The sequence below is a fragment of the Ipomoea nil genome, unplaced genomic scaffold (assembly GCF_001879475.1).
Source record: "Ipomoea nil cultivar Tokyo-kokei standard unplaced genomic scaffold, Asagao_1.1 scaffold0711, whole genome shotgun sequence".
In the NCBI taxonomy this organism is placed as follows: domain Eukaryota; kingdom Viridiplantae; phylum Streptophyta; class Magnoliopsida; order Solanales; family Convolvulaceae; genus Ipomoea; species Ipomoea nil.
The window spans coordinates 307501-417258 of record NW_017617139.1 but is presented as its reverse complement, the minus strand read 5'-3'; the positions used below and the strand labels follow the sequence as shown (position 1 = coordinate 417258).

Below are 109758 nucleotides of genomic sequence, written 5' to 3'. Positions count from 1 at the left end.
ATTTAAATCAACATCAATAATAATCATAGTAAATTCGCCATTTACAATCATATGGGGGAAACCCTAAGGGGAAATCATAGCTATGAAAATAGGTTTTGTTGAGACATGGGTTACCTCTTAGCCTTAATTAATTCCTTGGCTATGAAGGGTCTTTCTTTAAGCTTTCTTGCTTTCTTGATTTCTTCTAAGGGGATTCTTGGAGCACTTTGGGGTGGTGGAACGTTTATTGTGGTGGGGGGTTCTAGGTGCCTTCTTAAGTTCCCTATTTATATATTTAGGAGTCCTGGTTAGGAACTAATATTATAGGCTTGCTAATTCTATTCCTTTTGGAACTAAGGATTGGGTTTAGGGATAAGGGTCCATGGTCCATAGTGGACCATATTAATTAATTAAAGGGGAATCCTAATCGTAGTCTGAATAGTAAAAGGCTACTTCCTTTATTCCTAATAGATAACTAGGTCTAGGATTCCTAATTAGAATCTGAATAGTAAAGGGTTTACTTTCTTTATTCCTAATAGGCTTAGGACTCTAATTTAGGCAAGGGTCCACGGTTCATGGTGGACCTTTATTAATTAATTAAAGGAAACCTAACCGAATTAAATCATATTTAATTATTATTAACGGGATTAATTTAATAATTAATCCGGGATTAAAGGCCGTAACACAGGGTGTTACACTCTCCCCCCCTTATGAGAAGCTTCGTCCCCGAAGCTTGGAAATCATTGCAGGGTTAACGAGTCAAGACAAGAACCGTGGTCCTATAGAGAAGGTATTCCACGGGGAAATTGTATACTTGCATGCCTATGTGTGTTGGGTTTTTGGGAGCGATTAGGTTTTACAGGGTTAAGAGAGTGGGTTTCAAACTTGAGGACACGATGAATTCAGGAATTAGGATGAAGTTTTCGAGGTTGCAACTTAGGTTGTGAGGTTGCCACTTGTATGGAATCGTTAAAACATGGGGTTGAGAATGGGGTCTGAAGGGTAGAAAGGGTTTTGAAATAACGAAGGGCCGATTTTCCGAGGGAGGGAAAGGAATTCGGCTAGGATGGGTTAAGGTTTCTCGATCCCAAGTGAATAATCTGGTTAGATGCTTTGATCACGATGCGCCGATGAGCTGATGATCCTCCTTCCTTGGTGTTGGTGCTTGCTTGACTTTAAGATCCTTGTTAGACCTTGCTTCCCAGGCTAAGGTTTCATCCTTCTCTTCTTTCTTGAGGGAATTTCCCGTGGTGATTCAACACTTGCGCCCAAGGTCTTGACCGAGTTGGGTCAACCAAGCCAATCTCTTAGGGCGCATTTCCCAAATTCTTCCCAAAGTCTCTTGGGAGTCGATGGATTTTGGGTTGAATTTCTCTTCTTATTGAATTTCATCTCCTCTTTAGTGGATGAAATTCTTAGTAAGACTTCATGTCTTACCCGAGGTTCGGCATTGTTGTGCCCTGTTTGTGTTATTTTTAATGATGAAGGTGTCCTTGCGTGCCCTTTTTCTTTTAAGGCGCAGTCGGTTACCAAATCTCGTTGTGGGATGACTCGGCGAATTTACGAGTCACCTCATCTCCTTGTAGGTCCTTAATGACCCTTGAAGTCTTGGCGCGAATGTGTTCTTCACCCTTTTGCTTAGCACCAGGGGCTACGTAGTCCTTGATTCCATACAACTTGTAAGGAGTCCTCTGATTTGCTCGAACGATGTCCATGGTTTGGAGGAGTCCCGGTCCCTCCTTAGCATTTTGACTTTTAAGGTTTTCGTGGGTTCTTAGTACGAGTTCCCAACTCGCCTCCTTGGTTTGCGCAATCCTTTATGCCAAACATCCCTAGTCGGTTGTATCGTAGGATCCGCCTTCAATTACTCGTGCAATGTAATTGATTGTGATTTCTCGATGATGTCTCGTGCGTCAAGGTCTTTTACGTAGGACACTATGTTTAGGTGGTCCATGGTTCCTTACCCAAGACTCCCATTCCTCAATCGAGGCACACAAGTGCGCCACAAATCAATAAAATGAGGGGTTTTTTAAATCAGCACATTGTACCAGTGGGCGCGCGGTGGGCGGTCGTCTGCCTGCCAAGCTCCTGCCAAGGACCCGCCAAGGTCCCGTTGGGGACCCGTGGGAAAGTGACTAGGAATAGTCAATTCCTTCGGGAAAGACCCCAAAAATGCACAGATTCATGTCCTGACAAGTCCCATGCCCTTGTGCACAATAAAAGGGGCTTGGATACATAGGATGACCCATCGTACAATGTTCATTGATCCTTAAGCACGAGTTCTAGAGGTAGATATACATACATATATATATCTATGTTTTCTTGGTCTGGGTTTAAAGGGGAGTAAGGAGTGCAAGGGCTAGGTTTCAAAGTCGAGGGGCGGATAGGGTCGATGTCTCAAGGTCGTAATACAGGAAGGAAGGTTGCCACCTTGTACGGGTTCGTCTGTAATGAGGGATCAAGAGCGAGGTTTGGAGTGATAGGACGGATTCTTTAACGAAATGGTACTTGATTGGCAAGGGGAGGGAAAGGGGCTAAGGACTCTTGGCTTTGAGTGATTATGCCTGTTTGGGGCTTGGTTGTGGCGTGCAGTCGAACTGGTGATCCCTTTTCCTTGGCTTTGTTTGATTCTAAGATTTTCGTTTTGATCTTCTCTTCCCGTGTCGAAGTCCCCTTCGTTTCTATGGCTTCCAGGGGAATTCTCGTGATGGTTTCCGTGCACGTTCCCCTCGGATGTCCAGAAGTCTGGACCCAGTCGGTTTAGTGGGTCAAACCCCTAGGTCTTGACTCCTAATCCTTGCCGAGGGTTCTTAAGGGTAAGGGGGCTTCGGGTTAGTCTTTCTTGTTCTATTGGGCTTCATCCCTTCCTTGGTGGATGAAATTCTTAGCAAGGATTTATGTCCTCCTCGAGGTTCGGCCTGTTGCACTTATTTGACGATGTTTTCTGTAGCGAGGGCCCCTGACACATTGAACGTATTTGTTTGCCCGCTCTTGTCAACGCATGGCGTTCTTCGGTGGCGTACGTACAGGCTATGGTTTCTCGTGAAGCCTTCACGGTTTTCGTGCAAGGGTGGGGTGATACGTATTCGTAACCTCCACCTACTTCGCCGATTCCTATCTAACAACTTGTTTTAATATTGAATCAATGAATGTCGGTTCTTCACGCCCCTGGGCAGGGTAAGGGCCTTATGCTGCTCTACGTTTTTAACAGGGTTTCCAAACGGAGTGGGGATATGAACTTAGAGTAAGGGCAATAACAATTTAGGGTTTCTGAGGGTTTGGGTTAAGCGCAACAAAGGGTGAGCAAGGTCATGACGGTTGTGAATTTTCTCTTAAGGTAATTAAGGATTCGGGGTGGGAGTTTTCAACAAATAGGGGTATCAAGATGCTGGGGTTTCAGGGCGGATGATATTTTAAATTGGGGTGGTGGGGTCGCAAGGTGTCGCGATGTACTTACCTTGCACTCAAGGATTCAACTAATGGTGTCGTTCCTTTGCTACTTTAATAGGTGTCCTAGTTCTCCTTCCTGTTTGTTGTAGCCGCAACCCGGGTTCGCCGAGATAAGGCAACTTGTCGGAATGTGCATGTCATTTGTCTGACTCGGGGGTTATCGTGGTTACCCTGGGTTGGTGCGTATTGCAGTCCGTCCCTTTTAGCAGTCTTGACTGTAACGCCTCTTCTTAGTAGTCATCCAAATCTTCCTTTTCTTTGGTCAGGGTCCTTGTCAAGTCTTTTTGACGGGAGTTAGGACGAGGCGATTTTATCGGGTAAGTGTACGTTACCCAGTTGTGGAAGTAAACTTATCTATTCGCACCCTTACCTGGTGTGGTAAGTGTAGGGGGGAGGTTCCTTTAAGTTTAGAGAGGGATGAAGTGAGGGGAGGTTGTGTGTAGGTTTCACAATCTCACTGCGCATCCTAAGATTCCTGGATCCTATGTTCCTAAGTACCTAGAGTTCAAGCCTAGTGTCCTAAAGTCCGGTCTTAAGAGTCTTATCCTAGGGTCAAACTTAAGCTCTGATACCAACTGTAACACCCCAGATTTTCAAGACATTTAAAACTTATAATAAAGGTAGAATCTTATTAAATCCCAAGATATAATTACAAGCGTTCGGGGTGCTATGCCACACCTGGGCTAGAGAACCCAAGTGCACAGGCTAACTAACTAATATCCTCAAAGCGTAAATACGTAAACGTGGCACGCAGGCCAAAAGGGAAACTATCTACTTCTAAGTTCTAGCGCACTCCAGTGACTTAATCTTCTGTGCCTGAAAGCCAAATATATCTGTTCAGCGAGAGATGCTGGTAACCCACTCCAACGCGTTGAAATACAATACATATAGAGATATATATAGGTATACGAAAACCATTTTGAGCATGAAGATATATCCTACGAACTCTAGCTTTAAAACCGGGAATGACTCGACAGATAAGGTCAGACACAAGCAACAGTTATAACGAGCATATGCAGTTCACAACAGATAAGGCAGATAAGGCAAAGCATAAACAATGATCATAACCCAACATGAACAATCCCCAATATAAATCCCATAGTCACATCCCAAGGCACACATAATCACAATCTCGCCCATATCACACACATAACGCACATTGTTGGCGCCAGAGGACCGATCGCATGCCCATACATGAGGGTCAGCGCATATAGCTCTGACACAGCCCCGCAGCACCGTGCCCCGTATCGCAACACGGGGAGGTCGATCGCAACCGACCGATGAACCGCAGCTCATCATAATGTTTGATCGCAACCAAATAATGGACCGCAGCCCAAGAGAGTGTCATCTGACCGCAGCCAGGATAAAGGACGAACCGCAGCTCGTATAGAAACGTTTGATCGCAACCAAACGGTGGACCGCAGCCCAAGAAAATGTCATCTGACCGCAGCCAGGAATACCCATCTGACCGCAGCCAGCTTCTGAACCGCAGCTCAGGATAACCAATCCGATCGCAACCGAATTGGGGTAGCACCCACACATAACACATAGCAAGCACATGCAACCCACATTACACATTGGGAAGGGGGATAAAGCGTATAACAAACCTATGTGTGATCCATCACATACTAAGAATAGTCCTAAGGGGTTCATACTTCTTTCACCTAGGTCAACGGGATACCAATTCAACTAGCATGCGATACAACGGACTCATAACCCTACGAACGGTACCCGAAACATCAAACTAGACATAGGCACGACAAACGGGGTCCGTTGGGACACCACGGGGATCGGGGAAACATCAAACGGGGAAGCCGGGGTCCCGAGGTGGGAGAAATTCCAGCGGGTAGCCGGTGGGTGGGGGTCCACCCGCCGGCTGCCCGCCGGCTGACACTGTTCCGGGCAGCGGGTGCTCGGCGGGCAGCTGCCCGCTGCCGGAGCTGCCCGAATTGCCGCGGGTAGGTGGTGGGTCCCCTACCCCCCACTGACTCTTTTCACCACTTTTCGTCCCGGGAACCGTTGTGGAACCCGAAACCATGCTTAGACACTTTTCAACGTGATTAACGACAACACGTAGACAATTAACGGATCAAATACGATAGACGAACGGCACATAACCTAACATGCTTTTCTAATCATAATCAACACCCAAACATGCGATTTCCCACCCGATAATCCAAGAATAAGATCATACGATACAACCTAGGGTTCTAATCACTTTTATATCAACAAGAATACGGTTCGTCTTCTAATTGCAAGATGCGGTAGGAACAACACATAATCATCAAGGATACCAATTAATCATCAAGAACATCATAATCATCAAGAACAACACATAATCATCAAAATCCCAATTAATCTTCAAGAACATCATAATTATCAAGAAACTCCCAATATCAAGATTATCAAGATTCCCCATTTAAATCAACATCAATAATAATCATAGTAATTCGCCATTTACAATCATATGGGGAAACCCTAAGGGGAAATCATAGCTATGAAAATAGGTTTTGTTGAGACATGGGTTACCTCTTAGCCTTAATTAATTCCTTGGCTATGAAGGGTCTTTCTTTAAGCTTTCTTGCTTTCTTGATTTCTTCTAAGGGGATTCTTGGAGCACTTTGGGGTGGTGGAACGTTTATTGTGGTGGGGGGTTCTAGGTGCCTCTTAAGTTCCCTATTTATATATTTAGGAGTCCTGGTTAGGAACTAATATTATAGGCTTGCTAATTCTATTCCTTTTGGAACTAAGGATTGGGTTTAGGGATAAGGGTCCATGGTCCATAGTGGACCATATTAATTAATTAAAGGGAATCCTAATCGTAGTCTGAATAGTAAAAGGCCTACTTCCTTTATTCCTAATAGATAACTAGGTCTAGGATTCCTAATTAGAATCTGAATAGTAAAGGGTTTACTTTCTTTATTCCTAATAGGCTTAGGACTCTAATTTAGGCAAGGGTCCACGGTTCATAGTGGACCTTTAATAATTAATTAAAGGAAACCTAATCGAATTAAATCATATTTAATTATTATAAACGGGATTAATTTAATAATTAATCCGGGATTAAAGGCCGTAACACGGGGTGTTACAATGTTGTACCTCAAGTTTTTTTAGGAGAAGTGGCATCGGACCTAATCCACAAGGGAAGCCATACGAAAATGGGGGATCCCGGAGCTTTTGTTGTTAATTGTGTTATCAAAGCTTGTGGGTTTAGGAATGCTTTGGCCGACCACGGAGCCTCCATAAACATCATGCCCTTTCATGTGTTTAAACGGCTCAAGTTACCTTATATCTCTCCTACACCACTCACGGTTCGGTTAGCCGATGGGACCGTAAGGTGCCCAAGAGGGGTGGCGAAAGATGTGCTTGTAAAGATTGATGAGAATCTTGTGCCAGTAGATTTTGTTGTTCTTGATGTAGGAGATCTTGATGTACCTTTGATCCTTGGAAGACCTTTCTTGGCAACTTGTCATGCTTTAATTGATGTGGGCACGGGCAAGTTAACATTGAAGATCAATGACGAAGAGCCAAATGATATTGGAAAGGTACGAAAAGAGAGCGTTTGTGTTGCAAAGAAGAAAGTGAAGGCGGAACCTAAAATCAAGCCATGGTGGGAGATCAAAAAGGTGTCTTGGGTACCTAAGTGCCTAAAGACGAAAGGTTTTGAAGGGTCTTGAAAAGAAAGAAAAATGACGTTGTAACACCCCAGATTTTCGAAACTTTTGAAACTTATATAAAGAAGGTAAAATCTCATTAAATCCCAAAACATAATATAAAGAGTACGGGGTGCTATGCCACACCTGAGCTAGAGAACTCAGGTGCACAGGCTAACTAACTAATATCCTCAACAAAGTGAATGCATAACGTGGCACGCAGGCCGAAAGGGAAACTATCTACTACTATGCTCCACGGTTCTAGCGCGCTCCAGTGTCTACTCTTATGTGCCTGAAAGCCAAATATATCTGTTCAGCGAGAGATGATGGTAACCCACTCCAATGCGTTGAAATACAATACATATAGATATATATATAGATATACGAAAAACCATTTCGAAGCATGAAGATATATCCTAAGAGACTCTAGTTTTCAAAACAGGGAATAGACTCAACAGATAGGGCTTAGCGCAGACAACGGACATAATCAAGCATAAACAATTCACAAGCATAGGGAGACAGGCAAGGCAGATAAAGATAAGCACAGCTAATATCCATAACCCAACATATACGATTCCCGACACAAATCCCAAAGTCACCTCTGAGACACTCATAACAACCACTCATCCATATCTCATCACATAGCACACTTTGTTGGCGCCACAGGACCAATCGCATGCCCATACATGAGGGTCAGCGCATATAGCTCTGACACGGCCCCGCAGCACCCTGCCCCGTCTCACAATACGGAGGGGTCGATCGCAACCGACCGATGAACCGCAGCTCATCATAGTTTGATCGCAACCAAACAGTGGACCGCAGCCCAAGAGTATGTCATCTGACCGCAGCCAGGAAAATGAAACGCAGCTCATGTAGAACGGTGGACTACAGCCCTATATAATATTTATATACCTGACCGATCGCAACCGGCCTGGTTAACAATCAGTATGGTTCTCAACCCATCCGACTGCCCGTGTAATCCATTTGATCGCAACCAAACGGTGGACCGCAGCCCTATATAATATTTATATACCTGACCGATCGCAACCGGCCTGGTTAACAGTCAGTATGGTTCTCAACCCATCAAACTACCCGTATAGCCAATTTGATCGCAACCAAATTGGGGTATCATGCACACATAACACATAGCAAGCACATGCAACCGACATTAACACATTGGGAAGGGGGAGAAAACGTATAACAAAACCTATGCGTGATCCTTCACATACTAAGAATAATCCTAAGGGGTTCATACTTCTTTCACCTAGGTCAACGGGATACCAATTCAACTAGCATGCAATATATAAGACTCATACAACCTACGAACGGTACCCGAAATATCAAACTAGACATAGGCACGACAGACGGAGTCCGTTGGGACGCCACGGGGATCGGGGGAACATCAAACGGGGAAGCCAAAATCCCAAGGTGGGGTACAAACCAGCGGGTAGCCGGTGGGTGAGGGTTCACCCGCCGGCTGCCCGCCGGCAGCAACTATTCCGGGCAGCGGGTGCCCTGCAGGCAGCTGCCCGCCCGCCGGCTGCCCGCTGCCGGCGATGCCACTTTTAGCCGCGGGTTGGTGGCGGGTCCCCTACCCCCACCTACCCCCCACTGACTCTTCTTCACAAATAAACGCCCCGGGAACCACCGTGGAACCCGGAACCATGCTTAGACACTTTCAAACGCAATTGATAACACACGTAGACAATTAACGGATCAAAATCAAGAAACATACGGCACATAACCTATCATGCTTTTCTAGACATAATCAACACCCAAACATACAAATTCCCACCCAATCTACCAAGAATAATACAATACGAATTCCACGATATAACCTAGGGTTCTAATTATTTTTAAATCAACAAGAACACAATTCATCTTATAATATCAAGATTCGGTAGGAATATCATATAAACATCAAGAACATCATATAATCATCCAGAACATCAAGAACACCATATAATCATTAAGAACCTCTTATCGTCAAGATCACCCATGGGATCATAACACCAATTATCAAGATCATTATAACGAATCATCAACACACAAGAATATGGGGAAATCCTAAGAGGGAAATCATAGCTATGAAAATAGGTTTTGTTGAGACATGGGTTACCTCTTAGCCTTAATTAATTTCCTTGGCTATGAAGGATCTTTCTTTTCTTCTTTCTTGATTTCTCCTAAAGGGATTCTTGGAACTTCTTGTGTGGTGAGAGATTATTGTGGTGTAAGATTTAGGTGCCTCCTATGATCCTATATATATATATATATATATTCCTAAGAGTCATAATTGGGGTCTAAATACTATGGGCTTGCTAATTCCATTCCTTATAGGACTAAGGACTTGTTTTAGGGATAAGGGTCCATGGTCCATAGTGGACCATATTAATTAATTAAAGAGAATCCTAATCATAATCTGAATAGTAAAAGGCCTACTTCCTTTATTCCAAATAGATAACTAGGTCTAGGATTCCTAATTAGAATCTGAATAGTAAAAGGTTTACTTTCTTTATTCCTAATAGGCTTAAGACTCTAATTTAGGCAAGGGTCCACGGTTCATGGTGGACCTTATTAATTAATTAAAGGGAAACCTAACCGAATTAAATCATATTTAATTATTATTAATGGGATTAATTAAATAATTAATCCGGGATTGAAGGCCGTAACACGGGGTGTTACAGACGTCTAGCCAATGACGGTAAACATGGCGCTGCTTGGGAGGCAACCCAAGGTTTGCTTTAATTTTCAATTGTTTGATTTTGATTTTTGTTGTAATAAGAGCTAATGTGAAAAATGTCCATAGTTTTTGTCTTTGTGTGGAAGTTGAAAGCTACCTTTGTAGGGATGGAAGATTGATAATGGCTACAAAATGGACAAAAGAAGGCAAACATTGAAGCGAAGAACAACAAACAAAAAAAAAAAAAAAAAAAAAAAAAAAAAAAAAAAAAAAAAAAAAGAGGCCACAACGAGTCCGCAATGCACGTTATGGTGCTCGTTGTGCAATTCCAGTGAGATTAACGAGGAACAAGACAATCCACAACGAGCGTTGTGAAAAACGTTGTGCCAAACCAGTAAGTTCAACGCCATTCACAACGAACATTGTGAAGGTCGTTGTTATGATGACGAGAGTTGCAACACACGTTGTCAGCGGGAGAAAAATTGAGGTGAAAATTCCAGTAACATCAACGACATCCACAACGAGCATTGTGAAGAACGTTGCGCTATTCCAGTAACATCCATGCAAACCACAACGAGCGTTGTGGAGCTCGTCGCGGAATAAACTAAGCAACAACGAACGTTGTCCAGTTCGTTGTGCACCCAAATTTCAGGGTTCGGATTTAAACCCTCTCAAACCTCTCATTCTCTCATTCCCACTCTCTCACAACGCACAAGTTTTCTCCACCATGAAAAAGGTACCATTATTCCTTCAAGGTTTCATCATCTTTTTGAGTTCTCAAAGGTTTCAAGGCTACAAAATGTCTCAACCAAGTAGAGGTAATCTTCTTGAACTTCAAAACTCCATTAATGAAGTTCAAGTTTTCTTTCTCTAGGATTAAGAATGCTAGACTATGCTTTGTATGAAGTTTGATGGTTACAATTGCTAGAATAGAGAAGTTGTTACATTTGAGACATGAATTTGTGCTTATTATGTGAGTGTATACCATTATTGATGAATTTGGAATACATGCATGAACCCTAGATAGGAAATTGGGGGAAATTTTATGAATTGAGTTATATGTCTCTTGTGATATGAAATTGATGATGGAAAACAACAATTGCATGTTTTGTATGACTAATGGTGCATAGTATGATTGAATGCTAACACAAATCCATGAATTACACACACCCACTTGTGAATTATTCCATTGTTTGAGTGAAGAAGATGAAGTTGACTATTTGACTTTGTTGAATTGACCATGAATTGTGGAAATTTTGATGAATGTGCTATAATTTAGTCTTCTTTGTCGAATTTTGTGTTGGGAAATAGACCAAAATATAGGTGAAACTATGGCAAAATTTTAAAAAAAATTGGTCACCTCTTTGTGCATATTTTCGAAACTAGGAAGGGGAAATAAGTGGGAAGTGTTTTGCTAGTGTGTGGCATGTTGTCTTGATTGTTATCATGCATAATTGGAAGATGATATCTTGTTGTGTGCAATTGTAGGACCATTCAAGAGAAAGAGAAAGGAGATGGCCCAAAAGAAAAAGCATGATCGTCCTATTTCAAGTCGAGTTCAAGAAAATGACTCAAGCACGGATGATGAATGGCTTGCTGAGGATTAGATGGAGGAAATGAATGAGCTAGCCGGTGCAAGGAGGCTAGATTTAGAGGTGGAACAGTTGGCCGCAGTTGATGAGCTTTGGAGACTTGAGGTGTCCGGTTGCAAGTATTTCGACATGCCTTTGTTGGACTCCTTCGGTTGTAGGGAGGAGGTGGAGAACCTCATCAACCACCCGCAATGGAGCGTCATATTCGGGATGAGAGGGAATACTTATGCACCAGTGGTGTATGAGTTCATTGCTACCCTCACCTTCGACAAGTCCAACTTCGAAAACAACAACAAATCCGTCAAGTTCACAATCTTTGGTAAGGAGCATTTGCTGTCCATCAATGAGTTGGGACTCTATGTGGGAGCACACACCCGAGAGGAGATTAGTTCAAGCCACTTTGAGAGATACCTCACCAACTTCAACACAAGCCAAGAGTTAAAGGATTTTTGGCGAGAAATCTCGGATGGGAGAAGCTTTGACCCCAACAACACCAACTCCAAGGCCATTAAATTGAACGAGATGAGGGCCATCCAGTATGCATTGGCGGTGACATTCACCGGAAGGAAGTCTAACTTGCATAAGGTCTACCGTGCCGATCTCTTTGATCTTTGGAGCATGAGGGAGAAAAAGAATGTCAACACGTTAAGAAGTGGCTCAAGGCCCAATGTACCGGGAAGTGTTCTTCTATCTTTGTTGGTCCCATTCTAACAAAGTTGATTTTTGGCTTAGGGTTGCAAGGCAAGCTTAAAAGGGAGAAAAAGATCGGACCAATGTTGTAAAAATCGGGCCTAAATCGGCACATAGGCGTTAGGCGATCGGCCACCTAGGCGCCGATTAATCGCTCTAGGCACCCGCCTAGGCGCTCTAGGCGCCCTAGGCGGTCCCCAGGCGCCTAGCGATTTTTTCAACCTTGATCGGGACTATGTCCACTCTCACAATGTCGAATTTTCTGAAGGCAAAAATGATCAAGCAAGTTGCACAAGAACAAGAGGAAGAGGAGGTTGAAGAAGAGCACAACCTGTTGCCACCACCGGAAGGGTATGCACAGCCGCCACCAATGTATGAGGTCCCAGAGGATGTCTCGCAAGTCTATAATTGGGCGTCCATGTGAGGCACACTGGCGAGAGATAGAGGAGCTTCGGGCTCAATTCAACCAACAATTACACCCATTCCCTCTGAACGAATGAAGCCAATCAACTTATCTCCAGGGAAGTGAAGAAAGAAAGAAGCCCCAATTCTATGACACTGACAATTAAACATTTGGATATTTTGACGCTTTATTTGCTTTTTGGCTTAGTACTCTTTATTTTCATTTGCTTGCACTTATATTTCTATTTCTAGTACTTTATTTTTTTTTTACCTTTAGTTTTATTGCTTTATTTGGTTTACTTGCTTACAAGCTTTGCCTAAGTATCTTGATGCATGGAGTAGTTAGATATCTCTATATTCATAGTCTTCATTAGGAATTGTTAGGTCTTTTGTATTGTTTGCTTGCTTAATTGAAAAACACAAAAAAAAAAAAAAAAAACAAAAAAACAAAAAAACAAAAAACAAAAAAAACAAAAACAAAAACAAAAAAACAAAAACAAAAACAAAAACAAAACAAAACAAAACAAAACAAAAAAAAAAAAAAAAACAAAACAAACCAAAAAAAATGGGAAAAAGAGAAAAATACAAAAAAAAAAAAAAAAAGTAGTTGGAGTAAATAACTTTCCTATCCGATTTGGTGAACCATGCTTGTGCTTTTGTTTCTTATGCCACTAACACATGTTGTGAAGCTTTCTAGTGGAAGGGGCAAAGACATATGGTTTCAATAAGGGATATGCACTACATTTGATGATACCTTTCTATCCCTTATCTTTTGCACCCCTTACTTCATTTTTAAAGTATGGAAAGAAAATTTGCTTTGTTATGCACTAGCTTGGATGGCCACTTATTCTTTCACAAAGGATTAGATCTTCATTTGCACCCAAGTCCCGTAAAAATCCTAAAGTGTGGAAAGGGACATGCACTTTTGCTTGAGACCGATGTTTTCTTTTCCACTTGGACTTAAGGTAACTTCGAGGACGATGTTCATTTTAAAGTGTGGAAAAGGAAGCACGTGGTGCTTAAATATCTTTTGTTGCTTAATTGATTCAATGGTGCTTGATTGACGAGTGTGTTAGATATGGAGAGTGTGTCGTTGTTCATATCATGTGATAAATGTGATAGTGATGTGCCTGTACAAAAATAAAGTTTTTATTCTTGGAATATCCTTTGGAAGTTACCCTTTCTTACACCCAAGTGAGGTATTGCATAGAAAAACCATTTAGGTTTACATTTGATGCATGCTTGTATTAATTCACCTCCTATCTTGCTTAGACCTTAGTAAATGATCTCTCGAAGTGGGAGTGTGTACTCCTCAACATTGGAAAGATAAAAAGATGCAAGGTCGGAAATGAACTAAATCTTGGTAAGGTATGGGGCAAAAGGTGAGCCTTGTGATGAGAATGGAAAAAATTCCCTAACCCCAAAAAAAAAAAAAAAAAAAAAAAACATGAGTGAATAAAGTAGGGGAATGATGATGAGAAAAAGGCAAAGACCAAAATCCCGTGAGATAAGAAAAGAGGTAAGCCATCTCGCTAGGATTTAGGGCAATTCCATTGCACTGTCTTTGAAAAAGCGTAGAGCTCTACGTGAAGTCGGTTATCCCAATGGCGATATCTTAGGAGATGAGGAAAAAAGAGAGCAAAAAGAGGGACCCATTGCTTATGTCGAGATCACAAAAGATTCCCTCGGGCTAAAACATAGAGATTTATGCCGCGGGGAGTCAATCTTTGACATAAGGGTGGAGGCGAGAGAGAACCAACGCTTAAGTCGGAACCGGGCAAAGTTTCGCTGGGTTAAAATACAGAGCTCTGTGCCGGAGGAAACTAGACCTTGGCTTAAGGTTGGTAAGCGGTCCATACTAAACCACTCACTTACTTTTTTGTAGAGTGCATTGTCGATATAAGGATGGGGTCGGTTGGATTGTACACATCGTTCCCACTAGTGTGGCTCGACTATAGGCCTTTGCAAGATGAGAGGTGAATGCCCCTTTTGGATTGCATGCTTGATGAATGGTGTGAGAGTGTACCCTCCTTTGTTTTAATTCTACTTGTTAGGATTTTTTGCTTCGTTAGTATATTCCTTGAGTTGTATTAGTAGGGGTACATGACTAGCATATTTGTTGCATGATATGAAGGACTTCACCCCCTCCGTTAGATTATACACTTATCTTGATTGACCATTGGATGAATTAAGTTATCATTAAACTTAGCTTGAAGGTATCCTTGACACTTATATTATCATGGTGATTAGAGCTTGCTTGAGGACAAGCAAGAATTAAAGTGTGAAAACTTGTGATAAGTGTAAAAGACACCTAGTTTTAGGGTCTCATTTAGGTGCCTTTTGAGCTAATTATGATCCTTTGTGTACCATGTTTAGGCCATTTAAGCTAAGTTTGTGCATTGTGCTATAAAATATCACCAAACTTTGTATTTTATGATTTTGTAGGGTAATTTGGATGAAAACGAGGCAAAGTGGCATAGGACGGAACAAAGCGAGAAAAGGAAACAAACCGAGGCCAAAACAAGAGGCACAACGCTCGTTATGACATCCATTGTGGAGAAGCAGAAAGATCCATGAGTGACACAACACCTTGTGACGTGCGTTGTGAAGAAACATAAAGATCCATGAGGAGCACAACGCACATCGCAAAATCCATAGATCAGGAACTTAAACGCACAACGCATGTTGTCCGGTGCGTTGTGTCATGCGTTGTGACCTTGTGCGGAAGTTGTGAAAGGAAGGCTATTTAAGACATTTGTAGATTCATTTCTAAGGGGAAAAGTCTTTCTTTTGAGAGTTTTTCAGATTTGGTAGAAGGAGTAGAGAGTTAGATTGTAGAGAGAAACACCTAGATTTAGATAGCTCTTTAGATTTCCATTGGAAGATAAATTGAAGAAGGAGATTGACAACCTCCTAATCAAGAGATCTTAGCAAGCTTGTAATCTACATTGTTACATTTCTAATTCTACTTTTATATTGCTTTCTTATGTTTGATTTCATGCTTTCAATGTTGATTGCTATGCTTGGCTAGATTAGTTAGGGATTGAATTGTGAAGTGATTGATTATGATGCCTATGTGACTTAATTCTTGAATTGGGGATTGAATACTTGCTATGCTTGAAGTCTTGTTGTTAGGGTTTGATTTGTAAGCATCCTATGGAGCGAGGCCACCTTCTAGGGTTGTGCTAAGCAAGTGATCTAGGCAAGAGATTGCTAGATCACTTAAAGCTTCTAACCTTGACATTTTCTAGCCTCATAATCGACTTTGGATTGGGTATAAAGGTAGTGTAGGCAAGGTGTTCGAGGAATGGTCAAGGTGACTCCAAGAGCCCGACGTAGGGAATTCTAGTGTCACCTAGACAAATCCTAGTAGTTGAAAGACGAAAGGAGAATAGCTTCCTTCCTAGGCTTAGCATATGCAATGTCCATTTCCCATGTCAAGTGATCCTAGGTGCATCATGATCATCACTAGCAATTCAACCCCTATTTCCTTTATTTGTTAATTGCTTGAAACCTGCACGACTATATCAAATATTGCGTGACACCCACTCAATTGTATGCAAACCTCCTTCTTACTATTGACAATGCAAGGCTACTCCGAATGGCCATCCTCTTGAGACCAAAAAATCCGAGAGTCATCCCACAAACTTTTGACGTTAAAGCTAGAATGAGAGAAAACACTTTGTCATTTGTAAAGATTACCTGCCATATTGGAAGGTTAAAGTGTATATACCTTAATTGACTTGCCAATTTGTAAAGATTTGCAAATTGAATTTATGTTGGACACTGGACAATGGATTACTATCTAGTTAGCTTTTTAATTTGCAAATGAAATACATTGCAATGGTGCTTATTATAATAACTAGTTTTTTCTACGCGCTTTGCGCGAAAACTTATGCCCAATATTTAAACTCGATTAGTAAAATGCATTGTATTTTTTTTTTTTTTTGAGTTGACGAAGTTTCATAAATATTCACATGAAGATTATTTTGTTTCATTATGATGAATATATACAACTGTAATTTTAAGTAAGGGTACTCAACATTATATTACATCTATTTTAAGTAAGTGTACTCAACGTTATATTATAAATAGCTATCTAAACTCATCATACAATACCTTAATCAGTAATCATTTGTCATCAGAATCCACTATTGTAGTTAGCTTAAGTACAAAAAACATGCATATGCACATTATATTCTCCCATCCCTACAAAAATTATTTTTGGCTCCCAACAGATGCCAAACCCTTACTCGATCTCATCTTTATTGTTATAGACTATGTTTACATATACACAAAGTTACTAAACCACTGCCACTTTGCTTAGCTAATCAATAAAACACCCACCTAATTTCATCAAACCATTATCTATGAGGGTAGCTAAATCTTCAGAATCAGACACAGGATAACCAGAAAGCTGAAAAATTGACTCTAAGTATTTCATTGATTTGGTATATGTTATGTTCCACTTGAGACTGCTCATGTATCAAGCCGTATGTTTTTTCCAAAACAAGTAAAGAATTCACCTAATAACTCCTCATCCTCCAATTCCTTTGTTCTATCAGTTAGAATGCCATATTTTACATCCATAGCCGTGGATTTCATTTTCAAATTAAAGCAATGCTTAGTATACATTTGAGGTTCAAAACCAAATGTCTTCCCATCTGAAATGACCTTGAACTACAATCTTTGTCTTCAATAGTGAGATTGTAAAGCTGCACCATGTTGGAAAGGGCAAACCGCACCATGAAGACAAAGAAATCATAGATATTCATGCCTATAGGAGAGGAGAGAAGCAAATGTGTATTAGGATAAGAAGAAGGAAGATGATGATGACTAAAATTTAATAAATGACACACAATACTAAGCACGTCCTTCAGTGGTTAGCAAGTGTAACTATGAGAAACCAAAATACCTATATGTGAAATCAATTTCACTAGGATAACCACAGTTGACATCTTCTATCAGAACCCTGTGGCCACTTCTATCTTATTCAGATTTTGATTAAGTTGTTCTATACCAACTTTTACCATATTTTATATTTTACCCAACCATTTAATGTTTAGATAAAGATATCACAGTGTATTACCATACTTCAAATAAACTTATTGAACTCTCATATATACCTTGGGAGAACAATTTCTAACATAATCATTACTGGATAATTTACACCAACAAGTCAGATCAGCTGTTATATATGCAACTGATGCTAACAAATCTTTACATGCTCCATCTTGATATGGATATTACAACATCATAGTAGTCTAGGCACATTTAGTTTGGTGAACTAAGGAATCAACCATCAATGAAAAGGCATCCCCTGCTCATAAGTAGATTCAGAGATAAAAGTTACATAATATAGTTTATCTTAATCAGAGATATTTATTAAATCTGAACCATAAACTGCTTTATCCTGAATTGAAATAGCATTTAACCTTATGATGATGGTTGCAAAAATGTGGAGTTCTGGGAAACTACAAATATTATATTATATATTGGATTAATATAGAGATAAATCAAGAAATTCTTAACTATAGACATAATCATTGCAATGAGTTTATCATTTTTTATACTCTTTTTTTATTCATGAAATTCTAGGGTAGTAACACAAAACTGAGGATAAAATTACCTCATAACAAAATGAAGGTCGAAACTTTCTCCAATGAAATTATAAATTAAGATTCAAGCCTACCAATTATAATTTCCTTAACCTAAGGAATTCACTGCCTCAAATCTTTTCATATATGTTCTAATTCTTATACAAACATGAATTTAACTCCAATGAAATCCCTAAATTAACAAAATTAATCAATAAATTTACCTATGTTGAATAAAATTAGAAGAAACCATGCAATAATCAGTCCATGGAATGAACCCAGCTGTGATTTAGGGTTCAAAGTAAAAGGAGAAATTGGGGGAGAAGAAGAAGAAGATAGAGAGAAAACAGAAGAATTTGGTTTATTGATTTTGCATAAATAAAACTCCACATTCATCCACCGGATTACATATAGCCTAATCCAACTAATTCCTATTCTATAGGAATGAAACTGAATTTAGCTGTGAAGGCTTAACTGCAAAAGAGGCCAAAACGTCGTCGTCTGAATATGCATAAACAACCCTCAACGGTAACAACCAAACGACACCATATGACTTAAGGCTTAACGGCTCTCAGCCGAAATCATCCTGCGACGTCATTTTGGTCGGCCAACTTCCTTTCTCTTCTAACCCTGGTTCCCTCTCCCTTCTCTCCACCCCCGTGTCTTTATCTAGCTTCTCTTCTTCATTAATGGATGTTACAAGGGTTGTTACATCACCCACCTCTCCTGGAGATCCTTGTCCCCAAGGATCAAAAGAGGGAAACTGGCTGCGGAGATGATAGTAGTCTTCCCAGGATGCTTCTTCAGGAGGTAGGTTAGCCCATTGAACCAGCACTTGAGTGACAGCCTGATTGTTTCTCTTCACCAAGCGTTTACCCAACACTGCCACTGGCTCAGCTCTAATCTGTCCTTCCTTCCCCACCTCAGGGGGGTTTAATTGTGCCACTGTACCCTCCCCAATCCTCTTCTTCAGAAGAGAGTGCATTTCAGGGCAGAGTGGTAGTTTGTATTATACCACCATTCTGCCAAGTGTAACCACTTGCACCAATTGCTAGGCTTCTGAAAAATCATACACCTTAGATACCCCTCTAAGCATTGGTTGACTTTTTCTATCTGGCCATCAGTCTGGGGATGGTATGCAGTGGATAGGTTTAGCTTAACCTGCAAATTTCTGAAAAGAGCCTGCCAGAACTTGCTGGTAAAGATCTTATCCCTATCAGATATAATACTCTTGGGTAAGCCATGTAGTTTATAAACATTCTCCATAAATGCATCAGCAACCAATTCAGCAGAGAACGGATGTGTTAAGGCCACAAAGTGAGCATACTTAGTTAACCTGTCTACCACAACCATTATGGCCTCCTTCTGCTTGGACTTGGGCAACCCGTCAATAAAATCCATTGAAACACTCTGCCGAGCCCCTTCAGGAATGGCTAGAGGCTGGAGGAGTCCTGGGCTAGCCACATGCTCATTCTTACATCTTTGGCAGGTATCACAGGATTTCACCACTTCTAGCACATCCATTTTCATCCCCTTCCAGTAAAAAAGGGTCTTCATCCTCTGGTAAGTCCCAACCTGACCTGAATGGCCCCCCACAGTTGACTCATGTAATTGAAGCATCAACTCCCTTCTCAGATTCCCAAATGACCCAATATAAAGCATGTTCTTATACCTCAGTAGACCCCCAACTAGGGAGATATCCTGGTTGGCAGCTTGATCTACTAAGGTTGCAGTCAAATGCTCCTGAGCCCAAGGATCATTTTTATAGCTCTTAAATACATCCTCGACAATTTATATCCTACACCACGGCGCGCGTTGCACTATGCGCCCAGATGCAAAACGACGTCGTTTTAATTATTTTTTTTTTTTTGAAATTTTCCGCCCCAGTGAATGGCAGTAGTTTTTTCTTTAAAAAAAAAAACCCGCTGTTCAAGAATGTACATAATGTTATACTAGAATACACATAATGTTATACATGAATGTACATAATTATATAACAAAATATACATACTCTTTTTAAAAGATAATACACATAATCTAACATAATACATAATAAACATAAACTTTTAACATAATACACATCAACTCTTAACATAATACACACAAATTTTCTGATTCGGATGTACATAATTGTATAAAAAGAATGTACATAATTGTATAAAAAAATACACATAACTGTATGAACCAATACACATAACGTTGTGAACAAATACCCATAACGTTGTGAACAAATACACATAATCTCATCAACTTCCTACCGCGCCTCCCAACACTACCCCAAAACGACGTCGTTTTGGGAGGCGCGCGGCGCACAGTGCTATGTGCGCCATGGTGTAGGATATAACGATTGTACATCCTCCATCCATTGTGGTTGCAAAATGGTGACAGAGTTTATCACATCTTCTGTCTCAGGTTCTTTTCTTGATAAGGCATCAGCAACCCTATTCTCAGCCCCCTTCTTGTATTGGATGGAGTAATCCAAACCCAGTAACTTAGTCAAGCCCTTCTGTTGTAGTGTTGTGGTAATTTTTTGTTCTAGCAGATACTGCAAGCTATGATGATCAGTCTGAATGGTAAAGTGCCTACCCATCAAGTAAGGTCTCCATCTGTCCACAGCATTAATGATAGATAGGTATTCTTTTTCATATATAGACATACCTAGGTGTTTTTTCCCAAAGGCTTTGCTATAGAAGGCAATTGGTCTCCCCTCCCGAATCAATACAGCTCACATACCCAAGTAGCTTGCATCAGCTTCCACAACAAATTCCTTGTGGAAATCAGGAAGTGCTAGCACAGGTGGATTACACAAAGCTTCCTTCAATAGCTCAAAGGCCTGGTCTGCCAATTCAAACCAGTGAAATCCATCCTTCTTCAGCATTTCTGTCAGGGCTTGCTTATCACTCCATAGTTCCTTATAAACCTTCTATAGTACCCTGCAAGGCCTAGGAACCCTCTCAGTGCCTTGACACTCTTAGGCTTAGGCCATTTAGCTACTGCATCCAGTTTGGCAGAATCTGTTTTCAGTCCTTCCTTGAAAATAATATGCCCCAAGTATTCTATCTGATTTTGAGCAAAAGAGCACTTGCTCAGTTTGGCCAGTAACTTATTTTCCCTCATGATTAGCAATACCTCCCTCAAATGGCCCCAATGAGCCTCCCAACTTGAGCTGTAAACCAAAATGTCATCAAAGAACACAAGAACTGATTTTCTGAGTAATGGTTGGAATACCTGATTCATGAGGGACTGGAAGGTGGTTGGGGCATTTGTGAGCCCAAAGGGCATGACTTTGAACTCATAGAGGCCCTGGTGAGTTCTAAATGCAGTCTTAAACTCATCCCCTTCCCTCATTCTTACTTGATGGTACCTAGATCTGAGGTCCAGCTTAGAAAAACAGACAGCTCCAACCAGTTCTGAGAATAAATCCTCTACCAAGGGTATGGGGAATTTGTTCTTAATGGTGATGTTATTGAGAGCCTGTAGTCAATGCAAAACCTCCAAGATTTGTCTTTTTTTGGCACAAGCAGGACAGGAGATGCAAAACTGGAAGAGCTAGGTGTAATGATTCCAGCACTTAACATTTCCTGCACCATCTTCTCAATTGCATTCTTTTGGTCAAAAGAATACCTATAGGGGCCTATGTTGATTGGTTTGGCTCCTGGAAGCAAGGGAATAGAATGGTCTAGTGCTCTTTGTGGGGGTAGGGTGGTGGGTTCTTGGAATAGATCCTGAAATTCTTCCAAGAGTTGGGATAATTCTGGAAGTGTATTGTGGGTAGAGGTGTGGAACAAAAGAGGTCCCTCATGTTCTTCCTCTCTGCTTCTGATGTTACACTGTACTAGAAACCCTTGTACACCCCCCTTATGCCATTTCTTAACCTGATTCTCAGATGCCTCTTTCAACATCACTCTTCTAGTTAACCCTCTTAAGAAAATTCCCATGCTTTCCTTATGAAAGGAGATTCCTGGTGGCCTGGTGTGCAACTGAATTGGTGCAAAAAAGTCCACCCAATCCATGCCAAGGACCATGTCACACCCCCCAAGTCTCAAAAGCCTAAAATCCTTAACAAAGCTCTCCTGTTGAATCTGCCACTGTAATTTCTGGCAAACTGAGTCACTCACCAGCTTTTCACCATTGGCTACTGTCACCACCAATGGGCTGGCTTTCTCAGGGACTTTTCTCAGTTGGTTTAAAAGTTTAGGGTCCAAAAAGCTATGGGTGCTCCCACTGTCAACCAAAATTATCACTGATTGCTTCTGAATAGTCCCTAATAGCTTGATGGTGTTCAGTCCTGTCCCTCCAACCACTGCACACAAAGAGACCTCTGCCTCCTCAATTTCTGCCTTGCCCTCTTCTTGCTCTATCAAGGCATGAGACTCTCTTTCCTCCAGATCCTCAATGATATTAAAAGTGGGTCCACTGCATTTGTGTCCTGGTTGCCAAGGGTTGAAACACTTAAAACATCTCCTCTGGTCTCTCAATTGGTTCCTGAGTTGGGTGATTTCTGGTGATTTGGAGGCAGTTGTTTGTGTGGATAGGGTAGGTTTTTGGGTGGTGTGTGGGTTGGTGGTGGATGGGTTATTTGAATTGGAGCTATAGGTTCTTGGTGTTTGGGCAGGTTTGGTATTCCAGGTTTGGTTCTTAGGCCCTTCAGTAGGTTTAAGCCCCCTCTCAAACTGTCTGGCAAACCAGATAGCATCTTCCAGGGTGTTTGGCTTGGCAGTTCTAACAGAACATCTGAGATTCTGCCTTAATCTAGCAACATAATTATCTAAGAAATATCCCTCAGTAAGACAAGGGTGAGCCTGCAACAACAGACTTCGTATTTGCTCCTGAACTCCGCGTTGGGGTAGTTGGATTCGATAGAGATTTGCGGCACTGGAGTAAGCCTCATTGAGGGTCTGAGGCCTGCTTACCACTAGTGCCTTCCGGACTTCGAAGTTGAGGCCCGATACGAATCTTTCTATTTTGGTTACCTCGGTGGGGACTAGCTCTGGCGCGAAGCGTGCCAGCTCGAGGAATCGTTTATGGTATTCCATGGCGGTGGCCATCCCTTGTTTCAGATGGAGAAACTCTTCGCACATGGATGCTTTCACGTGGGTTGGATAAAATCGTTCTCGTAGTCGTGTCTTGAGGCTCTCCCAGTTGAATCCCGGTTCTTGTCGGTAAGCGGGCCCCTCGTGGATCCACCAGAGATCGGCCTCGTGTCCGAAGTAGAACGAGGCTATCTCTACGCGACGTCCCTCCGGGCATTCTACTACCCCTAGAATCTTGTCAAGGGTCCGGATCCATTCTTCTAGGACCGCGGGGTCTTCTTCTCCTGAGAATGTTGGTGGTCGGTGGTTTGAGACTTGTCGGGCGATGTCTGAGTTCGCGTTTGATGGAGGTGGTGGGGGCCTGTTGTTGCGAAGGGCTGCGTCACTTAGTGCCTGCGCGACTTGCGTCAGTTGTTGTATGGTCTGGGTCAAGGGATTGTCAGTGGCGGGCTCTGGGGACCTTGATTGTCTTCTGTTTGGGGCCATGCTATCGTCTTTCTGGTCAGCGTTTATAAGAACGTTAGGTTAGAGTTCGATGCACTTCTTATGAAGTGATAAGTGGGGGAGGGCTTTAGAATGGGAAGGGGTAAGGTGCGGGAATTTATGTGTAGGTTTCACAATCTCAACGTGCGCCCTAAGATTTTTGAGTCCTATGTTCCTAGGTACCTAGAGTTCAAGCCTAATGTCCTAAAGTCCGGTCCTAAGAGTCTTTTTCTAGGGTCAAACTTAGGCTCTGATACCAACTGTAACACCCCAGATTTTCAAGGCATTTAAAACTTATAAAATAAAGGTGAAACCTCATTAAGTCCCAAAACATAATACGAGAGTACGGGGTGCTATGCCACACCCGAGCTAGAGAACTCAGGTGCACAGGCTAACTAACTAATGTCCTCAATAATGTAAATGCATAAGCATGGCACGCAGGCCGAAAGGGGAGCTATCTACTTCTACGTTTCCAAGTTCTAGCGCGCTCCAGTGACTTATTCTTCTGTGCCTGAAAGCCAAATATATCTGTTCAGCGAGAGATGCTGGTAACCCACTCCAACGCGTTGAAATACAATACATATATATATATATATATATATATATATATATATATATATATATATATATATATATATATATATATATATATATACGAAAACCATTTTGAACATGAAGATATATCCTACGAACTCTAGCTTTTAAAACCGGGAATGACTCGACAGATAAGGCTAGACACAAGCAACAGTTATAACAAGCGTATACAGTCCACAACAGGCAAGACAGATAAAGCTGAGCACAAATAATAATCATAACCCAACATAAACAATCCCCAGCATAAATCCCATAGTCACATCCCCCAAGATACTCATAACTCATCCATATCTCATCACATAGCACACTTTGTTGGCGCCACAGGACCAATCGCATGCCCATACATGAGGGTCAGCGCATATAGCTCTGACACGGCCCCGCAGCACCCTGCCCCGTATCGCAACACGGAGGGGTCGATCGCAACCGACCGATGAACCGCAGCTCATCATAGTTTGATCGCAACCAAACAGTGGACCGCAGCCCAAGAGTATGTCATCTGACCGCAGCCAGGAAAGTATGAACCGCAGCTCATGTAGAAACGTTTGATCGCAACCAAACGGTGGACCGCAGCCCGAGAGTGTAAATCTGACCGCAGCCAGCTTCTGAACCGCAGCTCAGGAATAACCAATCCGATCGCAACCGAATTGGGGTATCATGCACACATAACACATAGCAAGCACATGCAACCCACATTAACACATTGGGGAGGGGAGAAAGCGTATAACAAAACCTATGCGTGATCCTTCACATACTAAGAATAATCCTAAGGGGTTCATGCTTCTTCCACCTAGGTCAACGGGATACCAATTCAACTAGCATGCAATATATAAGACTCATACAACCTACGAACGGTACCCGAAATATCCAACTAGACATAGGCACGATAGACGGAGTCCGTTGGGACACCACGGGGATCGGGGAAACATCAAACGGGGAGGCCGGGGTCCCGAATGGGAATTTCTAGCGGGTAGCCGGTGGGTGGAGGGGCCACCCGCCGGTAACACTGTTCCGGGCAGCGGGTCGCCGGCGGGCAGCTGCCCGCCCGCCGGCTGCCCGCTGCCGGGACTGCCCTCTTTTGACTGCGGGTAGGTGGCGGGTCCCCTACCCCCCACTGACTCTTTATACACAAAACGCCCCGGGAACCGTTGTGGAACCCGAAACCATGCTTAGACACTTTACAACGCAATTAACGATCAACACGTAGACAATCAACGGATCAAATACGAGAAACGTACGGCACATAACCTATCATGCTTTTCTAAACATAATTGACACCCAGACATGCGATTTCCCCACCCGATACACCAAGAATAATATCATACGATACAACCTAGGGTTCTAATCACTTTTACATCAACAAGAATACGGTTCGTCTTCTAATTACAAGATTCGGTACAAATAACACATAAGCATCAAGAACGCCATACAATTATCAAGAGCAACATATAATCATCAAGAACTCCACATAATCGTTAAGAACACCATAATTATCAAGAATCTCCCGATATCAAGATCACCCAGGGAATTATCCCATCAATCATCAATAATAACATCACAAATCATCAATACACAATAATATGGGGAAATCCTACGGGGGAAATCATAACTATGAAAATAGGTTTTGTTGAGACATGGGTTACCTCTTAGCCTTAATTAATTCCTTGGCTATGAAGGGTCTTTCTTTAAGCTTTCTTGCTTTCTTGATTTCTTCTAAGGGGATTCTTGGAGCTCTTTTTGGGGTGGTGGGGCGTTATTCTTTGTGGGAGGGTTCTAGGTGCCTCTTAAGTCCCTTATTTATATATTTAGGAGTCCTGATTAGGAACTAATATTATAGGCTTGCTAATTCTATTCCTTTTGAAACTAAGGATTGGGTTTAGGGATAAGGGCCCATGGACTATGGTGGGCCTTTTTCCCTAATTAATTATTATAATTTATTCTTTTTCTTGGGCTATGGGTTAATTAATTAATTGGTTTTAGGGGTCGTAACACGGGGTGTTACAAGCCTATTCAGTCGCATCATCTGCATCATCTCTTCTCTGAGGCTACTGAACTGGTTAGCTACCTGAGTGGTAAGTTCAGTGACTGCATCTTGCGTAGCCTGGAACCTGGTGTCTATCTTACCATTCAGCTCTATAACGATAGCTTCAAGCTTCCTAACTCGATCGTCCATAGTTGAGCTCTGATACCACTTGGAATGAACCTAGCTGTGATTTAGGGTTCAAAGTAAAAGCAGAAATTGGGGGAGAAGAAGAAGAAGAAGAAGATAGAGAGAAAACAGAAGAATTTGGTTTATTGATTTTGCATTAAAAAAAAAAAAAAAAAAAAAAAAAAAAAAAAAAAAAAAAAAAAAAAAAAAAAACTCCACAGTCATCCACCAGATTACATATAGCCTAATCCAACTAATTCCTATTCTATAGGAATGAAACTGAATTTAGCTGTGAAGGCTTAACTGCAAAAGAGGCCAAAACGTCGTCGTCTGAATATGCATAAACAACCCTCAAAAGTAACAACCAAACGACACCGTATGACTTAAGGCCTAACGGCTCTCAGCCGAAATCATCCTGCGACGTCGTTTTGGTCGGCCAACTTCCTTTCTCTTCTAACCCTGGTTCCCTCTCCCTTCTCTCCACCCCCGTGTCTTTATCTAGCTTCTCTTCTTCATTAATGGATGCTACGAGGGTTGTTACAGTCCACTTGAACATTGAACCGCGATCAACGATCAAAACCTATTGAATTCGATTATTCAATTTCTGATATGTTCCCACTGCCCCGGATTTGAAAATGAAGGAGTGAAGGGTCAGAGAAACTTATCTCGTTGATTATGATAGTAGATTGAGGCTTAGATTCTTAGGCGATGAAGTAGGAAACGTCTAGATGATTATGCGATGAAGGAGGAAACATCTCAGACTCTTACGCAGGAAGATGAAGGAGGAAATTAAACGTGAGTATTTAACACTAACAGAATATGCTTGGACATTTTTGTCTTTTAAATGATGATGTACAATCTTTAGAACACAATGTACAAACAGACCAGCACTAACAACACGGACATAAATCCAAGGACATAACCTGTAATAACACTTATTATGTTTTTAGATTAGATTAGATAATGATAATAATGATAATAATGATAATAATAATAATAATAATAATAATAACAATAATAACAATAATAACAATAATAATAACAATAATAACAATAATAATAATAATAATAATAATAATAATAAAATGTCATTTTGCTACCAATCTTCAAATTTCTATTACTTTAATTTCTGTCTAATTATTTTTTTTTTCTTTTTTAATTAGTTTAATTGTGATTGGGTCGGCCGCGGACTCCGCCGTGATGCTAATGAAAAGCTTATTTGGGACCCTGAAGAAGATGGCAAATTCTGGGTTAAAAGTCGTTACAAAGCACTTATTGGGGAATTCAATGAGGACAAAAAGAAGTGGTCAATGCAGTGGAATCTAAAACTCCCCCGAAGGTGAAAATATTTTTTTGACTAGTTTGTGCTAACTGCCTACCTACTAAGAACATGTTGCGTTCTAGGAAAATCAATTGTGACGATTGTTGCAATATCTGCGGATAAAGTCAAGAATCAGCCAAGCATCTATTCATGGCAATCGTTATGTTGTGGAATTGTATCCACGGTTCTATGTTCATAATTACTGAATTATATGTTTATAATTATAAAGCTATATATTCATAATTATTAAACTCTATATTCACAATTATCGAACTCTATGAAATAATTACTGAACTATATATTCATAATTATAAAGCTATATATTCATAACTTTTGGAACTTCATATTCACAATTATTGAATCTCTATATTCATAATTACAGAACTATATGTTTTCATAATTATGTTCACAATTCTATGTTCATAATTATAGAAGTATATATTTATAATTTTTGAACTATGTATTTATAATTATATAAACAGTTTTAGCATAATTTGCCCTGTTCCTGGATTGTAATCTTGCAAAAGACTGTTGGAGAATTTTGAATAAGTATTTGGCCCATTTGTAGAATTAAACTATACAGGAATGTCTCAAGAAAATACGTACCTCACTAAATACTGTTCAATGCTGCCTCTTCAATGTGTTGTTAGGAAATTTAGAATCAGAGAAATGGGAAGATGGAGACAATGATCCCAGGGATGTTCAGGGCCAAATCAGATGGACAAAACCTCAACCGAGAAAAGTGTTAAGCAAACACAATGAGAGGAATTATAACTAACTCCGTTCAACTGGTGCAATCTCTCAAAGAAACGAGTGAAATCTCTTCATTTCATTTAATCCTTAAGGACATTAAACAACTATTGAGTGAATTTTCTCATGCATTTATTATTTTTATCAAACAATCAGCAAATCAAGCTACACATATGTTAACAATGCAGTCTATTTTTATAACTAGCTGGTTTTCCAACCCTCTCTCTCATCATTTGTAATGTGTTGTCTTCAGACATGATTTAATGCAATGTTTTCTTCCAAAAAAATATTCATATGAACCCAAAAGGCAGAATTATAAGAAGAATAAAGAAATCCCATTAAAGCAACTAAGCAAGTTCCTGACAAAGGTCATGTTGAAAGTTGGCAGGTCATTTGCAAAAACTAATACAACACATGTAACGTGTTACTTTACAAACAAACAGTTTAATCAGATCAGAAATTCCATGTACATTCGCTCTAGAGACTAGAGAGAGATCCTCCCAGCCACTTTACAGCTTCTAAAATGGTGTGGTTTAGTCATTTTAGTGAACATTGCGGGTGATCAGCCCTTCAAAAATGGTGTATAAATCCTTGTTGTCTGGACCAAAAATCTCATCCACCTTTCGCAAACAATCCTAAGAGCAAGCGGCCATCTTATTTAAACATGATCAATGGCTAGAAGCAATGAAATACAAAGCTGTAAAAGAGTGCCCGTACCTCTTTTGTTTGTTTGTGGGAATTCAACTCCTTCACATTCGATAGAAAGGCACCAAACTGCTCATACGACAATCGGCTCCTATAAAATGACCAAGAAGAATCACTATGCATGAAGCTTTACACCGTGTATTATGGTTAATATGAAATATTAATTTAAAGAATGAGGAAGATGTGCGGCATTCAGATTGAAGGCACAATAGTATTGGTAGCAAACCTGACTTGGCGGAAGAATTCTTTTCCATCAACTCGAGTTCGCGCTAAACCAGATCATGCACAAGTTATGCATCAGTTGGAATGAGTAGCAACTCCAAAAACGGAGTTTGTGTACTTAATAAATAAACAAAAAGGCGGGGCTAGCCCATTAGAATTGCGAAAATATAGGACCAACATAGTGTTAGCAGCTACCATCAAACGAAACAGATGTTTAAAAGAAAAAAGAGAAAATTATAATATTCACGTGTCAACTTCTCCAATGTGCAGTGGGTCTCATTCCCCAAAAAAGGGCTTGGAATTATCCTCACAGTCAGAACAGAAACTAGTAATTAGTATGTTACACACATCTATCACTGTTTATAAACAGCCGATGATTAAAATTTGAGAATCATATTGAGAAGGTACCTCATCCAACCATCACTAGGGAAACAGAAGGAACTAAATCAAACATTATAAACTGGGAAACTCACCAGATTGCGATCCTGCATCTAAGCTTGACATTGAACTGTGCTGGCTAGGAGGCATTGATGAAAATAAAGAAGACCTATCATCAAACATGCCCCTCGTGGTTGCAAATGAAATCGAATGTCTCCTACGGGGAGAAATTGGTTTGGGTGATCGTGTTGGAGAAACAGATGCTGACAAGCTTGGAGGGGAAGCGGGAGGAGTAAGCCGAGGGGTGCTAGTCTGGGATGCTAACAACAGGCCTTGTGCTATGCGGGGCCTCAAAGCTGCAATGCATTAAATGTGAATATGTGATGTCAGATAAGGACTTGTGAACTTAGAAATATTTCCATAATATCACTTCAATTAACTTTTAAAGTCAATACATGTAGCGTACGTACCTTCAGTATCAGAATCCTCTGTATTATTGTTTCCACTATCAGACGATTGGCTCCGTAAAGGAGGTTTTGTAGGTGGCAAGGTACCATCACCTTCTGAAGAATAGTAATTACATATAAGGGGAAGGTTTCAACAGCACCCTAAAATCACAACTATCGAAATTGTGGGAATGACATGAAATATAAAAACTGTCTGATGAAGAGGTAACCCACCACCAACACCCCACAAAAAAAAAAAAAAAAAGGAGGTTTCTATTTTAGGAAATTTACGATGAAAAAGCAGATCGATGGAGAATGAAATTACACAAAAGACAGACCTATTTGGCCTGGTCCACATGCAGCAATGCCCTCAGCAGCTCCCGCCTATTCAATCAAATTAAATACGGAATTAGGGATCAAGGCATTTTCTCAACAATCATATCAGCACGCAAGTTACAGACAGCAGTTCAACTTGGTCTACGATTAACTAATAGCACCCATATTTAAGTAAACATAGAAGTGCAGAAAAGATGAAATGCTCCAACTTTGATTGATCAACTCACAGGGTTATCTTCTTCCTCTTGAAGTGACCGCATAAGTGTCTTTCTGAAGGCTTCCAACTGCAAGCATTCGAGAAAACTATTACTCCATACTCAAGGCACTACCATCAATAATGGTGAAAATGTGATATAGTAATCTTGGAGGACTTGCTATTCGACCCTCCCAACAAAGGAAAATTTTAAAGTATTGCCTTTGCCTACCAATTTGTTAACAAAATTAAAAATTTCATCAACTTCTACATATAGATTCTGTAAAAGCTCATAAGATTTTCTTGACTATGGTAATATCAGTTAACAGTCTAGAAGTTTACAACTTCTGTGGAACATTAGAAGAGGACTCATACATACCCTCTTTACAAAATTCAAATAGCTCACCCTTCCAAAGAGAAATTAAATGCTGAATAAGCTTTCTCAGTTACAATTAGCCCAACTGTCACTTCTCTGTTGCAAGCTAGTTGTCCAACAACCATACATTACAAAATTTCCAAAATCTATTACTCCATATATGCTAAAGGAGTAAAGGGAAACTTATCAAATTCAACTAATATAGTAAAATGGCATCAATTGATACTCATACTTAGTGAAAATTGTCGGGAAAATCCAAAAATCACAAAATCATCAATGTAAATCAGATGTATATGTTAAGTGCATTTGAAGATTCTTACTTCGAAAAGGCCATGATATAATTCCACATAAAACTGTTAATGGTGTTTGTTGAACACACATAAAATGAAATCAGATAAGATACAACCATGTAAACCATAAAACTTATAAGAGTTAATACCACAAATAGTCCTTTGACTATTGGGGTAGTACTCATTTTAGTCCTCAACTTTCAATTCGACCAAAACACATACCTTGACTTTCATTTTTGACCACAAATAGTCCTCCGTTAAGATTTCTGTTAAATGTAAGGGTATTTTCGTCAAATCAAAGCCTATGACTCCAAGTGAACACTTTATGCCCTAATTACTCCAAATTAAATTGATAAGGTGGAAATGTGAGTTGCCTACATGTACGATTACAATTACTCCAAGCCTTCGTGGTTAGATACCCCTAACGTAGGTTCAATGATTATAATAAAACTGGCTCTCCAGTCAAGGATTGCTTATATGAGAGCTTCTCCTTCAACTGCTATGGGTCCGACTGAGCATTAGGTACACATATATAGGGTTTTGGGATTTTTACTTGTATACCAAATTTATTATTGTTAAAAAAAATTCGCCGACCACATATAAAACCCCTGAAATATGAATTATGTTGATTTTCGAGAAATATAATCACATTGAACATGCATTTTTGGAGGATATATGTTCTTGTATTCTTTTATTTGGATTATTTCCACCTTTCTAATAAATGAAGTGTGATTATTATGTATGGAGCAGTCATATTTTCGTCTAGCAATATAATATTGTTGCTTTGTGTGGATAAGTGGTGCGTTTGACGAAAATACCCTTACATTTAACACTCATTTAACATAAAATCTTAATGGAAGACTATTGGTGGTCAAAAATAAAAGTCCAGGTATGTGTTTTGGTCGAATTGGAAGTTGAGGATTAAAAGGAGTACTACCCCAATAGTCAGAGGACTATTTGTGGTATTAACTCAACTTATAATTATAAATACAAGCTCAAGGCTTAATAACAACAGGGTCCGTGATTCATTTCTTAATCACTTGACTATTCCAATATCCTTCTTGTAGGATGGGTAAAGGGCCACATCCATCAATTGATGGCTAGGGGTTGTTGAGCGGAGGTCATTGAAAGGCCAAATCCAACACCATGTCTCTTGAAAATGTGATGGCGGTCTATAAAAAAAATAAAGTTGGGCTACTAGCTATAGCTTTTGGCATAGTGATAAAAGCTTATCCTAACAAATGGTATTAGACTCAAGTCAGGGGTTGGAGTTCGAGTCCAGCAAGAGCAAAGGAGGTATCAGAGTCAAGTCACGGGTTGGGGTTCGAGTCCAGCAAGAGCAAAAGACAGACTAGCAAGTGCTATAGGGAAAATTGTTGGCAGAGGCCGGTAGAAGGCCAAATCTATAATCCATGGCTAAGAGATTGTAGTAGTTAAAGCTTTTGGCATAGTGAAGTATTAAATATTACGGAGTAGTATTTTGACTATATAAGAAAAGTATAGTTCGTCTCTAATACCTTAGAGACATCGCGGTTCAGCTTCCTCACTGTGGCGGACAGCGCGGCGTTCTCTTTCACCAAGTTCTCCTGCACTTCAAATTATGAATGAATAAAAAAGTTCACGACCTTATTCATACGAAGTGGGGAAGTTAGGACCTTTTCTCGCTCAGCTTGGGCAAGCTTATCGGAAGCATCGGAGAAGGAGGCGTCAATGGAGTCGAGTTGCGACTGGAGGTCGGAAATGGCGGCGTCTCTGTCGGCGACCTCGCGGCGGAGGGTGGCCAATTCATACTCGAGGGAGGAGACGCGCGAGGACAGGGCGATGGAGGTGATCTTACGCGCAACATCCAGCTGCTCGAATGGATCCGACGGCAAAACCGCCAAAACTTCCTCGGGAAGATCGAAAGTCGTGTTCGGTCCCGGTCCTCCTGATTCGTTCGACAACATTTTCTACGCCACTGTTTTCCTTTTCTCCGATTTTGATTTTTTTTTTTTTTTTTTGTGACATGTATATACACAACGAAGATTAACAAGGTCCAGTGCTACATGTGTGACAGAAGAGAAAGATGGATTGGATAAGGATTTTGGATTTACTTGTCTCATTTTGTATTATTATTTATGCAATTTGTGGTCGCCCCTTTCAAAGTAATTTAAGTGGTCATGCAATTAATATTTAGTCTTAAAAAAATTTAGGATTTGTTTTGAAATTTAGAAAATGACTTTTATAAGTTATTTTTTTTTTAATTATGTTGAAATGTTCAAAGAAAATAAAATTAGAAAAAAATTTGTATTCCAATCAATGACAAAAATGTTCAATTGTGTAGGAAATCTCTTCCTAAAATTTTTTGTCAAAAAACATTAGTACCATGCGATGTTTGTAATGGTAATGTTAATGCTTCCCAAGTGTATTGCACGGAAAATCATATTTTTGTAACAGTAATACTAGAAAGTAGAAACTCCTAATATTTTTTATTTTTAATTCATCCCGGTCAAGGCTTGTTTATAGAGTCTAAATGAAAAATGGTTTGTTTGGATAAAAAAACGTAGGTTATTGTCTTTGTTTTTTTTTTTTTTGTTTTTTTTTTTTTTTGGAAGACCATAAAATGTGTAGTCACTATCTGAAATTGTGCACTTGCTAAACCTCGCTTTTATGTAATAATTTGTAAATTACACATGAGAGGTAAACCGCACTAAGAAGACCATGTGTTACATGCTCAACTAAAAAAATGTTGGCAAGAATCAAATTCATAACTTTTATGGATGGGAATTATACTCCATATACTTGGTCACCCCTATCAAGACATTATTCTTCATTTTGACCCTTATGAATCCACTTTAAAAAAAAAATAATAATAACTAGTTTATTTAATATTATTGGCTCTATTACAATGTATTATATGTCTATACATATCTTCTCAACCTATCAAAGCACAAAGAATCAATGCCCCCACTAGGATTCGAACATGTGACCTCCCATTTGACCCACACGAATCCACTTTTTTGTCCCATTTGACTCATACGAGTCCACTTTTTTTTTAATGCTACTGACTCTATTACAATGTAATATCTGTTCATAACTACTTTCTCAACCTACTGAAGCACAAAGAGTCAATACCGCCTTCACTGAGGCTCGAACCCACAACCTCCCATATGGGAGTGCAACCTTGGTGCCATTAGGCAAAAAAAAAAAAAAAAAAAAAAAAAAAAAAAAAAATATATATATATATATATATATATATATATATATATATATATATATATATATATATATATATATATATATATATATATATTTTGGGAAAAGGGTCAAATAGACCCTCGAACTTTAGCTGAAAAGTCAATTAGCCCCATCAACTTTTTAAATGTGCAATTACATCCATCAACAATTCATTTTGATGCAATAAATCCTAAAAATCAGTAAATGACCTGTTATCATATGTCATTAGGGATCCGGCCACCCTCCGACGAATTTACAGGCAAAAAAATGATCGACGACCGTTCGCCGATAATGGAAACTGCCTTCTCCGGTAACATTTACCGATCTAGGTTCAGGGTCGGGATTCTCTGGCGGAGGGGAATAGGTGCGATGTAGGGCTGAGCCACTTAGCTTTCATGTACTCGGCTTTGCGCCAGGGAAGGATGTGCATACCTTTCTTCTTCAAGCTCTGCCTCGCCGCCTCCGACATGATCGATACGATTTGCATAAGCCGATTGTCGTTTCTGACGAAAATCAGCGGCAACAATTGTAGAACGGCATTGTAACTTCTCGTTGACCTCGCAATCTCGAATTTTGATAAAAAAAATCTACATCGATCAACACTCTTTCTTCTTCCACAATCACATCAATGTATTCGTATTCTCTTACATAAAGCACAGACATTTTTCAGTATTTAAAACCTAACAATCAGGAGGAATTGGAACAGTCGCTTAACTATATACAAGTAATTATAGGTAGTTAGGTACCATCAGGCATGGATGAAGTTTTCTCCTATTTGGATTTGCAGGTGGACGCGTTGTAGCCTAGAGTCAAGAGGCCGTTGGCGACGATTTTTCAAAGATCGTCTTTACGTTTGCAAATTTTGTTCTTCTCGATGATTTTCGAGGTGTCGGCTAAGAGATTTTTGTCCGCAACACTCTCACAGTGAAGGCATTCCCCAGCGAGTCATTTATCGGAGAAGGCCAATGGTCGCCTTCTCCTTCTCTATGACCGGTGAACGGTCACCAATCACTTTTTTACCTGAAAATTTGTTGGAGAGTGGCCGGATCCCTAATGACCTGTGATAGCAGGTCATTTACCAATTTTTGGGTTTCATTGCATCAAAATGGATTGCTGATGAGTGTAATTGCACCTTTAAAAAGTTGAGGGGTTAATTGTTTTTCAGCTAAAGTTCGAGGACATATTTGACCCTTTTCTCTATATTTTTTTAATACTATTGACTCTATTCTTTTGTATAATTATTATGATAACTAGTATTTCCACCTGTGCGTTGCACGAAATTGATTTGTTATAATATTTAAAGAAAATTTGGATCGATATACAATTATATAAACTATAACAACAAGTATTATATAGAACAATTGATAAAATGGTTTGGATTAATTATGTTTTCTGATGTTATTCTTGCTTGATTTTCAATCAAATAATTGCTCAATTACCCGTGCGATGCACATATAATTTTTTTATTATTATTATATATTTAGATACTAAATTAAAGATGAAATTAGAAACAATTCTAATATTTGAAAGTGTACATTTCTACTATCTATCTACTATACTAATAAGAACCAAAGAAAGTTAGGCCTATAATAGGTAGAAAAAATGTCTTTAATTATATGATTGTCCGTTAACTTTCCCGTTAAATATTATTTTCTCTGTTAATTCACCGTTAACATTGCTTCAAAAGAAAAACACACAAATCCTTATAGAATTCTAATATTAAAGCCTTAATAAAACTCTAACCCACAAATCCTTATAAAATCCGCAAATAATTGAGATGGACTATATATAGTAAATCATGTGAAAAAGCACAATCATCCAATAAACCATTTACACATTATTTTCCTAGAAATCTTCTTTTACACTAACATCTAGGCATCTATTAATATCTTGCTATTAAAAAAAGTTCTTTTTTTTCATAATACTACTGTGCAAATTTGTGAGGGTGTGTTTGGTTTGCACATAAAAATCAGAATCATAATGAAAATTAAATATTTGATAATGGTAATGGAATTTGGTGAAAATATTTATTATGTTTGGTAATATGGTGAAATTAGAATGATTATCAATATTGATATTTGGTTATGTATGATTCTATAATGAGAATAAAGGTTTTAGAAATACAAAAACAAAAAATTAAAGCAATTCATCATAATATAATGACATCCAAAACACCAATATAAACAAAAAATCAAAACAAAAATATGAGAGACGTAGCGAGGAGGCAACAGATTGAGAGGTGACAGATGATGAGGGATAAGATGGAATGATTCATGTTTTTAATTAGGGAATGAAATTTTTAACTGGAGAAGTAATGAAATCACATAATTGTGTTTTCAAAAGTTGCCAACCAAACAATAACTATGATTTTGATTTCCATTCCTAGTGTGTAAACTTAGGCAAATTATGCTGTGCATCCGTGTGCTCCATGCATGGTGCACACGGATGCATAAACGGCGTCGTTTTACTTTTTTTAAAAAAAATCATTTCCGATTGCCATTAGTTACGTAAACATATGTTCATAATTTTATAATTTCACATTATGAATGTATAGTTATGCAATTCTGGATGTATAGTTATGCAATTCTAGATGTATAGTTATGAAGTTATGGATGTGTAGTTATGCATGCAATTCTGAATGTATGGTTATGAAGTTATAATTTCACATTCTGAATGTATAGTTATGAAGTTATGGATGTGTAGTTATGCAATTCTGAATGTATAATTATGAAGTTATGGATGTATAGTTCAAATTATGCACAAAATAACGCCGTTAACGATAAACGAAACTAATTTTTTTTTTTTTTTTTTTTTTTTTTAAGTTGGACGTCAAAACGACGTCGTTTTTGCAACCGTGTGCACCATGCATGATACACACGGTTGCACAGCATAACTACTCGTAAACTTATGAACCAAACACACACATAGTAAGACATTATATGGTTTGAGTTTTAAAAAGGAAACTTAATTAGTATTAAATTTGTATACACACTTACACATTTTGCATAGTGAAGGAACACAATTTTCATGGTCACTCTTTCACTTTGTTTTACATTTCTTTGTATATCCCCATGTTGTGGATGGTTAATTATCATTATTATTTTATTTTTCGTTTACTGTAAAATATTCTGAACTACTAATCTATATTTACAGCTTATAACATATAGTTTGGTCTTCCTCAAACAGCAACCTGAGCTGCAGCAAGCCTAGCGATTGGCACCCTGTCAAATTAAAGGGATCACACTTCATTAGGCACACCTACTCTTCCTATAGTGCGGATTGGTGTGAAGCAAAGAGTAATGGTGCACCATACTTAATGTCAATATTGCTTAATATAATTGGCTTAAGTGGTAATTACACATTTTCGAGATGTTGAGTACTTGACTTGTTCTTTTTTGCCTTTTACCGCCCTCCGCCCAACAATACAATTCTCCTTCCTTAGATTCATGACCTGACTCTGATACCACTTATTAGATCAAGCGCTTACCACTTACGCCAAAAGTTATAGCTAGTAGCGAAGACGCAACTTTATACCCTTATACCACCACACACTTTCTAGGACAGTGCCGGACTTGGCCTTTTAAGCCTTTTACCGGCCTCTCCCCAACAATTCCCCAACCACCAGGGACTTTTATTGGCCTCCGTCCAACAATATATATATATATATATATATATATATATATATATATATATATATATATAAATTGACATGTATAAATAGAAAACATTCCAGCATCCAACATATGATGAGTTGAATAATAGAGAAAAAAAAAAAGTGTAGGTACCTGAATGGAGAGCAGGACACATAATCTAATCCAGCCTCTGCAAAGAATGCAACAGAAGAAGGCTCCCCTCCATGCTCTCCGCAGATTCCAACCTGTTTTTTGTTTAACATCATTTCATATTAGACCTCATAACTTAATTCAAGATTATTTTAGTTTGATGAATGGGCAAAAAGATGTGGTGCTCTTGTGACCTTCAAGCTTGGCCTAGCAGCACGGCCTCTTTCGGTGGCAATCTTGATCAGCTGCCCAACACCTTTCTGATCCAGAACCTGATGAGGATCGGAATGGAATATATACGTAAAAGTGCAGCTTGGAATTGAAGTCATACTATACTAATACTATACATACCTCAAAGGGATCGTGTTGAAGAATGCCCTTTGACAGGTATACAGGTAGAAACTTTCCTATGTCATCTCTGCTATATCCGAATGTCATTTGTGTGAGATCATTAGTCCCAAACGAGAAAAACTCTGCCTCTTTTGCTATCTGACACTTACAACTCTTTTCATCACTAAACTTCCCAACTCAATTAATTAAGACAAGTAAATTCTGATCCAGATTAAACATACCTCATCAGCCACAAGAGCTGCTCTTGGGATCTCTATCATTGTGCCCACCTTATAATTCAACGAGGTGCCCATCTCTGAGAAAACCTTACTCGCAACACCACGAACTAAACTCACTTGATGCCCTAATTCCTGTCACCCAGGCCAGGCAGTTAGGGATAACTTAACTTATTATTGGGTTATGAAATATATATATAGAAATAATAAAAGCAAGGATGTGCATATATACTTGGGGAGTTCCAACAAGGGGAACCATAATTTCGGGCAGGACAGTAATCCCTTGGTTGCTCATTGATACTGCAGCCTGAAAAATTGCCCGAACCTGCATTTCTGTAAGTTCAGGATAGGATATCCCCAGCCTGCACGCAGGTAGGTATAAGATGAGATGAGAGACAAGTTAACTTAGTACAGGAATCCAAGGAAGCTAATGAATTGAAACCTGCAGCCTCGAAATCCAAGCATGGGATTCACTTCAGAAAGATTCTCAATCCTTGAGTATACTTCCTCCTCACTCATTCCTGTATCTGCAGTTAGTTCATTCACAATCTGTTCAAGATCCCCTTCTGGCAAGAATTCATGGAGTGGAGGGTCTAGCAGCCGAATTGTCACAGGTAGACCTGATGATTATATATATTGCAGATAATCAAGCATGCAAATTATAAGAAAGAAAAAGTGATCCCTAAGAGATGAGAAATTAAACGCACCATCCATTGCACGAAAAATTCCTGCAAAATCAGATCTCTGATAAGGAAGCAACAAGTTGAGGGCTTCCTTCCTTTGCTCCGCTGTAACTGCCATTATCATCTTCCTCACAGCCTTTATTCTCTCATCAGAAGCAAAGAACTGAAATGCCAAATCCACAACATACATACACTAATATTATATTTTTCGAAATAGCTCGCTCTATAGTCTATACAATGGAAGAAGACATACATACTGCAATTACTAAAAAGTAAATATGAGAAGATCTACCATGTGCTCAGTCCTACATAGACCAATTCCTTGAGCACCATTATTTCTTGCTGTTAATGCATCTTCTGGTGTGTCAGCATTTGCCATAACCTATCACCACCCGCAATCCGCATATAATATAAATATATAACTAATCAAAGGCGCGGCCAAACTTATTGATACAAAATAAAAACATTACAGCACCTTTAAATGCCTTAGTTCATCAGCCCAAGACATAAGAGTCTGAAGATCAGCAGTCATAGCAGGAGGAGAGAGTGGTTGTTTACCCAAGATCACTTCACCCGTAGATCCATTCAGTGAAAGCCACTCTCCCTCGTTTAATACATTGCCTCCAACAAAAAGAACCTGCAGTAGCGTAGTAGTGGTATGATGAATCAATAAATATAATCCTAATTACACATTCAAGAGATCGAGAATCCATCCTACCTTGTCGGCATCATTGACACGAATATCAGCACAACCAGACACACAACATTTTCCCCAGCCGCGGGCTACAACAGCTGCATGAGATGTCATGCCCCCTCTTGCTGTCAAGATCCCAGCAGCAGCATGCATGCCCCCAATATCTTCAGGACTTGTTTCACTTCTCACCTATATATATATATATATATATATATATATATATATACATAATTGTTAGGATGAAACGCTTGCTTACCACTTAGTACTTACGCCAAAACTAAAAATGATTGAGATGAGATTATATACCAAAATGACACTCTTCCCTTGAGAATGCCAAGCTTCAGCATCATCAGCACTGAATACAATCTGGCCTACAGCTGCCCCAGGAGATGCGGGCAACCCCATAGCAATCACTTTGTCTTTGTAAGCAGATGGATTCTCAAACTGTACTACATTCAGATCCAAATGAACAACTAACAAACTTTGTTTTCTTAAAATTCCAAGTTATAATTAATTAGCAGGCATTTGAAAAGAAAGTAACCTGAGGGTGAAGAAGTTGGTCAAGATGCTGCGGCTCAACCATCTTTATTGCAGTTGGAATGTCAACAACTCCCTCTTCAACCATGTCCACAGCAATTTTCACCGCACCTTTTCCTGTACGCTTCCCTGACCGACATTGCAACATCCACAGCCTATTTTCTTGAACAGTGAATTCAATATCCTATCTTTGAAGAAATGCCACACAACCCAAAAACAAACCTAGTAATCAGTTATGCGATAACATATACAACAAGCCTAACTTTCTGTTAGTTAGTTTAACGAAAGCAAGATTTACCATCATATCTTTGTAATGCTGTTCTAAAATCTCACAGTTCTCCAGGAGCTCCTTGTAAGCTTCAGGCATACACTTCTTCATCGTGTCCAAGTCTTCAGGTGTTCTAATTCCCGCAACAACATCCTCTCCCTACAAAATAAAACATTATATTGTTGAACAGTACAGTACAGTACAGTACAGTACGTAAAACAAATTACAAACTCACCTGAGCATTAATTAGAAACTCTCCATACAGTTTGTTTTCACCAGTGCTCGGGTTCCTGGTGAAGAGGACGCCTGTTCCTGAGGTGTTACCCATGTTCCCAAATACCATACATTGGATGTTCACTGCAGTTCCCTTTAACCCACTTATCTGGTTGATACTTCGATACTTAATGGCCCTTGGACTGTCCCATGATTCAAAAACTGCCTTCACAGACAATTCTAACTGCTTTTTTGGATCTGATCATGACAAAAAATTTATTAAAAACAACAATAACCAGAAACCAATTAAAATAAATATAATGGTACATACATACCTGAAGGAAACTTTTCACCCGTAGCTTCAATATACGCATTTTTGTATTGCTCAACCAGCTCTTTAAGGTCAGAGGCTGTTAAGTCTGTATCAAGCTTTATTCCTTTGGAATCCTTCAATTTTTCTAGCTTTTCCTCAAACAATGAATGTGGAATGCCCATAACCTTGAATGTAACAGATAAACGATGTGATTATTAGTTGTACAGATCAGAATAATTGGAACTTAGATCATTCCATTGCATTAGCAATGGTCTTTAGGAACAGTCAGTAAAGAACAAATGGAGGATCAAATTAAATGGTTTTTTGATGGAATGTTCAAAATTGACATTGTGGAGAACACTCACCACATCTCCAAACATGTCCAAGAATCGTCTGTATGAATCGTAAGCAAACCTCTCTCCACTTTTGGCAGCCAAGCCCGCAACAACCTCATCATTGAGTCCAAGATTCAAGACTGTGTCCATCATTCCGGGCATGGAGATCTAAGGCATAAATAAGTGAATAAGATCACAATGCAAGATGAAGGATGCGTGAAGGGTATTAGAAACTCACAGCAGCACCAGACCGAACTGACAGGAGGAGAGGCTTGAGGGGATCCCCAAGGATAGCTCCCATGTCCTTCTCAACTGTGTGCAAACCTTCCAATATCTCCTCCCACAATCCGGGTGGGAGTATTTTTCCGTTTTCTTGATACTCTTGGCAAGCTTCTGTTGAAATAGTGAGCCCAGGAGGCACAGATAAACCAATGCTTGCCATTTCAGCTAGGTTTGCACCTTTTCCACCCAACTGCACATTCATCAAATGCTAATAAATTTACATTTCAACCATTCACACGTACAGACTCTTACTATCATATCATTATCAAAACTTCTCAATCTCTTCTTTGTAGTAATTGTTTGGAGAGACTCACCAAAGACTTCATGCTCTTGTTTCCCTCACTTCTCCCCTTGCCAAAAGTATACACTCGCTGCACCCCAGCAAGAGAAACACGTACATTATTTACTGATAGAGAACATTTGGAATAGCTCATCAAACTCAAAATTTAACAAAATTGTTCATCCATCACTTCCTTTTTTTTTTTTTTTTTTTTTTTTTACTTAATATCTACCTTAATTTTTCCCTATTACCATATCTGTTTAAGTGAATTTCCTGTCCCTTTTACTCTCACAATCCAATTGAATTGATTGGGAACAACTAACAGTGAAAAAACTAAAACCATTAATAGTACTTGGTGATTCCAGATCGATGCAGCAAATTAAAGTTTTAAGCAAAAACATTGAAAACTTAATTTCTTGCTGTCAATAATAACTCCTATTGCATATTGCATAATGAGAAAATCCCACTAGAATGGCCTCACAGTCTCTCTAAATTAAAGGGAGAGACATAGATATACTTAGTACAGAGTCCTAGGTAGGTTGATAATCAGATAACTACCCTGATGTGCTCCTACTGCATGTTAGTATCAACCGCTTACCACTTACACCAAAAACTATAGCTAGTAGCGAAGGCGCAACTTTATTTCCTTATAGACCGCCATCACATTTTTTGAGACACTGAATGCTGGACTTGGCCCTTTAAGCCTTTTACGGGACTCCGCCCAACAATACTGAGTGCTAGACTTAGCCTTTACCGGCCTCTGCCCAACACCACGAGATGGCAAGTTCAGGCTGCCACTACACAACACTCCAAGTCTAATCTGGGATATTATTAGCTCAGTTTCCCAATTTGGAAATTTAAAAAAGAAAAAGAAAACTTACAAACACCCGAAGTAAAAAAAAAAAAGATTATGGCCCTGTTTGGTAAAATGGCTCTTAGCTGATTGTGTTAATTAGAAGGTATATTAATAGTTGATAACATTAGCTAATTGTAGAAAAATGTTTCGTAAATTAACTGTTAGCTGATTGCTGTTTGATATAATTTCTTTTCTAAAAAAACTGATTGAAAAAGTTGTTTGAAGTAGCTTTTTGAATTTTAGCCTTTTGGAGTTGCAAAAGCTAATTAACCAAACATTTATATTGATATTTTAACTAAATCAAACAATTAATAGTGATCAAATAAGTCAAAATTGGCCTATAGGCCAATTTTTTACCAAACAGGTATAGTTCGAAGAGTAGCTACCTTCTTGGTAGTTGGCTCAGAAGCTGGAGTAGTGAGGAGCGCTCGAGGAGTAACATGATGTTTTCGTCGAATTGAGAAGCTATTATTAGAGTTGATGTATGATGAGTTGTGGCACCTAATGATCCTCAGACGACTGCACCACTTCCCAACAAAAACACTTGGAGGGTTGGCTCCAAGAAGATCAATCTGCTCTGCATCCCTCTCCTTCAACAATCTTCTTGAATACCCATCACTTGTACCACTGGTAGTACACCTTATTCCTATTATTTTCACAATATTCATCCTATAAAACTTTATAAAAAAAAAAGAAAACAATGATCAGCTCATGATCAAACACCATATTATGATCAACTCCAATTTTTACAATCATAAAAATTGAAACAGATGAAGATTGACTATTTTTTTTTTCTTTAAAAAAAAAATTCTTGAACCTGATATTGGGAAATTGATGAATGGTAGAGTGAATGAAGGGATGGAAAGTTTAGCAGATGGAGATATGATTTTATTTTGAATGTGAAATTGGTTTTGTGCAGGAAAAGCAAAATGTGGTGGGGGTGTCTGTTCTTGGTTTAAATCAAAGGCATTTATGTGTGGACTATATTAAAATCAACCTATCTTCTTTTGGCGCCAAGTTGATTCCCTGAAACTAACCCATACTCTGTCAAATATCAATAATATGGACATGGGATTTTCCATTGCTGCCCTTGTTGGTAGACCAAATAGCAAGCTGAGTTACGGATATTTTCCCTTGGACCTTTTGTTTTTTTTTTTTTTTTTTTTTTTTTTTTTTTTTTTTTTTATAAATAATTTTGGTTTCGCATTTTAAAAAAAAATAAGTAACTAATAGATATTATTATAAAAATGTTAATATTTCAGACATCTTCTCGTGAGACGGTGAGACACAAATGAATACACACGATCGTGTGCACTCATGTTGGGCAACAATTGATTTTTAGTTCATGAATGAAATTAAAAATGACATTCAATTCATTTGAATCAACTCGATTGATTTTTAGTTCATGAATGAAATGAAAAATGACATTCAATTCATTTGAATCAACTCTATTTGTTTCTGTTTTATTTGAGTCATTATAAATTAATTTTTTGACTTCTATAATCTATGTCTACCCTTAGTCCCTTTTACAGATTATTATTAAAGTATTGTTTTTGGTCATGAGAGAAACCTACAATCATTATCTGAGGATGTGAATTGTATAAATCTCACTCACTTTGTAATTTTAGTCGACACAGGATCACAAGGAGGTAGACCAGCCTATGTTGTTCATGGTTGATTAGTTCAAATAAAAAATGTTAATGAGCCTTATGAATCAAATTTGTAATTTTGTGGTTACTAAATCAACAATTTGATCAACTTGACAATACGTAAGAGAGTGACTACGTATCTTTACTCAAAATAAAACTTTCTCCAATATTGTCATAAAAAAATATTTTCAAAGGTTATTTTGTGATTAACAAGGTACACGAGGGTAGATTTGGCATAGAAAAGGTGGGACCCTTGAACTTTCTTGTTTGGCGTGTGGATTATACTTGGCACGTGAATCAGTTTAGGACACAAGAAGTATGGAGCCGGCAAATTATGCTATGGAACCGTGAAAGTGGATAGTTTCAAAACTGAATATATATAATTTTATAATTATGAATATATAGTTGAGAATATAATTATGAACATATCATTTTGTAATTATAAATATAGAAATTCAATAATTGTGAATATGAAGTTTAAAAATTATGAATATATAGATTTATAATTATTATGAACATATAATTCAATAATTATGAATATAGAATTCTGTAATTGTGAATATAGAGTTCAATAATTATAAATATAAAGTTAAAAAATTATGAATATATAGCTTTATAATTATAAACATATTAGTATTTTATATGCGCGATGCGCAAAAAATATATGCCCAATATTAAAATTAAATATTAAAATCTTAGTTATATTAATTTTTTAAAAATAATAGTGTGTGTGTGTGTGTATATATATATATATATATATATATATATATATATATATATATATATATATATATATAATTCATATTAATATTATTGAGGTAATTAAGAATGATAGAAATGATAAATTACTAAATATAACTATGGTAGCATTTTAATTAAAACTTAAATGAATTCAAACTTACCATTGAAGGATGTAAGAAAAATTATGGTATATGCATGTACATGATAATAATAATAATATGGAAAGATAACAGAAATTATAACTGCAGGGATATTTTTGTCCAAAAAATTATAGAGTATAACTTTTATAGTACAAGATACACAAAAAATTAACGGAAAAAACGGACATAAACCAAGAGTATAACTTGGATTGAAACTTATTATGTTTTTAGATAATTCAGTAATTATGGACATAGACGGTTTCACAGGTATGGAGCCGTCTCTTACTTCCCTTTCTGTTCAAATTATTCATCTTATTTCTTTCCTACAATTTTGGAAGATTTTTTTTCCCTTTTAGCACATACTTCTATTTTTATGGCTTGTATGATCTTTATTATTATATATTTAAGTTATTATGGTCTTTATGACTTTGTCTTTTGAATTTTATTTTATTTTTATTTATTTTGTAAAGGTGTGGTAAGGGCCTAACTTCTCATAAAATCTGGTAACCAATATACACCTTTAGATTTTCTTATTTTTTATTTTTCTAATATTATAAAAAAAAGTTGCAATGGATTCTGGAATCTTCGAAATGGTTCTTAACTTTTTTTTCCATAACTTTTTTTTTTTTTTTTTAGAATTTTGTAAAAATTCAATTTTTTCTGATAATTTTAAACTATCTTCTTGCTGAGTAAGAAACTTAATTGCATTTTCTTTCATTTTCAAAATTTTTTAATTTTTATATGTATTTTAGTCGCTATATTATCCTTTTATTAAATTTAATAAAAAGATAGAAAATACTATATAGCATGTCAACTAAAATTTTTCTATTGATGCATCATTTTATAATTGGCCATTAAGCTAATCATAAATAAATCAATGCAAGAGGCAATAATTTTATGTTGAAGCAACGAGTTTTTTTCTAAAAAGATCACATCATGGCAAATTATACTGTGGACCGCGATGCACTATGCATTGTGGTCCTGACGTCAAGTATGCACTGCAATTTCATTTCAACACAACTACAATATCATTTTGATATAATTATAGTTTCGTTGGACAATATACATTAAAATATGTGAAATTGTTATTCAGTTTCATTTTGTATACATTGAAATTTCATTTCAATTCAATTACAGTTTCATTTAATAATATAATAAAAATAATACGTGAAATAGTGTCAATTTAAATACACTATAATATCTGTCGTTTTGGACCATGGTCCACAGAGCTTTGTGAACTGCAGTCCATAGTATAATTGCTCTCACATCATTTACCCAACTCAAAGCCCAAACTTATTATGGGTAAAGGCCTAGAGGCCCAACCACCGCAAATTATGCCGTGGAATCGTGTTCACCGAGAATGGTGAACACAAGTCAAAACGACGTCGTTTTTAGGAAAAAAAAAAAAATTCGCGGATGTGGAGTTAACGGTGCGTTACTGATCAAATTATGAATTTTCTGTTATGAGATTATGAATTTTCATAAAATTCATAATCTCATAACAGAAAATTCATAATCGCATAACAGAAAATTCATAATCTCACAACTGAAAATTCATAATCTCATAACAGAAAATTCATAATCTTATAACAGAAAATTCATAATCTCATGGTTCCAAAGTGAATGTGTAGGCATGGTTCCAAAGTGAATGTGCAGGCATAGATTCATAATTTATGAATGTCCGTGATTTCAGACGGGAATATGTAGGCATGGTTCCAAAGTGAATGTGCATGCATGAATTCATAATTTATGAATGTCCGAAATTATGAATGTAATGAAAATTCATAATCTCATAACAGAAAATTCATAATCGCATAACAGAAAATTCATAATCTCATAACTGAAAATTCATAATCTCATAACAGAAAATTCATAATCTTATAACAGAAAATTCATAATCCCATGGTTCCAAAGTGAATGTGTAGGCAGTCACATAATTAAAAAAAAAAAAAAAAAAAAAAAAAAAGATAACGGTGTACTAACACCGTTGGAACCGTGTTCACCATGAATGGTGAATACGGTTCCATGGCATAACGTCTGCCCAACCACTGACTTACCAGTTGTTATGCCATGGAACCGTGTTCATCATGGTTGGTGAACACGGTTCCATACGACACCGTTTAGTGTGAGTGGGACTAACGGTGCCCGTAAGTGGCACCGTTAACTCCCACCACTGACATTATTTATTTATTTTTTTTTTTAAAATTAAACGCGCCAATAGCGTTTCCAGTTTCCACTACACCATTTCACTTCCTCTCCACGCAACCTCCATCCCTCTACTCTCTGAACTCCACTCTCGAGCTCTCTTCTCTCACTTCGTCTTCCACAGCCATTTCCTTCGATCACTCTCAAACTCTCTGCTCCACAGCCATTCCTCTCTGCTCTCGCATTTCTCGTTCTCGCATTTCTCGAACAAAACTTCGCGTTCTCCCGTAGCTATCAAAGGAGAAAGCCTCTCCATCGCTCATTCTCAACGTTGCTTCACTTGTCTTACAGGTATTTTGTACATGATGTGTTTATGATTTAGGGTTTTTGTATTCTGTGTACATATTTTGAAATTTTAAAATGGGGTTTTGAATGTAATGTTATGAGCTTATGAATGTATATCTGATATGTGACTGTTATTGATGTTATGAACTTTCTGATATGTGGTTATGTATTTTCTGTGAGAGATTATGAATTTTCTCATAGGAGATTATGAATTCTGCATTGTGAGTTGTGAATTTTCTGTTCTGTAGTTATGAATTTTCTGTTCTGGGGTTATGAATTTTCTGTTATGGGGTTTGAATTTTCTGTTCTGAGGTTATGAATTTTCCTTGTGATATTATGAATTTTATGTTACTATATTATGAATTATGTGTGACTGTTATTGATGGACAATATATTCTTTTCGGTAGAGCATGGCTGGATTTATTCGGCACTCCCCATCCCCCCTCTACTGAAATAAGGAATATATTTTCCATCAATCTATATTATATGTTGTATATGACTTACTTGCTTTCTAACATTTTTAATAAAAGCAATGGACACTGCTCAACGAAAGAGAACACGCTCATAAACAAAGGCAGTCTTGATCTCTCAAGCTGCACAACCATCACAACCCTCACAGACAACAGCTGAACAAAACACTGCAGTCAAAACTACGACAAAAAACAAGAGAAAACGAACAACAAGGGCTGTACTTGACTCACAAGCTGCTCAACCATCCCAGCAGCAGTCTGATGACCGGCTCGAGCAAGAAGTGATTAGAGAAAAGAGATCAAAACAGATAAATGATAGACATAGGGGCAAAACAGCCATTGTGCAAAATACTGAAGCAGATGGAGGTGATCGTGCAGAAGGGAGTTCTACTTCCTACTTCAGCACACGGATGGGACCAAAGACCATGTTCAGGCTTGTACAATAGCTAACGCCAGAACAAAAACAATCTGTCCGTGATATTGGTTTCGGAGCCCGTTGGACCTTCAATTGTGTGCAAATGAGTCACAATTAGTCCAGTATTTGCTAAACAACTTTGAGCTTTTCCAAACACATTTCAAACTGGAGAACGACAAGTTCACTGTTGAAGAAGAGGACATTGAGTACACTCTTGGCATTCCAAGAGGAGAAAAGAAGGTTGTTGAGGCCCCAAAATATGATGAACAGGGGACACCGGAGTACAGGGGTCTCTTGCAAAGTTGGAGGCAAAGGTGGAATATTAACCTTGGTTCCCCAATCACTACCAAGATGGGAGATGTCATAGTTCAAAGGGGAGATTATGGAGATGAATTTAAGAGAGACTTCATGGTCTTAACTGTTTCGTGCATGATGCGGGGATTTCAGACACGCTACTGCAACAACAGAATCCTCAACTCCTTGATTAATGTTGATGAGATAAAGGAGTACAACTGGTGTAGCTACACCTACAACTCTCTGATCAAATCCATCGAGCAGTACAAGAAGAAAAGTAGTAGCTTCTTTACTGGACCAATGACATTCATATTGGTAAGTTCTAGTTCCACTTATGAATCTTATGATATTCAGATTGTGAATTATATGTGTCAGATTATGAATTTTCCTCTATGTGATTATGAATTTTCCTCTAAGAATTTTCCTCTATATGATTATGAATTTTCCTTTATATCATTATGCATCTTCCTCTATGTGATTATGAATTTAAAGTATGTACTTATGAATTTTATGCTGTTTGGATTTTATGAGAATTATATGTGTCAGATTATGAATTTTCCTTTATCAGCATATGAATTTTCCTTTATGTGCTTATGAATTTTCCTCTATGTGATTATGAATTTACAGTATGTACTTATGAATTTTATGCTATTTAGATTTTATGAGAATTATATGTGTCATATTATGAATTTTCCTTTATTTGATTATGAATGTTCCTTTATGTAATTATGAATTTTCCTTGTTGTCATTATGAATGTTATTTTAATGTTATGCAATAATGAATCTCATAATTGAAAGTTCATAATTGCATAACATAAAATCCATAATATGATAGTTGAATATAGTGTTCATATGGATTATGGATTTTCTATTATGGTATTATGAATTTTCTGTAATGTAATTATGAATTTTGTGTTAGGATATTATGAATTTATAGTTATGGAATTATGATTATAACTTTTTTATTTTACCTTTTTCTTGAACATTGTAGCTATTCTACTTTGATCGGGTCCAGTACAAAGGAATGAGGGTTCAAAGAACATATCCAAGCATTACTGCATGGACAAAAAAACTTGCACGACAAAGGGTTTCTGCTGAGAAAAGGTCGGACGGATATGGTAAAGGGAAAGTTATCCCTCGTATTGCAAAGCCTACTGCTGACTGTATTGCTTCTACTTCAGCCCAACCAGTCCCAACCATCTCTGTGCCGCCATCCAGTGTTGACAGGGTCACGCAAGTTCTACAACGCCTTGCTACTGATGTCTTGGAATTCGGCGAGGCTATGGCTGAAGTTGGAAAACAAAACGCCCCTGTGGATGTTATGAAGGCTGCATTTTCTGGGATTTCTACCATGATTGGCGTAGCAAGCACGATAGAAAGACCACCAACTCCAACCTCCTCTCAACTTGACGACATCTTCTTTGGCCAAGAGTCTTTCACAAAGGTTGTTGATGCCTTGGTTGAAGCCTTCCAAAAGACCACTTGGCAAATGGAGTTAGACCCTCCCTCGTTTGATTTAGGGATTTCTTATACCCCGGCGCCATTGGTTGACGAACCACAGGAGCAGGGCGCATTGGATGAAGATCAATTGGATGCCCTTGTTCAGAACATTGTGAAAGACACTCCTGGTGCTGCTGATGCTGCTACACTCGCTGCTACTCCTACCGCTACCCCTGCTGCAACCCCTGCTGCTACGCCTGTTTCTTCCCCTGCTGCTTTCCCTGCTGCTACACATGTTCCTAGCACTGCTGCTACCCCTGCTGCTTCATCTTCTGAAACCCATGCTGCTACCCCTGCTGCATCAAGTTCTGAAAGACGAGAAATAATTCCATTGATTGAGGTTCCATTCGCTAGAGATGTCCCTGGTGCTGCTGATACTTCTACGCTTGCTGCTACACTTCCTGCTACCCTCGATGATATTGATAGGTAAACTAATTAGAATATGAAATTATGTTATGAACTTTCTGATATTATATTATGACTTTTCTTCTGAATGATTATGAATTTTCACATATGAGATTATGAGTTTTCTATTATGAGTATGAAATTACAGTTTTGATATTATGAACTTTCTGATATGCAATTATGTATTTTCTGTTCTGTATTTATGAATTTTCTGTACTGCAGTTATGAATTTTCTAAACTGAGATTGTGCAATTATGATGATATTAACTAGCTTCATGTGTTTACAGAGCATTTCTGGACAGTGAATCTGATGTCGAGGATGTCACCATACGAAAGAGACCAATCCGAAAATACAAAAACATCCCGCTAAATTTGAGGTCACCTTTCTGGACAAAGAATGTACCGTCTAACCATAATGCTAGTGTCACCGAGAGGGCCGTATCAAACTACGCCTTCATCGATGCTTCTACAAATCATCCAATAGAGTATGTTTGAATCTAACCATTTAAAAAACTTTTTATTTTCATGAATATTTCACATTTATAACCATGTATTAATTCATTTACCTATTTATCAAACTTTTTTGTTGATGTAGTGAAACTCGGTTTAGCTTTGATGATTTCTCAATGACAAGAGGAGATTTCCACACCCTACGCAGCGGTGAAACTTTTAGCACATTCATCGATGTATGGGCGTTGAGGCTTACACTCCTCAACACAAAACGGGCATTGGGGAAGCCAAAGTGCATCTATTTTAGCACGTTGGTACATGTAAGTTAATACCAACAATTTTTACTCTGCTCACTTATGAATTTTCTGTTAACCATTATGTATTTTATGTCATGTAAATATGTATTTTCTGTGTGTGATTATGAATTTTCTCAGATGAGATTATGGATTTTCTATTGTGAGTTTATGAAGTTACATTTTTGATATTATGAACTTTCTGATGTGAGATTATGTATATTCTGTGTGTGATTATGAATTTTCCCATATGGCATTATGAATTTTCTATTGTGAGTTATGAAATTACAATTTTGATATTATGAATTTTCTGTTCTGTAGTTATGTATTTTCTTTGTAATATTATGGATTTTATGTTATGATATTATGAATTATGTATGACTGCCATTACATATTGCACAACTTATCATTGATACGTATTTTTTTCCCCTTAGCTTCAACTTGACCCAACTGAACAGTGGATGAAGAATCTTCCGCTTCAAAAGCGGAAGGAGAATTTCAATGAGCGGTTACAGTATGAAATTTCCAAATTTGGAAATCTTGACGTCAATGATGCTGATTTGGTAATTTATAATTACCCACGTTCAACATTTATTCATTAATGACATATTTCTTCTCTATTCTAACTACTTCTTCTTTTGATGTTAGATATTTTTCCACGTGCTTCGACACGAACACTACTTTATTGTCTGCATCAACACCATCTCAAAAAGTGTTGAAATCATAGACAACAAGATGCTGCCTAAGGATGTTACTGAAGCTGACAAGTATGAAGATTGCCCTAGTCTACTGGTAACTTAACCTTAAACTTGACCTTCCAAACATTTGTTATACATTTCCAACGAATCATTATCACACTAGTTTCATTTTTGTCCAGATGACTGCTTTGAAAGAGTACTTGACTGCAGAAAAATCACCCCTACTCCGTAAGATACAAAAGCTTCCTGTATCATACTTGGCCATTCCTTGGAAGGAGCTTGACAATGTCATTGACTGTGGCATATATGTCATGCGACACATGGAGTCGTACAAGGGGAATGTTCAAGATTGGGACAGTGGATTCAAGATAGGCACCCGTGTAAATGTAAGAGTATAAGATATATTAATTTCAACTAAGATTTGCTTTTTTTTTTTTTTTTTTTTTTTTTTTTTTTTTTTTTTTTGTTTTTTAACATTTTTTTTTGAAGGCTGACTTCCTTTGGGAACTTAGAGCTACGCGTCAAACATTATCACATGGGGTAGGAACACTGAAAGATTGCGAGTTATGAAGGCAGCAAAGGATCTCTCAAAGAAGAAATGAAACTATACCGCTTTTTTGGTGTTTGAATATGTTGTGAACATGAAGCATTAATTTTGTCAATACTTCATTTTGAAATCTTGACTGTTGGTACCCTAGATTGAGAATCTCTCATTTTGTAATGTGCACAGATATTTTGCACCTGTGAATATACAATCTATTACTCTTAATTCAGATTACATATGGATCATGTAGATTTATGAATTTTCAAGTACCATATTATGAATCCTACTATATAATAAAGCCATAAGAATTCAGCCAATCACATGGCTCCAATTTTCCGCTCAGTAAAAACTACACCGTTTTGCATATCTACTTTTGTGGTTCCATAATTTTATTATTTATTTTATTATTTTTTAATTCTCTATTCACAATAAGTGTATTTGTATTATTACAATTGAATACTAAAGTCATACTTATCCACCGTTTTAGATTCCCCAAAATGTTGGAAGTTGTTCCAAACAATTCTTCTGGTACACGTTCAGTATTTACATATACATTTCGAATACATCTGAGAATGAATGCTGAGATTAAATAAATTAAATGAATAATAATTAAATAAATACAGTAAATTCAAATCAATTCAAAATCTAGAAGATATAAACTCTACGCAGCCTTTAATTTGTGCCGTTTCAGTATCCAATGTTGCTGCCATTATTTCTTTTCCTTTGAAGCTGATTATTTTTGGAACTCTACAACCTTCAAACCTCTTCTATAAATTCTTCTATACACAAACAAGCCACACTTTGCCATTAATTCTCTGTGTGTTTGTTCTTCTCTGTCTAGACTTTGTCATTGACCCTCAGCACATTGAACCCAGAGTTCAGAGCTCGGTTAGCTTCTATACTATCTGAAAGTGAAAATGCAAAGAGATTCAGCAGTAAACAATGTTTATTTTATGAAGCCACAGAGTTTTGGAACCACCATTGCTCTAAGGAGTTTGCTTCCTTTAAAAGAGGTAATTTTAATCAGTGTATTGTTTAATCAGAAAATAGCAATATATTGTTTTTTTGTTTGTCATAGTTCCTGGTAAATGTTTTAACTATTTGTTTATGATGCCAAGTACGTTTTGATCTATCACTTCCTCTCCTATCTCCTACTAAACATCAGTGGTCACTCTTTCTAACCAAGATATTATTTATGACGTTTGCAGAGTAATATTTATGTTTAGCGTCGATGGAACAGCCATTTTAAAGCTAAACTAGATATAAAAAAAAATTAAAGATATTACCTGATTTGCTTTGCGACTTAGACCCATCAAGAAATTATATCACAGTGTAGAAGTTCTCTGGCATGCATGTACTCAACTCTATTAATCTGGAAAAAGAAAAAAAAAAAGAATTAATAGGATAATCACAAATGGATAATAGATGAAGCATAGCATGCTGGTAAAATAAGAATGCATTACATGAGTTCAACTAATAACTACTTACTAATTGATCTGCAAGCACTTTTACAGCTTTTAGAGACAATTCCTATTGCAGTAGTTTAAGAGATCTTCCAAACTTGGACCAAGAAGATCAATGACCATAACGTTGTATTCACCCTCAACTCTAAATAGGGAAATAAAGAGTCAACATTTCTAATGGAGGACTGTGAAGAGGACTCTCCAAATGCCGATCAAATGAACTTCTAATGCACTGCATTTCTAAGGACTCTGTTATAGCATTTGACAAGGATTCCGCATTGAGGGAGTTGGGTTGTGGATACTAAGGGAGATCATGGATATTTAGTCAAGGAGTTTAGTATTGGTCATTTTAGTATTCAGTTCAATTATTTAAACATTACTATTATTTGTAGTTTTATTTTAAAAACAAAAAAAAAAAGGCAAGTATTCTATCATTACTATTGTATGAAGTTTGAAGGAGATATGAGGAAGCTAAATGATTTAACAACTATTAGTTGCAAGAGAAAATTACATTACAGTTAACTGCATATTCTTTGTACATAATGTATAGTTACGGAATTTTAGTTTATAATATATCTAATTTTATATTTTAACAAGTTATAAAATTATAGCAATTAAATATTCTACAAAATTAAAAAATAGTTCTAATTTTGAAGATAAAGTACAATTTAAGAAATTTAGGTAGATATCAACAATTTTTAGGTAGAAATTTAGTTTAATATCTCGATTTTTCACAATCTTTCTACGCAAAGTAGCACATTCAGTAATAGTACGAATACTCTAAAAACCTTAATCGTATTAAATTATCAAGTACAACGATACCAAGGCTGACATTGACTCCTTCAGACCCAAGACTAGCATTATTTAAATTTCAGAGAACGCAGTTTCCACTTATGCTATCATATGTAATGATAATCAACAAAATTCAAGGTCAAACGCTTTTACATGTTGGTTTGTTACTGAAAAAATCCAGTTCTTAACCATGGCCAATTGTATGTAGCAGTTTCTAGGGTGAGTAATCCTGACGGTCTTAAAATCTTAATTTGTGGGAAATCTAGAGGTCTTTTAAACAATACTCAAAATGTAGTTTAAAAAAAAATCTTTAATAATGTGTAATTGTTTTGTTTATGGAACGCCAATAAATTATATTTTTTCATTTATTACATCTTCAACCTTATCGGTCCTATATCTTCAATATAACAAACTTTTATATATTACATCATAATAACATTGCCGTGCATCGCACGGGTACAAATACTAGTTTTCTATTATGCGATTATGAACTTTCTATTATGAGATTATGAATGTATACGTGTTAGCTATAACTGAAAATTCATTATTACATAACATTAAAATAACATTCATAATGACAACAAGGAAAATTCATAATCACATAAAGTAACATTCATAATTAAATAAAGGAACATTCATAATCTGACACATAATTCTCATAAAATCTAAATAGCATAAAATTCATAAGCACATACTGTAAATTCATAATCACATATAGGAAAATTCATAATCACATAAAGGAAAATTCATAATCACATAAAGGAAGATTCATAATCTGAGACATAATTCTCGTAAACTCTAAATAGCATAAAATTCATAAGTACATACTGTAAATTCATAATCACATAGAGGAAAATTCATAATCACATAAAGGAAAGTTCATAAACTGGTAAAGGAAAATTCATAATCTGACACATAATTCTCATAAAATCTAAATAGCATAAAATTCATAAGTACATACTGTTAATTCATAATCACATATAGGAAAAATCATAATCACATAAAAGAAAATTCATAAACTGATAAAGGAAAATTCATAATCTGACACATAATTCACAGTCTAATATTATAAGATTCGTAAGTACATACTGTAAGTTCATAATGACATAAAGGAAAATCCATAATGACACAAAGGAAAATGCATAATCACATAAATGAAAATTCATAAACTGACACATAGTATTTTGCATAGTATTCATCACAACACTGCTAAACATATGAAGTTCTATTAACACAATCTCAATCTATAGCTACATCGTGGTCTACATTCTTATTAAAATGAACAAACTGTGAACCCCCAGTGCTTGGATGTACAAGATATCCATCACGACCAATCTCTGAAATATTTTCCAAGACCAATGATTGGACAGAGCCCTTTGTAATTGAAGCAAGCTTGTTTGCAGCACTCTTTCTCCCCCTTGCTGCATTGTACTTCTTCTCAATAACACTACTACTCCTTTTATTTCTCACACCTTTACTCCTCCGGCTTGAAGGGTCTTGGACAATACCACTTGACGAAGACACAACACCCTCCTCAATATTCACATCCCCAATCTCAGGTTCAATGTTTTTCCTTGCATTCTCAACAGCTTCATCACAGAATTGTCTAGCAACACTGTTATCTTGGCTACAAATAATAAGCCTTTGAAATTTCCTACTAATCTCAACAGCCCAAATTGAAGAAGGGACACCACCATTATAAAACACGGATGCAATGTCCACATTTCTACCCTCAACAACCTTTTTAGTCCATCTTTTTAGAATGTATTTATCGGGAATACTGGAAACACAGTGCACATGAAGTATACGTAAGCAGTGGCAGCAAAGTATTCCCAATTCTAAAAACAGCTTGCAACTACAGCATATATCCAAATTGATTGGCTTAAAAATTACTTCATGCCTTATGATATCTATGTCTGGTCGCCACACGTGATACTTGCACTTACAACCATCGTTCAACACCATTTCTTGATAACAAGAGCTACCTTTCATAAATTGTTCCTCGAACAGAAAATATATCTCTATTGTATAAACCTCTCTAGCATGTGAAAGGAGTTTCACATGATCCATCATCATGGCGGGTACTCCTTGAGAACACCAGAAATCCTCACCATTTTCCTTACTTCTCCATTCATAAATAACACTCACAAAGGATGAATAAAAATCACATAAACCAGCAGTCTTGGACAACCTCCTAGAAATTGAATGATTTGTGCTTTCACTCCTTTGCGAAGATAAAATACCCCTGGAGAAATAATCCTTGTTGAACGCTGGACGCCACTTCTCCCTACAGTCATAAAGCTTCTCTAGCCATGTATTCTTATGACAATTATATTTTGTAACCATCCTGAAAAAGTTAAAACACATGTTTACTAATCATATTCTGAAAATTCATAATCTCATATTAGAAAGTTCATAATCATATAACAGAAAATACATAATGACATAACAGAAAATACATAATTGTATAGCTGTGAATTCATAATCTCATATTAGAAAATTCATAAATCATATAACAGAAAATACATAATGACATAACAGAAAATACATAATGACATAACAGAAAATTCAGAATTATATAATGTAAATTCATAATAACATACCTTGTCCAGTAAACTTCAAACTCCGCTTCAGTCTCGGTGTATTTCAACACACAATTGAACATATCCAGAAAATCCTTATGATTCCTTAATGCCTTGATATGCTTCTTCGAATTCTCACCAATATGCCATATGCAAAGACGGTGGCGTGATGTAGGAAACACCATGGAAATGCCAGCAGCCATAGCTGAACATTGATCCGTCATGATAGTCTGTGGACACTTGCCATCCATGGATCTTAAAAACGCTTTAAACAACCACGCAAATGACTCTATCCTCTTATTCATAAAAAAACCACATCCAAACATTACATTCATGCAATGATGGTTCATCACTAGATAACACAACTATTACTAACTCCTCATACTTCCCACCTAGAGTCTTCCTCATACTTCCCACCTACATCACTAGATAACACAACTATTACTAACTCCTCCCCATTCCAGATTTTGGTCCTATAAACATACAGTCTAGTTGTGAAAATATCTTTGAGTCTCCTCCTCCTTTACAAGTTTGCTGCCGTCGTCCTAGGTCCAATGTGCCTATTATTCATACTGCTTCTCCAGAGACTCCTGACGACTCCACCGCCACATCATCTTCTCCTATGTTAGGTCCACCTCAATATGAGGATTACCCATCTATTGCACCTATTGCTGTGCGAAAAGGTATACGTTCTACTCGCAACTCCCACCCCATATATACCTTCTTAAGTTATGATCGTCTATCCTCTCCTTATTATGCCATTGTTTCACATTTATCATCTGGCACTATTCCCAAAACAACCCATCAAGCCCTTTCTGATCCTGGCTGGCGGCAAACAATGTTAACTGAGACGGAGGCTTTACAAGACAGTGGCACTTGGGAATTAGTTCCTTTACCTCATGGTAAATTTGTTATTGGTTGCAAATGGATTTACATGGTGAAAGTAGGTCCAGATGGTAAAGTTGATCATCTTAAAGCTCGACTTGTGGCTAAGGGATACATTCAAGTCTATGGGTTAGACTATACAGATACTTTTTCCCCTGTTGCTAAAATTGCCTCGGTTCGATTGCTTCTTTCTATGGCAGCTATCAGTCATTAGCCTTTATATCAACTAGACATTAAGAATGCCTTTTTACATGGAGATCTCAACGAAGAAGTCTATATGGAGCAATCACCTAGATTTGTTGCTCAGGGGAGTCTGGCTTGGTTTGTAAACTTCGACGATTTTTGTATGGATTGAAACAGTCCCCGAGAGCATGGTTTAGTCGTTTTAGCACAGTTATTAGTGAATTTTGAATGATTCAAAGTAAAGTTACCTATTCTGTGTTTTATCAAAACTCAATGGAGGAAAAGTGTATCTACCTTATAGTATATATGGATGACATTGTGATTACTGGCAACGATGAGGAGGGCATATCCAAGTTGAAAGCATATCTCTTTAAAAGTTTTCAGACTAAGGATTTGGAAAAGTTAAAATATTTTCTTGGAATTGAGGTAGCCCAATCCTATAATGGTGTGGTTATTTCACAAAAGATGTATGCTTTGGATATTTTTGAAGAAATTGGGATGCTTTATTGTAAACCCATCGATAGTTCGATGGATCCAAATGTCAAACTCCTTCCCAACTAAGGTAAGATACTATCCGAACCTGAAAGTTACAGGAGGCTTATCGGGAAATTGAACTATCTCACAATCACAGGCCCAGATATCTCCTTTGCAGTAAGTGTATTAAGTTAGTTTTTAGAAACTCATAATGCTGATCATTGGGATGTTGCTATTCGAGTTTTGAGATACATTAAGAAGGCACCAAGCCAAGGGCTAATTTATGAAGATAAAGGTCACACTCAAATCATTGGATACTCTGATGCTGATTGGGCAAGTTCTCCATTTGACCGACGATCTACGTCTGGATATTGTATTCTCATTGGGGATAACTTGATTTCATGGAAAAACAAGAAGCAAGATGTGGTAACCAGATCTAGTGCAGAAGCTGAATATCGTGCTATGGCTCTTACTACATGTGAACTCATATGACTAAAGCACTTACTTCAAGAACTACGATACTGTGATCTTACAAAAATAACATTGATATGCGACAACCAAGCAGCCCTACATATTACTAGGAATCCAGTCTTTCATAAACGAACCAAACACATTGAAATTGACTGCCACTTCATCAGGAAAAAGATTATGTCAGGGTGGATTACTACAAGCCATGTTAACTCCAGTGATCAATTGGCAAATATCCTTATCAAGTCACTTAGAGGTCCTAGAATAAAATATATTTGTAACAAACTCAACGAATATAACATGTATGCTCCAACTTGAGGGGGTGTTGGAAAACATGTCTCTTCTATAAAGAGTCATGTTTCTTCTCAAATAGGTTCCTCAGTTTGTATATATATGTATTCTTTTGTACAACATTGATCATCAATAATACAGTTCTAAGTATACTTATTCACACACGCACACACACAGGGACGGAGCCAAGAATTCCGTTGAAGGGGGGCGAAGAAGCAGGGACGGATCCAGAAATTTTTTCCAGTGAAGGCGAAACGTTAAAACAAAAGAGATAATTTGAAAAAAAATATATCTAAGAAATATAGGTATAAATATTGTTGGATATGAGCAAAAAATAAAACTCATCGAAACTTTATATAAATATTCATAACAAAATATAAAATATAATTAATTTGATAAAATAATTTGAATAAAAAACACATTATAAATTACACATCTCATTATTAATATAAAAGAATGCTAGTTATATGTGTGTGTATGTTAAATATTAAAAAAAAAAAACTATTAAAAATGTGATTGTACTAAAGCCAAAAAAATGGTGAAAATATGTTAATGCCACAATTTGAACCCATGATCTTCATTATTACCAAACACATGCTTTGCCAACTAATCTAACTCACTTCTTATTAATATTCATCTGTTTTTTATACTAATACTAAAACTTGTAACACACACACACACACACACACACACATATATATATATATATATATATATATATATATATATATATATATATATATATATATGTATATATGTATACAATGTTACCATAAATATATTTAATCAGTAACCATATCCAAACTTTTTACTTTTAACAAATTATTAATTATACCATAATTATTATTGAAATTATCAACTATACTTTTGTCCCAACCCAGTAACTGTAGTGAGGAGCCCTCCACATAGACGTTGGCAAACCTTCAGTATTCACATAATTTATCTTTAAAAATAAACATTTAGTGTATTAAAATGTATCTTTAATATAATAAAAATGTATCCTATGTCAGTGGTCCACTTGTACATGGTATAATGACTGTTAGAACCTGAGGCAACGACAGAATCATGCATATCAAACAAGTCAGTATTGCTCAAAAAATCAATAATCCACAAAATCATTAAAAAAAAAAAAAAAAAAAAAAAAAAAAAAAAAAAAAAAACTGGGAACCTGTGGGAGCCTGAATCTTTAATCCAAAATCATTGCCCTTTGCTATGTCTCTTCATTGTTCCTTCTCAGCAATGAAAACAGGACGAGCCATATTTTATCCTAGAATCAAAGCAATAACCTAGCAGAATAGAGCAGAAAAAGGAGGAAATGGGGGTAAAGAAACAACTAAGATGCTCAACTGCAGGTTTCAGATGGAACCATAGAGCTTTGAACCAGTAATTAAATAGGATGACAAGAGTGCAGTTCAGAGTCATCATCACCTTCTCACCATTCACCAACCGAAAGGCTTATGATCCAGGAGTGGAATAAATTCCAATCGTTCCTTTGTCCATATTTAGTTCTTTTTCTCCACTCATATCAGTATTGCTTGCTTGCACCTGACTATCAAAATTTAAAAATTGAAGCTAAATATGATTTTTTTTTAGAACTTGAAGATGAAGCCACCAATCACATTAGTATGTTTATGTGTGTGTGTGTGTGTGTATCCTACCATCAATACACAAATTAATACACCGATATCCAAGTGAAAGTCCATTCGAATTGAAATAGCAACCAACACAATCATCACTACTTCCAGATATTAATACAAATAGAATCATAGAATTCAGTGGCAGAAGAAGAATAGAGTAGTTGCACTACGAATCTGATAGTTCATGCACTGACAAGTTTTTTATGTGTACAATAATGATTGTTATATCATCAGTTCGGTTGTCATGCTCTAGCCAAAGTTTGTATGCTTCTCCAGCAATGGCTGAGCATGCATCTCGAGGATCCTCATATTTACTCACCTACACAACGAAGGAATTGAAGTATAAATAATGTTAATTCAAGAGTATGCTGGCAAGAATAATACCAAATAGTTGAGAGATTTTGAAAAAGAAGGGAATAACACAAGGTTGTCTCATCCCAAATGATGACCTACACACATTATTTTGGTTCTACAAGTAATATAAATTATAAGGCAAGCAATATTTTCGAAATTATTGATTACTGAATGCAGTAATTTGACATACTGAATTGGATGATCCTTTGTAAGTTTAAACTAAATAAAGTAGGACATTATCATGTGCAGTAGAGAGTGGATTGAAGAAAAAAAAAAACAAAAAGGGTTCCAAAATGGCATTTAAAATGTCCAAACTATAGAACCCCATTACTTTCTAAGAATATATTCATAATAAAACAGTTCATATTCTCCTTTAGTTAATGCCTACATTACAAACATGTTGTGACCTTCGACACAGTATTGCAATTAAAAACTGTTTTTGATAGGACTTATCACTATAAATTTGCATGATATTTAGGGCATGAATATCCACATATTGTTTAAATAGAGAGAATTACGAGTTAAAAAGTAAGCAGGGAAATGCATTGTGTCAGATTATGAGTCAAAATTTTCAAAACACATAAATTTTTAATTGTGAAGCAAACGGCATACCATGTCCACCACAGTTTGGCTGGAGATGAACTCAAAGACCCCATCACTTGCAAGTACAAAGAAGGGGTAATTAGCGGTTAACTGTAGTGTTAATACCTCTGGATCAGCAACTACACCAATATTCTCAGCTACACTATCCCCTACACTCCGTGTAAATGCGGTCCCAGGATACTTCTCATTTGGAACCCACAGCCTAGGCGGATCATCACCTCCGGTCTCCTCATCACCCCATGCCTGAATACTTGGATCCTTATTGCCCTCCACTTGATCAACAGTCAGAACAGTAGCCCCACTAAGCTTCACCCTTTCACATTCATCTGTCCTGAAAGGGGTTTGGTCAGAAGACAAATCTTTAGCAATAACAGCATTCCCTTCCTTAACAGCTAGCACCGCCCTCGAATCACCCACATTTGCAATGTACAACATGTCACCAATAACAAGAGCTGTAATTGCTGTTGTCCCACTCATGGAATCATCTATATTACTCAAGTGAAGTTCTTCGTTAGCTGTTGAAAATGCAGCGTTGTAAGCCCTTACAGGATCTTCCACCAACTGACGATCATTTGACAATATCTCTACAAGCCTATCCTTAACAAAACCTGAACACTCTGTACCAAACTGCCCGTGCCCATCAAACACACCAAAGAAATGAATATTTGGATTACCCTGAAGCTCTCTTCTGATACAATAACTATCTTGATTCTCCTTTTCCGGAAAGTCAGGGTAGAAACCGCGCTGTGTAAGCACAGAGTACTCTAATTTGAAATTTTCACAAGGCACATAAGCAACATCTAAAGACCTGTTAGTAAGAATATGTGTTTGAGCGTAAGGACCCAATTCTTCCCTGCTCTCCTCATCTGAAGACGAAGGGTATCTGCTACAACACTTGCCATGAATACAACCCATCTCTCAGCACAAATTCAGGTGCCCAACAGAGCCAAACCAAAAGCGCACACCAAGTGTATGTGGAAAGTTCCGAAAGAAGCGGGTGTTTGAGAAGAACCCAAACTAACACTGAAACAGTATTTTTGATGAAAATGGTGGAATGTGTATCTCGCAAATTGCAACATTGAAATGGGTTCTCAAGGAACCTTTTAAATTTTTCTTGAGAAACAAGGCAGCAAACAAACCCTAAGAGCAACTGGGTTTGTTAAATCATGACGTTATTCTCCAGCAAGACAGAATCTAAACAATAAAGCTCCTCACGATTAGTATAACCCATCTAAGAAGAAAGGACCCGGGACAATGTAGTATCAAACGGAAACCTAATTGACAAAGAGACTAACACAAAGGAGTAAAAGACAGGATTAGGAATACTTCTGTTGTGATCAAGTAAAGACTTTTCTGAGATAAATGTCAGCAAAAGAAGGCGTGAGGTGTTGGGTTTAGGTGGGGTCTTTGGAAGATTAGAAATCAACTCTACTTTTTCTCGATCTATAACTTAATAGTTGTTATGAAACAAAAGGAAATGTGAATGTCCAAGTTGAGTTTTGAACCCTTGACCTTGTGTATAAAAGATGAAGTCTTCTCCACCAAGCTACTTCGACCATAAGTAATACTCACTGCTAAGTCACATTAAATCGTGGTTCATAATTCTCCAAAAAGCTGATTGCAAGTTCCAAGAAGCAGCAACGGGGAATGGAGCTCAGGACCTCAAGCACGACACAGCAATGCTACATCTTCAGCTACCAACTAGGCTAGCTTTGCTACCTGTCCACCTTATGCGAATTTAATATTTATTACCTCCTAAATCTCAACACTATAAATACCCCTTCCCTCCATGATCTTGTATATGCAGAATATATGAAAAGCTAAATCATATTCTCTCAACTCTCCCATCCGTACTGCTGTTCCCCTTCTACTTCATAATATTAGTATTGTTATTATTATTATTATTATTATTATTATTCACAACACGTTATCAGCACGAAGCCTCGGGTGCAACTATTATACAGGTAATCTTTCTTTATATAATTATAATATTTTATTCAATATTATCAATATGTCAAACCTTACAAATCTTGAATTTGTGGGACTTGATATATCCGGGAAAAATTACCTATCATGGGTACTGGATGCTGAGATGCATCTAAATGCAAAAGGTCTTGGTGAAACTATAAAAGAAAATAGTGATGCGTCGATGCAAGATCGAGCAAAGGCAATGATTTTCATTCGCCATCACCTAGACCGAGGGTTAAAAGATGAATATCTTACTGTGAAAGAACCCTTTGAACTCTGGAAAATGTTGAAAGAAAGATATGATCACCAGAGGACAGTAATTCTCCCGAAAGCCCGTTATGACTGGCTTCACTTGCGATTGCAAGATTTCAAAACTGTGAGCGAATATAACTCTGTTATGTTCAAAATTAGCTCTCAGTTATTATTATGTGGAGAAAAAATTACTGATGAGGATATGCTTGAAAAAACCTTCTCTACTTTTCATGCATCCAATATTGTGCTTCAACAGCAATATAGAGAGAAGGGTTTTACCAAATATTCTCAGTTGATTTCATGCCTTCTTGTGGCTGAGCAAAATAATGAGCTCCTGATGAAAAACCACGAGGCACGACCTACTGGTTCAATCCCATTCTCTGAGGCGAATGGTGTGTCATATCACAATGAAAATACAAGAGGTCGTGGTCGTGGTCGTGGCCGTGGCCGTGGCCATGGACGAAACCGTGGTTATAATCCCGGTCGTGGACAAAATCGTCATGGTGGTTATAATTTCAAAAATAAAGGTTACCACCGAAAAGGGGAAAATAGTGGTGCAAAACATGACAAGGAAAAACGTGAAAATCATCCCAAAAATATTGAAAGTATATGTTATCGTTGTGGCATGACTGGCCATTGGGAACGCACTTGTCGTACTGCTAAGCACCTTGTGGATCTCTATCAAGCATCCCTGAAAGAGAAAGGAAAGAATATAGAGTCCAACAATGTTCTTATGAATGACGATTTTGATATCACACATCTGGATGTGGAAGATTACCTCGGGCCAATAGATAAGAAAGATTGATGTTATATTTACTTTTGAGCTCATTAGATATATATGTTATATTTGAAACAAAATGGTTGTTTTGTCTCTAAACTTACTAGATACATATGATGTATTTTGTCTAAGCTTATATTAGATATATATGATGCATTTTGTTTACTACTATGTAATGTTTCTAAATATATTGTCTTTGCTTTATTGAAGAAACAAAAATGGGCACATCATCACTTGTGATTAAATCCAAGGCAAATGAAGAAGACATATGTATTGTGGATAGTGCAACCACACATACAATTCTTAAAAGTGCAAAATATTTCTGCCTTTTGAAAAAGAATGAGGCATTTGTCACTACAATATGTGGTAGTGCAAAAATGATTGAAGGTTCTGGAAGAGCCAATATATTATTGCCTGGAGGAACAAAAGTTATAATAAATGATGCATTGTTCTCTCCAAAGTCTCACAGAAATTTATTGAGTTTTAAAGATATTCGGAATAACGGATATCATGTTGAGACTATAGAAGAAAGGAATCAAGAATTCCTTCAAGTTACAAAGGCAATGTCTGGAAAGAAATATGTATTGGAAAAATTTCATGCTCTTCCATCTGGTTTATACTGCACAAAGATAAGTACTATTGAAGCCAATCTTATTGTAAACAAAAAGTTTACTGATCTAAATGACTTTAAGATTTGGCACGACCGATTGGGTCATCCTGGATATGTGATGATGAGAAAAATTATTGAAAATACAAATGGCCATGCCTTGAAAAAACATAAAATATTTCAAGGAAATGAATTTTTCTGTTCTGCATGTTCTCAAGGGAAATTGATTATAAGGCCATCACCAACCAAAGTTGGTATTGAATCACCTGCATTTCTAGAGCGAATTCAAGGTGATATATGTGGGCCTATACATCCACCATGTGGACCTTTCAAATACTTTATGGTCCTAATTGATGCCTCAACTAGATGGTCACATGTATGCTTATTATCATCTCGCAATATGGCATTTGCGAGATTACTTGCTCAGATAATAAGATTACGAGCACATTTTCCTGACTATCCAATTAAAGCAATCCGAATGGATAATGCTGGAGAGTTTACATCCCAAGCTTTTGATAATTATTGTAAATCACTTGGGATTGATATTGAACATTTAGTAGCGCATGTTCATACGCAAAATGGTCTTGCAGAATCACTTATTAAAAAGCTACAGTTAATAGCTAGACCATTACTTATGAAAAGTAGACTCCCTTCTACTGTATGGGGACATGTTATTTTGCATGCAGCGGCACTAATTCGTATTAGGCCGACAAGTTATCATAAGTACTCTCCATTGCAATTAGCATTTGGTCATGAACCTAATATTTCCCATCTGAGAACATTTGGATGTGCAGTCTATGTTCCCATTGCTCCACCCCAACGCACTAAAATGGGTCCACAAAGGAGATTGGGAATATATGTTGGATATGAATCTCCTTCTATAATTAAATATCTTGAGCCATTAACGGGAGATCTATTTACTGCACGTTTTGCAGATTGTCACTTTAATGAAGCATCTTTTCCCACACTAAGGGAAGGAAATGATGTTGTAGAAAGGACAATAACATGGAATGCCCCAACATTGCTTCATCTAGATCCTAGAACTCAACAATGTGAACAAGAAGTTCAAAAGATAATCCATTTGCGAGAGTTGGCAAATAGACTGCCAGATGCATTTGTTGATCCAAAACGGGTAACAAAATCTTATATCCCAGCAGCTAATGTCCCAGCTAGTGTTGATATCCCAAAAGGTCAAACTGGGAATGAGTCCCAAGTACGCTTGAAGCGTGGAAGACCTATTGGTTCAAAGGATAAAAATCCTCGAAAAAGGAAAGTCAATACAAAAAATGGTATTGATGAGAATAATGATATCAACATGAATGACATTCATGAGAAAAGTCAAGGAAATGAATTTGAAGGGAATGAAGTCCCTAAAGAAATTCATATACCTGAGATTGAGAAAAGTGAAGAAATTTTGATAAATTATATTAATGTCGAGGAAATATGCAATAGAAATGAAGTCACTTTAGATGACTATTTTGCATATAATGTAGCATTAAATATCATGAATGATGATATGGACCATGAACCAAGATCCATTCAAGAATGTCAAAATAGGGACGATTGGCCTAACTGGAAAGAAGCAATACAAGTAGAATTGAATTCTCTTGGAAAACGAAAAGTGTTTGGCCCAATCGTCCGAACACCTGATGGAGTCAAAGCTGTGGGATGCAAATGGGTGTTCGTAAGAAAGAGAAATGAGAAAAATGAGGTTACGAGGTACAAAGCAAGACTCGTAGCTCAAGGATTCTCTCAAAGACCAGGTATCGATTACGATGAAACATATTCCCCTGTCGTGGATGCTGTAACATTACGATACCTCATTAGCCTAAGTGTACTTGAAAGGCTAAATATGCAACTAATGGATGTTGTAACAGCTTACCTGTATGGGTCACTTGATAGTGACATTTACATGAAAGTCCCTGAAGGACTGAAAATGCCTGAAATGCATAAAACGAGTCCTCGAGAACTTTATTCAATAAAGTTGCAAAGATCTTTATATGGACTGAAACAATCAGGGCGTATGTGGTATAACCGACTTAGTGAATATTTACTAAAAGAAGGTTATACCAATGATCAAATTTGTCCATGTGTTTTTATAAAGAGATATGAACATGGATTTGTTATAATCGCTGTTTACGTTGATGATTTGAACATCATTGGAACCCCTGAGGAAATCTCAAAAACAGTGGATTATTTGAAAAGGGAATTTGAGATGAAAGATCTTGGGAGAACAAAATTCTGTCTTGGCCTACAAATTGAACATTTGGATAAAGGAATTTTTGTTCATCAATCAAATTATACCAAAAGGGTACTTAGAAGATTTTATATGGATAAAGCACATCCATTGAGTAGCCCAATGATTGTTCGATCTCTTGATGTGAAAAAGGATCTTTTTCGACCTCGAGAAGAAGATGAAGAAATTCTTGGTCCAGAAGTGCCATATCTTAGTGCAATAGGTGCACTAATGTATCTTGCTAACAACACAAGGCCTGATATTGCATTTTCTGTTAATTTGTTAGCAAGATATAGTTCTTGTCCAACACGAAGGCACTGGAATGGCATCAAACATATATTACGCTACCTCCAAGGAACAATTGATTTGGGGTTATTTTATGCAAAAGATTCCAAATCAAACTTGGTTGGTTTTGCAGATGCTGGATATTTTTCGGATCCGCATAAAGCGCGATCCCAAACTGGTTATTTGTTTATGAGTGCAGGTGCTGCTATATCTTGGCGTTCCACTAAGCAAACACTTGTTGCCACTTCTTCAAATCACGCTGAGCTAATCGCTATTCATGAAGCAAGTCGAGAGTGTGTATGGCTTAAATCAATTGCTCGATACATTAGGGGAGCATGTGGTCTTTCTGTGGATGATACTCCAACAACAATATATGAAGACAATGCAGCATGTATCGCTCAATTAAAGGAAGGATACATCAAGGGAGATAGAACAAAGCACATTTCACCGAAGTTCTTCTTCACTCATGACCTTCAGAAGAAAGGTGAAATCAATATTCAACAGATTCGTTCAAGTGAGAACTTAGCAGATTTATTCACCAAAGCATTACCCACGGCTACATTCAAGAAATTAGTTCACGGAATTGGTATGCGTCATCTTAAAAATATTCAGTGATGTCTTCATCAGGGGGAGCATATTATTGTACTCTTTTTCCCTTAACCAAAGTTTTTTCCCACTGGGTTTTTCTTTGGTAAGGTTTTTAACGAGGCAATATAATGTTCCTCCTTTGGACATCCAAGGGGGAGTGTTATGAAACAAAAGGAAATGTGAATGTCCAAGTTGAGTTTTGAACCCTTGACCTTGTGTATAAAAGATGAAGTCTTCTCCACCAAGCTACTTCGACCATAAGTAATACTTACTGCTAAGTCACATTAAATGGTGGTTCATAATTCTCCAAAAAGCTGATTGCAAGTTCCAAGAAGCAGCAACGGGGAATGGAGCTCAGGACCTCAAGCACAACACAGCAATGCTACATCTTCAGCTACCAACTAGGCTAGCTTTGCTACCTGTCCACCTTATGCGAATTTAATATTTATTACCTCCTAAATCTCAACACTATAAATACCCCTTCCCTCCATGATCTTGTATATGCAGAATATATGAAAAGCTAAATCATATTCTCTCAACTCTCCCATCCGTACTACTGTTCCCCTTCTACTTCATAATATTAGTATTGTTATTATTATTATTATTATTATTATTCACAACAATAGTCAATTTTATTTTATTTTTTCCGAGAAGAGAAGAATAGTCAATTTTATTTTTAGCCATAAACTAGTATTTGTATCTGTGATGCACAGAATGAATTTGTTGTAATATATTAAGAATATATGAATTGATATATAATTATGGAGAAATCACACTTTTGGTCCCTCAGTTAGTACCCCATTTGCAATGTTGTCCTTGCTTTCCAATTTGGACAGATTTGGTCCCTCAATTAGTCTGACGTTTGCCAATTTAGTCCTTCTGTTAGTTAGCCATCCTAATTCCATTTACAGCATGAGTATTATAGAAATTTCACTTAGCCTTGAATATAATAGCTTAGTTTCTTCCCGTTGCTCCGCCCGGTCTACCATTTCCACCACCACACTACTGTCTGCAACCCTAATATTCTACACCTCTAACCCATCCGAAGAGAAGAGAAGACGACATTGATGCAATGACTAGTAGGCGGATTAGTGGTAAATGAAGTCCTACAACAAGAAAATGCAGTCCAGAGAGAGACCAGAAAAAAGAGAACAACTCAAAAGAAGAAGTAAAACTGAATTTGGTCTAATTTGGTAGTTTGGTCAACTTGTGTACACTTTGGTCTAGTTTGGTAGACTTTGATCTTTTGGTAAACTTTTGTACTAGGCTGAATCTTTTGGTTAACTTTTGTACACTTTGGTCTAGTTTGGTAGACTTCGATCTTTTGGTAAACTTTTGTACTAGGTTGAATCTTTTGGTAAACTTTTGTACTAGTTTGGTCTACTTTGGTAATGAATTAATGTGCAGTTTGGTTGGCAGTTTGTGCATCTGGATTAATGTGCATTTTGCTTGAATACTGGTTTGGGAGTTGGTCTGTGGTCTTTGTTTTGGCAGTTGGAAGTATGGCCTTTGGTTTGGCATATTGCTGTTAAGTTAGCCATTACTGCATTTTGCTTTGGCATTTAGCCATCTTGCTGTTAGTCAAATAAAACCATAGCACTTATCCATTTTGCTGGGATTACATAGATTAAACAATATCCAATTACTATCCAATTCAACCACAAAACAGTGCTTACTTAGTCAAATACTACATCACTACCACTAATTTATAAATCCTAGTTGAGCTGAAACAACTTTGCACTTTGTTCTGTGTTCACCAAAAGTCTCAAACAAACAAGGGCAACTGCAAATCCTAATGTAAAACCATAAAAAATTGAACTTTAGACTCCAACTTTATCTTCTTAATCATACCATTTTCTTTTTCAATCAGTATTTGTAGTCTTTGGATTTCACTGTCTTTCATATCCAACCTCTTCGATAGCCCTTTGATAACTCTGGATACACGCTCGGAGACATCGGAGTCAATCCATTCAAAATACCAACAGCTGCCATTACCCTATGAAGTGTAACAAACAAAAACAAATGAAATTGGGGTTTGGTAACAAATGAACTTAAGTTTTCTATATTTACTCCATAATGTGGACAAGCTCTATATCTCTTTCCTGGATTCACATTACTCCACGACATTTTAACTGGAGCCACTTCGCCGCAGCAACATCGCACTTCTGCCATCCATTGTGTTGACCCAATAGTGCTTGAAGACATTAAGGTTACGGTTGGAGAAAGTGGTGGAGGAAATGGCTTGGAGCAGCTTATCTTCCAATGGGTTAGTGTTGCAGACAATGCTAGAGGAAAAGGAAATGGTAGACAAGGAGGATGAACGAGAAGAAGCTAACCTATTATAATCAAGGCTAAGTGAAATTCCTATAATACCCATGTTGTAACTGGAGTTTAGGATGGCTAACTAACAGAAGGACTAATGTAACACCCCCTAAAAACCATGCTATTTAAAGCCTTAAAACATGCAGATATCTAAACCAAAACATCAAACACAGCGGAAGACTGAAAGAGGTTATATATAAAACATAGGAAACGGGGTGCTATGCCACGCTCACCCAAAGGTGAACGCACAGGCTACATCTGCATTGTTCAACAACTAAAACCAACATAAAAAAGAACTAAGTCTAAATTGGCTCACAGGCCACAAAGCATAAGAGGGGAGCTATACTAGCTGGCACTAAACCGCGCACTCGTCTAAGCATCACCTGAAAGAAGCATATAAAACATGGGACGACGCCTGGTCAGCGAATAATGCTGGTAACCCACCAATACATGTGAAATATCATACATAGGTAAGATATAAGTTTGTAAAGCCATTTTCGAAACGGAATACATATATATAAGTCCAAAATCAAGAGTAATAGTCAACACAAGACTCAAACACTCTCAACAAGAACACGGGAACACATCCCAAGACTACAAAGAACAACAACGACTCACAAGAAGTCTTAAGGTATAATCTATTGTCACACAATAGATTAATACCCGACATGCATAACTCAAAGGAATAAGGACACACCAAACGACAACACATCCCAATGCAACACATGCCTTTGTGACTACACACGTCACAAGAAGAGAACTCACAACAACGGCTACATAAGCCCTCGTGACATCACCCATCACGAGTTGATATGCCTTCCTTATGCCCGGTTCCAACCTTATATCTAGTTCCAACCTTTACCTCCAGGACCCCTGTACACCAAGTCCAACCTTTTCCCTCCGAGGACCGTCGTCCCCTCTCCAACAGATCTCCAACAGAACCACCGATTTTATAGTACACGAGGGTACCGATCACACACACGGCAACACATGCCTCGGCAACACATGCCTCTCTAAAAACACGTGAACCTTACACAAAGGCCACAACTCCATAATCACGTCATGGCCGCCACGAGGACCACTGCAATACCTTGGTGACTAGTGTCCCATACCACTAATCGTGCAATCCAGGTAAAGCCACACACACCACACCTCAACAGGAATCAATCAACGGATCACAACGAAGATATGAAACCATACTCAATCAAGGAATGGATCATAGCCCAACAACAACAACGATGAATAACACAAGTTATCATCAACAATAGGAAGGTACAAACAACACACACGCTAGCATTTAAACACCGAACTAGCATGCTTATCAAACGGGTAAACCAAACGTAGTTCCGAAGAACACACAAGACTCATCACGGTTCAACGAAACACAATGTTGAACACTTAGCACGATTCACGACACCAAAACCTACATGGATTCCTACCATATAGTTCTAAACATACAAAACATCAAGAAGACGCTCAAATAATTCCACAAAAGAACATCGGGAAGTTAAAAGACCAAATACCGAGTCAAAAGAATCACGGGGAACAAATCCCCAACCATCATCAAAACACGTACCCGCGGGAACCATTCCCCAAAACCAACGTTCCCCGCGGGTGGGCAGCGGGTGGACGTCTACTCGTCATTCTGCCCGCGGGTACACCTCTGTACCACAAATTTTTCCTTCGGGGATTTTCAACACCAAGCTCAAATTCAAGTCCAAAACATGCCAAAACTCACCAAATACAACAAAGTGACTTGAATCAAAGGAATAGCCAAGCAATGGCATACAAGAACCCTAAACACAAGCTCTAGATATGCATTTTCACAAGACAATGCATAAACACTCACATTTCATAGCAAAACACATGTAGAATCCAAGAATCATCAAATAGGTAAGCAAAATAGATTTTGTAGAGCATGGGTTACCTCTTATAGACAAAACCTTCACTTAACACCTCACCAAGCTCCTAACAAAGCTCACCTTCCAAACCCACTTCAAGAACACACCAAAAGATCATAAAGATTCTATCTTTACGAAAAGACACCAAAGAAAACACTAAAAACACAAGATGAACATGGATCTTACCCTCCTCGATGCCCAAATGTATGAAAGGTAGAATCTTGGAGACAACTCTTGAAGTTTTGACAAAGCTTCAACTTGGCTTGGAAGAAAAGCTATCCACCTTTTTAGAGAGAAGGTGGAGCTAGAATTTGGAAAGTGTAAGGAGAGAAATGAGGGTGTTCTACTAGGTTAGCTTACAATACTAACACAAGGTGAAAATTCAAGAATACCCTTACTAACATGAAGAGGTGTAAGGAAACAAGGGAACTCCTTACAAAGCTCAAGGTACAACTTTGACTTTGGAGTTGACTAGTCAATTACTAGTCCCCGACTATTGAATTTTCAGGATTTTAGGAATTAAATTATCAATTGAAATTGGATTAATTATTTAATTAATCCCTCAATCGAATTTGGATTTCGGGGTGTCACATCCTCTCCCCCTTCAAAGAAGCTTCGTCCCCGAAGCTTGGGTACGACGAATTAGAACAAACGGCAAAAAGAAACAACAATGTGACAAGAGTGTCAAGAACAATTTCTTTTGGTCAAAACCCAAAAGATTCCACAAGATTTCAAGGCAAGAAAGAATTCAAAACAAGGATTGGCAAGAATTTAAACAAACGGATAAATTGAGCATAACGAACTCTAGTCCCAACACAAACACCAACTTCTAACCAACAACTAGGAACTAGACAACTAACTCAAACACCAACTACGAAACTACCTAAACAACAAAACAACAAGCAAGAACAAGCATAGAAGCAAGCATCAAACAACTAACAAACGGTAACAACGGCTAAGAAGATAACAACAACTAAAGAAGAGCAAACAAAACGACCACAACTCCACTCTAGAAGGACTCGCTCTCCGACTCCTCGGTGCCTTCCTCGGGTTCTTCATCATCCTCTCCTCTGCGGCTTGAACTGGCTTCGATCTGGTCTAGCCTCTGGTGCACTGCGACAAACTGTGTCTTCACGTATGCGAAGCCTTCTTTGATCATGCGGTTCTATTGACGAAGCAAGGTGACAATGCGCTCCTCATGCGTCATGGCATCATGCTCCCTCTTGGTGCGAGCTTCCCTTCTTCTTTGATTTTCTTCATTTTCAGAATCACTTTCTTCGGCCTCGGCAGCTTCCGGTGCTTCCACTTCTTCCTCACGGTCTGCTTCACCTTCATCTTCTTCATCGCCACCCAAACTCTGGACTGCGAGGCTCAACTTCCAGGCATGAATACCAAACTCGGCTGCCAACTCGGCTCTTTCCTCAGAGGCTTTTCTTGCAACTTCTTCAAGAGTGATGTAATCACCATCTTCCAACTGAAACAGATTGCAACTTCGAAGATTGGTGGCATCCAACACCAACTTTCCCACGGCCTTCGGTACACAACCATCAACACTTACACCTTTCCTAACAAGGATCCAGCTCAACACCATCCCATATGGTAAGCTCTTTCGGTTATGATCACGACAGAAAACCATGTGTTGCAACATCAAAGCTGGCAGGTTGAACTTGACCATATTCTTGAGACAAAAGGCAAAGGTGCACTCCAACTTTCCCAACAACTTACTCTTGTTGTTATTGGGTAACAAACAATCCGAGACCAACATAACCAAGATCCTCTGTTCTGCAGACAACCACTTTTTCTCCGGCCTTGAAGCTTGAGTGAAGCCACTCGTGCGACCCAACAAATAACTCAGATAGTCCCGGTACCCCATGGTATCCGTACTAATCCATGAGTTACCGCTGTACTGAGCAACTCCTGAAGCAGATAGACTCAAAAGCTAAGCTAGCCTCTTTTCAGGCAGAACTACCTTCACACCTCTCACTTTAGAAGTGATCTCAAGCTTATCACCATCCTTTGTCACAACCATGTGACGATAAAATTCCTTAACCAAACTTGGGTAAGTCTCGGCCCTTATGGCGAGAAACCCATCCAACAAACCTTGGAATCTAAGCATATCCAACAAAGAATTAGAAAAAGATTCCGGGTCAAAGGCTTTACCTTCAAGAACAAGGTAATGGGTATCCACCCATTCCGCTTTCCTAGCCAAACTTGACCTTCTAGGCATGGTAGGAGATGACCCAAAACTCAACAAAAGGAACCTGAAGCTTTCCTCTTCTTTTCCTTCTTCTCGCTGCCTTCTTCTCACTCTCGCTACTCTCTCTCTCTCTCTCTCTCTCTCTCTCTCTCTCGGTGCGGCTTCGGCGAGGCAGCCCGACAGTAGCTCGGCGAGGAGGCTCCGGCGACGGGCGGGTGGTGACGGGTTGGGGAGGGCTGTCTCTCGGCTGATTCACGGGTAGGGAGAGGAGGAAAGGAAAAGAAATTGGGGCTTAGGGATTTGGGGAAGAATTGGGGAAAAGATGATTTAATTTGGGGATTTGGGTAAAGTGAAAATTTTATGGTTTAGATGGGATTAAAAATGAGTAAGTTCTAAGAAAGATAATTAACTCAAGTGGTGTAGGAGTTAGGTTAGCAAAGGGTGTGCTCGGGTTTGAAACTCAAGAGTTGCAATTAAATATTTTGCTTGGATTTTTGGCTACACAAGATAGGATTTTTGTATGGGTTTTCTATTCTCACATTCAAAGAACACTTGGGAAATTTAGAGGGTTCTCAAAGGAAGGGTTACAAGGGTATCCAAATGCAAGGATTGTAGAATTATTTCCAAGCATAATTTATTTCGAAGATAAATAACGAATTTCACAACGAAACTTACCCGGAAAAACTAAGGGAATCATCTATCAAGAAGAGCTTACACTTAACTCCAAAGAATCACTATCAAAGAAAATACGACCAGGATAGCCAAGAAACTCAAGTGGACAACGAAGAACACAAGACGACACTCAGGGTAACAAGGAACAAGATACGCACAAAAGACAAGGGTAGGCTAGGAAAGAATTACCTGCTAGCTCCTCCTCCACCAAACCCTCGATCTCCGCTTGCGAATGCCCCATCACAAAGACTCTCCTTGCTGGCCTGGCCCCAGCTGCTCCGCGGCTCGAGCTACCTCCCACTACTCCTCCGGCTCCAGGGGTGGCGGCAGCGCTCTCTGATTGGCCTGGTGAGGGCACTCAGCAACCTTGTGGCCCCTATCTCCACACGAAAGCATCGCAACGCGAAGCCGCTGCAGTTCTGGCCAGCATGCACTTTCCCACATCTATGACAAGGAGATGTCTTGGCTTGATTCCCTTGCTCCATCCGGTTGGTTCCTTGGGTCGAAGATGACACATTCTTGGCTTGAAAACTCGGTCGTGGCTTCTTGAAGGTGGAAGAGCCTCCACTCTCGGTCCTTTTCCTTGCTTGCTCATAAGATCCCCGCTGAAGCTGTTGGACACGGTACAGATCCGCGGCACTCAGATAAGCATCCTTAAGAGAACTCGGCCTGCTCACGGTCAAAGCTTTTCGTGCCTCATAATTCAAGCCGGCAACGAATCTCTCGACCTTAGCGAGCTCCGTAGGCACGAGCATCCGAGCAAAGCGCGCCAACTCCAAAAACTTATTGTGGTACTCGACCACAGACAGAGATCCTTGCTGCAGGTGGAGGAACTCCTCGTACATGGTGGCTCGCACATGTGCTGGGTAAAACCTCTCGCGCATCCTATCCTTAAGCGCAGACCAACCGAACTCAGGCTCTTCAAGGAGGGTCGGACTCTCATGAATCCACCACAGATCAGCCTCTTGACAAAAGTAGAACGTTGCCAGTTCTACCCTTCTCTCCTCTGGACAACCCACAACCGCGAAGATCTTGTCGAACACTCTCATCCATTCTTCCAAAACCACCGGGTCTTCTTCACCCGCGAAGGTCGGCGGCCTGCGACCCGACACCAAACGGCCCATATCCCTGTGCCTAGCAGGTTGAGGAGGTGGCACGGGGTGGTTGCTGTTCAGCAAAGCCTCACTAAGCGCCTGCATCATCTGTGTTAGCTGCTGGAGGTTCTGGGCAAGCTGCTCATTCGTCGGGGTCTCCGGGGTACGCGCTCGCGGACGAGGAGGCATTGCAAACTTCTACAACAACAACACGGTTACCAAAAAGACAACAAGCAAGCAATTAACTGAAAGCAACACTCAGCTCACCGCGCAACCAAGAGTCCTAAGCCTAACACTTAGATTCTTAAGGTCACTTTAAGGTCTCAAACCACTCTTAGCCACTTAGAAAGTCTAGACTTAACCCTCCTAGGCTCAAACCTAGGCTCTGATACCAACTGTAACACCCCCTAAAAACCATGCTATTTTAAGCCTTAAAACATGCAGATATCTAAACCAAAACATCAAACACAACGGAAGACTGAAAGAGGTTATATATAAAACATAGGAAACAGGGTGCTATGCCACGCTCACCCAAAGGTGAACGCACAGGCTACATCTGCATTGTTCAACAACTAAAACCAACATAACAAAGTACTAAGTCTAAATTGGCTCACAGGCCACAAAGCATAAGAGGGGAGCTATACTAGCTGGCACTAAACCGCGCACTCGTCTACGCATCACCTGAAAGAAGCATATAAAACATGGGACGACGCCTGGTCAGGAATAATGCTGGTAACCCACCAATACATGTGAAATATCATACATAGGTAAGATATAAGTTTGTAAAGCCATTTTCGAAACGGAATACATATATATAAGTCTAAAACCAAGAGTAATAGTCAACACAAGACTCAAACACTCTCAACAAGAACACGGGAACACATCCCAAGACTACAAAGAACAACAACGACTCACAATAAGTCTCAAGGAATAATCTATTGTCAGACAATAGATTAATACCCGACATGCATAACTCAAAGGAATAAGGACACACCAAACGGCAAAACATGCCTTTGTGACTACACACGTCACAAGAAGAGAACTCACAACAACGGCTACACAAGCCCTCGTGACATCACCGATCACGAGTTGATATGCCTTCCTTATGCCCGGTTCCAACCTTATGGCTACCCCCAACCTTATATCTAGTTCCAACCTTTACCTCCAGGACCCCTGTACACCAAGTCCAACATTTTCCCTCCGAGGACCGTCGTCCCCTCTCCAACAGATCTCCAACAGAACCACCAATTTTATAGTACACGAGGGTACCGATCAGACACACGGCAACACATGCCTCTCCAAAAACACGTGAACCTTACACAAAGGCCACAACTCTATAATCACGTCATGGCCACCACGAGGACTACTGCAATACCTTGGTGACTAGTGTCCCATACCACTAATCGTGCAATTCAGGTAAAGCCACACACACCACACCTCAACAGGAATCAATCAACGGATCACAACGAAGATATGAAACCATACTCAATCAAGGAATGGGTCACAGCCCAATAACAACAACGATGAATAACACAAGTTATCATCAACAATAGGAAGGTACAAACAACACACACGCTAGCATTTAAACATCGAACTAGCATGCTTATCAAACGGGTAAACCAAACGTAGTTTCGAAGAACACACAAGACTCATCACGGTTCAACGAAACACAATGTTGAACACTTAGTACGATTCACGACACCAAAACCTACATGGATTCCTACCATATAGTTCTAGACATACGAAACATCAAGAAGACGCTCAAATAATTCCACAAAAGAACATCGAGAAGTCAAAAGACCAAATACCGAGTCAAAAAAATCACGGGGAACAAATCCCCAACCATCATCAAAACACGTACCCGCGGGTGGGTCCACGGGTGGACCCCCACCCGTGGTTTCGCCCGCAGGAACCATTCCCCAAAACCAACGTTCCCCGTGGGTGGGCGGCGGGTGGACACCTACCCGCTGTTCCGCCCGCGGGTACACCTCTGTACCACAAATTTTCCCTTCGGGGATTTTCAACACCAAGCTCAAATTCAAGTCCAAAACATGCTAAAACTCACCAAATACAACAAAGTGACTTGAATCAAAGGAATAGCCAAGCAATGGCATACAAGAACCCTAAACACAAGCTCTAGATATGCATTTTCACAAGACAATGCATAAACACTCACATTTCATAGCAAAACACATGTAGAATCCAAGAATCATCAAATAGGTAAACAAAATAGATTTTGTAGAGCATGGGTTACCTCTTGTAGACAAAAACCTTCACTTAACACCTCATCAAGCTCCTAACAAAGCTCACCTTCCAAACCCACTTCAAGAACACACCAAAAGACCATAAAGATTCTATCTTTAAGAAAAGACACCTAAGAAAATACTAAAAACACAAGCTAGATGAACATGGATCTTACCCTCCTAGATGCCAAAATGTATGAAAGGTAGAATCTTGGAGACAACTCTTGAAGTTTTGACAAAGCTTCAACTTGGCTTGGAAGAAAAGCTATCCACCTTTTTAGAGAGAAGGTGGAGCTAGAATTTGGAAAGTGTAAGGAGAGAAATGAGGGTGTTCTACTAGGTTAGCTTACAATACTAACACAAGGTGAAAAGTCAATAATACCCTTACTAACATGAAGAGGTGTAAGGAAACTAGGGAACTCCTTACAAAGCTCAAGGTACAACTTTGACTTTGGGGTTGACTAGTCAATTACTAGTCCCCGACTATTGAATTTTCAGGATTTTAGGAATTAAATTACCAATTGAAATAGGATTAATTATTTAATTAATCCCTTAATCAAATTTGGATTTCGGGGTGTCACAACTAAATTGGCAAACGTCGGTCTAATTGAGGGACCAAATCTGTCCAAATTGGAAAGTAAGGACAACATTGCAAATGGGGTACTAACTGAGGGACCAAAAGTGCAATTTCCCCTATAATTATTTAAATTATTAGAACATCAAATATTATATAGTGTAATTAAAGATATGGTTTGGATCATTTATATATTTTGATGTTATCATTGCTTAAATTTGTGCAAATAATTGCTCAAGTTAGTAGCTAATGTCTAGATGTACGCATGCGGTGCTATAACTTTGAAGATTTTATTTATCATTGTTTAGTATTTTCATAAATTAGGCAAATGTGCTCGTTCTCTAACAACTCAGTTATAGAAATGAATTGCTATCATTATTCATTTGTAGGGAAGATATATTTTTTTGTCTAGATATATAACGATTTTTCATTTAAAAAAAAAAACTTAATATCACCGATTATATTTACATATTATTGAAACCTCTTTGTAGACGACATTGGTAGTGGCAACACAATCTTGTTCATCTTCGTCTAGAGCTAACACCTTCAATCCATCAAGATGGGTTACTTGGGTGAAAATATATAATTGTAGAATATCACTCAATTAATTATCTTTTTATATTTTCAGTCAATTAGTAATATCATATTCATTTTCAGCCAATTATTATTCTTTTTTTTTTTTCAGTCAATTAGTCAATTAGAATATCAAATGCAGTGATATTTTTACCTAATTTTCGTTCCATTTTTAATTGATGATGTAGATATTATTATTGAAATATTTCCGTTCCATTTTTAATTTACCTTTACTATTGTTTAAAATATGCATTTACTATTGATGAGAACTGTATGAATTGTATTGAATGAACTGGATTACAACTGTACAGACACTGGGAATATATATATACAAGAGGAATCATAGGAAGACTAGAATAGGGAGTCATACTATGACTCAAATACAAGAATCCTGATACTAGTCCTAATACTCTCCCTCAAGCGCATGGTACACTTGTAACTTGTAGCTTGTTTCTAAGAAAAGAAAATCTAAGACCAAGCAAGGCTTTGGTGAATATATCTGCAAGTTGATCTTTTGTTGAGATGAAATTTACTTGAATCTCTCCAGTAGCAACTTTATCTCGCACAAAGTGATAATCTATCTCTACATGTTTGGTGCGGGCATGGAAGATGGGATTGACACACATATATGTAGCTCAAAGATTATCACACCATAATTTGGGAACTGAGATCCCTGTAACACGGATTTCACGCAGAAGAGACATGATCCAAATTACTTCAGCACAAACATCTGATAGAGCTTTATATTCAGCTTCAGTAGAAGATCTAGCAACAGTTCTTTGTTTCTTGCAGACCCATGATACTAGATAAGACCCAAGAAAAATAGCAAATCCACTTGTGAATTTTCTATCCTCCGAACAGCCGGCCCAGTCAGAATCAGAGAAGACATGAATTTCCCTTGAGGATGACTTCCTGACTCATAGGCCGAAATTGACAGTTCCTTTGACATACCGTAATACTCTCTTTAGTTGTTCCCAATGAGTAGCTGTAGGTGCATGCATGTGTTGACATAACTGATTGACTGCAAAGGATAGATCAGGACGAGTGATGGTCAAATACTATAATGCACGCGTTAAACTCATGTATTTTGTAGGATTATCATATGGAGTTGCGTCAATGGGGATGGATTTTGACGTGGGAATTGGGGTGGGTGGACAAGGACTTGCAGTCTGTCATTCTAGCACGTTTTAGAATATCCTGCATGTATCTCTGTTAGCAAAGTAAAATCCCATCATTGTATTTAATTGCCTCAATTCCAAGAAAAAAACCTGGTTCACCAAGATCCCTGATTTTAAATGCAGTAGAGAGTTTTGAGACTAATTGAAGAACTAGATTCTTATCGCTTCCCATCATAAGAATGTCATCCACATAAACAAGTAGATATACACAATCAGATCCCTGTGAGTAATAAAAAAGATACATCTTTTTTGGATGCCTAAAACCTAATAGATAGTAAAAAGGTGTGCAAACGATAAAACCAAGCTCGAGGAACCTGTTTTAATCCAAAAAGAGACCTTTTTAGCAGACATACATGATTAGGATAGGAAACATCAATATATCCAGGCGGTTGCTTCATACAGTTTCAGAGAGATGACCGTTCAAGAAAGCATTATGAACATCCAATTGCTTAATAGTCCACCCAGAAGATAAAGCAATAGAAAGAAGCAACCTGACTGTGGTTGGCTTAACCACTGGGCTAAAAGTATCAAAGAAGTCCTGACCTGGCACTTGATTAAACCATTTTGCTACAAGTCTTGCCTTATGTGTTTCAATGGAACTGTCAGCTCTTCGTTTGGTACGAAAAACCCATTTACACCCAATGATGTTCATGTCTGACTGAGATGGCACAAGTTTCCAAATCTGATTTTGTAGTAGGGCATTAAATTCCTGATCCATAGCCTCTCGCCATTCTGAATGTTTAACAGCCTGTGTGTAACAAGTGGGATCCGAAGGACAAACCTGAACCATTAAAATAGAAGGTGGAGCCCGAGACCGACTCCGAGTGTGCATCTCATGGGTTCGAACCGTGGACTTGATCGTTTTCCCACGAGGACGCCCACGTGGGCGTTTGACAGGCTGTACGGCTTCAACAGGCAGCTCACGGTCCAGCGAGGCAGATGGTCCGGTGGCAGCAGTGAGCGGTGGTGGAGAGGAGTTCGAATCACTGCTGGTGATGCTGGGTGGGACGACCATAGGACCAATCGGCGGTGAAATCGTAGTGGGATGAAGAACTGACTCAGCCCACGGACAGAATTTCTCAGGTGGAGATGACTGCACAGTATTTTTAGTAGCAAAAGGATAAACAGTTTCATCAAACCTTACATGCATGGACACATAAATCTTGTTAGTCTGTAAGTCAATGCATCTATACCCCCAAAACGACTCAGGATAACCTAGGAAACACATGGAGTGGACCGGAACTAGAATTTATGATGATTATATGGTCTGAGATATGTGTAACACAAACACCCAAAGACACGAAGAAAAGAATATGAGGGATTGGAATTATGCACTTTAAAGTGTGGACTGAGATTATTTAATACAACATAAGGCATTTTGTTAATTAAATAAACTGCAGTTTCAAATGCAAAATCCCATAATTTATATGGGACAGAGTGTAACACCCACTTTTTCTAAATCTTAATTACAATTCTAAAGCATAATTAACATAAACTAAGCAGCGGATAAATAACTTAAACAACGAACTAGTGGGAATGTCACCGCCACAACTACCTCTCTACGGTGATTGCACAGGCTAAGGATGGAACTAAATCATTAAACCAAACTAACATTCAAATTACTTAAATTAAAAGTCATCTTGGGGGAAAAACACCCCGATGTCTAACATCAAACATAAAATTCAAAGTCTACAATCCATCAAAAGAACAACATAATAATAAAGATATTTTAGACTAATAGATCTACTAGACTAGTCTAACTCGATCATCTCTCAAACGTTGGGCCCACCTGAAAGGGGTTTTACAAACAACACATAGACAAATAGGAAAACACCCGTTAGCACGAAGCTAAGTATAACCACACTCAACCCTGTAAAGTACTACAGTATATACTTTGGAAAAACATTTGATAACATTCATAATCCACAATCTCATCTCATAGGCAACTATAGTTACATCACAGACTTTCTATATGCTTGCAACCTATAATATCAACAGGCATGCTTCAATACAAATGACTTAACAACATAAAGATTCCAACACATAAATATCACAACAAACTCATCGTAACGAACTCATGCTTACAAGCAATTTCATACTATTAAACAATACGAAAACTATCGTCATGCTTTCAAATTCTCATCATGCAAACTGGATATACAAGACTTCAAAATGTAACAAAACAATCATGCTCGATATACAATCTTGAATCATCATTCTAATTATGCAATCTCATGCAATACTCTACTCAAATGCAATCTCGTGCAATACTATACTCATATGCAATCTCGTGCAATACTATACTCATATGCAATCTCGTGCAACACTATAAATATACTCATACACTCGTTGTAAAATAGAATACTTTCTGTGGAGGTCTCATTGAGTCATAAATGACTTGCTTTATTTCTCTTGAGTCTCTTGACTCGATATCTTTCTTGCTCAAACTTTCTCATACTCCTGATTTCTCTTCTTGTGGGAGGCAGGTATTCCGCCGCAGCGAAGCCCTAGCGTACGGTGCAATCTCATGCATCCGCCACATTCATAACTACGGAACCTCTTACTCGTGGGGAGGTAGGTCTTCACGAATCGTGAATGGACCTAACCGGCTCTGCAATCTAGCCGGCCACATACGCAACTCGCCCACAGAACCACTCTCTTGGTTCTTAATCTTTCTTTCTTGCTTGCTTTCTCTGTGGAATCAAGTATCGTACATTTAGTGTGCACACCCCCTAACCAGGATTCCAAGCCCGGTGGGAAGTCTCCAACCTCGTAACGTGGGAATACGTTGCGTTACATATACTGGGACCGCAATGTCCACAATAATCATCCGAGAGGACATAGTCCAAACGGGGTCCTCCAAAACCTCACCGAAATAGATAATACATAAATATATCTCTCATGCACCAATCTCATGCATGAAACAACTCAACAACTTCTCAATTCATCAAATAATAATATACCACATGCTTATGGATTTTGAAAGTAATACTTAGGCTCACGTTGGCCACTAATGCACTTTTGAAAACATGATATACTTGAGATGAAAAAATACTAAACAACATGCTTCAAATCCATGAATATAAATCATAAAATTCTCAAGAACACAATCTCATGCTCGGCTTACAACATAACAAATTCTATATAATTCTATCATCAAAATATACTCCAATTCCCATTGATCAAACAACACATTCTAGTCATGCTTTTCTAATAAGTCATATTTTCAAAGTGATCATGCTTCTCTACTCAACACAAAATAACATTAGGCAACAAGACAAGACATTTCTTTTTCACAGTGCACTTCAAAACACAAACTGTGTAGCAAAATATCACTAAATCCATCATAACATGCTCATTTCTAATCCAAATTCAACGAAATAAAAGCCAAAACGTGCGTCGAGACGGCCCCGAGGTACCGAGCCACAAGGGCCTGTGACACCTAGCTCGAAATGACACGTAGCTGAGCCACAAGGGCCCGGCCACTACACAAAACACACTCTGAACATACACAAGGACCTAGGAGCGGGGCTCCTTATGAGCCGCCCTTAAGGCCGTAACAGAGCCGGGCCTAGGAAACGGCCGTGCCCTAGGCCCGGTTAGCCCCGGCTCTAGCCGGCGGCCCCCTTGATGGGCCGCGGCTAGGGCCGTTACACTGGTGTGGTGCACACTGTGTGTGCACCAGATAGGTTGTTTCATCTACAAAACACATTTCAAGCAAGTCCAAAACATCCAAAACATTATCAACACTTCAATGACAAATACTAGATCACTTCCAATCTCAAACACAACAAAATTCCACCATTTCTACTCAAAATAATAGGCTTAACAGAGTCAAATCTCAAAGAGGGAGTCCACGGGGTGATATCTTTGTAGACCTCTTCTTCTTGCTTGGATCTCAGCCTCCTCTCTACTCATACACCACTCTATTCACCACCTAGACACCTCAAGCAACAACACAAGCCATGCCTAAAAACTCAGAGATTGATATGTAAGAGGAAAGGGAACCTTAGGATGGAAAAATGAATGGAGGAGATGAATGCTAAAACTTAATGTGTTTGCTTCTTTCTTTCAACAGAGGTCAAGAGTGGAGAGGTGAGGGAGGAGATCAGGAAAAACACAAAGCAAATGTGGTGTTTATATAGGGTCCAAAACCCTAGGAGAAATGCTCATGATTGGTGGAGGGCAAAAGGGTAAATAGTTAGGCTAAAAGATGGAATTAGACAAGTTTTGGATGGTTTGTGGTTTACCATGCTTCATGGACCATGGGCTAGAAATGCTATTTAAAATAGTTTTGGGTTAAGAGATTATTTTCCCAAAAATGTTTTCAAGTCAAACACTTGACTTAGGCTTCTCGGTCATCTCCTGGTTTCACTCAGATTGGTTTCTCAGTTTAAAACTTGGTACACGAATTACCCGAAAATTTATGATTTTTGGATTAAAAAAGGAATTTTGGTGTTGAATTAATTTAAAATGTGTCCAAAATAATTTATTCAAACACCAATTGATCGCAAAAAATTTTAATGGAGTGAAAATGGCTATTTTGGAATTTCTTAAAATTGGATTTAAAAAATAAAATTTTGTGGTGTTACACAGCGGCACGGGCTAGAAGAGCCAGACCTGTTTCAACAATGTGTCTGTGTTTCCGTTCGACACGACCATTTTGTTCATGAGTGTAGGCACAGGATTGTCTATGAAGGATACCTAACTGAGTAAAGGAACGATGCAATTTTTTGTATTCAGCTCCTAGATCTGATTGAAGGCTTTAATTTTTATGTTAAAAAATCGTTCAACCATAGTACAAAATCTATCAAAGATGGCATACATATCAGATTTTAATTTCATAGGAAAATACCAAGTGTAACGAGTATAATCATCCATAAAAATAACAAAATAACGATAGCCATCAATTGAAAAAAGGGGAGTTGGACCCCAAATATCTGTGTATATCAAATCAAGAACACTAGAACTGGATGTCTCAACACGTGCCAATGGGAATCGAGAGGATTTGCCCATTTGACATGCATTACACATACTAGAATTACATCGAATAGAATTATTTGACCCACTAACCGGACACGACTGAAGAATACGAAGTAAAACACGATGATGTGGATGTCCTAAGCGATCATGCCACACTGACGGAGAGGTGCGAGCTGTAAGAAAAACTGAGGGAGATGGCGTTGCAATTAGGAGCTTGTAGACACCCCCATGACTTTTGCCTTTAAGTAGAATTTCCTTGGTGTTGATATCCTTCACAACAAAAAAAAAAAAAAAAAAAAAAGACGGGTGAAACTCAAAAAACACTTTATTATCTATCGCAAATTTTTAAACAGATAATAAAGAAGTAGAGACATTGGGAACATGAAGGATATTAGACAATTGGAAGGAACGAGATGGGGTATTAAAAGAAGCATGACCTACACGACTAATAGAGAGCGCCTTACCATCACCCACACGCAATGTGTCATTACCCGTGTATTCCTCGGATTTAGATAGGGTTGCAATATCCGGAGTGACATGATTGGCAGCTCCTGTATCAGGAATCCATGTCTGTGAGTCATTAGGATGTGACTCGGTATTCTGATACATCAAATTTGCTTGTAGAAGAGGATCATAGCGATTGTAGCATTTGATAGTCGAGTGTCCCGTACGACGACATAGTTGACAAACAATTGCCGAACCACCACTGCCGCCACGCCCGTGGTGGCTGCCACCTCTGCCAGAATGCGTTTGGCCACCGCCTCCTCCACGCTGTGCGCCGGAGTTCTGCCCTCGGCCACCTTGGTTGCCGCCGCGTCCTCCGCGACGATGATTACTGCCGCCACGCTGTGCGGCGAACGCCGCCAGTTGCACCGCCTCGAATAAACTCTTGGGCACCAAGAAATTCGGCCAACTCACCTAGGGTTACAGTTCCACGGACCGAGAGAGATGCAGTGAGATTTTGAAATTCTGGCCGTAAACCACGAAACACATAGAGATTCATCTCGTCAAGCCTAACCGGTTTACCGGCCAAAGCAAGATCCTCCAAAATAACACGGGCACGACCAATATAATCGGCAACCGTGAAACCTCCCAGGCTCAGGGACTATAGTTGGCCAAGGAGATTTAACGAGCGGGCGCGAGATGCGGAAGCCAAAGACTGTTCTATTGACTCCTAAACCTCCCGTGATGTACGACGACCAATGGCGATGTGCATAACTTCTTCACTGAGAGAAGAAATCAACATGGACATAAGAGCCGATCATGACGAAACCATGTTGCGTAATCGGGATTGGGCGCCGGCGAGCCACCTTCGACGACGGGAAGATAAGGTGGCGGACTGGGGTTGGTTGCATCGACGAACTACCTGAGTTCTCCAAAACAGATAATTTTTTGTGTGTAAGCTTAATACTGATGAAGTGATGAGCAGTAGAAAGTGAAGACACAGTGGCGCTCGCGGAAGACGTAGTAGCGGCGTTGGAGATGGTTCGTTCGGGTTATTGAACAGATTCGGTAGCCATTGAGCCAGAGAAAACAAAGAAAACCCTAGCTTAACTGATACCAGATGAGAACTCTATAAATTGTATTGAATGAACTGGATTACAACTGACAGACACGGGGAATATATATACAAGAGGAATTATAGGAAGACTAGAATAGAGAGTCATACTATGACTCAAATATAAGAATCCTAATACTAGTCCTAATACTATTGATAATGTAGAATATTATTATTGAAATATATTCCTCCAATTTTTAATTTCCATTCCATTTTTAATTAAAATGCAATGATCTGACCATTTATTTTTATTTTTTTTAGTCAATTATGGATCATTTTTTATTTGCAGTCAATTATTAATATTCATTTCCTTTTATATTTTCAGTTAATTAGTAATATTAGATTCATTTTCAGTCAATTATTTTTTTTTATTTTTAGTCAATTAAGTCAATTAGAATATAGATGCAGTAATAATTTTACCTAATTTTCGTTTCATTTTAATTTAATGATGTAGAATATTATTAATGAAATATTTTCGTTCTATTTTTAATTTACCTTTACTATTTTTTAAAATATGCCTTTACTATTTGATGATGTAAAATATTATTATTGAAATATGTCCTTTCCATTTTTAATTTTCCTTTACTTCTCAAAAAAAAAAAAAAAAAAAAAAAAAAAAAGCTTTGGACTTCTCAATACTTACCCACATTGATGGGCAAGCAATTATGTTTGTAAGATGAGCTCAAGAGCTCCCCTTTTCAAACATTTTCAATGTTAGATCAAAATGATCCCACATCATTTACAAAGGGAGCCAGTGGCTCCCTTTTGTCTTCTAGTGTATCTATTGTGCAAAGATATATCAATGTGAATAAAAAAAAAAACATGGTACTTCATCTTCAAGGAACCCCATGCTTAGCTGTATGAAAAAACCTCACTCTATATATACTAGGTAGTCCCTTCTGACATTTCAAGCTGTTGCTAACACTGATGCATATGAACCAATTGTGAGATAGTTGGGGACATGGGTATTTAATCAGGAAACCATTAGGAGAGCCTTGATAGAAATGATTATAATAGATGAAATTCCGTTTATATTTGTTGAGGGGCAAGGGTTTAAGAGGTTCATTGCAGTGGTTTGTCCTAGGTTTAAAATTCCATCTAGGTTGATAGTCAGTAGGGACATCCATGTCATTTATGAAGAAGAGAAACTGAAGTTAAAGTGCTTGTTTAGGCAAAGCACTCAAAGAGTCAGTATTACAATTGACTCCTGGACATCTATTCAAAGGATTAACTTCATGGTAGTCACTACACAGTTTTTAGATGAAGAGTGGAAGCTTCATAAAAAATTATTGTGTTTGTCCCTATTATATCACAGAAGGGTGAGTATATTGCAAAAACACTTGAAACTAGTTTGCTAGAGTGGGGGCTTAGGATTATGTTTTTTGTGATAGTAGATAATGCTTCATCAAATGATACTACTCTTGGTTTTTAAAAATGGAAAGTGTTGTCTTGGAGATCATCTAATGTGAAGAGTAAGTATCTTCACATGAGATGCATTGCCCATATTCTAAACATGGTTGTGCAAGATGGCTAAAAGAATGTGATACTGCTGTAAAGAGGGTTAGGGATATAAAGGGATTTATGAGACTTAATTGGAATTGAGCAAAAATCTTCCTTGTGTCTTGATGTGCCAACAAGATGGAATTCCACCTATTTGATGTTACAGTCTGCTCTGATATACTAGAAAGTGTTTGAAGCTTATGAAGAGAGTGATAATTCTTTTCAATCTGATTTGGGTGATTCTATTCCTAATTTTCTAGATTGGGAATCTGTGAACATCTTGGTCAAATTTTTGAAATGTTACTATGATATGACTATCAGAATTTCAGTGTCCTTATATGTGACATCTAACACCTTTTTCTCTGAAATATCTTATCTGTAATGTATCTTGAATGGCATGGTGGAAGTTGATGGGGCTGTGAAACTAATGGGTGCTAACATGAAAGAAAAATTTGAAAAAATATTGGGGTGATATAGACAAAATAAATTATAAGATTTTCTTTGCAAACATTTTAGACCCCAATGACAAGTTAGAATATATGCCAACTCAATTAAATCATGTGTATGGTGAGGTAAAAGGAAAATCTTACCTTGAGAAATTGTTGGTTGCTTTGAATGAATTGTTTGGTGATTATGCTGTCAGTTATAGTCCTATTGTTGTCCCAGCTACTGGTTTTGGTTCTATAACTTCTGTTAGTCCTTCTATTGGGACTTTTCAGTCAGTATTTGCCCCTGTTGGGAGGCCACAACATCCGTTGAAGTCCCAAATTAAGAAACAAAAAATGGAAAGTGGTGGGAGAAAAAAAAAACTGAGTTGAAATATTATTTGACTGAGGGAATAGCTGAAGAGGAAAATTCATTTGCTATACTGATATGGTGGAAGGTCAATTCTGAAAGATTTCCTATCCTTTCTAAGCTTGCTAGAGATGTCTTAGCTATACAAATCTCAATTGTTACCTCAGAGTCTGCCTTCAGTACATCTGGGAGGGGTTTAGATCCTCTTAGGAGTTATTTAACTCCTAAAATTGTGGAAGCCTTAGTTTGTACTCAGGATTGGCTTAGGCTGCCAAATACCTACATATCAATTGAGGAAAATCTAGAAGAATTAGAAAGATTTGAGAAAGGTAAATGATTCTCTATATTCTATAATTTATTAATTCAATCTTTCAATTTAAGTTTTTTCAATTAACTGAATTCTCACATTCTTCTACTTATTTGATTTATTGCAGAATTTAGTGTTGATGGTGGAAGTACATCTGGTGGGAGGACTGGTGGTTTTACACTTCCAACCATTCCTGTAATTGTCTTCTATAATCTCTCTAATCTTTATACTTTATATGATATCTTAATATCATAATCTTATATTCAACTAACTCTGAATTATAATGTTGAGGCAATGAGGCTTGGTAACTTCAAACTCAAACTTGTAAGTTGCTGCCCTTGATGAGTTTTTGGCCCCTAACCACTACTCTGAAATCTTGTAAAGTGGTAATGTTCTGTTTAAAGACTTGGTAGCTTACTAACTTGTAAGTTGGTAAAGTTGCTGCCTATTGTAGTTTTGCATTACTGTAAATCTGGTAATATTATCTTCTGAATTTTGATATATTTAATTTCATAAATTATACTCCGTATTATGGTAATGATGAAACTTCCACCTATGATTTTAAATAAGGATTAAACTGGTATGTTGTTCAATGTTCATGGCAACATTGTAGCAATTTGCCCTTAATCCAGACATTGATATGGACAAAATACTTATTGGGCCAACTTCATAATCTCATATTCTCATTTATTAAGTAATTATTATTGTTGTTTATTTCCTTCACTGATTTTCACTAAGTTTTAACAGGAGGAAGACTAGAACTCTAGAAGAGTATTAGAGATTTAGAGTAAGATCAGGAATCAGGAATTAGGATGGCTTTTTGATGATATCTGCATGCTGGATTCGAATTGTCATTTGTCAATGCAAATCTGCAATGTTGTTATGTATGTGGATCTTTAATTCTGTAAATTGTAAATCATTAAATCTGTGTTTTTACCATGTAATTCTGCCTTTTTGGATTTTGGTATGGCATTTTGTCTTGTAAATCACTAAATTGTAATGTTAGTGATGTGTACAGTGTACTTGTGTATACTAGTCTTAGAATTTAGATTTTAGTGCTTTACTAGTAACTATTTTAAGGTTTAGTTTTTAATTGTATTTACTTTATATTTTCAAAGGAGTTAAATCCACTTTTAGTCCTACATTTAATGCGCAATTGACACATTTTGCCCAGTTTTATTAATTTAATCACATTTTGTCCAGTCTTTTTAAAATGTGGACACTTTTGATCCACAGTTACATTTCTTGTTAACGAGTCGTGAAGTGGGAGGGCAATTGTGTCATTTCACGTGCTATTATTCATTTCTTGGTCTCCCTTGTACCGAAATCTGGACAAGATTAATCCTTGACCTAGTTTCTTCATTTCTTGAATTCTTGTTCTAGAATATTCTTGGTCTCCTTGTCAAAGTAGAAGGTGCCCAGAAGATCCTCCCCGAACTGGGGGTACGGCCGAATATATACTACGGTGGTGGTGAAGATCGAACTGCAAGGTCCCCTTTCCGGTCGGCATCGCCGACAGCGGCGGCAAGCTCCTGATCCACGCCACCACCCATGACGGCGACGACACAACTTCAACACAGCCAACACCTTCGAGGCCGTCGTGGAAACGCCACGAGATTTCTTCAACTTCACTAAATCATTCCAATCTCAGCCCAAGTACAATTACCTGTACTATGGGAATTTGGGCGAGAAGTCACATTTCGTGATCCACAACGCCGACGGCATCCACCCAGCGGTGATGGAGGTTCTGCGTCTGTGGACGGAGAAAGGCTTCTTCACGCTATAAGACATTAGGGATCAAGAAAGGTTCAACGGCTACTATCACAATCAATTCCTCATCGTCAACGATTGCTTGCATAGGTACAAATTCCTGGCGAAATGGATGTTCTTCTTTGATGTGGACGAGTTCATCTTCGTCCCCAAGAAGAGCACTCTCAAATCTGTCATCGATTCACTCTTCGCCTACACTCAGTTCACAATCGAGCAAATGCCCATGTCTAACAAGCTCTGTCTTCGTGAAGTCGCTTCATTCATTGATTTAAACATCTTTGTTTAAATTAATGTAATATAGTTAGATTATGTAATGCTCCTTGGAGTTTGACAGAAATTTGAGGGAAAAGGTGAGTGAAGAAATTAGGGATTAAGGAAGAAACTGAAGGAAAGAGTGTAGAATCAGTATATTTCTCTGCATAAAAATTCCCCTTACACTCAACAAGGTTTAAATACTCCACTATTCCATCTACTCAGCCGGTTTCTTAGCAAAACTCTAGCTGGAAACCAGAAACTAAAACATAAAAGGAATGCTAAAACGACAATGTCGGACAGAGTGTCAATTGCTCCCAACCGTCACTTGATACGACGCCGTTGGATCTTTATTTAACCTAACTGCCAGAACCTGTTATTCTCTTATACAACACCGTATGACATTCTCAATTTCCTCCATTGTTCCCAGCTTCCCCAACATTAGGGCTTTCTTCCTGGATCGTTACACCACCCTCCCCTCCAATAGATCCTTGACCCCAAGGATCAAAGTTTGGAAATTGGCTTCGTATGTGGTAATAGTCTTCCCAAGTGGCCTCCTCTCTAGGCAAGTTAGACCATTGCACCAAAATCTGAGTTACAACTCTGTTATTTCTCTTTACCAACCACTTGTTAATGGCTGCTACTGGCTCAGCTAAGACTTGCCCCTCATTCCCCACAGCTGGAAGGTCCAGGTGAGCCACTTTTCCCTCTCCAATCTTCTTCTTCAACTGTGAAACATGGAAGACAGGGTGCAGTAAACAGCCAGGGGGTAACTGTAGTTTGTAAGCTACCTCCCCTATCTTCCTAATCACTTTATATGGCCCAAAATATTTAGAAGATAACTTCAAATTGCTCCTTACTACTAGTGACACTTGTCTATAGGGTTGGATCTTTAAATATACCCAATCCCATATTTCTAATTTCCTCTCACTTCTTCCTTTATCTGCTTGTACTTTCATTCTGTTCTGTGCTTCTTTGAGATTCTCCTTCAAGGCAGCCAATATTGCCCCTCTTTCTGCCAACCAGCTGAAATCATTTTATTCAGGTGAAGAGCTAGACCCCAGCAGTGGTGGTGAGTAGCCATACAGGGATTGAAAGGGACTGCATTTCAAAGCTGAGTGGTAGTTAGTATTGTACCACCACTCTGCTAGGTGCAGCCATTTGCTCCAGTTTTAGGTTTCTGAAATGTCATGCACCTTAAGAAGCTTTCCAGACATTTATTCACCCTTTCTGTTTGGCCATCAGTCTGTTGATGGTATGCAGTAGATAAATTCAGCTTAACCTGCATATTTCTTAATAATGTTTGCCAAAACTTGCTAGTGAACACCTTATCTCTATCAGAAGTAATGTCCCTTGGTAATCCATGCAATTTGTAATTGTTTTCCATAAATAACTCAGCTACCAATTCAGCAGTGTAAGGATGGGTGAGGGCAATAAAGTGGCTATATTTAGTCAACCTGTCTACCACCACCAAGATTACTTCATACTGCCTTGATTTTGGTAACCCTTCTATGAAGTCCATAGATATGCACTGCCAAGCTTCCCCAGGTATACTTAATGGCTGTAATAGACCAAGGCTAGCCACATTCTCATGCTTACAGCTCTGGCAGGTATCACAAGCCTGCACCATTTCAATTACATCCTTCTTCATGCCCCTCCAATAAAAGAGAGTCTTCATCCTTTGGTATGTTCCTAACTGTCCAGAATGTCCCCCAATGGCAGTCTCATGGAGTTTAAGTATCAATTCCTTCCTCAAATCTCCTGAGGATCCAAGGTAGAGTCTAGACTTATACCTTATGAGGCCCCCTACAATTGAGATGTGTGGATCTAGGTCAGGACTAACCAGTGATGCAGTCAAGGTCTCCTTAGCCCACTCATCATCAGCATAGCTGTTTGCCACATCTTCCATCCACTGGGGTTGGACAGTTGAAATAGAGTTCAGTTTAGATTCTGTGTTCATGTCCCTCCTTGATAGTGCATCAGCTGCCCTATTCTCCAATCCCTTTTTATATTGGATAGAGTAGTCTAGTCCTAGTAATTTAGTCAAGCCTTTCTGCTGGAGTGCTGTAGTTATCTTTTGTTCAAGCAAGAACTGGAGACTGTGATGATCAGTCTTAATGGTAAAGTGTCTCCCAAGGAGGTAGGGTCTCCATTTGTCCACAACATTGATAATGGACATATATTCCTTCTCATAGATGGATAACCCTAGGTGCCTTTCTCCAAAAGCCCTTGCTAAAATAAGCAACAGGTCTGCCTTCTTGCATTAAGACAGCTCCCATACCCCTATAACTGGCATCTGCCTCAATTGTGAACTCCTTTTAGAAATCTGGGAGTGCAAGGACTGGGGCTTGACACAGGGCTTTCTTCAATTATTCAAAAGTTACTTCTGCCCTTTCAGTCCACTGGAATGAGTTCTTTTTGAGCATATCAGTTAATGCTTTGCTAATCACCCCATAGCCCTTCATGAACCTCCTGTAGTAACCTGTTAACCCCAAGAATCCTCTCAGAGCTTTGATGTTCATTGGTTTTGTCCAAGCAGCAACAGCCTTCAGTTTGGAAAGGTCAGTCTGCAATCCCTCCTTGGAAATAATGTGGCCAAGGTACTCAACCTGAGTCTGAGCAAATGAGCACTTGGTCAGCTTAGCAAGTAGCTGATGCTGTCTCATGGTGAGCAGCACCTCCCTCAGATGTTGGCAATGCAACTCATGGCTGGGACTGTAAATCAATATGTCATCAAAGAAGACCAGCACTATTTTTCTAAGGAAGGGTTTAAACACCTAGCTCATCAGTGCCTGAAAAGTGGCAAGTGCATTAGTTAAACCAAAAGGCATGACCTTAAATTCATAGAAGCCTTGATGTGTTCTCAAGGCAGTCTTGAACTCTTCCCCTTCTCTCATTCTGACTTGATGATACCCAGATATGAGGTCTAGTTTAGAGAAACAAACTGCCCCTACCAACTCTGAGAACAAGTCCTCAATTAAGGGTATAGGGAATTTGTTCTTGACTGTAATGTTTTTGAGGGCCCTGTAATCTATACAAAATCTCCAAGAGTTGTCTTTTTTGGGGACAAGTAACACAGGGGAGGCAAAACAACTTGCACTAGGGACAATAATTCCAGCTTCCAACATCTCATCCACCATTTTCTCAATGGTGTTCTTTTGACGAAAGGAGTATCTATAGGGCCCAGTGTTGATAGGTTTAGAACCAGGAATCAGTGGTATAGTGTGGTCTAGGGATCTTTGGGGGGGGGGGGGGGTAGGGTAGTGGGTTCCTGAAACAAGTCCTGGAATTCCAGTAATAATGAGGACAGTTCAGGTGGAATTTTAAGTGATGTTAGGGTGTTTTGAGTGGTGGTTTGACACAGGGAAGGTTCACTGATAGCTCCCTCAGCTTGCAGGGGTTGGCATTGCACCAAGTACCCCTTAACTCCATCTTTATGCCACCTTTTAACTAGCTTGTCACTGGCAGCCTTCAAAATCACAGTCTTAGTCAACCCCTTAAAGTACATCTTCCTCCCTTCCTTATGAAAAGAAATCCCTGGGGGTCTAGTGTGTAGCTGGATTGGGGCAAACTCATCTACCCAATCTGTAACACCCCGTATTTTCCTAAAATAAAATATAGTCCCATTACTAAATATTTTTATTAAAAATATTTATATATGCCTAATTACTTTGTAAAATGGGCTCGGGTTTATTTATTGTATAAAATAATATTTTACGACCCAAATGCCTTAAGCCCAAAAATGAATTTTAGCCTAGAAGCTTATTTGTTATCCTAAGCCCAAAATGTGATTATTTATTATATATTATATAAGCCTTGAACCCCACAAGTTGAGCCCATATGTATGTATAAATATAAGTATTATTATTTTGTGAACCCAAAGTGTTTAAGCCCAAGCTATGTCTCCCAACCCATGTCTAGCCTAGCCCACCTTCTAAGTATGAACCCTACTCTTTAGTGTGTGTATGAATGTATAATATCATCTTTCCTTTGTCCATAATGACAGTCGCAACCTTCATCCCTCTCGTGTCTTCTCCATCTCGTTCGGTTTCATGATTCACGGCAGCAAGGACCTTACCCCAAGCCATCCCATCTTTCCCATTCTCCTTAGCTCTTCTCGTGATCTCTTGTAGTACTGTAGAGCATCATCGGCAAGACCGGTAACATGGATGAAGAGAAGCTTCCGCAGCTTTGTGAGGCAGAACAGAGTCGGCAGTGGGGTGTGTTGGCCTCTCCAGTCGACGAGCAGCTCCGGCGACCTTGGGTGGACGGCGGTGGACAGTAGAACGGAGATAGAAGGACTGGCGGTTCTCTTCTCGTCGACGGCGGCGGTACTTCGGAGCAAGCAAGGCGATAGCTTTTCTCCGGCGGTGACGGTCGGCGTCTCTCCTGTAGTGGCGTTTCTCCTCCGGTCTACACCTCCCTCCGGCGAAGTAGAGTAGGCCGCGGGTGGTGGCGTGGGCGGTGAAGTCCCCGTGGCTCTACCCGCTACCTCCCAGTGAAGAAGACGAAGAAGATGATGGCTGATGGTGAGCTTCTTTTTTGGTTTTTGTTGTTTAGTTTGGTATTAGATTAGTTTTATTTAGTAAAACTACTAAGTGATGTGTTAGCCTAGTGGTTAAGGGGGTGTTAAGTTAAGGGATTAGCTAAGGTTTGAATCCTTGGTTGGTTTAATTAAGTTAAGCCTTGTTTAATTATTATTTTTACCTTAACCCTTTGTTATTAGCTCATCTACTAGTGTTTTAATGTTGGGATTAAGTTAGCAAATGTATATCTAGCCTAGATGGTTAAACTTGTGGGTAATTTAGGGTAAAACTAGAGTTCAAATCCCTTTTTGAGCATGATTAGTTTTGTTTAGTACTATTGTGTTAATAGTTGAAGGATCGGTCTTTGTGAGTTGAGCCTAAGTTGGCGTTGTTTTTGGATGTTAAGCGGATGAGGTAACCCATGCTCTACAAAATCCAGAGCTTGTTATTAGGGTTCATGTGTGTCATTGCTTGGCTATTCCTTTGATTCAAGTCATTTTGTTGTATTTGGTGAGATTTGGCATGTTTTGGACTTGAATTTGAGCTTGGAGTTGAAAATCCCCGAAGGGATTATTTGTGGTACAGGTGTGTACCCGCGGGCGAAACGGCGGGTAGTGCACCACCCGCCGCCCCACCCGCGGGGTACATGGTGATGTGGGTAGAGGTACCCACAGGTGGTGGTCCACCCGTGGCCCCACCCACGGGGTACATGATGTGGTTGTTGGGGGATTTGTTCCCCGTGATTCTTTTGACTTGGTATTTGGTCTTTTGACTTCCCGATGTTCTTTTGTGGAACTATTTGAGTGTCTTCTTGATGTTTCGTATGTCTAGAACTATATGGTAGGAATCCATGTAGGTTTTAGTGTCTTGAATCGTGCTAAGTGTTCAACATTGTGATTCGTTGAACCGTGATGAGTCTTGTGTGTTCTTCGGAACTATGTTCGGTTTACCCGTTTGATAAGCATGCTAGTTCGGTGTATAAATGCTAGCGTGTGTGGTTTGTTATTTCCTATTGTTGATGATGACTTGTGTTAATCATCGTTGTTGTTGGATTGTGATCCATTCCTTGATTGAGTATGGTTTCATATCTTCGTTGTGATCCGTTGATTAATTCTTATTGTGGTGTGGTGTGTGTGGCTGTACCTGGATTGCACGATTAATGGTATGAGACATTAGTCACCAAGGTACGGCAGTGGTCCTCGTGGTGGCCATGGCGCGATTATGGAGTTTGTGACCTTTGTGTAAGGTTCACGTATTTGTTTTGGGTAACATGTGTTACCAAGGCATGTGTTGCCATGTGTGATCGGTACCCTCGTGTACTATGAAATCGGTGGTTTTGTTGGAGGGTTGTCGGAGGGGGGATGACGGTCCCCGGGGGAATAAGGTTGGACTTGGTGTACAGGGGTCCTAGAGGTAAAGGTTGGAACTAGACATAAGGTTGGGGGTAGCCATAAGGCTGGAAACGGGCATAAGGAAGGCATATCAATTCGTGATGGGTGATGTCACGAAGGCATGTGTTGCCATTGTTGTGTATTTCTCTATTTGTGACATGTGTTGTCACAAAGGCATGTGTTGCCAATGGTTGTGTCCTTATTCTCTTGTGTTATGCATGTCGGGTGATAATCTAATGTGTGATAGTAGATTACGCCTTGAGCCGTTCTTGTGTGTCGTTATACTTCTCGTGGTCTTGGGATGTGTTCCCTTATCTTTATTGTGAGTGCAAAGAGTCTTGTGTTTGACTTCTACTCTTGGTTTTGAACATATATATACTATATCCCGTTTCACAAATGATGTTGTATATATATATCCTATCTATGTATGATATTTCACATGTATTGGTGGGTTACCAGCATTATTCGCTGACCGGGCGTCGTCCCATATATTTATGTGTTTCTTTCAGGTGCCGAGTAGAGACGAGTGCGGCCTAGAGATGGATAGAGTAGATCCCTTGAAGCGTGTAGTTGTTTTGGCCTGTGTGCCTTTGATAGACTTTAGACTTGTTGTTGTTGACCTCGTTCCTTGATAGACAGATTATGTTGAAGTTGTTTACGCCTGTGCGTTCACCATAGTGTGGACGTGGCATAACACTCTACGTTGTCCATCTATTTTATCAGTTAGACTTCCGCTGTGTATGCTTTTTATGGTTAGATTATCTTGATTATTTAAGTTTAAATTGGTATGAAAATCGGGGGTGTTACACAATCCATTCCCAAAACCATATCACACCCTCCCAACCTTAGGACTCTAAAATCTTTGACAAAATTCTCCTGTTGTACCTGCCACTGCAAACCCTGACAGGTGGAATCACAAACCACTTTTGCACCATTGGCCACTGTCACTATCAAGGGTCTAACCTTCTTAACTTCCCTCCTTAATTGGTTTAAGAGCTTGGGGTCCACAAAGCTATGTGTACTACCAATGTCTACTAGAATCACTATAGGCTGCCTTTGAATATTTCCCATCAATTTAATGGTATTCATACCATCCCCTCCCAGCACAGCACATAGGGTCACTTCAGCCTCTTCTTCCTCCTGGCCATCCAATTCACAAGACCCTTCTCTTTCCAGATCCTCTATAATGTTAAAAGTAGGACTACTACACTTGTGACCTGGCTGCCAAGGTTCAAACCATTTGAAACATCTCTTTTGCTCCCTAAGCTGATTTCTGAATTGGCTTATTTCTGAGGCTTTTGATGCAGTGGATTGGGTGGTTGTTGTGGGTTTAGGATTGTTGGTGATTGGAGATGGGTGGGTTGAGTGGGAGCTAAAGGATTTGTAGTTGGAGGGCTGTGTAGTTCTGGAATTCCAGTAAGAGTTCTTAGTACCTTTACTAGACCTCATTCCCTTCTCATACTGTCTGGCAATCCACACAGCATCCTCTAGGGTTCCTGGCTTGGAGGTCCTAACAAAGCATCTCAGATTCGGCCTCAGTCTAGCAACATAATTTTCCATGAAATAATGCTCAGTTAAATTAGGGTGTGTTTGCAGCATCATGCTTTTAAACACCTCATATCCTTCTGTGAACTCATCTACATTGCCTAGCTGCTTCAAAGATGCAAAATCCTCCATCAAAGACACCCCATTGTCCCCGAACCTTTTACACACTGCCTCAGCAAAGGTGAGTCAGTGGAAATCCTCTCTCAGACTGTGCACATAGCTTTCAAATCATACCCCCACTTTACCCAACAATTGCACATACAGCAAGTTCAGTATTTCATGCCTTGGAATGTGAGAGATCACAAATAACTTTTCACACCTCACAATCCATTGCCTGGGGTTAGCGTAATCAAAAGTAGGGAATTCGCTTTTATACCTTGAGAAAAACTCATGGTGTTGTCCAGCTACTGGCTGCCTTATTCCTTCCTCATGCCTCCTTCTAGGAATCCAATCTCTGAGGGGTCTGTTAGGTGGTTCCACCCCCAGTGGTGTTGCATCATCTGGTTCAGTATCATCCGATTCAGCCCTTTGCATCGGAGCCTTTTAAGTTCTTCTACTTACTGCTGAGCTAGGCTCCCCAGGAAACTGCACATGGACCGATGATTGTCCAGGAGAATTTCCAAGGATCGGAGGTGGTGGTCGGTTGAGCCTGAGCAGCTGCACAAGTTCCTCTCTCAGAGCTCCAAACTGGTTGTTCATCTGAGAGCTGATCTCCTTGACTAAGTCCTGTGTGGTTTGAACGCGTGTGGTGAGATCAGTCACAGTGGCCTCCAGGTTTCGGATTCGATCATCCATGGCGGGCTCTGATACCACTTGTAATGCTCCTTGGAGTTTGACAGAAATTTGGGGGAAAAGGTGAGTGAAGAAATTAGGGATTAAGGAAGAAACTGAAGGAAAGAGTGTAGAATCAGTATATTTCTCTGCATAAAAATTCCCCTTACACTCAACAAGGTTTAAATACTCCACTATTCCATTTACTCAGCCGGTTTCTTAGCAAAACGCTAGCTGGAAAACAGAGACTAAAACATAAAAGGAAAGCTAAAACGACGACGTCGGATTGAGTGTCAACTACTCCCAACCGTCACTTGATACGACGCCGTTGGACCTTTATTTAGCCTAACTGCCAGAACCCGTTATTCTCTTATACGACACCGTATGACATTCTCAATTTCCTCCATTGTTCCCAGCTTCCCCAACATTAGGGCTTTCTTCCTGGATCATTACAGATTGATTGCGGTGTTGTTGTGTGTTGTTGTTCTAACGGAGTGGACTGATCCAAGGACTCTGTTTTTGCTTCGATTCAATGCCAACACAGAGAGAATTGCATTCTCGCAGAGCGGGGAGTGAAGAATGTCGGCGTGGCGGCGTGTTGTCTTCATTGATATCTTGTCTTCATCTAGTCTCTATTCTAATGTAAATGTTTCTGTGTTGTTTGTGTGTTGGTAATGTAAATGTTTGCTGTGTGTGTTTTGGGATTGTTTCTTACTGGAAATTTGGTATTTTACCTTCATTTTTGTAGTGGAGCCTTATTTTGACTTAGTTGTTTATTTTATTTTTAACGCTTTTGGCTTTATTTTTGCCTTGAAGTTGTTGACAAATTTGTTTTTGTGATTGGCAGTATTTTGATGGTGAAAGCTTGGGTCTGCAACTGGTGAAGTTTTGGGTCTGTAACCGGTGAAGAAGCTAGTGAAATTACAACTGATGAATAATTGCACATGAAAGGACAGAATTGCCCTTCTACTTCACAGTAACTTAACAGCAAATGTAACGGTGGACCAAAAGTGTCAACCTTTTAAAAAGGTTGGACAAAATGTGACTAAATTAATAAAATCGGGCAAAATGTGTCCTTCGCGTAATAAATGTAGGACCAAAAATGTATTTAACTCTTTTCAAAGTTTTCTTTATCTTATTTTTATTTTGCATAATCCGAACATTAATCGGACATCCGACAAATCCGCCCGAAATCGAAATAACCAAAAATCCAAAGATTTAACACATAATTAGCCAAGATCGATTTTAATTTCTCCAATCCGAAATCTGTGCGGTTTAGGCAACCGTCCACCCGAATTGATTAGAACCGCCCGCTGCATAGCAATCGTTATATCCTGCACCACGGCGCACATAGCACCTTGCATCCCGCGCCTCCCAAAACGACGTCGTTTTGGGAGGCGCGGTAGGGAGTTGATGTGATTATGTATATTTGTTTATACAATTATGTGTATTTTTTTTTTTACAGTTATGTATGTTTGTTTATACAATTATGTATATTTTTTTATACAGTTATATGAAATGACGTCGTTTTGCAACAAGGCGCACAATGCAATGCGCGACATGGTGCACCATATAAATTGCCGCTGCATAGTCGTAGGTATAATAATTGATTTAAAATGCACAAAGCTTGTATAGTAAATGGGGGAAGAGGAATGGGCTTACTTGGATCTGCCTGGACGTTGGCAGACTTGGATCAAATCAGTTAGCATTCAATCATTGGCAGAGCCCAGTCCATAATGGCCTGTATTAACTGGAACCGGTTGTTATCATGTACCTCGGTGCATGATCAATCATGCATCGCGCGTACACTATAGTGTGTCTAAACCGACATTGTCTCACGTATTATTTTTATATTATCAAATGAAACTATAGTTATATCAAAATGATACTGTAGTTGTGGTGAAATGAAATTACAGTATATATAAAATGAAACTGAATAACATTTCACATATTTGAGTGTATATTGTACAATGAAGCTGTAATTATATTGAAATGATCATGTAGTTGTGTTTTAATGAAATTATAGTGTATATAAAATAAAATTAAATAACATTTTCACATATTTGAGTGTATAAATATTGAATGAAACTGTAGTTATATCGAAATGAAATTGTAGTTGTGTTGAACTGAAACTGTAGTGTATACAAAATGAAACTGAAGAACAGAGTTATTTTTTGCGAAGATTCTGTTTTTTTTTTTTTCATTAAATAAAACGACGTCGTTTTGACATTGTCGGTTTAGACACACTGTAGTGCTTGACGCGCGGTGCATGATTGATCATGTGCATGATAATATGATATTATTTGCCAGCTGGAACCTAACTTTAATCTCATATAAAAACGACCATAATCTCAAATTTTCAGTGTCTGCAGTCCAACTCCAATTCAACATATATTCCAAGCTCACTTAATCAATTGATATGAATTTCAATATTATCATTCAAAGATTTAAGTATCACAAAAACTAAAATTGAATTGTTTAAATTTTTCTGATACCATGCCCAGATTAAGCCGGGCCGTAAATTCTATCGACAACATTAATTCTCCTATTATTTGAAAACAATTAATTTAATTAACATTGATTAATTACTTGTTACCACGTACTTAAATAAATTCATCTGTCACTTATAATTATTGATTGTAACAAATTTGAGGTTGAGCTAATAATCTTGTCATCAAAACTCTGATGCTTTACAAGGAACTAGAACATTGGATTGGGCCCATTAAGATTTGGGATAGGTTTGTTGGGGATAAGTACTTAGGTGTAGGGAACAATTTATGAGCATACTTTCTCCCAATTAAGTGGACATTGTTTGTCCCACACCTAATATAAGACAACCATTCCGACATAATCTTCCTGATGAGTTCCAATGCTAAAACACTTCTATCACATCTTTTATGATTATATTTTACGTAATTGTATCCCATCAACTTATTGTGACACTTATTACTGGTAAATACTATGTTTTTATCAAAATTATTTTAATAAGTAATTACCGATCGAGGATAGATGAATTTGCTTAAAAGTAAATACTCTACCCACTATGAAAAGTAGTTAGAGAATGAACTCAAAAAGTTGGGGATCGGAGTACAATTGTGATATGTTGAATCAGCACAAAACGCATGCAGACTTCTAAATGGTAGCCATTGTACCATACACATATCATGCTTGGTTAGATCTTGCATTGTACTTGGAATTGGATGCCCATATATTTGCAAATTGCAACTACACACTTTTTTTTTTTTTTTTTTGACATTTTTAATAATGGAAACGAAAGTGTAAATAAAACTCAAACCTGAATAAATATTTACTTAATAACTTCATCAAGAACATTATTTAACCTGAATCAATACATTTTACTAAATCTTATATTATGAATAACAAAACATATTATTATCATTTGAGTAACGTAACATACATTAAATTACCTTAACATTATCTTATATGTGGCAAAACTTAATGAAAATAAATGTTGGATTTGGTGAATAACTTATTGAATTAAGCGAGAGAAATGAAAGTAGGTAGGTAGAGAGATTGTTTTTAGACAAATACGGAGTATATTAAAAGTATATGATATATAAAAGAAAAGATGAGAGAGAGAGAGAGAGATAGGACATATAATATAGATATATAGAGGATGGAGAAGACAAAATAAAAAATGAGATGGCATAAAGTTGAGGCACTTTTTAAATCTTAGACATGGGCACGGCCACCCACTACAAAAATCAAAATTCTAGGCGTGACAAACATGAGTGGGGTGCATTATCATGATGAAACAATACCAATCACCTTCCAAGACTCCAACCATCTCTAAATGATCTTCCCCCACTTTAACCTTTCTACACAAGTCAATGCCCACATTCATCATCATCATCCAACCTGCCCCGCCCCGCCCGATGCAATCACATTACCATATATGCACCAAAATATTCTCCTAATTAAAAAATTTCAACTAATAATCTCTAATAATTAAAGCAAATAAATAATTAATACCCCTAAGTCTCCTGCACCCTCATCGATCGTTCCCGTCTTTAATTTGCCGCGCAGCGCTTATTGTTTCCGGTGAAGGGTGAAGGTTTGGAACATTACGGTCCCGGCGGCCGGGAAGTCATCCACGGTGCAACTCCGGCATCTCATTCCCATCCCCTCCACGGCCTTGGCTACGGCGGTCCACGCGTCGTGGGTGGCGGACGTGATCGACACCGACATCGTCCCCGGCCGGAAAATCTCCACCACCTTCCTCAACACCTTGGCAATGTCATCGCGATCGTCGTCCCCCACGCACTCGAAGCTGGCGTAGCTGAACCCGTCCTCCGGGGTCACGTGGATGGTGGAGTAACGCTCGCCGTCGACGCCATTCATGGAGTAGCCGCAGGGATCAAACGCGAAATCGCAAATTGTAGCATTAGGGTTTATCTCCCGGATTCCGGTGAGGTCCGTCATGTCTCTCCCGACGATGGCCTTGCCGGACGTGAAGAAGTTGCGAGCGAGGAGGCTGTCGAGCTCAGTCATGCAAACTTCAACGGTGTAGGGGACATTATTATTACTATTATTATTATTCCAAGGATTATTGGAGGCGGTGAAGACATGCCAAGAATGAGAGGTGAGCTTAGAGTGCATGAGGGAGGCTTTGGTGTAACAAAGATGGATGGGCAATTGTTGTTCCAAGTACAAAACCTCTTCCTTGAAACTGGTGTGAGGGTAAGGTTGGGCTTCAGGGAAAATGAAGTTGCCACGGGTGTACCTACAATGGGTTGCGGTGAGGCCTAATCGGGACGCAAGGTGGACCAACGGACGGACAGATTTCAACAGCTGGGTGGTCCCACATGTCTTGATGATGATCTTTGTGGGGTACACAAAGAGGCTGGATTCAGACAAAACGTACGAGTCAAAGTATGTGTTGCCCACTGCTGCCACCACCGTGCACTGCACCGCATGCAGTACTTCCTCCAGTACCTCGAAATCCAGCCGCCGGAGGCCGCCCATTTCCGCCACCGGATCGTCGCCGGAGAATTGTAGCTCAAGCCTCTTCTCAAATCCCTCAAATCCAGAAGCAGCCATTTCTACTTCAACTCAACCGTACCAAACTTTAATTTTTCGATCTAGCTGATCGATAGATGAAATATTAATATACAAAAGCCGGCCTATTAGCTAGCCAAGATCGACAGGGGAAACTAATTAAACAAGAAAACAAAGATTATTTAGCTAGCTAGAGACAGCAGGGTTCCTAAATTTGCTTGTTTTGTTTTCTTCAAATTTGGAAAGAAAATGAGTGAGAGAGAGAGAGAGAGAGAGAGAGAGAAACAGGAAGTGGAGGTGCCAAAACTGAAACAGGGAAGTGGGTATATATAGGTGGGAATGAAGAAGAAGAAGAGATTTGCCAAGGCCGGAGATCGATGGGGGCATGCGGATGAGGCAACAAAGAATAATGATTTTAGGCATAATGAAAACAAGATGATGCTACTTATTTATTTATTTTACTTAATTATTTATATGTTTCTTGCATTACGAGATCTTTCCCCAGACAAATACATGAATCCCAGTTCACTCCCACGCGCATGCTAGCTTCCTTCTATAATTTTCTCACCTCAAAACATCCAATTTTTCAAAAACTAATTACTCTATCGTTTGTCACTATTTACCACTCTTTTTAAAATTAAATTCCCAATTTTTTATATATAAATTCAGCTCAAATGTGATCATGCATTAACTTGCGGTAAGTGCAGACGCCGCACCATTAAATATGTAAAAACGCACTAATCGTATTTGAAAACGCACAACAATGTAATGCACCAGAAAACGCATTATTTACCCAAAAAAATGCACCATACCTCCCTACACTTAATTGTGCGTTTCCGAACACTGTGTGGTGCGCTTATGCATACCTAATGGTGTGTTTTGTGGTGATTCTTACCTAATGATGATTTTTTTGGTGCATTAATGCATTTTTTGATCTGCGTTTCCTAACACTATTGGTGCCGAATGGTGCGGCTGCTAAGGCCTTGCCGCACTGGAACTTGGTCATATATATATATATATATATATATATATATATATATATATATATATATATATATATATATATATATATGGGAGATCAAGTGTAGCCATGTTGTTAGGTGTGGTCATATGGTCAATTACATGTCATTAGAATAGATAGATCCAATGAATCCCATTAATCAAGATTTTTCCAGTATTTTCGCGTACGTTCTCCTACCCAGCGAACTGCAATGGTAAACTCGTCATAAGGCACCGGAATAGGGAAAATCACATTGTTGTGTGTTTTATTTGTGTAATTGGTGCATTATTAGCCTTACTCTGGTGTATTTGTAGATTCCCATTGGTGCCAAGTTCAGGTGCGGCAACGCCTTCCCGTGTGGTCAGTGCGGCCGCACTAATTGTTATACAAATATACTCCATCCATGTTATGAAATGCACATCAAAAAACATACACAAATTAGGTACGAATCACTAAAAACGCGCTATTAGATATGAATAAATACACCATATAGTGTTCGGAAATACACTATTGGTGTGTTTCACTGTGGTGTGTTTTATAACACTACTGGTGCATGTTGTCAACACTGTTGGTGTATTTCTAGAACCCGGGCACTGTAAATGGCCACTGTAATAACCATAACACCCCCACTTACCAAAACGCGCTAAAATCCTCAAATCCTCAAAATTAGCCACTACCGTTAGATTAAACTGATTCAACGACACAGATACAACCACACCGCCACACCTAATGACATGACCACATATGAGCTCTCTCTCTCTCTCTCTCTCTCTATATATATATATATACAGTAAGTCAAATGCGGCGATGTCCTTAGTTGCGGCAGTGCGGCGTCACCAATAGTTCAACAAATATACACTATCAAAGTTAAGAAAATTCACCACAAAAATACACACAAATTAGGTATGCATCACCAAAAATACACCATTAGGTGTGAGTAAAAACACCATACAGTGTTCGGAAATACACCATTGGGGTATGGTGAGTTATATGGTGTATTTTTTTTTTTTTTTTTTTTTTGGGTCTGTTGTGTATTTTTTGATGTTTTTTTTACATTTCATTGTGGTGTGTTTCCCTTACACTGTTGGTGCATGTTGTTAACACTGTTGATTTAAGCAAGATCAATGTCTCAGATTTAATCACACAATTCCACGGGACACACCCTACCGCACGGGGAACTGAATTCTATATATATATATATATATATATATATATATATATATATATATATATATATATATATATATATATATATATATATATATATATATATATATATATATATATATATATATATATATATATATATATATAACGCGGTGGCAATTTGGTAATTTTTGCATCTAAGTCAAATTTAAGGTGCGTGATTTTTGTGCTTAAGGTGCGTAGTTTGTGTGCTTAATGTAAGTAGTTGAAACTAAAGGTGCATGGTTTTTGTGCTTAAGGTGCATGGTTTGTGTCCTTAAGGTGCGTGGTTTGTGTGCTTAATGTGAGTAGTTGTTGAAACTTAAGGTGCGTGGTTTGTGTGCTTAATGTGAGTAGTTATTGAAACTTATGGTTCGTGGTTTGTGTGCTTAATGTGAGTTGTTGTTGAAACTTAAGGTGCATGATTTTCCTTGTTGAGGTGCGCTGTTTACCTTCTTAAGGTTTGTGATTTGTATGCTTAAGATGCGTGAGTTGTTGAAACTTAAGGTGTGTCATTTTAAAACCT

At 38.5% G+C, this 109758-nt stretch overlaps 9 protein-coding genes and 2 long non-coding RNA genes across 16 annotated transcripts in view; 6 read left to right on the top strand and 5 right to left on the bottom strand.

Annotated features, from left to right (window-relative positions):
• Positions 1-28683: 28683 nt before the first annotated feature.
• LOC109176575 (uncharacterized protein At4g15545) lies at positions 28684-33371 on the bottom strand. Of its 2 annotated transcripts, XM_019326030.1 has the most exons (9): positions 32972-33369; positions 32834-32902; positions 30685-30741; positions 30460-30505; positions 30146-30238; positions 29771-30031; positions 29302-29344; positions 29088-29166; positions 28684-29005 (listed from the first exon to the last, which is right to left on the bottom strand). In XM_019326030.1, the coding sequence occupies exons 1-9, from the start codon at positions 33260-33262 to the stop codon at positions 28913-28915; spliced, it is 1032 nt and encodes a 343-aa protein (XP_019181575.1). In that variant the 5' UTR covers positions 33263-33369; the 3' UTR covers positions 28684-28912. The 2 variants fall into 2 exon arrangements, with proteins under 2 accessions (XP_019181575.1, XP_019181576.1); XM_019326031.1 differs by lacking the exons at positions 28684-29005; positions 29088-29166; positions 29302-29344 and adding an exon at positions 29365-29690 and having other exon boundaries at positions 29731-30031; positions 32972-33371.
• On the top strand, positions 31774-32684 carry LOC109176576. The gene is made up of 2 exons (XR_002053412.1): positions 31774-32560; positions 32613-32684. It is a non-coding gene; the product is annotated as an uncharacterized LOC109176576 (long non-coding RNA).
• Positions 33372-37475: 4104 nt separating the features above from the next.
• Positions 37476-44293, bottom strand: LOC109176574 (pyruvate, phosphate dikinase 2). 2 transcript variants are annotated; one of them, XM_019326029.1, is made up of 21 exons: positions 44159-44292; positions 43728-44018; positions 42520-42576; positions 42162-42395; positions 41954-42091; positions 41611-41773; positions 41298-41533; positions 41093-41221; positions 40799-40978; positions 40564-40701; positions 40282-40446; positions 40039-40200; positions 39856-39945; positions 39588-39726; positions 39323-39500; positions 39113-39242; positions 38887-39015; positions 38666-38803; positions 38509-38586; positions 38318-38409; positions 37476-37753 (listed from the first exon to the last, which is right to left on the bottom strand). In XM_019326029.1, exons 2-21 carry the CDS (start codon positions 44007-44009, stop codon positions 37711-37713), a joined length of 2901 nt encoding a protein of 966 aa, XP_019181574.1. In that variant the 5' UTR covers positions 44010-44018; positions 44159-44292; the 3' UTR covers positions 37476-37710. The 2 variants fall into 2 exon arrangements, with proteins under 2 accessions (XP_019181574.1, XP_019181573.1); XM_019326028.1 differs by lacking the exon at positions 37476-37753 and adding an exon at positions 38107-38141 and having other exon boundaries at positions 38265-38409; positions 43728-44010; positions 44159-44293.
• Positions 44294-52134: 7841 nt separating this feature from the next.
• On the top strand, positions 52135-53456 carry LOC109176571. The gene is made up of 5 exons (XM_019326026.1): positions 52135-52215; positions 52623-52751; positions 52902-52980; positions 53066-53272; positions 53376-53456. Exons 2-5 carry the CDS (start codon positions 52690-52692, stop codon positions 53454-53456), a joined length of 429 nt encoding a protein of 142 aa, XP_019181571.1. The 5' UTR covers positions 52135-52215; positions 52623-52689.
• Positions 53457-56924: 3468 nt separating this feature from the next.
• LOC109176570 (protein FAR1-RELATED SEQUENCE 9-like) lies at positions 56925-58350 on the bottom strand. The gene is made up of 2 exons (XM_019326025.1): positions 58289-58350; positions 56925-58032 (listed from the first exon to the last, which is right to left on the bottom strand). Exons 1-2 carry the CDS (start codon positions 58348-58350, stop codon positions 56925-56927), a joined length of 1170 nt encoding a protein of 389 aa, XP_019181570.1.
• A 539-nt stretch (positions 58351-58889) lies between these two features.
• Positions 58890-59366, top strand: LOC109176569 (uncharacterized mitochondrial protein AtMg00820-like). The gene has a single exon (XM_019326024.1). It carries the CDS (start codon positions 58890-58892, stop codon positions 59364-59366), a length of 477 nt encoding a protein of 158 aa, XP_019181569.1.
• A 275-nt stretch (positions 59367-59641) lies between these two features.
• On the top strand, positions 59642-60301 carry LOC109176567 (uncharacterized mitochondrial protein AtMg00810-like). The gene is made up of 2 exons (XM_019326023.1): positions 59642-59858; positions 60012-60301. Exons 1-2 carry the CDS (start codon positions 59642-59644, stop codon positions 60299-60301), a joined length of 507 nt encoding a protein of 168 aa, XP_019181568.1.
• A 1441-nt stretch (positions 60302-61742) lies between these two features.
• LOC109176558 (probable protein phosphatase 2C 35) lies at positions 61743-64545 on the bottom strand. Of its 3 annotated transcripts, none has more exons than XR_002053399.1 (3): positions 63172-64545; positions 61997-62117; positions 61743-61854 (listed from the first exon to the last, which is right to left on the bottom strand). XR_002053399.1 is itself a non-coding variant. In XM_019326013.1 (2 exons), exons 1-2 carry the CDS (start codon positions 64075-64077, stop codon positions 62372-62374), a joined length of 1059 nt encoding a protein of 352 aa, XP_019181558.1. In that variant the 5' UTR covers positions 64078-64541; the 3' UTR covers positions 62255-62371. The 3 variants fall into 3 exon arrangements, 1 of the variants encoding a protein (XP_019181558.1); XR_002053400.1 differs by having other exon boundaries at positions 62024-62117; XM_019326013.1 differs by lacking the exons at positions 61743-61854; positions 61997-62117 and adding an exon at positions 62255-62524 and having other exon boundaries at positions 63172-64541.
• A 628-nt stretch (positions 64546-65173) lies between these two features.
• Positions 65174-66187, top strand: LOC109176566. Its single transcript, XM_019326022.1, has one exon. It carries the CDS (start codon positions 65174-65176, stop codon positions 66185-66187), a length of 1014 nt encoding a protein of 337 aa, XP_019181567.1.
• A 25522-nt stretch (positions 66188-91709) lies between these two features.
• LOC109176572 lies at positions 91710-97938 on the top strand. Its single transcript, XR_002053410.1, has 3 exons — positions 91710-91795; positions 96845-96848; positions 97929-97938. It is a non-coding gene; the product is annotated as an uncharacterized LOC109176572 (long non-coding RNA).
• Positions 97939-105671: 7733 nt separating this feature from the next.
• The window catches only part of LOC109176562 (S-adenosylmethionine decarboxylase proenzyme 4-like), an 11065-nt gene continuing 6978 nt past the window's right edge, over positions 105672-109758 (bottom strand). The window contains exons 2-3 of one of the 2 annotated variants that reach the window (XM_019326016.1): positions 106094-107100; positions 105672-106063 (exon numbers count right to left, since the gene is read on the bottom strand). In XM_019326016.1, the coding sequence (XP_019181561.1) occupies positions 105998-106063; positions 106094-107089 (1062 nt within the window). In that variant the 5' untranslated portion in view covers positions 107090-107100 and the 3' untranslated portion in view covers positions 105672-105997. Of the gene's footprint in view, positions 107433-109758 lie in introns of those variants that run through there. The other variant, XM_019326017.1, reaches the window with a different exon arrangement.

Bases quoted from the DNA above. Each gene is read 5' to 3' on its own strand.
- LOC109176575 (XM_019326030.1), bottom strand. From the start codon at position 33,262: ATGTTGTCGAACGAATCAGGAGGACCGGGACCGAACACGACTTTCGAT. The intron at 32,903-32,971 runs GTCCTAACTTCC...TTTGAAGTGCAG, and splicing joins CCCAAGCTGAGCGAGAAAAG to GAGAACTTGGTGAAAGAGAA. The intron at 30,239-30,459 runs GTCTGTCTTTTG...ACTATTCTTCAG, and splicing joins ATGTGGACCAGGCCAAATAG to AAGGTGATGGTACCTTGCCA.
- LOC109176574 (XM_019326028.1), bottom strand. From the start codon at position 44,009: ATGAATATTGTGAAAATAATAGGAATAAGGTGTACTACCAGTGGTACA. The intron at 40,979-41,092 runs GTAAATCTTGCT...CTTCAAAGATAG, and splicing joins AGCATTACAAAGATATGATG to GATATTGAATTCACTGTTCA. The intron at 38,804-38,886 runs GTATGTTTAATC...TGTAAGTGTCAG, and splicing joins CAGCTCTTGTGGCTGATGAG to ATAGCAAAAGAGGCAGAGTT.
- LOC109176571 (XM_019326026.1), top strand. From the start codon at position 52,690: ATGAGCGGTTACAGTATGAAATTTCCAAATTTGGAAATCTTGACGTCA. The intron at 52,752-52,901 runs GTAATTTATAAT...CATCTCAAAAAG, and splicing joins ACGTCAATGATGCTGATTTG to TGTTGAAATCATAGACAACA. The intron at 53,273-53,375 runs GTAAGAGTATAA...TTTTTTTTGAAG, and splicing joins AGATAGGCACCCGTGTAAAT to GCTGACTTCCTTTGGGAACT.
- LOC109176570 (XM_019326025.1), bottom strand. From the start codon at position 58,350: ATGTTCAATTGTGTGTTGAAATACACCGAGACTGAAGCGGAGTTTGAA. The intron at 58,033-58,288 runs GTATGTTATTAT...TAACTTTTTCAG, and splicing joins TTTGAAGTTTACTGGACAAG to GATGGTTACAAAATATAATT.
- LOC109176569 (XM_019326024.1), top strand. From the start codon at position 58,890: ATGTTAGGTCCACCTCAATATGAGGATTACCCATCTATTGCACCTATT.
- LOC109176567 (XM_019326023.1), top strand. From the start codon at position 59,642: ATGGATGACATTGTGATTACTGGCAACGATGAGGAGGGCATATCCAAG. The intron at 59,859-60,011 runs GTTCGATGGATC...GTTAGTTTTTAG, and splicing joins TTATTGTAAACCCATCGATA to AAACTCATAATGCTGATCAT.
- LOC109176558 (XM_019326013.1), bottom strand. From the start codon at position 64,077: ATGGGTTGTATTCATGGCAAGTGTTGTAGCAGATACCCTTCGTCTTCA. The intron at 62,525-63,171 runs GTATGCCGTTTG...TTCGTTGTGTAG, and splicing joins GCCAAACTGTGGTGGACATG to GTGAGTAAATATGAGGATCC.
- LOC109176566 (XM_019326022.1), top strand. From the start codon at position 65,174: ATGTCAAACCTTACAAATCTTGAATTTGTGGGACTTGATATATCCGGG.